The 144,179-nt window shown below is 31.7% G+C and overlaps 1 protein-coding gene across 1 annotated transcript; it reads left to right on the top strand.

Moving 5' to 3' along the window:
• Positions 1-29,330: 29,330 nt before the first annotated feature.
• Positions 29,331-107,697, top strand: LOC140442733 (putative glucosylceramidase 4). Its single transcript, XM_072533714.1, has 9 exons — positions 29,331-29,395; positions 47,613-48,063; positions 52,802-52,973; positions 66,409-66,693; positions 87,062-87,172; positions 92,704-92,848; positions 96,959-97,032; positions 105,160-105,434; positions 107,541-107,697. The coding sequence occupies exons 1-9, from the start codon at positions 29,347-29,349 to the stop codon at positions 107,638-107,640; spliced, it is 1,662 nt and encodes a 553-aa protein (XP_072389815.1). The 5' UTR covers positions 29,331-29,346; the 3' UTR covers positions 107,641-107,697.
• The last annotated feature ends 36,482 nt before the right edge of the window (positions 107,698-144,179 follow it).

Here is a 144,179-nt window from a genome sequence, read left to right as displayed (position 1 = left end):
ATATTGGAAGAAATTAAATTATATTATGGTTGGAGATTAGTATAAATCAACTTATAATAATTGGATATTGGTATATTGAAAAGAAGAATAAATATAAATGCTGTTTGCTGGTTTGGTTGGTGGTGTATAGATGCTGGTGAAGAAAAATATATCTTAAATTGGTAGAAGCTGATAATTGAAAAAAGTAATTTCACAAAAAACAAGGATAACTGAAGTACGAAGACATTCAGTGGTGATTAGAATCTATATACTTAGTGGAAAATAGTTCATTTAGGCATTCAGTGAAAGAAAGGTACAAAATTTTGTTAATATAATTTAGTTAGTGTCATAACAATTTCAATTTTGAAGATAGTTTGTTTAAATTTTAGATTGTCTATAGAATTTAATTAGTTTTGTAAGAATATCAATTTAAAGATAGTTTATTTTAAATTTACATTGGCTAGGTTAGATATATATATGTGTGTTTCATAATAGTTACAATAAAGATAATTTAAAAAAGTACTTACAAACTAATTCTTTGAGAACCGCGATAAAAACCCTATATTATTAAAAATACTCATTGCTCATCATTCAAACAAAAAACACATCATAACAATTTGGCACCCAACGCGGTGGCTCTCTATTTAAAAGAATTAGTTTGGGAAGATAAGTGCTCTCATATAATTAAATTAATTATCAGTAGAAAGAAAAAATTATAGATTTTATTTTTAATTATATTTGAACAAGTAAAGTCTCAAAATGTCTCAAGGAAAGAAAGGTACAAGAAGCAAAAAGAATGAAGAAGATGTGGAAGTAGAAACACAACCTATACAAGAGGAGAGTTTAGTTCAAGTTCCACAAGATACTGCAGAAATGAATCCAGAAAGAGAGGAAAATGTCAATATGGCAGCTTTGATGTCATTAATGATGCAGATGAACAAGACAATGGAAGAGAATTCAAAAGAAATCAAAGAAGACATGAAAAAAATGGAACAGAAAATGGAAGAGAATTCAAAAGAAATCAAAGAAGACATAAAAAAATTGGAAGAGAATTCAAAAGAAGTCAAAGAAGACATGAAAAAAATGGAACAGAAATTGGAAGAGAATTATAGAAAATTAGAAAAGAAAATAGAAGATAATAATAATAAAATTGTAAAACAAATGGATAAAAAACTTGAAGCTGCAGAGAAAAAAGTAGCAAATGAAATAAAAAGTATACGGAATGACTACAAGAAAAGGATAGACAATGAGAGGACAGAAGTAAAGAGGATTATTCAAGATAATAAGATAGATATAGAACAGAAAATAGAGTTACAGAAATGTAACTTAGAAGTAAAAATTAACGAAGACAGGAGAAACACAGAAGAAAAATTAGACGATATACAACAAAATATTCAAATAAATTGTAATCAAATAAGAAATGTGGAACAGAGAATAGATGATATTTCACAAATGAGAGACATAGGGAGACCTTACTTAAATTTAACAAATGAGACTGGGATTAAATTCTCTGGTAATATAAAAAATTTGCATCCTAGAGTATACATAAATAGTTTAAAACATAAATTAAGATTTGTGAATAATATTAATGATATTAAAGATTATATTAGAATGACATTAAATGACAATGCAGCAACTTGGTTTGCTAGTATTGAGAATGATTTAGATAATTTTCAAACATTTGAAAATAAATTTTTAAATTATTATTGGGGTGAATTAGAGCAAGCCAAGTTTAGAGAAATTCTATATTTTGGAAAGTATAATCAAAATTTAAAATCAAATATGGTAGATTATGCATTGAAATTGATAACAGTTGCAAAATATTTAGAACCACCACTTAGAGAGGATGAAACAGTCTTAAATGTATCTAGACATTTTGATGCTGATGTTGTGCAAACCGTAACTGTACAAAATATTCAAACAATAGATAGTTTTATTAATTTTATTCAAAGAATACAAAGAGGCAATATGACAAGTAATAATAACAACAGAAAAAACAATAATAACTTTCAACAATATAGACAATCATATAACAATAACACTAGGTATGGTGATAATTTACAAAATTTTAATAATAATAACAGTAATCAAAATAGACAGAATTTTAATAACAATACTAATTATAATAGACAACATTTTAATAACAGTACTAATAATAATAGACAAGATTTTAACAATAGAAGAAATACAGAGCGACCTAACTATAACAGACAGGTAAATTGTATTCGAAGGAATAGGAGCTGCGAAGACAGGGAACGAAATCGTACAAGGCAAGAAAATGTGAGTAGAAGTCATAGTAGGGAAAGACATAGTACATCAGATCCAAGTGGTCAGATACAATCTGACAATTCTAATAATCAAAATTTTGTGCAGTAAACTTTCTGAATTACAAGTTAGGCCATTGCTATTATGAAAAACCTTCTGAATTTATTTCTTTAGATGAGGATAAAATTATTGACTCTATTAATTTAATTTATATAAATGCTTTGGCCAAAAATAAAATGATTAAAATTATGATAGATACTGGTTCAGAAAGTACTTTAGTCTCGGAGAATTTTATTTTTAATACATTAAAACTATCAGATATAATGAAGATTCCAAAAATTAAAATTATTGGTGCAAATAATAAGAAGTTGGGTGAAATTGATAAACTAGCCAATTTTAAAATTAATATTCTTAATAAAGAAATTAATATGCAAGGATTTATTGTCAAGGATTTATGTGTTGATATATTAATGGGAAATGATGAATTGGAAAAGAAGAAAGTAAAGATAGATTTTGAAGAAAAAATGGTAACTTTGGAAGGGCAAATAATTAAATTTATGCAGAAAGATGAGGTAGAAGAAGGAATAAGAATTGATAGGATATTATTAAAAGAAAATAATGATGTTTATGAAGAAGAAATGTATTTTGATGATAGGGAAATGTCCCAAAAGAATGTAAAGAATAATTATTGTAGTGAATATTTAAGGAATGGAAATTTTAAGCAGATGGATGCCTACGAGGCGGAGTGCGTAAAATTGGAAGCAAGGAATAATGAGTACATAATGAAGAATAATTTTATTTGTAAAGAAGAAGATATGATAAAAGTTTTAAATTGCCCTGAAGAATATAAATCAATAGTCATTTCCATATTGCAGCAACACAAGGGACTTGTCAATAAAGAAAATAGAATTGCACAAAATTATATCCATAGTATAAAAGTTAAAGAAGAAAAAGATTTTAAAACAAAATCATACCCAATACCATATAAATACAGAGAAGAAGTAAACAAAACAATTAATAATATGTTAGAAGATGGAATCATTGAGAAGGCAGATACACGTTTTATCAACCCCATAGTAGTAGTACGAAAAAGATCAGGTGAAATCAGGTTATGTTTGGATGCAAGGAATATTAACAAGATTACTGAAAAGCAATTTGAAGCACCAATGAGTATAGATGGAATATTAGGAAGAATTACAGGAATGTCATTTTTCACTAAAATCGATTTACAGCATAGTTTCTGGTTAATACCTCTAGAAAGAAAAAGTAGACAGTATACAGGATTTCAGATAGATGGAGTAGTATATCAATTCAAAGTAGTACCATTTGGACTTCAATCATCTTGCAGTGCTCTATGTAGATGTCTTCATGATATTTTGGATCAATATGAACATTTTGTAATTCACTACATTGATGATATATTAATTTTTTCTAAAACTGCTGAAGATCATGAGAAACACCTAAAAATTATAATAAATAGATTAGACAAAGTTGGACTAAAAATAAATCAAGAAAAATGTACAATTTTTCAAAAAGTAATGATATATCTAGGTTATAAACTTAACACTAACATCTTACTGATATATCCATTTTATTCAATAGACTTGATTTGTTAAATAGATGGTAGATTTCATTATTTTGAATCAATTTGACATCATACTTGTTGAATTTTATACATATGTAAATTGTTTGTGCCCTAAAAATCATAATTTTGGGGTTAGATACAGAATTGATTGTGTAAATGTCTTTCTAATATAATAAAGTGGAAAAACTTACCAATTTATATTGATGAAAGTTATTTTGAATGGAAATAATTCCTAGATTTTGTTTATAAATAAACAGAACACAATATCCATTATATTTTAATTAAGGTTATATTTTATTCTCTCTATTTGACATGACAGTTTGACCATAGAATAGCCGAACTATGATCCGTTGTTCTCTGCTTTGATATAGACAGCGAACAGGGATGTATTTAACACATTTTAAATAAAAAAAATTTTGATTTATTAAATTTAATAAGGTATGAGAAAATTAATATTTAAAAAAATAATATGTAAATTATTTATTTTAAATATTATTTTTGGGGTATTGTAACGATTGGGATTTATAGAAAATAATTTATAAGTTATATACTACATAATATTAGATATAAAGAAGTATTTGATTATTTTAAATAAGTTATATACTAGAGAATTTAATAAAAATATATTTATGTGAGGGCATTTTTAATAAATTAGCATATAATGATTGTAAAAAGTTGTATTTTAATATTGTAAATATATATAAGTGAGCCATGTGCTTAGGCAACCAAAAATACTCTCGGAGATTGACAGATATTTATACTCTGAAGTGACGTTTAAGAATATTTACGAATATAAAGTGGGTTATAATAATATATTGTTTGAAATGTGTATTTTATTAAATTAGAATGTTAAGTTACTAATTTAATTATATATTCTGATCTGAAAAGCCTAAATGTAAACAAAATTATTAATAGAAAAGAATGGAATTCTCTGGATCTCCGGAGATGGCCATGTTTGCGAAATGGTTTGTTCCAGAAAATTCATACAAGTATGAAATAGAACAAATTGGAACATGATCTCTTACGAGATGGTTCTAGAATGTCCAAAAGATATAAATACCCGTGATTTGGATTCAAGATGGCAGTTTTTGAAAGTTTTTAGTCAGAAAAGTTGTAGATAGTGCAGTCAGAAGAGTTTTTGGAAGTTTTTAAGTTTTTTAGTCAGAAGTCAAGCAGTTTATTATGAAAGTTAGTTAGAGTCAGTGAATCAAGTACAAATAGTCCAATAGTTTAATATAGTGAGTTAAATGAAGATTAAAAATTATACATATAATTTAATGCACATTTATAATTATACACAAATAATTATTGAAGATAAAAAAAGGTATATTGGAAGAAATTAAATTATATTATGGTTGGAGATTAGTATAAATCAACTTATAATAATTGGATATTGGTATATTGAAAAGAAGAATAAATATAAATGCTGTTTGCTGGTTTGGTTGGTGGTGTATAGATGCTGGTGAAGAAAAATATATCTTAAATTGGTAGAAGCTGATAATTGAAAAAAGTAATTTCACAAAAAACAAGGATAACTGAAGTACGAAGACATTCAGTGGTGATTAGAATCTATATACTTAGTGGAAAATAGTTCATTTAGGCATTCAGTGAAAGAAAGGTACAAAATTTTGTTAATATAATTTAGTTAGTGTCATAACAATTTCAATTTTGAAGATAGTTTGTTTAAATTTTAGATTGTCTATAGAATTTAATTAGTTTTGTAAGAATATCAATTTAAAGATAGTTTATTTTAAATTTACATTGGCTAGGTTAGATATATATATGTGTGTTTCATAATAGTTACAATAAAGATAATTTAAAAAAGTACTTACAAACTAATTCTTTGAGAACCGCGATAAAAACCCTATATTATTAAAAATACTCATTGCTCATCATTCAAACAAAAAACACATCATAACAATATATATATATATATATATATATATATATATATATATATATATATATATATATATATGTATATTTAAAATAAATTAACAACTATAGAATTTCATATTAATATCACTGTAATGGGCAGCATTCGGTAAACTGAACTATATACTTAGAAATCAACAAATTCAATTACATCTCAGATCTAAAGTTTTTGATGCATGCATTATTCCGATATTAACTTATGCGGCACAAACATGGACAATCAAAAAAAAGAATATGAATATACTTAGAGTCACTCAACACACGATGGAAAGAGCATTGCTAGGTATATCACTTAAGGACAAGAAAACAAACACATGGATAAGACAGAAAACCAAAGTCACCGATGTGGTGCAAAAATCATTAAAGTTGAAATGGGAATACGCTGGACATGTAGCTAGGAGCGATCTAAACAAATGGCACAGATCAATTTTAACCTGGAGACCATACCAACACAAAAGACTCAGATGCAGACCTCCTATGAGATGGACACATGATCTGAAAAGGACTGCCGGGAAAAATTGGCTACAAGTAGCGTACAATAAATAACAATGAAAAGGAAGACTTGAAGAGGCCTATGTTCAGATGTGGACGTGAATGGCTAGACGAAGAAGAAGAAGAAGATCACTGTAAAGATGCATTATAGGAAGCTGGAGATAAAGAAATGAAGCCTATAAAAAAAGGTTACCAATAAAACATTTTGACTCCTTTTGACTCGAGGATTTTTAACCTCCGACGTAACCTACCCTCCTACCTTCTATGTTACCTCCTGTTTACGAGATTAAGTAAAGAGAAAGTTGTCTGAACAAATATTATAATGCATTAATATCAGCAAATAATTTAAAATCACTAAATTTAGAGAAACTAATATTTTTCGGTACACAATTCGAGGTAAAGTAAGACCAACTTGTAATAAGTCACCCTGTAGATGCTCTATACGTATTTTATTACTTTCAAACAAATATAATTAGATCTAACTGTCACTTTCAGGTAGTAAGACGATTAACTCCCCTTTGAAGAAAACTCACTTTTCAGACCCTTTTGTACAGATTATCTTATTAAGAATCTAACACAGGACAAATGACTTGGTTATCACCAATTCTCTTCCTCATTAATTTTCAGATTTATAATTTATATTCCAGTGAAGGCAAATTTGAAGGTAAAATCAATAACGAATAATACTTTAAATTTGTGCTTTTGGCATATTTTTTATTTAATAGCCTAAACTAATGAATAATTAGGTAATTTTTTCCCTTAAAAATTATTAATATACATACATGAAGTGTCTAGTACGTATATGTCATTAAAGTTTTTTTTTAACTAATATATAGAATATATATATATATATATATACATATATATATATATATATATATATATATATATATATATATATATATATATATATATATATATATATATATATATATATATATATATATTAGAAGTGATTATTTCGACCAAAAAATAAATTATAAATACGTTTAAATTATCGGGCAAAGTGGTCTGTAATAAAAATCTTTCTTTTTTCTAAGTTACTCAATATTTCGCCATTTATTTAAAAGCTTCCTCAGGAGTAAACTAAAAACAATTTGAAAATTACAAAAAATGGCGTACAAATACATTTTAAAACACTCACAGAATTTAAAAAGATTTCGCAAATAAAAGCTGACATTGAAGTATTTGAAATATTGAATGTCAAGATTAAATTGTCTTAAGCACGTTCGTTACAGCTATACGATAAAAAATTAAAATTATTTCAAATGTAAAAATAAAAATAACAATAAAAGAAAAGTTAGAAGAATAATATTTATTTGATGAATTATTAAGGTTAGTTGTTATTAAGATGAATGTTGGCTATTTTTAATATTTATAAGTTTTGTTCAATATGTTACAATATATGTTACTTAACTGTCCAGTGTCCGTTTTATAATTTAAAGTGTTTTTATTTTTGTTAATGTAATACATTTCAAGAAATAATCTACTTTTGTAGTTATTAGTCTGTGCCAAAATGTGAGCTTTGTTATAGTCTAGCATATGACCAGTGTTTTCATAGTGCTCAACCACTGCGCAAGTATTTTTTCTCAAGCGGCAATCACTTTTATGTTGTGTGATGCGTTGTTTTAGCCATTGCGATGTTTGACCAATATAGCTATTTTGACATCCTAAACACGGTATTTCATAAACGACATTACTTTTATATAAGGTTGGTACTGGGTCTTTGATTTTTGAAAATAGTTGTTTGCTGTTCATGGTATTATATTTAGCTATACTAATATTAGGAACATTTTTGAATATGGATATGGCAGAATGAGTTAGACCATTAATAAAGGGAAGTTTTTTATATTTTATTGATTTGTATTAACATTAATTATAATTAATTTTTATTAATATTATAATTATTATTTCATTTTAGTCGTTAGTCGTTTAGTTTGTTGAAAAAGTTTTAATACTTTTTAAATGTTTATCCAATGTCATCGACCTAGAGTCATATTAGAATTTAAATTTAGAACAATGTAAAACCATATATTGATGTCACAGCTACAATTTTAGTGTTAGCTTCAATTACAAAAGAAAGCAATAAAAATGATCTCATCTAGATCGAAAACGTCACGTTATGCTACTGTATAAATTTTGACGACACTTTTTAAAAGTTTGAATTATTTTTTTTATACCTAAATACAAATGTGAAGTGTTCAACTTCTATATAAGTTTTTTAAACGAAGCAAACTACTGGGATTTTTCCATTAATTTTTTCAATATCATCAGCTTTACATTTTTGACTGACCTGCTGATTTAAATGTGAAATAAAATTGTCACCTATGATTGTCTTTCGTCCCTCTTGTCGTTTTAATATTGGATGTATTAGTTGCAGAAACCAGCCCTCAAAAACTTAATTATCAAACAATCCTTAAGCCAGGTAACCATCCTAACCAATAAAGAAGTACATGCTTTAGATGCGTAGTTCCACCTACAAATCATTAAAAAAGGTATTTATGATTTCTTAATCAGTATCGGCTATAGCATATAAAATATTTTGCGCCATATACATACAATGGTCAGGAAATGGAGAGATATCAATAAATAACCACAATATTTATTACGTTGGAGACAAAACTGATCATCAATACGGAGTAAATTTCATCATAAGCAACACTATAAGACAGTGCTAGGTATGATTCAATTCTCAAAAAGAATAATATGTAATGCTATAAATTCAAGCACGGAACTGTAATATTAATATGATTCAAGTCTATGCTCTCACAGCTGATAAGACCGAAGATAAGATCGAAAAGTTTTATTCAAAATTGCACAATACAATCAAGTTAACAAAATCTAGAGATATAACATTTTAGGAGACCTTAATGCAAAAATTGGAGTAGATACAGTTGAAAATATAGTTGGAAAGTTCGGATTAGGAACTAGAAACGAGAGAGGAGAAAGGCTCATAGGATTCTGCCAAGAAAAGACTATGGTAATTGCCAATACTTGGTGTCAGCTTACTAAGAGAAGACTACATACATAGACGTCTCCTTTACATACAGAAAACCACATTGTCAGAAACCAGATAGACTTTATACTCGTAAATAGCAGATATAAAAACCTCAGTTAAAATTTATCCTGCAGCAGATGTTAACTCAGACCACAATCCGTTAGTTGCTGACGTAAAAATAAAATTAAAAAGAATTGAACTCAGAAAATAACAACCAAAGATTAATGCAAGAATGCTAAAAAACGAATTAAAAATTAATGTGAATGTTAATATGCAAAAATCACTAACTGACAACAAACAAATTATGGATGTAAATAAAAAGTGGAATAATATAAAAAAACACATTACTGAAACCAGCTCAAGAAAGTTTGATACAACATAGATCAGAGGCTAAAAAACAGTGGATGACAAAAGAAATACTATTATAGATGCAAAATACATCGAATAATTAAGGAAAAAATCAAAACAGCTAAGAAAATCTATTTGTTGAAACAATGTAAAGAGATAGAAGAACTATAAACAAATTATGATACGAGAAATATGCACAAAAAATAAGAGAAGTGAGCGCCATGAGTCATACATTAGAAGTACTGCTGATGGTAATATATAAAATAATATATGAAAGGCTAGAGAAGGGTATTAGCGAGACGCAGTTAGGGCTACGAAATGGAATGGGTACTCGAGAAGGACTATTTGCCATCAACATATTGTTTCAGCGATTTCTGTATGTAAACGTTGATCTAAACTTGTGCTTTGTTAACTACGAAAAAGCTTTCGATAAAGTAAGAAATGAAAAACTAATATCAATACTTATAAACAAGCACATTGACAGTAAAATCATAAATATGGTGCAAACATTTTATTGGAACCAAAGAGCCATAGTTTAAATTGATGGGCAATACTCAGAAGAAATGAAGATCTGTAGAGGAGTTAGACAGGGATGTGTTTTATCGCCACTTTTGTTTAACTTATATTCTGAAAAAATTTTCCAAAACACGCTCAATAATATCAAAGCGGGAGTTACCGTTAACGGAAAATTAACTGACAACTTACGATATGCAGATGACACTGTGATCATAGCAACGAGTATAGAAGATCTACAACATCTTATCGAAAGCTTAAGTATGATTAGTGCTGAGATAGGAATTACTATAAATGCTAAAAAAAACGAAGTACATGCTAATTACAAAAAGACCACAAAATATACATTACCTATTGGCAATCAATTGTAACGTGATAGGACAAGTAGAAAAATATCAGTACTTGGGAACTTTGATCAATGAAACCAATGATCATACTGCAGGAATAAACAGGCGAATATTGCCAGATCAGCATTTATACGAATGAAGCCACTCCTAACGTGAAAAAATCTAAATTTGGAGATCAGATTACGTACCATTCGCTGTTATATATTTTCATTATTATTATATGTAGCTGAGACTTGGACATTAAAGAAATGCAATTTAAAAAGAATTGAGGCTTTCAAACTCTGGTTATACCGCAGAGTGTTAAAAATATCATGGACTGATAGAATTACAAATAAAGAAGTACTGGAGAGGGTTGGTAAAAAAACAGAACTAATCACCACTATACAAACCAGAAAACTGGAATACCTAGGCCACGTGATGAGCGGACCAAAATATGAAATTTTGAGATTCATAATACAGGAAAAGATTTAAGGAAGAAGATTTGTTGGCCGAAGGCAGAACTCATGGTTACAGGATCTACGTGATTGGTATTAATGCAGATCGATTGATTTGTTTAGAGCAGCGAGTTCAAAAATAAAAATTGCCATTATGATTGCCAACCTAAGTAGGGAGACGGCACTCTAAGAAGAAGAACTCAAAAGTAGTTACTGAAAAACCAAGCGCTGGTATAGTAATTAGATGGACTGCAAACAAATTTTCCTCCTGTTCACTAAACACTTATTGTTGTTTATGTTTATTGCGTGTGCCTGTTTTTTTATTTCAACCGTAAAGTATTTCGATGTATACCATATTTTTCTGCAGCACCACGAAGAGAAATTGTTTATTCCTGATGTCATCAAGAGATTCTGCTAACTTCTCTTAGATATATAGTTTACGTAGTTGCGACTCCCAATCATAGAAAATAATGGTCCCTTGCTGTCATTTGAATTTTGATTTATAATAACGATAGTTAAGTTAAATTGTTGAATAATTTAATAAAAATATAAGATTATTGCGGTCAGAGTTATATGCTTTTGAAATTTTTTCCAAAACTTTAGGACCATGCGTTATCTATAAAAATTATTATTATTATTTTAATTGACACACAAGGGGTTACTTTGTGATATTCTCTGTGTCCCAACTTTTTAAAATGTTTTTATGAAAAGAATTTAAAAAAAAACTTAAAAATACACCAGTTTAATATTGAATTAGGGCAACATATTGTGCTAAAATATAAACTTACTTTGGTAGAAAAATCTTCTAAAAGTTCTAGGCAAGAAAAAGTTTTCGCGCAAAACTAAAATCGCCTGGTTTGACGATGATGAGCTGGGATAAGTCAAGTTGCAGTCAAAACTTTTGTTAATGTCCCTTAGATAGCGGGCATAATCCATTATTGAAATACATTTTATTTATTCCACCATTTCTACTCGCTCTAAAAATAAGGAAGTTTAATTTTAGAGGCCACTGTCACAAAGTAAAGATTTGTATCACCAAGTAGACTCACTTTCCGATACACCGTGTTTTAATTTTTCAGATGTCTTTATGACTAGATTATTGTTATAGATAAATGGTTAATGCGGCAACACTGACGCCATTATCCTCATTTTAACATCTTTAGTGAATTAAAATAAGAAATAAATGTACTTTCTAAAACGTCTTCATCGCCGTACATTTTAGAAGCTTTACATTGGATTTATTTATATACCAAAAATAATAAATTCTTTTTTATTATTTTTGGTGACATAAGTGAATAACCTATCTAGCTATGTAATCTAATTAACTATAATTTATATGCTGAAATTTTAAGGAATAGATAAAATAAGATTCAACAAGAGTAAAAGGTCATAGGTAGTTAGAAAACAAACTAATAGGTGAAAAATCTGCGCTTGAGTTTTTCCATATTATACCTTATTGGTTCGGTGTTACTCAGATCTAGTCGACGATTAGGTTCTAGAATAAGTTTGTTTCTGTATATGTTCTTAATATCTAGCATTCCGGAAGATCCATCCTCGCACAGGTACGTTGTCGAAAAGGGTATCATGTAGTTTAAAGCGCGTTTTGCAAGAGAAGGGAAATTAAAATTCCTTCTTCTTGCCCAAATTTTACCTAGGTCTAATACTTAGAGTCTAATTTTAGTTTACGATCACGCGACCAATCAATCAGTTTTTCTTGTTCAGTTGCACTTAAATCCTAGGTGAACGACTAAACAAGAAATGGGTTGGGTGGTGTCCATTTAAATTCAAAATAATTTTTTGTAAAGTACTTATTAAATTGCTTGATTAATCGTAACAATACATTAGACCTAATATTAATTTTAATATCTTTAAAGAAGCTTTCAAGTGTTGGAAAATGGTGGAGTTAGTTGATTTCAAGACTTGTTTTGACAAGTTCAAGCTTTTTTATGAACGATCCAATCTTATTTATAATAACAAAGAGGTTTGTGTGTTTGCCTTATAAACCCACATTTAAATAGTTTAGTCTGGTAAATATATCACTGAGATATGCTAATTGGCACAACCAAATTTCGTCCATAAACTTGTATTTTAGTCCATGATTTTATTTAGCTAGTAAGTTCAGAGAGAAGCTAAAATAATCAAAATATCACTTTTTCTCTTAACAGCCACCTAAACTTTTTTGGATCTTCAGTCGGTGACGGGAAAAAATCACTATACATATATATATATATATATATATATATATATATATATATATATATATATATATATATATATATATATATATATATATATATGTTCAATCACAAATTAACCCCTTAACCCATTAAGCGCCGTTGATGCGAAAACGCAACATTTTAAAAGGAATTTTTTTTATACAACTAAATATTTTGTTTTTAGAAAATTCTTTATATGTTTTAATTCGTAAAGGCTTGATGATATTGAAATATATTTTATAGAACAAATATAATTAATTGTTTATCTATTATAAATTAATTTCTTTAGCAGTTTTTTACATGATTCGTCATGACTATATAATCTTCTTGTAGAATTTTCACTTTGCTTATAATATAATGGTTTATATGATTTTTATAAAGCATAAACTACAGATTTAGCAATAACCATACAAAAAAATTAAATAATTTTATCAAGAAAAAGTTACATGCATTCAAACTTATTGTTGCGTTTTCGCATCAACGGCGGAATGTGCTGTCTCTAGGTAATACCGCCTACGCTACGTGACAAATCGAGTGTAACCGTATTTGACTAGTTCAGTCTTGTCTAGAGCGTTTTAGTATAAGCATATACAGCAATAATTGTGTTTCTCTGTATTGTTGCGGATAAAACATATATAATGAGTTCTGGCAAAAATAAGTGGAAAGATAATTATGATCGGAATAGACCTCTTACTATTCAAGAATTGGAAGCTGCTATTGAAGAAATTCAAAATGAGACCGAAATTGATGCTGTTATAATACCACCAGATGTCGATGAGCTTACTGATGAAGAGGAAACAGATGATGATTTATTGGAAGGTATTATACGGTATTATTATATAAGATACTGTTATGTAACTTTAATTTTTTTATTATTTATAGGCCATGATAAGCCTCAAGACACTGCTGGGACATTCGAATTGATGGCTGAGGACAACACAAATGAATTTGAAGATAATTATAATGAACCTTCTACAAGCCAGGCTACTTCAAAGAGGGCAAAATCTGTTCAATATAATCCAAACTGGAGCAAAAGGGACCCCGTATACAGTAATTTTCCGGAATCGCAGGAGCACATTCAAAAACAACGTATAAAGGACATGCTTTACGGTAAATCACCAGTTGAAGTATTTTATAATTTTTTTGACGAGGAATTATTAGACATGATTTTAAAAGACACTTTAAAATATGCCAAGGACAACAATCGACATGATTTTTCAATGACAGTATCTGATTTAAAGAAATTTATTGCTATTTTGATCTTGTCAGGATATCACACGTTGCCACAAATGGAGATGTATTGGAGCAGAGATGAGGACAAGGGATTACCATTAATTAAAAATTGCATGAGTCGAAATAAGTTTCGCAATATAAAAAAATATATACATGTATGTGATAATGCTCAACTTGACAAGCAAGATAAGTTTGCTAAATTGCGCCCATTATTTGACAAAATAAACAAAAGAAATCTGCAGTTTGGTGTATTTTCACAAAATTTATCAGTCGATGAGGAAATGGTTCCTTATTTTGGTAGACACTCCGCTAAAATGTTCATCAAAGGGAAGCCTGTTCGCTTCGGTTTTAAAATTTGGTGTCTTTGTTCTCAAGATGGATATTTGTTTCAGTTTAGTCCATACGCTGAAGCACGAGAACATAAAAGTGATATGGGACTAGGAGCAGATGTTGTTATAGATCTATTAAAAGTTCTTGAATTTCCTTCATAACACAGAATATTTTTTGACAATTTTTTTTCGTCTTTTAAACTATTTCAATATCTTACTGAAAATAATATATACGCCACAGGAACTGTGCGGGAAAACAGAATCCAAAAGTGTCCTTTAGATAGCTCAAATGATTTAAAAAAAAGGGGGCAGAGGTGCTTTCGATTTTAGATATGATTTAAAATCCAAAATTTGTGTAGTTAGATGGAATGATAATGCAATCGTTATTATGATGTCAAATAATACACCAATAAATCCAATTCAGCAAGTAAAACGGTATGATAGAAAACAACGAAAAGAAGTAAGTGTAGACCAGCCATTTCTAATAAAAGAATACAACAAAAATATGGGGGGTGTTGATTTACACGATAACGGCATAGCCAATTATCGTATAAGAGTAAGAGGAAAGAAATGGTGGTGGCCTCTTTTTATAAATACTATAGACAGTACAATCGTCAATGCATAGAAAATTTATAAATTGGCAAATGACTCTACAATATCGCAATTAGAGTTTCGCTCTTATATTGTTATGGCGCTAATAAAATCAGAAGAAAGTAATTCATTATCAGCCAGCGACGATGCGGGTACATCAGCTCCTAAATACAAAGGACGAGGAAGGCCAACAAAGTCAGAAATACCGAAAGAAATGAGAACTGACAAAGTGAACCACATCGTAATACGCCACCCTGAAAAGTCAAGAAAAAGATGCAGACAATGTAAAAGCCAAACTATATATATATATATATATATATATATATATATATATATATATATATATATATATATATATATATATATATATATATATATATATATATATATATATATATATATATATGTGTCAGAAGTGCAATGTACATTTACACTCTACATATTTTGACAGCTTCCATAAATTGTAATATTAGGTTTTATAGTTTTTTTACAAATATTTTATTTAGTTTTACTACTTTTGTATCTTTAATTTTGAAATAAATCTCATAATCCATAAAAGTGTATTTCATTAATTTCTTAACAGATTCCGCCATTGATGCGAAAACGCAACATTATTTTTTTAGAACACCCTGTAACCTAAACAAAAATTATATCCAGTTTTGTCTTTAAAACACCATAAATAACTAACCCTTATATTATTTTTATGAAAAATTTACATATTTCATACCTTGGCGGTTAATGGGTTAATTTGTAATCTCACATTATTCTTAACTTCTTAATCTATTATAGTTTCACCGTGTATAAGTGACATTGTAAAACCATATCGTATAATATTTTAATAATTAGTTCATTTACCTACAATAAATAAATTGCTGAATAATATATTTTCTAATTGAACTTCCTAAGTGTCGCAATTAAGGCGTAGATTAAATTGTAGTGTAATCAAAGTTTGTTGGTATGGTATGATAGGAAGCAATAACCTCTGTGCTGAGGTATGAATTATTTGTGAGAATATAAATTGGGGATTTGAGCTCATGTGCGACGCAGTCTACTACAGTCAATCATAAGTAGTTACCTAACGAACATCATATTGTGTAATTACCAGTAGCTGTCAATAAATCAACACTTTTACTCCACAACTTCAACTTTTATTATACCTATTATCGTCGATCGACAAGAAGCGGACAAAGGGGCATTTACAAACCGATTCGAACCTCAAATCCAAGTTCGAAACTTTCCATATATATATATATATATATATATATATATATATATATATATATATATATATATATATATATATATATATATATATGATTGTGATATTTAAAGTCTTGGTGCGCCAAGCAATAATTAGCTAATTAATTTTTTTGATTAATTAAAATTATCTCAGGGTTAAATTCGTGCTTCAATATCTATGCTATTACATGTGAAAGGTAAGGTCCAGAGAATACCGGAATAATAAAAAACACATATGATCTAACACTATATATTGAAATAAAAATAATGAAATAATTCACACTCAAAAGCTTTCAATAAACAAATCTCATATAAGGATTCTCAAAATTTTGTTCTCCGTACGTGAACAATCAAAATTAATGGTACAAACAATATTAATTGAAAACTCAAAATCCCAAACTATTCTAACTCTCCTAATCAAAATATTTATATCCTTTCTAAATTACGTGTAAAAATTGTGTTATCAATAAAAGAAAAAAACTGCAGAAAACAAAAATATCTCTCTCTGATGATGAGTGGTCCAAATCCTTGTTCCTTGTAGACTGTATTATCTCCTCTCAACCGCTCCCTATGTAATCAGCAATCTTACAACAGATTGTTGCAAGTATATCGTCCTTAATGATCTCCTTCAAAAGCAACAATCATTCAAATTATGATAGCCTTTCTCCTCTCGATAAACTGAATCTCTCGTTGGCCCGAGTGAAAAATGACTCTTGGAATATCTTCTCTTTACGATAAACTGAATCTCTCGTTGGCCTGAACAGTGACTCTTGGAATATAAGTAGGAAAATATGACTTACAATATTTTGCTGCTTCAGCTTCTGTCAGATACCCTAACTCCACAAAAACTCACTAACATTCAACACTACTGCTTGCTACTTCTTGGGAACCACCAGAGAACAATCACTGTTCGTCTTACAGACTTGGAAAACCAACTGATTATCTTTTCTCTCTCCTCAATCTCGCTAAACTTTTTCCTACATACTTATCCCACCTTTTTCAATCTCCGCCAATCAAAACTCGTCACAATTCCCCCATTTTTTCATTTCGATAACAAACAAATTTTTACCTATAATTATAAAATTTCCTAAAACTTATTTACAAATAATATTTTCTATAATTCTTAAAAACTAACAAAAACCTCTTTCTAAAATCTCTTCTATTTGTCTCTAATCACTGCATTAATGTATTTTGGAAAACCCGGTTCCATTGTCTTTGGATTTCACTTAAAATTATGCGGATCACTCAAGTATAACAAAGAAATAATTTATGCAAAGCTTACATTTTGTTTAGTACAGGTAATCCAAGAATTTAATAACTTTCCTTCTTCGAAATGTTTGTTGGATATTATCCTACTTATCTGAATTATTTTAATGTTTTTGAACTTTGAAATATTTTTAAACAAACCAATATTTTTCTCGATTTTACATATCATAACAAATCCCCGCCATTTGATCTGCCGAAAACTCTTTGTTAAATTTTAAAAATGACAAAAGTTTTCTAGGATCAAATTATTTCACTATGTTATTAAAATCTATTCATGATATTGATATATGTCGTGAATGTTAAAAATACCCCGTATATTTCCTGTCTCTATGTGCTCTAATTCATAACTATTTACCCCATTTTCCGTATTGACCCTATATGGACCTTCAAATATCGGCATCAATTTAGCACAAATCCCATTTTGTAAATTCGACACCCTCAGTGCCTTCACTAAGACTTTATCTCCTTTCTGGAATTTGATCGGCCTTCTTCTTCGGGTTCTCTCTTGTCTTTGGAGATATTTCTCTCCACTTCGTCTCAATCTTCTTTGAACCAACTCGATCACTTCTTCGTATTGTCTGGGGGCGGTGTCTTCCCACGGTCTTGTCGGCATTGTTCCTTTCATTATATATAAAGGCGTCTCTTTGGTAACCGTATTTGGAGCACAATTCAAATAGGTCTCGATCTCAAACACTTTTCTGTCCCAATGTCGATGATGTTCTTCCGCGGCAATTCGTAGAAATTTTGTGACTTCTTGTATAAAACGCTCCGATGGGTTGCTCTGTGGATGACGGATGCTTATAAATTTTGTATCGATGCCCCTCTCTCTTAATTCCCTTTTAAAACGTTCGTTCCTAAAATATGTCGCATTGTCCAATAAAACATTGTCTGGTCTTCCCACCGTTTCTATAAAATTGTCTATCTTCCTAAGTATTTCAATTCCTTTTGTGGTTCTGCATGCGTACAATTTAACATATTTTGAGAAAAGATCCACCATAACTAATATGTGTTTATTCCTTTGAGTTGTTGGTATCAAATCGCTCAACATATCAATAGCAACAATATCCAGTTTCTTCCGAGCTACGACGTTTTTTGTGACGTTTTCATTTTTAAAGTTCCTACTTTTACACTTTTGGCATGTCACACAATTTCGAGTCATCTCTTTGGCTATTGTATAGTCCTGTCGACAAATGTAGTTCTCCCTGAACATAAGCCACACCTTTCTACTTCCAATATGTCCGTTGTCACAGTGTAACTTTAAAAAAACTTCTTTTGCCATTTGCTCCGTGATTACATAGAGTTCTTTACCATCGACCCTCTTAAAATATAGGTTATTTTCTTGTTCAGCCCTTTGCTTTTCTCTTTCATTCAATTCTTCCTGATTTTCCCTGATTTTGGCCAAAGAAAATAAGCCTGCTTCTTCTCTCATTATGTTCATGCCTACGTGGAGAGTTTTGTGATCCTCTTTGCGGAATTGTTCATCTCTCGTCAACGCATCAGCCAAAATATTGTCCGTTCCTTTGATATATTTAAATTCAAAATCATATTCTTAGAGTAAAAGAATGCCCCTATGAATTCTATTATTTACCAACCTATTTTTCATTATGTGTATCAACGCTGCATGGTCCGTTTCAATGGTGAATCTTGCCCCAAGTAGGTAAAAACGTAATTTGTTTACACAAAATAACACACTGGCAAACTCTAATTCAGTAACGCTGTATTTTCTCTCATACGTTTTGTTTACACGGGAAACAAAACATATTGGCACCTCTATATCGTCTTGTATCTGTGATAACACCCCTGCAAATTTTTTTTTGGAAGCATCGGTCCTGAAAATGAAAGGTTGCTCATATCTTGGGTGGTGCACTCTTACAGCTGTGGAAAACGCTCCTTTTAAATTTTTGAAAGCGATTTCTTGTTCCGTTCCCCATTTCCATCTGACATTTTTCTTAAGTAATGCTATTAGCGGTATTTCTTTTGTACTGATGTCTGGTATCAGCTTTTTGAAATAGTTTACCATTCCTAAAAATCCCCGCAAAGTTTTTAAATTGGTTGGCCTAGGGTAGTTGTTTATGACTTCAATTCTATCTTCTGCAAGACTAATCCCTTTTGTGTCTAATTTGAATCCTAAATACAATACCTCTTTTTGGAAAAACTGACACTTTTGAATATTTAATTTTAATCCGGCTTGATCAAGTTCTTCGAGAACAGTATGAATATGTCGTAGATGGCTTGTTATATCCGGTGAGAAAATTAATAAATCATCTATGTAATGTACAACAAATTCTCCATGCCTATTTAAAATTGTGTGTAATGCGCGAACCAAAGCAGCGCATGCACTTTGTAGTCCAAATGGTACTACCCTAAATCGGTACACCACTCCGTCGATAGAAAAAGCGGTATAATTTCGACACTTTTCTGCCAAAGGTATTAACCAAAAACTGTGTTTCAAATCGATTTTGGAGAAAATGTGTGATCCTGTGATTCGTCCAAAAATGGCTTCTATGTTCAAAGGCGCTTCGTATTGCGCGATTGTGTGCGAATTAATGTTTCTTGCATCTAAACATAATCGCAAATCACCATTTGATTTTTTTACGCATACTATCGGGTTGATATATGGAGAGTCACATCTTTCGATCACCTTGTCTTTGATCATATTTTCAATTTCCTGTCCGACGCTTTGCCTGTATTTATACAGGATTGGATATGTTTTCGATTTAAAATTTTCTAAGTTTTTAACTTTAAAAGAATGTTCATAATTTTTAGCCACTCGGCTTTCTTCATTAATAAGATCTCCATAATTTTCTAAAATCTTCTCTATTTCCTTCTCCATGTTTTCTCCACATATTATTTTTCTTTCATCCTCAGTTTGTTCACATGTGTTCACTGTCCGTATTACTTCTTCACAAAATTCTGGATTCTCGTCCATAATTGCCATTTCTTCTCTGTCCTCTTCCGTTATTTCTTCTTCTATTTTTTCTTTATCTTTAATTTCTATCTGGTATTCCGAGCACCATGTTTCGGCTCCTTCCATTTTTCTGCTTATAACTTCATTTTTTTCCTGCTTTCTTTTCGAACTCTTCTTCTTTTTTTTTATTCCCTTTTCCTCTTCGGATTGATTTTTTTCTTGAGCTTTCGATTTATCCTCTACCGTCATATTGATTTCTTTATGTTTTTCTTGTCCATTTATACTTTCAGAAAATTTTCTCCTATCTGTTTCCTTTTCTTCTTCTATGTTGTCTGGTTCTGCTCTGATTTCCAGTTGATTTTCCGAAAAATTGATGGTGATATGTTTTTCACTCAATTCATCAATTCCCGCTATCATATCATGATTTAGATCTTCGATCACCACACATTGCATAATATAGAATTGGTCTCCCACTCTGATCCGTACTCCTAAACCTTCGTTTACTGTCGTCAATTTTTTATTATTTGCACCCACTAAAGCAACCCTCGGAATCTTATACACAAATCTGTCCATATTTAATTCTTTTACTAGTTTTTTATTGATTAACGAAATTTCCGATCCAGAATCAATCAGAATTTTAATCGCTTTATGTTTTATAAATGCATCTAAAAAATTAGACTGGAATTAGAATTTTGTTTTTCGTTTCCCGCCAACTGTATAAACTCTCTCGGGTGACAAAATATACCGGAGAGTTTTTTACTTTTGTTTAGTGGATGCCTTATTGAAAATCCTGTCTGGATTCATTGAATACTTCTTCTTCCTCCTTTTCTATTGCCACATGATTCATCTCTCTTCTGTTTTGTCGTTGGAATCTCTGATTATTTCTATCGTCCCTTTGTTCGTTCGTATTCCTATTCGGAGGATTTTGTGCATCTCTTATCCTGTTGTAATTTTCATTTGTTCTATTTTGTGTATCATTCCGGTTATCGTAATTTTGTTGTCTATTGTAATTATTATAATTTCTCGGCCTATATTCGTTTGTTGATCTGGGATGTCGGTTTCTCTGGTCATAATCTGATGAATACCTTCTTTCCGGTCCATTATATTGGTCATGTTGTCTTCTATTTCTCATTTCTTTTCTTTTCGCTTCTTTTAATTGAAGGAATTGGCACAAACTATCAATATCTTGATAGTTTCTCAAAATCACGTGATCTTCCAACGTTTCCTCAAAATGTCTGCTGATCATTTCTACCAGCTGTTCGGTAGAATATTTGTATTCTAGATATTTTGAATTGTTATATATCTGCAAAGCATATCTTTCTTCAGATATTCCCATTTTTTCGTGATATTTTCCATTCTGTAGCTCTTGGTTGATTTCTCTCTGTTTATTTTTCCCCCAGAAATAGTTGAGAAATTTATTTTCAAAATCTGTCCAATTTTCAAACTCATCTTCCTTGCTTTCATACCATAACGCCCTTCTTTCAAATAGTTTCTAATTGTTTCTTTGCAATCGTCAAAATATCTAATATGTTGTAATTTGGTTTTCAAATTTTTAACAAACGGTACTGGGTGTGTTTTCTGAATATCCCTGCCAAACTGTATTTTTATGTCACCCGGACTTTGGATGAGTACTTCTCTCCTGTCTCCCATCTTACGTTGTTTTCTGATATCCTCAATTTGTTTTTCTATTTCTTTCTTGTCTTCTTGTAAAGCCATTTCAAATTTTGTTTCTAACTGTTCTAATTCCTTTTTCTGTACAGTCTTAATATCTTTCATTTTAGTTTCTATTTCTTCTCTCTGCATCTCTAGTTTCCTCTCTGTTTCTTCTCTGACTTTTTCTAAACAGACTTTTACCTCATTTTCATATTTGTCCAAACGCTTTTCCATTTTTCTATCATTTTCTTCTAATTTTTGTTCATAGTTTTCCAAACGCTGCTCTATATTTCTGTTATTTAGTTCTATTGTTTGTTTTGTTTCTTGTTGATTTCTATCCATTTTTAGTGATGTTTCTTGTTGGTTTCTCTCTATTGTTTGTGTCTGTATTTGCATCATTGCTAATAAGTTTTCCAGCATCCCTGTTTCTTTTCTTTCCTCCATTATTGTGGCATTTCCTTCATTATCCGATCCTTCATCAATAATTGTTTCCTCTTCTATCTTATCCTCTTTCCTTTCTTGCGTTTTACTTTGACTCCTTGTGGTCGACATGTTGTTTCTTTTCGTTACTGTTTTTGTCCCCGCCAAATGTGAAATTTTATAACACTCTATATGTTTCAGAACACGACAATATTTCTCCCCAAATGTATTAAATTTTCACGACAAATATCAAATATGCAATCAGTAAAATTCAAATAATTCAAAATAAATATCAAATGTACGATTGGTAAAGAAAATAAAATCAAATAATTCAATAGTAGTAAATATCCACTAACTACGATCAAACAATAAATTAAATTTATATTCCCTGGAAAAATTGTCAAAATACTTTCAAATTCAAATTCCCTCAATGTTATATGTTTTTATCTCTGGATCACCTGTACTTATTCCAGATCTCTTTCCCTTCCTTCAAATGTAAAGCTGCGATATTTTCAAGCCCCACGTTTTGGAAGCCAGTTATTGTGATATTTAAAGTCTTGGTGCGCCAAGCAATAATTAGCTAATTAATTTTTTTGATTAATTAAAATTATCTCAGGGTTAAATTCGTGCTTCAATATCTATGCTATTACATGTGAAAGGTAAGGTCCAGAGAATACCGGAATAATAAAAAAACACATATGATCTAACACTATATATTGAAATAAAAATAATGAAATAATTCACACTCAAAAGTTTTCAATAAAAAAATCTCATATAAGGATTCTCAAAATTTTGTTCTCCGTACGTGAACAATCAAAATTAATGGTACAAACAATATTAATTGAAAACTCAAAATCCCAAACTATTCTAACTCTAAAGGTAAAAGAAATAATAAGTTAGACTTACTCACAATCAATTTAATTTAACTAATCGGACGACCGGTTTCGCTTTCTATAATATGCAAAGCATCTTCAGGTCACGATACAAAGTTAAAATGCTGAAAATAATAATCCCATATTAGGGTGTTGTCTAATAAAGATAAAAATAAAGATAAAAACATAGGTAGGTGATATAAATTATATAAATTACAGCAATTATGCCAATATTACATGTCTGTGGTTTTATAAATGAATAAAATGTTTAAGCAGACAAGGTAAGACCCACAAATTGGTAAAATAGTCTATTAAACTGTAATGAATTATAAATAAACCAATAAATAAACATTACTTACATGCCGGTACACTATTAATTGATGATTGAAAGAACATGGTTCAAACTATCTTGGATTGTTGATTGGAGAACTCAGGTCAACTATTGTAATTATTTAACAGTGAACGGGGAAGTTCTTGAGGAGACAGATTGTATGATCTTCAATGGATGTACAGATTTGTGGGTGTGCAATTGTATAATCTTGTAGTTATCAAAATTTCTTTGATAAAGTTTTGCAATATCTGGCAAATTATTGTAAAGTCCAAAATTTTTTATGTTAAAATTAAATTAAGACACTTTTACACACACAGAAACACACAGAAAACACTTAAAGTGTTTTCTTTGTGTGGACTTTACAATAATTTGCCAGATATTGCAAAACTTTATCAAAGAAATTTTGATAACTACAAGATTATACAATTGCACACCCACAAATCTGTACATCCATTGAAGATCATACAATCTGTCTCCTCAAGAACTTCCCCGTTCACTGTTAAATAATTACAATAGTTGACCTGAGTTCTCCAATCAACAATCCAAGATAGTTTGAACCATGTTCTTTCAATCATCAATTAATAGTGTACCGGCATGTAAGTAATGTTTATTTATTGGTTTATTTATAATTCATTACAGTTTAATAGACTATTTTACCAATTTGTGGGTCTTACCTTGTCTGCTTAAACATTTTATTCATTTATAAAACCACAGACATGTAATATTGGCATAATTGCTGTAATTTATATAATTTATATCACCTACCTATGTTTTTATCTTTGTTTTTATCTTTATTAGACAACACCCTAATATGGGATTATTATTTTCAGCATTTTAACTTTGTATCGTGACCTGAAGATGCTTTGCATATTATAGAAAGCGAAACCGGTCGTCCGATTAGTTAAATTAAATTGATTGTGAGTAAGTCTAACTTATTATTTCTTTTACCTTTTGAAATGGACTCACACAAGCAACACATTCATGATTATTCTAACTCTCCTAATCAAAATATTTATATCCTTTCTAAATTACGTGTAAAAATTGTGTTATCAATAAAAGAAAAAAACTGCAGAAAACAAAAATATCTCTCTCTGATGATGAGTGGTCCAAATCCTTGTTCCTTGTAGACTGTATTATCTCCTCTCAACCGCTCCCTATGTAATCAGCAATCTTACAACAGATTGTTGCAAGTATATCGTCCTTAATGATCTCCTTCAAAAGCAACAATCATTCAAATTATGATAGCCTTTCTCCTCTCGATAAACTGAATCTCTCGTTGGCCCGAGTGAAAAATGACTCTTGGAATATCTTCTCTTTACGATAAACTGAATCTCTCGTTGGCCTGAACAGTGACTCTTGGAATATAAGTAGGAAAATATGACTTACAATATTTTGCTGCTTCAGCTTCTGTCAGATACCCTAACTCCACAAAAACTCACTAACATTCAACACTACTGCTTGCTACTTCTTGGGAACCACCAGAGAACAATCACTGTTCGTCTTACAGACTTGGAAAACCAACTGATTATCTTTTCTCTCTCCTCAATCTCGCTAAACTTTTTCCTACATACTTATCCCACCTTTTCCATCTCCGCCAATCAAAACTCGTCACAATTCCCCCATTTTTTCATTTCGATAACAAACAAATTTTTACCTATAATTATAAAATTTCCTAAAACTTATTTACAAATAATATTTTCTATAATCCTTAAAAACTAACAAAAACCTCTTTCTAAAATCTCTTCTATTTGTCTCTAATCACTGCATTAATGTATTTTGGAAAACCCGGTTCCATTGTCTTTAGATTTCACTTAAAATTATGCGGGTCACTCAAGTATAACAAAGAAATAATTTATGCAAAGCTTACATTTTGTTTAGTACAGGTAATCCAAGAATTTAATAACTTTCCTTCTTCGAAATGTTTGTTGGATATTATCCTACTTATCTGAATTATTTTAATGTTTTTGAACTTTGAAATATTTTTAAACAAACCAATATTTTTCTCGATTTTACATATCATAACAATATATATATAATTATAATTCTAAGGACACATTTACCTTTGTCGATGCTGTTAGGGGAATGCGGTTACCAAAAGATTATGTTTTGATTTCTTTGGATGTAGTTTCTTTATTTACAAACATTCCATTAAATATGGTCACGGACATTATAGAAACAAATTGGAACCTTATAAAAGACTACACGACATTATCTAAAGGTAATTTTTTACTAATTCTCAGGTTCATTTTTAATAACACTTATTTCAGTTTCAATGAAAAATTTTACTCCTAAATTTTTGGAACACCTATGAGTTCCCCGATTAGTCCCATCCTTGCTACTATTGTAACTGATCATCTCTTAGATAATGTGATCACACAATTACCTTTCGAATTACCATTTATATATAAATATGTCGATGACATCATATGTGCAGTTCCATTTTATCACATCAATACCACATTAAACATTTTTAATTCATTTAATGAACATATTCAGTTCACAATTGAAACCGAGACAGATCTTAGTATACCATTTTTAGACACAAAGGTAATAAGAACAAATGACAATATTCTGACATTGGATTGGTACCAAAAGCCAACAAACCACACCACTCGTCAAAAATATAATACAGTATTGGGTATGAAAAACAGGGTAATGTCCATTGTTGATGATAATTTGTTACAAAAAAATCTGGACATATTATACAAAATTTTTCGAAATAACGGCTATCCTAAACATATTTTAAAAAAACTCATTTACAGCAGTAATTTTTATGATGGTCCTGTCCTTGATTCTAACAATGAGTCAATCAAATACAAAAAACTCCCCTTTATTAACGGTCTAACCCAGTCTGTCGTATCCATATTTAAAGATGTTTCCAATATTAATATAGCTAAATACAATACCATAAATAGCAAACAACTTTTTTCTAAAATTAAAGACCCAGTACCAACCTCATATAGGAGTAATGTGGTATATGAAATACCGTGTCTAGTATGTAAAAAAAGCTACATTGGCCATACATCGCAGTGGCTAAAACAACGTATCACACAGCATAAAAGTGATTGCCGCTTAGGAAAAAATTCTTGCGCAGTTGTCGAGCACTACAGAAACACCGGTCATCTGTTAGACTACAACAATACTCGTATTTTGGCACAGACTGAAAATTACAAAAGTAGGTTATTTTTGGAGATGTACCACATTAACAAAAATAAACAAACTTTAAATTATAAAACAGACACGGGGCAATTAAGCAACATATATTGCAATATATTAAACAAAATTTAAAACTACACTCACCTTAATGATTAATCATACCAACTAGCCTTAATGATTAATTAAAGAAATACTATTCGTCTAATGTTTTCTTACATTGTTATTTTTTGCATTTTGAAATAATTTTTACTTGTTCCATCTTATTGATTGTAACGAACGTGCTCAAAGATATTTTAAATTTTAACATGCATTTTATTAAATGTACAGTGTCATCAACAATAATGTTATTTTAGTATTAATTTTATTTATGTGTATAATCTTTTAATTTCTGTAAGTATTGTAAATCTAAGTGTACGTCAGTGTTTTGAAATGTTTGTTTTTTACAGTTACTCCCGATGAAGCCATCAAATAAATGGCGAAATATTGAGCTTTAGAAAAAACAAAGATTTTTTATTTAATAGACCACATACCCGATATTTCCAACATATTTATAAATTGTTTTTTGGTCGAAATAATCACGTTAAATATATATATATATATATATATATATATATATATATATATATATATATATATATATATATATATTGATTTATAGTATCAGCAATCGGCCTGTAGGAAATAAAACTCTATTTGTTTTATGTCTCAATATTTCGTCATGATTTTGTGACTTCTTCAGGAGAAAACTGTAGATTTATTAGAATAATTATTATATTTAAACAAAATGATTATTTCAATACCTGCAACTATAAGGAGTAAAAATTTAAATTTTGTTAACATCTAGATAAATGACATTTTTGTTTGATTTTAATTTATTTAGGAGTTATGGTAACCGCAGTAATTTATAGAGTGAATTCTTATTGTACAATTGTTATAGAATAAGTTAAAATGAACAATTAATATGACAGTATTATCCATATTATAAGGTGGAAAGATGGAATTAATGGTAGAGTAATGAGAAAGAATCAGAAGCATGGTAAATTGATCTTAAATGTATTTAATGGTACGTAGTCAGTTATTGTAATACCGATATTTAGAAATAGAATAAAATTGTAGGTAGAGTTACTAGAAGATTACTGACTTTAACTTGTCGATTGCTCTGATATGTAAGCAACTACTTATTTTTTTAGAATAAACTAAGATAACTAAATTTATATAACAATAAAATACTGTAAACTTTGTTTTCAAAACTTCCACAAAATTTATTATATTATTTTTTCACTACAGCTGTTTTGGCAGAGTGCCTTTCTCAAGTATCTATTTTTGGATATTATGTTTACAATTTATAGTCTTTACAAAATAGGTTAAAGAGGAGGGAACTGTTTGTCACAAGTTGGTTATTCAGAATTATGTCTGTGTTTTTTAATTTGTTAATTTCCATAGATTGTAATAAAGATAGCTTAAGGCTTTGATTTTGGATATAAAGAATTTGGAATTCGTCATTAAAAGAATGATTATGGTCTAGAAGGTGAAATGCATATGTAGAATCTGTTTTCCCTATTATTAAAAGCCGTTTTATGTTCTGCCATACGCTTGTTAAAGGTTCTACCAGTTTGACCAATGTAAATTTTTGGGCAGTCGCCGCATTTAAGTTTGTATACATCACTGTGTAAGTGGTTTTTTTTACTCTTGTTGTTTTTAATATGTATATTTGTTGTTGTTTGTTCCAAAAACTGGTGTTATTCGTTTCTTTTTTATATGTTTAGCTATTTTTGTTGTTATTTTGCCTGTATATGTAACCGAGCAGAAGATACTGGGTTTTTCTCTGGTGGTGGAAATACTAATTTCAGGGCTTTCCTTTCTAGTTTTTGATTTAAAATTTTTTTAGAAAGGCTGTCTGCCGAAACAGCTGTAGTGAAAAAATAATATAATTAATTTTAAGGAAGTTTTGAAAACAAAGTTTTCAGTATTTTATTGTTAGAATAAAATGAATTTACACCCAGTAACGGTCGAATCCATCACTTATAACTAAATTTATTGTTAGAAAAAGTAAAAACTAATTTGCAAAACTCAACATAATTTTATTGAAATTAGTCAGGTTCGACACATGGTTAAGGTCTTGACAGATACGTAATATTTACTACTTAAATTACCTAAAACTGTTATCACCATATTTAACAGGCTTATAAATATAAGTAATTACCATGCTATAATAGATGTTAATAAGATCAGTACCATGTATATGAGTGTGAAGGTTTTGTTATTGTTTTACGTGCTAATAAGGGGTATGAATAAATATTATTTTGGAGACCTTTACAGTGTATTAAGAATTTATTTTTAGCGATTAAAAAATATATTTTAATAGTTTCTTACGCTGAATTTTGATTATTTTCAATGTTCGGTGTAATAATATATTTAAGTTTTTATATTATGTTAACCTTAGGTTGAAAAAGTGATGACTTTTGAGCTTACAAACATTTATAATAACTTTGAAATGTTTTATATCATACACTTGCATGCGGGCTCAGTGATATGCTGGTGAAAAAGCACTAATATCAAAAAAAACCTGAACCTGACCAATAGGAAACCAGATAGCATTTTTTTCTTAAAACCATTTTATTGTTTATTAACACTAAGAGCTGAAACTTATAAAAGATGATCTAAGTTTTATGATCCAACTAATAAATGGCATACACATTAAAAAAGTTAAAAGTTATAACCCGTTAAAATGATGGTTCTCGTAAAATACCGCCTCTAAAAAGTGGAGGGAGAACTGCCCACTGCAATATCTCAGCTTGTTTCCTGTTATGGTTCTGAAGCTATTTTCTTGTGGCATTTTAAAGTAATTACTATTTAAATGGGAATAAGCCACAATTAAAAGTTAAATTAAGTTTATTGACGTTTCAATGTCAATTTCGAAAATCGTTCTCAAAATACAAACATTAGTGATTATAAATACATATAAATATAAACTTACAAAATACAAATGTTTGTATTTTGAGAACGATTTCCGAAATGGAAATTGAAACGTCAATAAACGTAATTTAACCTTTTATTGTGGCTTATTCCCATTTAAATAGTAATTGTTTCCTGTTATTGGTCATACAAAGTTCTATTTTTTTTAAAGTATGCTATTTCACTAGCTTTTCATTGAAACTAGTTATAAATGTGTGAAATAAAAAATATCAAAGTTATTATAAATGTTTAGAAGCTAATAAGTCAGCCCTTTCAAACTCTTTTTAAATAACAAATTTAATAAAGATTTTTTAATAAACCGTTCTAATGAGACCTGGAATCGATTGCGATTTATAAAATAACTCTAAATTGACTGTTTAGACAAGCACAGTTGTTTAAATAATCGCTCTCCGGAATAAACAAATTGACTACTATTTGGTCGATCTGTTTGAAATTTGGGACATAGGAATAATTTATTAACCGGCACACATTTAAGTTAGTAGTTATATTACATATGTTTATCCAAAAAACAAACTTATTAACATAGTACTACAAAAATAAGTGTTTTTTATGATTATTTCGGTCAATTGTTTATATATTTTATTTCGGAAATATTCAATTCAAATTTTCAAAATAAAGAACTTTTTATGATCCACAATTTTTATTTCATACATTTTGCTCTAAAATGTATAATAAACTTTTTATAGACAAAAACTATGTTTTTCACTTTTTAAGATTGTTCAAAAAAAAACAAAACAAAATCATCACAACAATCACGTATGTCTTCACGCCTTTTTTATTAGCCGTCTCTTATATAGCTTTTAGAACCTTTAAATACATGTGTATAAGAGTTTTTCAGCTTTTTTTCTTCATCGTATGGGGTATACACATATCCTCTTGTGGTAGTTTATGGTAGTCACTAGTAAACAATAGTACAATAAATGTTTTAAGGCCTTGTTAACTCACAGCAAAATTTACGTTGTTATTTTATTTTGCATAAATTTTACTTTGTTCAATAAGTTAAAATGTATCATTAGAAAACGTGCATCAAAGAGTTCAATTACTAAACATTCTTTAATTTTTGCATGACTTTGTTGCTTTTTTGTGGTTTGAAGCTGTAGTGATCTTACTGTAAGTAAATATCTTTTCTCACGTTATGTTTTCCTCTCTCATTTTTTTAGGGTGATATTGATTGGTTCCAGTTTTTCTTTTTTTTTGTTAGAGTAATGTTTGCCTCTAATGTTGCTGCTTCTGAATTTCCATTTCTTCTTTCATTTTTCTTAGTATGAGAAAAAAATAACTCGAAAATTCTGGCAGTCACGAATAATTCATTCTTCTCATTTCCTCTAAATCGTTTTAATTTACATCTACCAAATCCGAGCGCTCATCATAATTGGGTAGTACAATTGCAATACTCACATCGTTAGTGTCTTTTTTTTAAGTTCAGTCTAAAAATGTTCATCTTCTACAATAGCAGTTAGTTCACAAATCGGTAAAAATTTCTTTGAACCCATTTCTAAAAAAATATTTTAAATATTTATTTCATATATTCCATGCCACTGTCCCAAATATGGGACTGCATTTATAAGTGAAAAACATTTACCTAAAATCTGGAAAATATAATATTGCTTGACGAATACGTAGAAATGAGTATATAAAACATGTTTTAATGAAAAGTTTTTATCTCGAAGTGTTTTGAGCACTGCGATATCAAAAAAAAGTTTTAACAAGACACTTTAAGGTTATAAGTTTCAACCTAAAGTTACCATAGTTGGTTTTAAAGATGGCGGAAATTTTATAAATTTTCATAGAAGAACAGATATTTTCTAATTATTCTAACGGCCATTTTTAACAAAAAAGCTGGAGATAATCAAATAATTATAATTGAAAACATGTCCTAAAAATAGGACATAGACATATAATGGGTTAAGATCTGATTACGGATTAATTCTTTAGATTAGATTAAGACATGCTCATACTAACTTAGTTTCATGATCGTAATAGCTTCTACTAATGGTTGTATTCTATTATATTTTAGATTTTTTTGGTTATTCGGACTGTTGTTCATTGTTCCCTCCAGTTTTCATTACCCTGTTGTAAGTCTCCTCGGAATATAGTTTTTTTTGTGCTATGGTTGCTTTTATAACTGTTTTTTCATCTATCATAGTTTACTGCAATAGATAGATAATAACTGTTTGTACTACTAAACAATTTTGTAATGTAGTTTTTAATATTAAATGATCTTAAAGGATACTCGAAGCTAGATTACTTTGCCCCTTCTTTGTTTTTTGGTCTCTTTTATCGTGTTTATTTGATCGTTTTTTGCGATGGTCATATACCCTTCTTCTTTTTGGTACTTCTTCTTCTCTTGGTGATGTGGTCGTATTGAGACGTTGGCCATCATCATATTTAAAATTTCCTGAAACCGTTCTCTATCGTCTGCTGCGCGAAATATTTTTTTTACCATGGACCACACCATATTATGGTCTGTCTCGGTGTATTACCACTGTCTCCTTAAGGAGAAGTAAATGGTGTATATCCACAAAGCCACATGGCAATCACCAGACGGTCAAACAAAAAACCAAATTGACCATGTACTAATTGATAGTCGACATTTCTCGAAAGTACTAGATGTAAGAGCATGTAGAGGGCTAGATTCTGACCACTACCTTGTAAGAACAAAACTCAGGGCTCGTATATCAAACGATAAGAACGGCCAGAGCACAAAACCTACGAAATATAATACTGATGTATCTAAAATCTGAAGACGCTAGGGATAACTACAGAAAAATTTTAATTGAAGAGCTGACAAGAATTAACGTAAATGTAAGTATAGAAGAACACTGGACCAAATGTAAGGAAGCTATCCATACAGCGGCTAAAGGCTTTTTAAAACCTCACCAGGCTAAAATAAATAAAGATTGGTTTGACGAAGAATGTAGATCCATTAACCAACAGAAAAATGAAGCATATAAGAGAATTCAGCAGCGCAGAACGAGATCAAACCTGAAAGGCTATGAAAATCTTAGACAAAAAGGAAAAAGGACGTTTAGAACAAAAAAGAAAGAGCCATACGATAACGCTCTAAACAAGATTGTTAATCACCGCAAGAAAAAAAGACTCCCGATAATTCTACTCGAAGATAAACAGCTGTAGAAAATAATTCAAACCCAGAATAACAGCATGTAAAGACAAAGATGGTTCCAAAATTAGTGACAAAGAACAGATACTAAACAGGTGGGCGAATCATTTTGAAGAACTGCTTAGCGACAGTCTTGAAGAAGATTAAATAGAAATTACTTTACCTGAAATAAATAAAAACGCTCAAGAGCCGCCTCCCATCGAAGAAGAAAATAGAGAAGCCATTTCAAAACTTCTTCTTCTTCTTTACGTGTCATCTCCGCGACGGAGGTTGGCAATCATCATGGCTATTCTGATCTTAGATGCTGCTGCTCTGAATAGTTCAATTGATGTGCATCCGTACCATTCCCTCAAGTTACGCAACCATGAGATTCTTCTTCTTCCTACACTTCTCTTGCCCTGGATTTTCCCTTGTATAATCAATTGAAGTAGGTTGTATCTCTCAGTACGCATAACATGCCCAAGGTATTGCAGCTTTCGTGTCTTGATGGTTTCCAATACTTCCATTCTTTTGTTGATTCTTCTCATGACTTCGTTATTTGTTACATGCTCGGTCCATGATATCTTCAGGATTCTTTTATACACCCACATTTCAAATGCTTCCAACTTTTTAGCAATCGACGCGTTAGGTGTCCATGCTTCTATCCCATAAAGCAGAGTCGAGAAAATATAGCACCTTGCCAGCCTAACTCTCAAGTCCAATTTTAGTTCTCTTGTACAAAGTACCTTTCTCATTTTATATGAGAACTTTCTCAAAGTTTGTACGTGCTTTCTCTATTCGAACTTTGATTTCTTTGGAGTAATCGTTTGTGTGATTAATTATTGTGCCAAGATAGTGGTAGTTTTCAACTTGTTCTAAAGCCCTATCGATAATTGTCAGGCTTTCATCATTATTTTGGGTTTTTGATATCCTCATAAATTTGGTTTTCTTGGTGTTTATTAATAATCCATATTCCTCTCCATACTCAACTATCTTGTTCATTAGCTTTTGGAGGTCTCGGAGGTTGTCTGCTATTATGATAGTATCGTTCGCATATCTAATGTTGTTAATTGGTGTTCCATTGACCTTGATTCCTGCTGTTTCTCCCTCAAGAGCTCTTTTCATAATTTCTTCAGAGTATGCATTGAATAGTAGTGGTGACAATACACACCCCTGTCGCACTCCTCTTTTAACTTTGAACTCTTCTGATGTGTGTTCATTAATGCGTACGTGTGCCTGCTGTTTATAATATAGATTTGTTATAATTTGAAGGTCATTGTGTTGTATTTGTTTTGCGTTGAGAATGTCCATTAGCTCTTTGTGGCGGACTTTGTCGAAAGCTTTGTTGTAGTCTATGAAACAGACGTACATATCTTGATTCACATCCAAGCATCTCTGGATTAGTACGTTAAATGCAAATAGAGCTTCACCGGTACCTACGCCATTACGGAATCCAAATTGAGTTTCTTCAGTATCCATATCAAGTGTTTTGTAAATGCGTTTAAAATTTCAAAACTGAAAAATAACAAAGCCCCCGGTTTGGACAATCTTTCTGCCGAACTCTTCAAAAATGATGGTGACACCCTTTTTAAACATATGCATAAATTAGTAACCGAAATCTGGCAACGGAAGGAAACGCCCGCGTACTGGAAATTAGGTGTAATGCACCCTCTTCACAAAAAGGGAGATATGATGGTGTGTGATAATTATAGAGGCATCACCCTACTTAACGTGGCATATAAAGTATTGTCCAACGTATTGTAAAGAAGATTGATCCCCTGTGCTGAACAAATAGTTGGGAACTACCAGTGCTTTTCGGACCCAATAAATCAACAATGGATCAAATATTCACAGTAAGGCAGAATCTTGAGAAAACGCTTGAGTTCGGAGTCGACATTCACCACATATTCGTGGATTTCAAAGCCGCATACGACTTAGTCAATAGACAAAAATTTCTACAGGCTATGGTGGAATTTCAAATGCCGCTTAATCTTGTTCAACTAACGAAACTTACTCATAGGCGTAGAGAGTGTAGTCAGAATCCAAAACGACTTTTCAAGACCCTTCCATTGTAAAAATGACCTGAGACGGAGATGGACTGTCGTGTCTGTTATTTAACCTTGCACTAGAAAAAGTAATCTGAGAGTTCCATATTAATATGAATGGCACGATCTTTAATAAACCTGTACAAGTGGTCGGATATGCAGATGACATAGACATTATTGTTAGGTCCACAGAATCTCTGATCGAAGCATCTTCGACACCTTCGTCTACCTGGGCTCGCTGATGACCAAAAACAACAATGTCAGCGAAGAAATTAAAAGAAGAATAGTGCCAATAACTGCTGTTAGGGCTTGAGGAAACAGATAGCCCCAAAACTACCCAGAAAAATTAAAGTTACCATATATAAACCACTAATAAGGCTATTGTTAACATACGGACCAGAAACGTGGTCACTTACACAGAATGACCAAAAATTGTTTAAAGATTTCGAGACAAAAATTCTAAGGAAAATATATGGAGGAGTCCAAGAACAGGGTTTGTGGCGTAGGCGCTACAACTTTGAGTTATACAGAAGTTTTAGGGAACCTGACGTTGTAACATGTGTTAAATTAGCACGCCTTCGATGAATAAGACACGTAATTAGGTGAGATAAAGATGCAACGATCAGAAAAATTTTCGACCGAAGAGGACCAGTGGAAAGACGAGCCAAAGGAAGACCAAAACTTAGGTATCAAGATAACATTGAGGATGATCTAAAATCCATCGGAGTTAAAGCATGGAGAAGAGTTTCCAGATACAGGGGTGAATGGAAGATTGTTCTAAAGAAGGCTTTGGCTCATAACGAGCTATAATGCCACTGATGATAATGATATTTGAATTGACTCATTTCTATTGCCTTGTAAATGTAGAACGAGATTTTTTTAGGTGTACCACGAACTGATATTCCTTTTGCATTAGATCATTTAAATTCATTTTTAACTTTAATGAGGTAAAAAGTTATATTTTATTCTGCTACACTGGGTACACGTATACACTGAACTTCAAATATCGTAACGATTTAAAATGCGCAGCGACTTACCATTATCACACCTAAACTGCCGTCACGAAGAATGAAATTACCAAGACGTACATGACTGCAGCTTCCACTACTGCAGATTTTACATTGATTAATTTTAAATCTCTGCTTTTATATTCCTCATTTAATTTTCTAGTTGGTTATACAAGGTGGATATGCTATCCTTCGTGATCGGCTATCCCATATGTTTCCACTTGCGTTTTCAATGGCTTGGAATAACATGCCAAAACATGGGTTTTGACCTTGCATGTTGATTTAAAATATCTTTGATAAATTATATTCAACTATTACACTCAGCTTACTTAAAAATTCGTTTCGTCACAGTAAAGTTTATTTTATCTAACGCTTCCCTTAGTATATTTTGTGTTCTTATATCTTCATATACTGAATATATGCTTCTTGACTAACAGTAATTTCGTTTTTAATAACACTGGTCAACATGCATTTTGTGACAGGGAGTTTTTTGGTTATTCCAATTTGTTTTGGCATTCTAAAATCAAAATTAAAAACAATATGTGTTTATCGCCCACCACTCTTAAGTAAACAGCAATTTAACTTGAATATAGGTCGATATGTGACATATCAGTATTGGGCCGTGTCGCCACTGCTATGTATATTGTCTCCGCAGCGACAAATATCTCAGGTTTAATATATTGTCTAATTCTATTATATGGAAGATAATTGCATCATATGCAATTCTAAGATATGAGAGTTCATTCAATTTTATACATTATTAGGTATTGATCGACGTATAAAGTTAGTATATTTCCTATTGTCGTGCCGTGAAACTTATTTGCGTGTTTGTGTTCTACAGTTGTTTTGTTTATTTTGTATAGATATACTGTGATTTATTGTGAATCACCAATAAAGACAATGCCTAGACAATATGTAAATCAGGCTAACAGTTTTTATTTTGTGCGTGGGAAACTAACCTTCAAATCGCAAAAATGAACTCTCACCCACTTGTATGTAGAGCCTACAAACTTTATTTCGTAGATAAAGTATTAGATTAAGATAAATCATGGGCCCCTCATATACATTTGTATTATATTATTAACCGCTTGGTAAAAAAAAAACGCTAGGTAAAAAAATGTCGAATGCGCTTTGTAGTACCAATGATATATTGCAAACAACAGATATATTGTTACTTTTGTCTCTCCAAGATTCAGAGCAAAAAAGAAAAGTGCATACTGTGCAATATCTCAATTTAATATTGTTCTGAAGCTATTTTCTTGTGGCATGTTAAAGTAGTTACTATTTAAATGAAAATAAGCCACAGTTAAAGGTTAAAGCGTTTATTGATGTTTCAATTTCCACTTCGGAAATCGTTCTCAAAATACAAACATTAGTAAATTAAACAAATTTTGTTTTTTTTTTCTTCCAGGGACAAATCCACATTGTTGTTGAGGGAACTGTAGTAGAAGTATTGATTTTAATCTCTTGTTAATTATAGTTAGCAGAACTTTACTTGCGTGGGAGATCAGGGCTATAGTGCGGTAGTTATTAAAGTCAGTTGGTGAGCCTTTCTTATAGATGGGTATGAAAGTGTAAGCTCACTTCACCAATCATCTGGCCATTGTCCTGTGTTCTAGATTTCATTACACAGTTTGAACATTACTTCAATTCCTATGCCTTCCATTTTTTTAAGTTCTTCCGCCGTGATTCCGTCTTCTCCTTTAGATTTTCCAGTTTTTAATTTTTTTATTGTGGTTTCTATTTCCAATTTTAAAATATGTGGTTCCTTTTTGTTATTTATTTTTTCTGGATTCACGTCTTCATGGTCACTATGAAACAACATTTCACAATATTGTTTCCATGTCGCTGCTATGCCCTCTGGATTGGTGATGATCATTCCCAAGTTATCTTTAATTATCTGCATTTGCGGTTTAAACTCTTATGTTAAGTATTTTACTTTGGCAAACAGTTCTCTAGATTATTGACCGTCGGCGTGTTCTTGTAGTTATTTGCATATTCTACTTGATGATTTTATGCGTCTGTTTACATTTGGTATCTTGTTTTCAGTTTCTGTTGGATTCCAAGCATTGTTTCTAACTTTTCTTCGTTCTTTTACTAGGTTCAGTGTCTCGTCAGTCATCCAGTGTTTTTTGACGTGACAACGTCTTAAATTAGGTTGTGGCTCGGAGTCACTCATGAAAAAGTGTAACGCCCGCTCACGTCTGTTACGATGAGTCACCGAACGATAGAGAGGCCCGCCGGACCGGCGAATGCCTTGCGTCTCTCTCCCACTCAAACATGATCGGTCCGCTGGTGCGATGCTATTTCTCCTATCATCGTCCTATCCTCAACAAAATCACTCAAATAAGAATTAGTTAAGTTTAAGTTTACATGTACAATGTTTTAGTAAACAAAATATATTTCTATAGTTAAAATTTGTGCAATTCTTATTTTCATTCAATTCCTTGTTCCTATTGTGCAATTTAATAATATTCATATCAATAAATATTCTACCGAGAAAAAGACGTTGTCACGTAAAATCTTCGCCCGTAAAACCGACTTAACAGGCAACCGATTTTTCTTTTCTTAGGGTTTCTTTGGGGTTTGTAATATTTATTGCGTCTATTATCCACGACTTTTTATATTCCCATGTTTGATTGGGATCGCCAGTAATGTTTGGTGTGTTACTATGCCTTAGTGTTTTTTTATATTTTCCAGGCTCTTTAGGTATATATTTAATTGTTTTACTTGTTTCGGATTTTTACGAAATTTGATACGCAATTCGGATTGTAACAGTTTATGGCCTGTTCCGCAATCAGCCGCTGGTTTTGTCCTTACGTTGACTACTGAACTTTTTCATCGTTTGCTGACAAGAATATAATCTATTTGGTTTTGTATCTTCCCCCGGTGAAGTCCAAGTTAATAGTCTTCGCGGATGATTCCTTTTTATAGGAGAGTCTGAAATCATCAAAAGGCATCTTAGTCCAGAACTCCGCCTGACTGGCTTTAGTGCAGGATTTGTTCTTCGTACTCCCGGCGATAGTTGCCAAGGTATTTTAAAAGACGCCTCGAAACACTACCTCCATTACCCACAGAGTGTCAGCAAGGAGGCTCTGTCTTTCCCTGTTTACCCTTTTTTGACCCCCAAAACTAGCTTTTTAGAGGAACTCCCATCGCTCCTAATACGGCATCACTCCCAGCCGGGCATTTCCTTCTTATTCACAGTCTGTAAACATTTAAACCTCTCGTTATCAATAATTAAACTAAAGATTCAAAGTCTAAACACTTTACAAAAACTTGATAAAGTAAAACCAACTAGAGAATTTAAAAACGTCAACTTTTTTGACAAATAACCCGAGACGGACGTTAAAATCTTTAATGCGAAACAATAATTTTAGCATTTACTAATTTATTTAATAAAATAAACCTAAAGTAAAACAAAATTAGTATGACTGAATAGGTATGTTCAAGAACTTTCCAACGAGATATTATTTTCCATAAGGTCACATTTAAAATTATCGATCACAGTGACTCTGTAAAGTCAACTATAACTATAACGCCATTTGTTAAGACTAGTTGAGAAGCCTAAGTCGGTTTATTTTTCTCTTCAAATTTGACTGCTATACGTATAACCGTTCAAAAGATATGAGGGGAGGAAACTGTTGGCTAGAACTGTATATCTGAGATTTATTTAATGTACAAAAAATTTCAAACAGTAAAATAATTATTTCTTTTACAAATTTCTGCTGCTATGGTAAATTTTCAGTATACAAAATGATGTATGTATTATTAAATTCCACAAAAACAAAATCAGGAAACCGCAAAATAATTTAAATTCACCTTTAATTATTTTATGAAATAATTAAAAGCTCTCTTTTTTAAACTAACCAAACCGACCAACACCTAAAATAATCTAAATATTTAACAGAATTATAAACGACTAAATGCTCGAAATTAACCACAAACAGTAAACAAAGCATCGAGATTTAATGTTACGTAAAGCTTTCATTCCCGTACAACCTGAAAAGTAAACCGCAAGATATCAGAGTATTGAAAACATCTATAATTACTTTACATTATTGCCACGACATACAAACAACTCTGTTACAGGTGAATTATATTTAGAATTATGTCTAGTAAAACATACATACTTTATAAAAAACTTAATAATACTCGTAATACAGTAAAAAACTTTTTAATAATTTAAACTGGAGTAGGTAGATCAAAACGAAAATCGCAACTATGATATATTTTTTAACCTAACAATCAAAATATAATTAACTATACACAGCCAATATTATAGAACCTGTTCAGCAAAAAATAATGAAATGTGCTTGTGCTATAATTCTAAATAAAAAGAAATTGATATTTACCGATACTTTACGACTTACAGAAAAGGGAGAAAATAAAGAAATATCGAAAGTGAAACCTTCCAACCGTGGTATTGAAATCAAGTTTGAAAGGACAACCGTCCAACCGATAAAACTTTACATTTAATTATTGGCTAAAAGGGAAATTCAAAGCAATCGAAAAATGTTTCTACTTAGATGTAAAACTAAAAGTTTTCTTAAACGCAGGTAAATGCACGTCAATTTGGAACGTTTTTGTTCTATTCACGAAAAAAACCTTAAATTTACTCATAGGAGAGATGACTATCTCATTAAAAGCTTTAGACTAGGAACTAGAAAAACGGGAATCAAAATTAATCGAATTAATACCAGTTTATATTTTAAACACATTTAAAGCAACGTCTACCCAATATAGTGAACGTATTTTTTGTAAAATTCACGATAGAAATATCAAAAAAACTAATGTGCTATCGTTAAATCAAAAAAAAATAATACTAACAACAGTAAAATGCAGGACACTTGTTAAGACAATTTAACAATAGTAGACATTCCCAGTGACGTACAAAATGTTTAAAGTTTAGAAGATAGTTTGGCAGTTTCCATCTACAATAAAAATGATACTCCAACATCAGAAATTATTTGCTCAATGGAGAGTTCCATTTCTAACTTAAGTACAGGATGATATTATAACTCTTTGATTTTTGAAAATAGTTGTTTGCTTTTCATGGTATTATACAGTATAGCCCAAAATAAACAGTACTGAACTTGTAATTATTTTATTGTTTTAAAAAATACATATTATTGTCACTTTGTAGGATGTTCTGAATGAGCTCCTCCTCTCTAAAGACAGACTTCATACCGATATTTCAGATTTCTCATAATGTTATGGAATAAAGGTTATCTCAAGTCCGCGAAAAAGGCTTTATCGGCATCCTTTAACTCATTGATGGTTTGTGGTGCCCGTTTAAAAACGGCAGTTTTATCCATGCCCCAAATGTATGCGTCTGGAGATGTTAAGTCTGGAGGGTAGGATAGGGGAAGTCAGTAAATCGTGAAATGATTTTGTTTGGAAAATGTCCCTAAAGAAATAGACGAACTGCGACAGCAGTATGGCAAGTTACCCCATCCTGCTGGAAAAATTGGTCTCGAAATGCCAAATTACGTACACGAAAAAATTTACGTAGATCAGGGATAAAGCGTGTTAAAAATTTGTATGTACCTCTGTTGATTAAGTGTGACTTTCCTACCATTTTTTTTGATAAAGTATGGACCAATGATTCCGTGTTCCGAAACTGCACACCAGACACTCACTTTTGCGATATGTAAAGGAACTTCTTGAAATTCACCTGGTCTGGCAAAGCCCAGAAATCGATTTGTGCGACGATTTACATGGCCTGACAAATGAAAGTGTGCTTCGTCTGAAAACCATACATTTTTCAAAAATTTAAGATTTTCATACGGTAATGCAGTAATTCTGACACAATATTCCACTCTACTGATAATCCCTGGGATGTAATTGTTCATGGACCTGAATCACATACGAAAATGTACCCAGCTCCTTCAGGATTCTTTGCAAGGAAGTTCGTTTTGAGCCAAGATGCAACGGTGTTCTTGTCTGGCTGGCTTTCAGATTTTCCAAGATTCGCTCAAAAACACGTTCATGATTATCGTTGTTGTTAACTGTCCTGGGATGCCATGCGTTTTCTTTTCGTTGGCACAATACATTACCCGTATTTCTAATCTTTTTAACAACCTTCAAAATTACAGCATTACTTGAAGAACGTTTAATAAACCGTTGTGTGAATTGATCACACACGTGTTGCAGACTTGCACTATTACGTCGGACGATTCCGTATGAGCAAAAATAATGCTCCACAAGAAACACTTTCTCTTCTGTACGTAACACCATTTTTAACAATTAGGCCTTAATAATTAATTGTTTAAGGACGAGTTGACAGGTCTATACTAGTTAATTTAAATATGACAGCGCTCACAAAGAGACATCTATGTTTCAGTTTCAGTACTGTTTATTTTGGGCAATACTGTATTTAGCTATACTAATATTAGGAACATTTTTGAACCCAGTACCAACCTTAAATAAAAGTAATGTTGTTTATGTAATACCGGGTCTAGAATGTCAAAATAGCTACATTGGCCAAACATCACAATGGCTAAAACAACGCATCACGTAACATAAAAGTAAATGTCGCTTGAGAAAAAATACTTGTGCAGTAGTAGAGCACTATGAAAACACCGGTCATATTATTCTAGACTAAAACAAAGCTTACATTTTGGCATAGACTGCTAACTACAAAAGTAGATTATTTTTTGAGACGTATCACATTAACAAAAATAAAAATACTTTAAATTATAAAATGTACACTGGACAGTTAAGTAAAATATATTGTAATATATTGAACAAAATTTATAAATATTCATAATAGCCAACATTCCCGTTAATAACAACTAACCTTAATAATTTCATTCTTCTAACGTTTCTTTTATTGTTATTTTTACATTTGTAAGTAATTTAATTTTTTTATCGTATTACTGCAACGAACGTGCTTAACACAGTTTATTCTTGAAATTCAATATTTTACATACTTCAATGTCAGTTTTTATTTGTGAAATCTTTTAATTTCTTTAAATTTATTTGTACATTGATAATTCCTTCTTATTTATAAACTGTTTTTGGTCGAAATAATATTTTTTAATATATGTACATATATATATATATATAATATATATATATATATATATATATATATATATATATATAAATATATATATATATATATATATTTTTTAAATTATTTTTTCGACCGTACTGTTTTAAATATTGATTTAGAGTATCAGCAATCGGTCAGGAAATAAAACTCTATTTGTTCAGTCTCTCAATATTTCGTCACGATTTTGTGACTTCTTCAGGAGAAAACTGTAAATTTATTAGAATAATTAATGATTATATGTAAACAAAATGAATATTTTAATACTTACAACTATAAGAATGAAAATTTAAATTTTTCTGGCATATCTAAATAAATGACATATTTTTGTTTGATTTTATTAAGGAGTTATGGTAACCGCAATATGTTATAGAGTGAATTCCCGTTGTACAATTTTCAGCGAGTAGGTTAAAATAAACAATTACTATGACAGTATTATTCATTTTATAAAGAAAGATGGAATTATATATTCATTCAGAAAGATGGAATTAATAAAATTGAGAAAGAATCAGGAACACGATAAATTGATCTATAAAATGTAATTGATGGTATGTAGTCAGTTACTGCAATACTGATATTTAGGAATGTAATAAAATTATAGGTACAGTTACTAGAGAATTACTATAAGAAGTATGTGTTTAAAGGTTAAGATCTATCATATTATATATTGTTTAGTATGTTGCAGTAGATATTACTTAAATTATTGGTGTCTGTCTTATAATTGATAGATTCAGGAGTTTTATTAATGTGTACCATTTCAAGGAAAAGCCGATTTTTATAATTATCAACTTGTTCCAAGATTTTTACATTATTAAAGTCAAAGTTATGTCCTGTCTTCAAGTGGTGGTCCACTAAGGCACAAGAGTTTTTTTGTATGTTACAGTCACTTTTGTGTTGAGTGACACGTTTTTTAAGCCACTGTTGACTTTGACCAATATAACAACTTTGACATTGACTGCAATTTATTCTATAAATTATATTACTCATTAATGAATTTGGAGTTTTAACTTTTATTTTTGTGAATAACCTTGAATTTAGAAGTGGATTGTATTTAATTAATTTAATGTTCGGAAATGTTTTGAAAAGTGGGACAATTTGGTCTGTTAAATTTTTTATGAAAGGTATTTTTTTATATGAAACTGGTTGTGGATTATTTATTAAAGCTCTATTGTAAAAGTTAGTGTTATAAATAAGTTTTTTTAATATATGTTTTGGGTAGCCATTGTTTAAAAACATTTCAAAAAGTTTCTTTAAATTGACAATCTGTGATCGGAGTTTCCTAGATGTCAATTTAAAGAAACTTTTTGAAATGTTTTTAAACAATGGCTACCCAAAACATATATTAAAAAAACTTATTTATAACACTAACTTTTACAATAGAGCTTTAATAAATAATCCACAACCAGTTTCATATAAAAAAATACCTTTCATAAAAAATTTAACAGACCAAATTGTCCCACTTTTCAAAACATTTCCGAACATTAAATTAATTAAATACAATCCACTTCTAAATTCAAGGTTATTCACAAAAATAAAAGTTAAAACTCCAAATTCATTAATGAGTAATATAATTTATAGAATAAATTGCAGTCAATGTCAAAGTTGTTATATTGGTCAAAGTCAACAGTGGCTTAAAAAACGTGTCACTCAACACAAAAGTGACTGTAACATACAAAAAAACTCTTGTGCCTTAGTGGACCACCACTTGAAGACAGGACATAACTTTGACTTTAATAATGTAAAAATCTTGGAACAAGTTGATAATTATAAAAATCGGCTTTTCCTTGAAATGGTACACATTAATAAAACTCCTGAATCTATCAATTATAAGACAGACACCAATAATTTAAGTAATATCTACTGCAACATACTAAACAATATATAATATGATAGATCTTAACCTTTAAACACATACTTCTTATAGTAATTCTCTAGTAACTGTACCTATAATTTTATTACATTCCTAAATATCAGTATTGCAGTAACTGACTACATACCATCAATTACATTTTATAGATCAATTTATCGTGTTCCTGATTCTTTCTCAATTTTATTAATTCCATCTTTCTGAATGAATATATAATTCCATCTTTCTTTATAAAATGAATAATACTGTCATAGTAATTGTTTATTTTAACCTACTCGCTGAAAATTGTACAACGGGAATTCACTCTATAACATATTGCGGTTACCATAACTCCTTAATAAAATCAAACAAAAATATGTCATTTATTTAGATATGCCAGAAAAATTTAAATTTTCATTCTTATAGTTGTAAGTATTAAAATATTCATTTTGTTTACATATAATCATTAATTATTCTAATAAATTTACAGTTTTCTCCTGAAGAAGTCACAAAATCGTGACGAAATATTGAGAGACTGAACAAATAGAGTTTTATTTCCTGACCGATTGCTGATACTCTAAATCAATATATATATATATATATATATATATATATATATATATATATATATACAGTGATGAGTTTCTTACCACCCGGCAAAATAGCGGAAAGGATAGAAGACAGATTAAGTTGTGAGATAGTACGAGATAAAGCTAGTTCTTGACGTGGCTAATGGACTTCAGTCATAATTATACGGATGACCTCGAAAATATTTTATTTTAATAATTTCTGATGTAAAAATAAATGATTGAATAAATTAAGATATATTATAGTAAAAAACATTAATTATTAGCGATTTTAAATTATAAATCTTAAAGTTTATTTAATAATAAAAATAACTCAACTGAAATATTTGATTAAACTAAAAGTTATGTTCTGTCCGAAAACAAATATTGTATGTGGAATTGGTGTAATATTTCGACGCGTGGTCTAGTGACAAGAAGATTGAGGTTCAATTCGCACCAAGGATAAAATTTTTGTTTTACTCAATCAAAAATAATAGAAAATATGATACATATTAGGTAAAAAGTGTTCGAAAAACTCATTATTTACAATTTATTCTTATTCCAATGTTAAAAAATAGAAATACAAAATAATTCAAATTCAATTTCAGTTTTACAGGCTTCAGTTGTGATTGCAAAATAATCCGGTGAAGACTGTTTAATGCCAAATCCATCACTAAATTCTCAGTGTTAATATCAATTCCTCTGTACAGGTAATGATTTTCAAAACAACAATATTGTAATGGATGCGCGCAAACAGCTGCCTGCTTTACAGCTAACCAAATCATCAAGCCATCAAATAATAACATATCGAGAAGTGTTTTTGCACGGTAAACAGAAACTTATTATTGAAAAAACAATTCGTGAAAATGGTTTTAACGGTCGAGGAAAAAGTGCAAATTGTTGTCTGGCATGTGAATGGATTATCAGACTACATGATTAGACAACAATTTGTAAATATGTTTCCAAATAAGCCGGCTCCAGCACGATCAACAATTCAGTCTATTATACGTAATTTTTTTTTACTTATTGTAAATACGTTTATTTACAATATTTTTTTTTATTTTTGTAGAATTTTTACTTATTTAAACATTCTTTAAACGTTCTTTTAATTTTGAAAAATTTTACTTTAATTTTGAAAGTACGACGATACTGTTTTTTCAATAATATATTTATGTTTAACTTTAAACACTTCTAATACTAGTAACGACTGACATAAATGTTTAGCGATTTAAAGCAAAACGATCTCTGCATAATTTCAAATTATTAAAAAAAACCACATGTGGGTTTTGAACTAATCGTCTAAGACGTTTGTGTCGCAGTGTCAAATTCTTACCACTAATCCACGAATGATAGTGATTATTCCGTGACAAGAGTGTATGAAACTCCTCAAATCATAATAGAAATTATTCTTGGTTAATAATTAAAACTTTAGATTCAATAATTACTATTAATTAAATTATTTTATTCACATTTTTGCTTTATTGTGGTCAATCAGTTTTTACTTTACGCTAAATTAAAAAATGGAAATACGTCACACATACGTTACACATAATAATTATGACCGAGGTGATTTAGCTCGAAGCTACCGTCTAAAGGTGTGAGACTATCGATAGTGGTAATGTAATGTAATGTAAATTATAGGTTTCTACCGATTATTTCCCACCTCTAAGAGTTTCATCTCTTTTTATTTCACAAGGTAACTGGGTTTTCTGGTTTTCTATCTCTAACGTTAAAAATTCGGGTGGTGGTAAGACACTCACTGTGCATATATATATATATATATATATATATATATATATATATATATATATATATATATATATATATATATATATATACATATATGTGTGTGTGTGTGTGTGTGTGTTTATGGTACATTTTGAATATAACCTATAAATATTTTAGAGGCGTCATTTGCTGTGTCCCAGAATTGTTTGGCCAAAGAGCTTGAACCAGATATGGTCGTCTGCGTATGCAATGAGACTTACTGTGATGTTCTTGAACCCGTAAAACAACTTCCTCCGACCCAATACGCCGTGTATACATCCAATATAGCCGGAGAAAGGTTCTCCAAAACGATTGCTTCTTTTACAAGACCTATGATATATACAAATTGCACTGTACCTGATTCCGATAAAATATGCGAACATAATGTTCATGCTGACTATATTCTTTGTTCTCAAAAACAAAAGAAAAATCTACATGAGAGTATTGACGCTAAAAAAGTGGAAAAAAAGATATATATTAATCCTAAAGCCCGTTTTCAAGAAATTTTTGGTTTCGGAGGAGCGTTTACGGATTCTACAGGAATAAATATCAAAAATATGAGTCCTGAACTTCAAGAATATATAATGAGGTAAATATGTGTAACATTTATTATTTTTTATTAGTCTTACAAGATTTACAAGGTTTAAAAAAATATGAAATATTTATTGCTTTACTAAAGACTAGTATCAATACTAGGAGAAGAAGTATTAGTTAAGAAGAGTTCGTGTACTTAATATTTTAGGTACTTAATTTCCTAGGTACAATTTTTTAAATATAAATTGGTTGGTATACTCTACGTTTAAAGTGTGATTCACTATTATACTTTCAAAAGTATACCTGTTATATTATATGTCTTGTGTTTCCATCTACTTGACAGCTGCCGGAGGGACATCAACTTTCTGCTGATAAATGTCTGATTTACTTCCTTCCCACTAGAGGTTAGTGGGTCATACGTAATTTAAAAGGTCTGGTAAATCTTTATTTAATCATATTGTTTTGATTTCGATACCAACCTTCATTGCTATATATTCGTTGTTTAAAATTAAACTTTTCATGTGCCTCCGTATTATGTTGATAATTCAAAAAGTCGTAATAATATTAACATGAACAATAATCAGAATTGTGATTATATGCTTTTTGAGTATGCCAAGGAGGCGTTCTAACAAAAACTTAATTCCACTGTAGAAATTGCCAATAAATTATACTTTTTTGGGGAAATCAACTTTCAGTTGCTCTTAACACCAATTCTGGATGGATAGAAGATACGACGTACAACAGCCAATACAACCGTAACTGTATTGGCTGTTGTAATGAACCATTTATCATACTCGAAGTCTCCAATATCCTCAATGAGCTTTATAACTGAAAATATCCAGACCAGACGGATTTCAAAACTCATGGCTTAAGAAGTTTTGGATTGATCATGAGTGCTCATTATTACTAATTAATCATGATATTTCCAATTTGCAAGTAACAGCGTATTTAATACCCAAGAATCAAAATACCCAAGCTTCAGCCAAGAATTGTCCAATTTGTGTCTTCCAACTTTGTATAAATAGGTCACATCATATGTAGCCCAGCGTATCTACCAACTCTAGGCTCTAAACAATATCATAGAATCTCAACACAAAGGATGCGCTAAAGTTTTGATGGACTGCAAAGAACAACCTAATATCGACTCAAACATTTCTAACCAGGCATGACAAAAAAAAAGAAACTTTTTTACTGCCTGTATTGACTACAAGAAAGCCTTTGACTCAGGTCGCATAAATGGCTTTTAAATATATTAAGAACATTTATAGTCAATTATAATATAGTGACCTTTTTAGACTATATAAGGACAGATTGGAAGACTAAAATTCACCTTCAAATACGTGTAAAAACAATATCGAAATGAAAAATATCTCAATTAACCGCGGCCTATTCCACGGTTAGTGTTGAGTCTACTGTGGTTATGTCTAGCGATTACCCACCATCCCAGATATTAAACTGCACTGACACAGGTTATAACATTTAAAACAATAATGCTGTGGTGGCGAAGCTTAAGTGTGCGCTCATAACGAGGCGCCGACCCTCGCTCGGACCATAGGATGGTATATATTATAATCGCCAGGTAAAATAAATGCATTATTTTAAAAATACAAGCGTTCACTGTTAAAGTACAGCCCTCAGCCTCAATCTAGGTATCGGACCATAGACTTGGACCATAGTATTCAAGCTTAGTATTTTTTCGACCCTACACCCTAGTACTCTACGATCGACACTATGAGGCGCCGACCACCGACCCTCACTCCGACAATCGTATCGATCGCAGGTAAAAGAAGTGCATTTTATTTTAAATGCGAGCGTTCACTGTCAGTGCTATGTTCTAGGCCAGGATACGATGCGATGGTGTCCGTAATGAACGCACCCTAAGAATCTCTTGTATATGGATAATTTTAATCTAATTGCTTTCTCTCGAATCCACCTAGATCAGATGCTTATAACTGTATAATCATTCTCTAATGATATTAGTATGCACTTCGGGCAAGAAAAGTGCCGTGTTTTATATATAGTTAGAGGAAAGGTTCAGTCCGGAGGATTCTATATGAAAATGGCCAAAACATCGGGACTTTGGGTGAAAATGACATGTATAAATATTTCGGACTAAAACAAGCGCAAAAATTGACCATTAACAAGTGCTCCGTTCATATCTTAATAATAAAAATTTGTTTAAGGCATTAAACACCTACGCATTTTCCGCGCTTAGCTACTCATTTGGGATTATTAAATGGACTAAAACGGATATAGAAACTCTTCAGCGAAAAGTGCGAACACACTTAACAAAGTCACAAAAACATCATCCTCGAAATGAAGTAGAAAGAACAACATTACCGCGGTATTTAGGAGGACCAGGAGTTATGGATATAAGGGAGCAATTAGAAAAACAGATTACTAATTTAAGAACTTATTTTCAGATGCAGACTGATACATCTTCTTCACATTGCGCAATTTGTGAAATGGATAACACAACACTAATTAAAATGAGAGAACCATAAATGCGCTTATACCATCTTTCTAAGGAGCAAAAAAGGCGCACCTGGATGGGTAAACCGTAACACTCTTGACATCCCAATGAAGTCAGTCATGACTATATCGACAATATAGTGTCAAACCATTGTTAACATCAGTAAAGACGTTGTAAAGCTGAAACAGAAGATTCAATACTTGCCGTTCAGAATCAGGTTATACCAACCAAAAATTACCTTAGTTATCGTCAATGACCCTCAGATCCAAATGCCGACACGGATATCAAACTCAAGAAACCATACATCTTACTGGCGGTTGCACGACATTTACTGCAACTGAATATAGTAAATGGCATGACTTCTTTACTATATATTCTTTACCAAGAACAAGCTAGCAAATTGGTACTTCTCCAAATTGACCATCTCCCTTATTATCAATACGTTCCTGAGAGTCTGTTCGAGAATAATAAATACAAGCTATACTGGGATCGCACTGTGCTTAAAGACAAACAGTAGCACCTTCTTCTTCAGTGCCTTATCTGGTCCGGATATTGGCGATCATCAAGACTATCATGATTTTGTCGACTGCTCTGCGAAACAGCTCCGCGGAGGTCATCCCAAACAATTGTCGGAGATTTTTCAACCACGTGCTACGACGGCGCCCCGGTCCTCTCCAGAGATAATAGACCATATTTCGTACTAGCTAATAAACTTCGAGAAAAACAACACTAATTGATGTAGCGATACCTAATAACAACAATCTGCGTATTAAATATATTGAAAAGATCGCCAAGTAAAGAGATCTGGAAATATAAATTGAGATCTGGAAAGTTAAAAAAGAAGACAATTAAGAATGGAAGGGAGTCAGATAATACCTATTATTCTTTCTTCTATTTAAGTCATTCCGAAGAACTTCTTAGAAAACATAACAAAGCTGGGCCTGAATAAACATCCCTAGACGACCATGCAGAAAGCTGTAATACTGTTAACGTCCATATCTGTACAAAATTTTTTGGGAAATACACCGATATACCAAGTCATCTAGGACTCGATAACACGGAAAAACTGTCACAAGAATTCAATACTTTTGATATCGTAGATTTCTAAAATAATTAAATTGTTTCCTTAGAGGTAGTGTGAGCCATGTGGTAAATCCAGATGACCCTTAAAAACGTCGTAGTGATAATTACAATAACATAATTCACTTATGTGGATTAACATGGATTCTGGGGATTATGAGGATTCCATGGGTACAAAGAGTTACTAATGTTGAGGTACTTCGTTGCATGTGTAAACAAAAAGAATTACTAAGAATAATCAAAGAGAGGAAAATGCAATACTTGGGTCATGTGTTGAGAGGCGAAAGATATGAATTACTTCAAGTTATAATGGAAGGAAAAGTACAGGGCAAAAGATCAGTAGGAAGACGCCAGAAAAGTGGCTGAAAGACCTGAGGAGATGGTTCGACCGCTCATCCGCAAAAATCTTTCGCGCAGCAGTTTCCAAAACTACAATTGCCATTTGGATCGCCAACCTTAGAAAGGAGACGGCGCAATGAGAAGAAGAGGGATTAAAATAGTTATTAATCGATCTTTAACAGATATATCTGGTATTACCAATTTTTAAAAATAGTTTTTACCTTACCTCCAGGGACTAAACGGAAATGTGACGAAAGTGCTAGAAGAACAGTCGACTATAACAAATATGTATTAATACCAGCCCCTAAAATTTTTGGAAAGAGGTACTGTCTTAAACAAAAAGCGTAAAGGGAAAATGCGTTTCAGACGAAAACGCACATATAAAAGTAATTGGAAATTATGGATCCAACAACATACATTGGAAAATAGTAGCATTAACACATCTTTCCGTGGGTTCTGTACATAACGCTCTACATACAAATTTCAAAATTTCATCTGTATAGTATACACCTATTGAAGGAACTAAATTAAGATAATTCAGATCGTAGAGGTAAATTTTGTAAAATCATAACAAAGAAGCTAACTCCAAATTGTAGTTCATAATATTTGTTGTTTTTCCACGACTCTCTTAACATTTTAAATGTTAGTTGAGATAAAATTTTTTTATAATTTTTTTAATTTAAGTATATATAGTATATTTTTTCGAAATTGTTTTATTGTAAAGTTTTTCACTGAGAGCCTGTTTATCTGAGCCAATTTAGGCATTATGTAAATAGGCTTTCTTATGTTGGATATTTAAACTATTAAGGGTTTAACTCTTATTTCCCTATTATAATGCAGTAATCGTTAAACTCTTGATAGGATACATAAAACGTCATTTATAAACCATTTTTCTTTGTAGGTCATATTTTTCAGATGAAGGTCTAGAATACAATTTGGGCAGAGTACCAATGGGCGGTACTGATTTTTCCAATCACTACTACTCTTACATAGACAGTGATGAAGAGGATTTAAATTGCATAGATCCCCAGTTAAGACAAATGCAGCTTGCTCCTGAAGATTTTGAATATAAAGTACGTCATAATTCAAGTAAATAATATTAAATATAGTAAATTCATTATAAAATATCATTATCATTGTCAATAGTGCTACGGGCCACGTTTGGTTTCGATCTTCCTAAGCGTACTACTTTATTCAGTTCTTCTCCTCGCATATTATTGCCAAACGACAACATTCTTACAGATTATATGAATTGGCCAAATAAGTAAACGGTTAGTATCTCTCTCTTGGGATTTAAAAATAGCTAATTCAAACAGTGACGATAAGTGGATAATAGTTGAACTACAAAAATCAGTTTTAAATTAATTCAGAATCAAAATGGCTAATAACTGGCGGTGACAAATAGCGATTAATACAAGACCTACAAAAATGACGTGGCGGCCAAGGCATGTCCGAAGCGAAGGGCGGAGGTGTGGCATGACGTCAGAGGTCAAAGTTCAAAGTATACTAAAGTAGCTACCTATCTACTACCACCACACATAAGGAAATCAATATGTTAGAGAGAGCGCGTTCGAGAAAGCGTTCTATCAAAATGTCGGAAATACATAGAATCACGTCGAATTAAACTGTATTAACGACTATTATAGTTCAAATTTTATCCGCTAGTAGTCACTAGTCATCCGCCATTTTTAAATCCACAATAATGTTTATTACGTTGAGTATATTTTCAGCTTCAACGTTTTTCAATGTTTTTCACAGTAATCAGCGTAAAAAGGATTTTTAACAAAATAAAGATAGAGGAAAAAACCGGTCTAATGGTCAATAAAGAAAAAATCAAATACATGTGCATTAAAGACAAATGAGACAAATAGAGCAAAATATTATAATAGATAATTTAACAGAGTGGGGCGTTTTAAATATCTCGAAGTGAAAATCACCGCAGATAACAATTTTGTTAAAGATATTTAAAGGGATTTAAAGAGAGAGAAAGAGAAAGAGAGTTAAAGAAAAGAAATAATTCAGGCAGCAAACAGATGTATGTATGGCCATAACACCACTAAAGTAAAGAGCTTAACATAGACCTTAAAAATCACGACATATAAAATAATAATTAGACCAGTGTTCATCTGTTGTTGTGAGACGTAAACGGTGACAAAAGCTATAGAAATAAAACTCAGATGTTTGGAGCAAAATATTCTCTGAAGGATCTTTGGACTCTATCACGAGTTCAATACTAACCAATACCAAATGGAAACAAAAATGACAAAGTCAAACAAATATATTTTTCTAGCTCAAACAGATCAGACAAATATATCATATATCAAATAAATTTTCAGATCAAACAAATATAAGTCGTTCAAGAATTTAAACTTTTTTTAACGCCCAATATGGACTGACCATGTCTTTACGTTCTTAATTAACCTTCTTGGCACGGTATATATATATATATATATATATATATATATATATATATATTAAAAAAGTTGTATTTTATAATTTTATTTTTATTTATAATAAATGTTGTAATTTTAAAAATCTGTGGTTCGTTGTTTAATTTAATATATACCTCAGCTAGCTCAATTATGTGTTCTAAGCAATCTGTCACTGTGTGACGTCGACTCTGTAGTCTCCTGGTAGAGTTCAAAAAGAAATTAAACCAAAATTTACTTTAGACCTTTGATAAATTAACCCAAATGAAGCACGTTATTTATTAATATTGAACAAATTTAATATAAACAATAAAATTCGTCTGCAACTTGGGTTACCTTTAAAAATTTACAAAAATAGGAATCGTATAAATCTTAATGTGGTTTAGAGTCGTGACAATAAAAATTTATTACAAAATGTGGAGACTCTATACAAGTACATAAAAACTAAATAAATATTGCAACTTTATAAAGTGTTTAAATGAACTATAAAGAAAAGAAAATGAACACTTTATTCCGCTGACTTTTAACTTGCATTCAAATATAATCAAAATTTCAAATGATCCCCAAAATTATTATCCAACCTTACTTTAAAACAGTTCTGATTTATTTAAAGAAAACTAACTACTCGCAAAATAATTGGTGAAACTGGAATATCAATCCTCTCTTCGGAAGTTAAGGTACGTACTATTCTATTTTTAATTTAATGATCATTAATATTTTCAATTTTTTTTAAGGCCTATCGCAATTATGTTAATTCATGAATTTTAATTTTCTCAATTTAAATGACATTTCTGTACTCCAATAATAATTTATAAGTTAAATTGTTTCTCTTACTCTCTGAAACAAATTCTGGATATCTCTGCTGTGGAAACTGTGGAAAAACTAAAATTCTCTTTAGACGAGTTAAAAAAAAACACTCCCGACCTATTCCACAATTTCAGGACTCTCCTTTCAAAAAAATTTCTTGTCGGCCTCTCCCAAAATCTATCATTCGTTGCTAACAGCAACCAACGTTCTTTTTTCTTTTCGTCTTCTATTTCTTTTTAAACCATAAAACTGTCCTGTTCTGACACATTTGTCAATCCACATTAATTTCTCATAATCACTTTAATCACATCTAATTTGGGAATTTATAAAAAAAAATGTTCAGATATAAAACTTATTCTATTACAATGCTAATACAATGTATTCTTTTCATCTCCACATCACTGTAATTTCTTATTTAACAAAACCCCTATTAATTTAGCTCCCATAGACTTGCTTGACAGTTTATTTTCTGACGTTTTCAAAATTTCTATGTTTAAATATTTTTTAAGAATTCTTCTTTTTTTGTTCTTTTTAAGGTTTAGACGATTCACCTATACACTAGGCAACTATACTATTCAGAAATTATTAACACTATACCAGGTAAGTCAAAATTAATTAATTTAACAATTTACTAATCTTTTTCTCTCTTTTATTTCAGAGTCGAACCCACATTGTGATGGCTTCATGAAATTCATGAACAACAAACTCATATAAAAATCCATTTAAGTTGTATACTTTTTAACATATTGAAATCATTTCAATATATATATATATATATATATATATATATATATATATATATATATATATATATATATATATATATATAAATAGCTACAGCTACCTAGGAAAAGGAATGCCAAACGTTAAAACGTTTAAAAAAAATGAAAAAGGATAATGCGGGTGAATAATAAAAGTAAAATGTATTGGCATGCCTCGCAAAAGAGAAAAGCTTCTTCCGTGGTTATTGTTAGTTGTTGCCCTGGAAACCATCAGGGTCTTCTAACTTTAACGCCACAATTTGGTTGCATTACTCCTGTAGTGATCCTTTCCGAAGTTAACATGCTCCTTTTCTAACTTGGCTGCACCGTACTGAAGTCGACCCATAGTCAGAAATACGTATATACGGTTGCCTTCCATCGATATACCTTTTTTGGCATCGATATACATTTTACTTATATATATATATATATATATATATATATATATATATATATATATATATATATATATACATCTAGCGGTTAATGTAAGCTCCGTTCTAAAACGGTATTATACTAACTCCAGTAGAATATACACCGTGTATTTTATTATCTGAGTAGCGCTTTATGTAGACTCCGACCAACACGTAGGATTAAGTGGACTCCACAAAAGGATAAACCATTTGTGGGATCCGTATTTACGATATTGCATATACTTCTTAACTCCTGCGATGTTGCCAATAATTGTATTAGTAGTAGATTTTCAAATTTTACAGCAGGTACATTCTGGAACTGGAAATTTATTTAAATATCCATTAATTTAATCATGGAGGAATTTGAGGACTATTTGGCTAATTTATGTAGTTAAATATAAATTGTTAACCGACATATACCTTTATTTTACTTTTTAGTTTTAATAAACAAGGCGGTAATTTATATTACTTGTTTTATATATTTTTAAACATAAGAAAGTGTCTATTATAAACGTGGAAAAGTTAATTTTCCATTTTTATTAATTAGTATTTTTTATTAAAAGGCATTGTCACTAAAACATTTTAAAACAGTTTATGAAAGTAGAAGCCCCTTTGGTAGGACTATAATGCTTGTTTTCCTATTAATATAATTAAAGAAAACTCAAACAATAGGAAGATCTTTGTAATTTTTGGATTCCTGCAGTTTAAGACATGCAATGTTTGTTTTATAGCGTAGTTGAATTTAAACTACAATAATTTATAAATCTATCTTTAATAACATACTTTTTTACTGCCTAATTTCAATAGATATGTCGATTTTTAATTAAAATATTTAATGCATTAAAGTCGCGTAGAGATTTTCACTAAACATTTAATTTTAAAGCTATTATTCTAATAGTCCAAAAAAAAGTATAAAAGTCTAGGGAATTCAATATCCCACTATGGATTTGTTTTATAGATTATCGTAAAGCGTTCGACAGAGTCAAATGGATACACTTATGACTGATACTAAAAGAATTAGGTGTACAACAACACCTAATTTTGCTTATAACTGAACTGTACGAACACACTACTGGACCATTTAAACTAACATTAAAAGAAGATTGAAAATCAAAACGAAATATAAGTATCTGGGAAAAATTTCTCAAACGATATTAATATTAAAAGGGACTTTAAAGAGCATCTGATAAAGCATGATAAACCTTAAGGCGACTAAACCACACAAAATGGTTATTTGAGAAAAATTATAGCTCGTTCCAGAAAGAATTGTAAATATAAACATTAATGTAGATTAAGAAGAAACGCTGAAGAAAAAAACAGTAGCGGTTAGCCTAAATAAAGAAAGGCAAAAAGAAGATGTAATTTGATGTTTTGAAAAAATCTGATCCGAAAACTGTATGAAAAACATCTCATAGTATAGACATAGAGCGCGGCGGTGCCTCTGCCGTTTGGCGGCCTATATCGGAAACTTTTACTACCATTTGACTATTTGTGTACAATTTTGTGTATGGTTAAGTGACACACCACAAAAAGTGTTTTTATTTTCTCTTTTGTTCAACAATTAAAATGTATTGCTATACTTCTAGATGTTCCAATACAATAAAGGATAATAAACATAAAGCACAGGGTAAAAATTTTTATTATTTTTTATGCGCTAGTTATTATAAACACATAAGCTATACTACAATTAAAAACTATGACCACTATGAAAAATATACGGTAGACTATGACTACATTTGTGCTTTAGAACTATAGTAAGAACAAGATAAAAATCTAAATTCCTTCATAATTATATTAACGAGAAGTTTATAAAACTTTTGTTCGTTATCAGTAAGAGAAAGCGCATTTCAGAATATATTATGAAAAATGTTGTTGATATTACAATATCAGATGATAGGAATACAAAAATAAAAAACAACTTACCTTTTCAAAACAACAATCAATCACTTCATTTTATCACGAAAAATTTAAAAATTGCAATGTAATTGAACCCATTTTGCGAGCTATAGTTACATTGATACTTATGTGGCAATTAGCTGTAAAGTCATTAGTCTTTCGCGTCGTATCATATTTTCCTAATATTTTTGTAGGCAAGCGGTTTAGTTTGTGTAATATAATATCCCCAATTCGTCTCATAATATTTAGTTTTCAAAACAGCTGTTAATAATTCGTTCACATTTTTTAAAGCTCTTTGCAATACATTTGAAAATAAGTCGACAGTAAGTTCTGCCATGGTATTTCATAGTTTTATTCTTATGATTATATCAGTGTTTGTTTAAAATCTATAAATAACTAATTTAATGTTTTTTTGTATTCCCAACATTTCTAATTAACTGCCTAATAGTCAATAATTGATTATTCACTCAATCGTTCCAGGTGTATTAGAAAAAATATTGTATATCCTAATAATTAATAGATATATAGCTTATATATAGCTTATATCGCTATAGTTTGTGCAGTACATTTTATTATCCCTTTTGTGTATGGTATGCTTTTCAGCAAGTTGGTACTTGCTCTTACTTCTAAATTGACAGATCAGCTGTTTAACTGCCTGTACTGAACTTTCTTCTTCATTTTGCAAATATATATAAAAATTAATAAAACTCTGACATACCGTTAATTAAAATATTGGATACCCTATACTATTCAATCAACGGAAATACTAAGATCACACGGGGAGAATCTGTCCCTATCTAATTAGCCCTTTTCGGTCCATCTTTGGACATAGGCCTTCCCAATCCTTTTCCATTCTTCTCTGTCTGTCGGTATAGTCATCCACCTAGAGCCCACGTGCTTCTTGATATCATCTGCCCATCTCATTTGGGGCCTTCCTCTGCTTCGTTTATATTCCCACGGTCTCCAACTTATAAGAATTTTGTTCCATCGGTCTTCTTTTTGTCTTATATTGTGCCCGGCAAATCTCCATTTCAATTTTGCAACTTCTTGTCTAACATCCCTCACTTTTGTTTTCTCTCTTATCCACTCGTTTCTCTTTTTATCCATTGGTCTTATGTGCAACATTTGTCTTTCCATTGCTCTTCGGGTTTTTATGGTTATGTCCATGTTTGCTTTTGTAAATGTCCACGTTTGAGAACCATAAGTTAGAACAGGGAGTACGCATTGATTGTATACTTTAGTCTTAAGATGCTGTGGATATCTTTTGTTTTTAAGAATGTAGCTTAGTTTGCCAAATGCCGCCCATGCCAGTCTAACTCGTCTTTTTATCTCTGCTGTTTGGTTTTCTTTGTTACGTTTTATAGTTTGACCCAGATATATATAATCCTGAACTTGTTCTACTTCATCTTGTCCGATCCTCATTGTGATGTTTTCATCTGTATTTGTTATAATTTTGGTCTTGCTGTAATTCATAAAAAGGCCTATCTTTCCAGCTTCTACGTCCAGTTCTTTCATCATTTCAAATAATTCTTCTCATTTATCTGTTATCAATGCGATGTCATCAGCGTATATTAGATGGTTCAAGCGTTGTCCACAAATTTTTATACCTTTTGCTTCCCATTCTAATCTTTTAAAAATATCTTCCAGAGCCTGATTGAAAAGTTTCGGTGATATTGTGTCTCACGCCTCTATTTATTTGTATTGATTTTGTTTATTCATATCCTTTAATTGTTGTTTTGGCTTCCTTATCTGTGGTCAATTCTGCTGTTAATCAAAGAACTTTTCACTGCCCAATGTTCGACACTGTCGAAAGCCTTTTCGAAATCTATGAACGCTATATATAGAGGAATATGGTATTCATTTGCTCGTTCTATAAGTATTTTCATACTTAGTAAATGGTCACTTTTGCTGAATCCCTTTCTAAAACCAGCTTGTTGGGTATCCATCGAATTTTGTCGTCAATCTATTGGTTAAAATTTTTGTTGGGAGTTTATACATTACATTGAGGAGTGTTATGAGACGGTAGTTTTTTATGTCTGCTTTATCCCCTTTCTTGTGTAGGATAATGGTTACGGATTCCTTCCAGTTGTTTGGGATTCTTTTTTCTTTTAATATCTTGTTAAAAAGGGAATGTAGAGTGTTAATTACCACTTTTCCACCATATTTCAGCGTATCTGCAGTTATCCCATCTTTTCCAGGCGATTTGTTGTTTTTCATTTCTTTCAATGCCTTCTTTATTTCTGATTTGCTTATTTCTGGCTATAGCTCTGAGTTGACATTTTTTACTTTAGCCTTAAGTTGGTTTTTAATTGTTTCTGGTGGTTCCTTTTTTGTTTTGTATAGTTCTGAGTAGAAATGGTGGATAATATTTATAATGTCATCTTTAATGTTTGTTTCTAGTCCGTTTTCATCTTTTATTTTGTTTATTTCACACTTACCTAATTTCGGTCTTGAGCATTTCATATTTTTGTTGTTTTGTATTACCTTTTCTATTTTTATTTCTTGTTCTTTTCTCTTATTTTCTCTTATCATTCTGCTTATTGTTTTATTGATTTCTACATATTCTATAGCGTCCTTCTTTTATCCATAAGCTTCTTTGTTTCTGTTGATATATAGTTGTTCTTTTTTAGATCCTTTTTTGCTATTTCTTTTCCTGAAGTAATCATCGTTGCTGTAAGTATGTTGTCTATTTCATCTATATCTTTGTCATCACTGTCTAATTTTTAAGTAAGTTGTTGTTTTAATAGGTCTTTGTATATCTCTTTATATTGCCCTAGTTTGTTTCTATCTACTAGATCCCAGTTTTTAATTATTTTTCTTTTCATTTCATAGTTACCGTCAATACTAAGTTTTGCTCTGACCAACCAGTGATCGCTACCTGTTGTGAATCTGTTAAGAACTGTTACATCTTTAATGATATATCGTTCCGTGGACAGTATGTAGTCGATCTCATTTTTTGTGGATCCATTAGGGCTGATCCATGTCCACTTTCGTTGGGGCTTCTTTTTGTAAAAGGAGTTCATTGCGTATAGATGCTTTTCTTCTAGGTAGTTCATCAAAGTAGCACCTCTATCATTTCTCTGACCATACCCGAAATCTCCTATTTTAGTTTCTTCCTTGTTTAGTTTTCTACCCAGTTTGGCATTGAAATCTCGAATTACTAGTATAAGACGATTTTTATGTTCTTCCATAGCCTTTGATATATCTTCATAAAATAGTTGGATATCTTCGTCATCATAAGCTGTCATGGGGGCATATACCTGGATAATTTTAATTGATGTTCTTCTTATTTTAAGTATGACATAGGCTGTATTCGGATTTCTTCTTTTCGTCGAGTTTCTGATAGGCCTATGATATCTCATTTTATGTTTGTTAATTCTTCTTCCAATTCATGTACTTTTTCATCCGTAGACATTGATCTAATATTGTATCTAATCCCTATTGACAGGTTGACGGATTTTTTTGATTTATGTTGTGTTCGTCTTAGTGGGTTTTTGTTTTTATCTATCAAAAGCGAATTATTGCGTCTCCCAGATACCGCGAGGCAGACCTTTGAGGTGTGGGATAATATTATGGGTTATTGCTGGTTTCATCATAATTTACACCGAAATTACTAACAAGAGAGTTCTCTTACTTCCACATGTTCAAATTGATATATAGTACCAACAGATGCTAGTTATATACCATCAGTACTAATAAAATGAAAACTATCAAATTAATGTCAATTTCATTGAATAATCAAAACAATCGAATATATATACCAAAACAACACAATAAAAGTAAAAGTAGAAGAAGAACTAACCGACCCTATTGAAGCTGGTAATGGGATAAGACAGGGAGATTTAATGAGTTCTCTATTGTTCAACCGGATTATGGATGAAATATTAAAAAAGTAAGAAATAAAAGAGGATACCAAATGGGAGAAAAACAAATTAAAATAATCTGCTATGCAGACGACGCAATACTATTCTTTCAAAGTGAAGATGATTTACAACGTATGCTACACCAATTTCATATAACCGCCAGAAAATTTAACATGTTAATTTCCTCAAAAGAGACAAAATGCATGGTTACAATAGCAAGTTTACTAATATGTTAATTGGAGTTTTAAGGTCAGATAATAGAACAAGTGATGGAGTTTTAATATCTAGGTATCATATTATCTAGCTACGGAAAACTCGAAACTTAAGTGGAAGATCCACTGAATAGAGCAAACAGAGCCGCAGGCTGCCTAAATGAAACAATATGAAGAAATAAAAATATCGGGAAAGAAACCAAAGGCAGAATTTACAAAACAGTTATCAGACCAATAATGACATACACAGCAGAAACAATATCTGACACAGAGAGAACAAAAAGGATGTTAGAAACAACAGAGATAAAAACACTTAGAAAAATTGATGGTAAGACACTATGGGACAGAGCTAGAAGTACAGATATAAGATGTAGATACAAGGTGAAGAACATCAAGAACTGATTAAGAAATAGAAGAGTAGAATGGAAAGATCATATAAGCCGAATGACAACAAATGGAGTAGTAGACATGGCAAGAGACGGTTACCCAATAGGAAGACGATCAGTAAGAAGACCACGAAAACCATGGAACGGCAACTTACTGGAGACACATTGAAAAACAGACAGAGTCATGTCTATATAAAAAGAAGAAGAAGAAGAAGAAAAAGATACACAGGATTGACAGGATAAACAATAAAATAGCTGCAAGAAAGAGAAAATGAATCAGTCATATTAATGTAGAATAGCAGAGGACAGAGTATTTGTCATAGCCTTAGACAAGTGTCCAATTGAAAAAAGACCACAGGTCGTTCAAAAAAGACGGAACTCTAGAAAGAAAATAGAATAGATTTAAAAAAAAAATAAAAGCATAAACATGTCTTTTCCTACTCTTATAATATTGAAAATACGCAAATAGAACCTTGAATTAAAATGTAACCTTTGATATCTGTGATAAATTCATCACCTGAACAATGGCGCCGATGTATGAAGTTGAAATTTTTTACACCTATTTTAACTGTTTATTTTTTTATTATCTATATATCAGTTACGAACGATATCACAAACCTATTTATTTACCACAAACAGGCTCTTTAATACCTTAAATTATTACTATACAAATCTGATTCGAAATATCGTCAAAAAGTAATACACGGCATGTAAAATTTAAATTTTCAATAAAAAGTAAAATATTAGGCATTACTTATGGGGTTCAAAGAACGAGCCTTTACGAAAATTTAAGTACTAAGAAGATCACCACAGTCGGGCATACCCAGGGTAATGATTAAATAATTAATCGGCTAATTCTTCAGTCACCCCTTTAATATGATTTTGTTAAATTGGTCCTTTTTAGGACCAACTATTCTAATAACATATGTTTATAACTGTTAAGGGTATATCTAGAGATCAAGAAACTTTGCTTTACTTAAACTTATCAGACATATGCGCTAAACACGAATCTGACTTATTTATAGTGCAGGAAACACATATAGGGCCTAACGTAGGGTATTTGGTATAAAGCTTATCGCTGAAAACCACATTATAATTATAGACATGCTATCTCTGTCGGAAAAAAAGCAAAGAATAACTCAAAGTAAGAAAGGACAACACCAGTCAGCTTTCAGAGAACCTTTCAACGATGTTGAGCTTGGATCCACCATTTACATATTTAATGAAAAATAATACAACTACCGACATTGAGGATCTGAGCACAAAGCTTATTACGAAATCTAGACCAAAAACACCACAATGGCTTATCCGGATGATGAACAACTGTATTCAAATTATGGAAACACCCAAAATCTAGAGACAAGCCAAAGTTGTTACTTCGCTTAAACCTGGCAAAAACTCCAACGAACACAAAAACTATCGGCCAATATCTTTATTTTATCAGCTATTTAAAATACTTTGCACAAGATCGTTAATATGATTTCACCGATATTTTAAGAAAATCTCAAATTAAAAGACAAAAGTGGCTATAGATAGGGAAGATCATGTACATTACAAATGCTAAATCTTACCCAACACATCAAAGACGGGTACGAAAAATATCGGGTATCAGGGGTGGTATTTTTCAATCTAAATGCCGCTTATGACACCTTAAATTACCAAATATTTCTCGAAAAACTATATGATATTCCCTTAGATAACAAACTCACTTATATTATTTGCGTATGCCTACACAAGAGAATATTTTTTGTATCACTCAATGTTAAGAATAGCAGATGAAGAACGGTCTCGCTTGGGGTAGCATAAAAGCACCTACACTGTATAACATTTACCCAAACGATCAACTTATACCAGTAGATAATAGGACTAATATTATAAAGACGATACACCTATTATTGCACAATAAAAATAAACTATGAATCAATTTTCAGCCAAAACCCCTGAAAAACTCATGTGCGCTCCTCAATTTCCCTAACATAGACGCTTTCACAAACTGAACATCCAATAATGTCATGAAATTGTTGAACTGTAGACTTCCTATAAATTTCTTGAAAATAGTTTGTATCCCACGGAATCAGTCACAGATCATTGTTTAAAACTAAAAGGTAAATTGACGACCAGAAATAATATTCTTCGCAAGCTTGTCAGCTAAAAATGAGGCGTACGTCCTTCCGCCTTTAAAACATAGACGCTTGCACTATATGCTTCTGCTGCCGAATATACCTTGATAGACAAATTAACCATTCTTTCGTTTTGTGCACAACACTACTACCCATTTTAACACAAAAATATCTATTGCAGCACTTAACCATATTTATTTTGAGATAACCTTCTATCGAGATATAGTATACGAGATATCGAGTATACAAATAAGACCAGAACTAAAATAATAAAAAAGCTTTATACAAGATATCGCAGAAGAGTAGATGAAATAAAAGTAGTTTTTATTAATCGGGTGCTTACATAAAACGTACAAAGACATACTCACGTAAACAAAATACATTACGAAATTTCTGTAATAAAAAAAAACATCGAATTCGGCATTGAACTAATAAATTATATTAAATAAAAAAACAATATTTCTAAAAATGCAGAAAAAATAAAATTTTCTATGCAAGCGAACATTCCATTAAATAATAAGCCGAAATCCTTTTGTATCTATATACCTGTTTTTTAAAGAACCAGTTACCTTTTAGTACGTAGTTATACCAGGTAATAAGATATCCTCTGTTAGACAGTGTAATGCATATGACATTACACTGTCTACAAATAGTAGATAAAAATAAGGAGCCCATATAAACCGTTCAGGGTATATGTTGAAAATATACGGTATAATCGCACAGTTGCCAAACTCTCAGAGCTTACTTAAACCGATAAACGTATGGTTCAAATATACAATGAAAAAGATCTGAACGACCCCTATAATATATACTCGTGAACTAAACGATATACATTTATGATACAGGGGTATTTACGGGCTCCAAAAAATTTTTATAAATTATTAAACTCTACATGTTGATGAATCGACAGAACCAATATTATGGAATGGTCAAGTGAGCTCCGTATATCGGTATCCACTTGACCACGGAGCTCAATTAAACCTGAATTTTAACATGGGCGGAGTCCACTTTATGCCGTAGATATATATATATATATATATATATATATATATATATATATATATATATATCTATATATATATATATATATATATCTATATATATATATATATATATATATATATATATATATATATATATATATATATATATATCAGTTGGATGATTCTAATCGTTAGACAAAGACATCCCATTTCGAGAAAGGAAGATGCATGTTCTCTTTATGTGATATCTTATAACATCGACCTTGTGTCGTTATACTATTACAATTATTAACAATTATTGTCATGTAATCCTAAGATTGTTACACCTATTGTCATAGCTAGTTTCACTAATGATGGTCTGACTGGAAAACGTTTTGAAATTTGTAATCCTGTTGAATAAACATTTAATAATATTTTTAATAAAATACACCATCATACACCTAGAAGTCTTTACTTCTTTGTAAGTTTTTTTGATATTGTTCTGAAAGTATTTTCTTGTAGGATTTTAAAGCAATTACTATTATTACTACTATTACTATTCATTGGGAATAAACCACAATATTGACTTTTAAATATTTGTCTAGTTAAATACTACGAGTATTTACATTTAACTAATATCATGATTTACATTATTATAGATTCCCCTCATACAAGAAGCGATAAAACTTGCCAAAGACCTTAAGCTCATCACTTCTACTTGGACCATTCCCAAAGCTTTTAAAGAAAATAACCTATACAGAGGATCTATGGGCTTTGTTATAGATGACCTCTATCAGCTTCTGGCTGATTATTATGTAAAATTTTTGGATCTATATTTGAAGTATGGAATTAGTTTTTGGGGCATCTCTACGGGAAATAAACCCTTCTTAGCCATGGCTGAATTTGCTGGTATTCCAGCTATTTTTTGGTTTCCGGATGATTTGGTAACATTATAAATATTATACATATTTATTTTTTAGTGAACTTATATTGTTTAACTATTCTATGTTAACTATATTTTTATTCTGGATAACTAACAACAATATTTAACGAAATGTTTCAAGTTCAAAATATTTCATACGCCATTTATAAGAGGTTGACTGACCATATATTAACGAAAAAAAAAATGGCCTAAATGGCCAAAGCACATATTTATTACAAACATGCCTTTCTTAAATAATTACTTTATATTTCAATTAAAAAAATTTCAGAATAGTGAAAATTTAAAAAAAAAACGTTAGCGGTTGTACAGGCCCGCTATTTATGTCAGTGGTGCCAGCGGTCGCCTTATTTGAGACTGCACTTATCAAGCAGAGAAGTGCCAATCACGGTTCGTAGACTTACTACGGTTGCCTTTTCCGCCTAACCAATGAACATTAAGCCCGAAACTGTACTCTCGTGACGTAATTCTTCCCCTTCAACCAATCAACACTGCAATTGATCTGCTCTCTACATTCAGTTTTAATCGCGAATAGATGGGTTTTGTATTCTTGTGTACTCTGGTGACGTAACTCAACCATCCCCACCCCAGTCGGAAGAGGCAACCGTAGTAAGTCTACGAACCGTAAGTGCCAATCTATTCTCTGGTAGAGGTGGGCTAAATATCACTACCCTGTGATTTAACACCTGTGATTAGAAAATAAAGGCGGCTGCACAATTGTCCGGGAAAGGCTACGAGAACGGAAACACACACACACACACACACACACACACACACACACACACACACACACACATGAGTTCATCCCAACCCCTATGGAACATGAGTGTACCACTGCTAGAAAGTGGGACCCCCATGTCCGAAGATCAGACCGGTCTCGTTCCAAAAGAGCAAGTCGTTTTGGCTCGGTACCTATCTGACCCCCAGGTTTTTCCACCACCCCTCCTCTACGTCTGACATACGCAGAGGAGGCTTGAACTGTTACGTCGGGCGATTTGGGAAAGGAAACACCCTCCGTTTTCCATGACTTGTGGTTAGGCCACCTATCTGTAGGGGTAGCTTAGTGTAGCTTTTCTCCCTATTTACTTTACTGAGTTTACTATGGCTTTACTTTGAGCTCTGTGACCCTAAAAAAAATGTGTGTCTGATCAGGGGGTCGACAGCAAACTGTCGGCCCCTGTTCGGTTGTTGTGTGCTCGGTCACACAGTCGTCAATTTGGCAAAACAAGTTTTGGTCTCCTTGCCGACTGGGCGATCGATAAGCCTGGCCATTGAGCCCGTGCTTGTCGCACACGACCTCGATGCTCAGTTTTCGCGAGTTGCCTGTGGCAACTTAGTCCTGAAGGGCTATTCCTGAAGGGTCTTTTTCCTTAGGGGCGTGCCTGAGGGGCCTCAGCCTTGTGGCTTTACTTATTAGGATTTTGTCCTGTTTATTGATTTTACTTTATTGGCCTATACAGATTTTTGTTAGTGGGTTTTTGGGTGAAATAATAATAGGGGTAGGGGTTTTAATGGGTGGGTGGGATGTGCATTCCCAAGTGTATAATGCTCTCACACATCCCGTGTATATGTTTTTGGGTTTTTTGGTTTTGTTTTTAACTGGTTAGTGAAATAAATATAACTGAAATAATAAAAAAACATAAAAGAAAAATTTGGGGGATTGGGTTGGGATTTAGGGGTTTTTTTTTGGTGAGCTAAGCTCTTTTTTGTTTTTTTGATTTTTTTTTGTGTTTTTGTGTTTTTGTGGGCCAAATCTGCTAAGCCATAGATTAGGGCTTCTCATGTGAATATCTTTCTTTACGTTCAATTAGGGTTTCCCCTGTATCCAGCCAGCTGTTGTTTTGGCCGTCTATGTACTGTCCTTATATTAGGATCGTAGTTTGTCAACTCTCTTAGCGAACGGTTCGGATGGTTTCCGATGTTTTCAAAAAGCTCATATGCATGTTCGACCATCATGTTCAGGACGCTCTTTTGCTGCGAATCCCTATATACGTATCTTAGTGGCACATATTTAGGAATTTTAAGAGCCTCTCTGATCATGTAGTTCTGTGCAGTTTGGATTTTCTTTCTGTTTGTTTCACATGCATGCCCCCACGCTGCTGAGGCGTATGTGAGGGTTGGCAGAATGATGGCATTTGCCATTCTTATTTTCGTTTTGAACCTCAGATTACTTTTCCTCCCTATAAGCGAGGAGAGTTGACTTTTAAGGATTTTTGCCTTTTGAACTGTTCTGTTTATGTGTTTAGTAAAGGTGAGACGTTTATCTAGCGTTACTACGAGATATTTGGCGTCGTCTTGCCATTCGACCGGAGTATCGAAGATAGATAGTTCCCTGTTGGGGATTCCGTGCCGTCTTTTGTACATGACTGCCTGAGTTTTGTCCGGGTTGACGGCAATTTTCCACGTAACACACCAAGATTGCAAATGGTCTAGTGCCGTTTGCAAGTATCTAGTGGTCAGATCAGGATTTATGCTGCTAGCAGCTATAGCAGTGTCATCGGCGTAAAGGCTGAGCATAGTATGTTGATCACCACCAGGGGTATCTGAAGTGTATATGGTGTACAGGTAAGGGGACAGCACGGCTCCCTGTGGCACTCCAGCCTCCATGATTCCGACTTCGGTTAGGGTGGGCCCTATTCGAACTCTGAATCTTCTGTTGGCTAGGTACGAGGAGAGGAGACATGTCATCGCTTCACTGTACCCCATTTCGTTCATTTTATACAGCAATCCGTCGTGCCATACTCTGTCAAAGGCTTTACTGACATCTAAGAAGGCGGTTGCTGTATATTTTCTTTCATTATACCCCTTAGTGATGTACTCTGTCAATCTTAGTATTTGCAGTTCGCAGGAGTGATTGCTCCTGAATCCGAACTGCGCTTCAGGGATTGCATCCATTGCCTCAGATTCTTCTCTTAATCTTGCCAAAATGACTCGCTCAGCAATTTTGCTTACTGATGATAGTAGGCTAATGGGTCGGTAGTTCTGTGGAAAAGTTCCGTCTTTACCCGGTTTCTCTATCATTATAACATGGGCCTCCTTCCACCTGTCAGGAAAGTATCTTAATCTTATGATATGATTGAATATGTTCGTTAGTTGAACGATTGCTTTCACTGGCAGATTTTTTAAGGCCCTGTTTGTGATGTTATCTGGGCCTGGAGACTGCTGGATTTCCTCGGGGGTGGTATGCCTGAGAGCTATGTCGCCTCTACTTCTCTTTAGACGTCTACTCCTTTTTTCTACTTCGTCTTCGAATTCTGGATTTTCATCGGGATGGTAGTTGTTTCTGCATCCTCTTTCTAGTGTATCTTTCATGACCTCCGCTTTGTCTTGTTTAGAATAAACTAGGCCATTTTCCCCATGTAAGGTGGGTATTGGCTTTTTATCCTTTCGCAAGACTTTAGAAAGCTTCCAGAAACCTGATTTATTAGGGTCTAGCTGTTGGATGAAGTCGTCCCAGCTGTTATTTCTGTGGATTTCCAGCTGTTTTTTAACCTCCCTATTTAGTTCATTGGCAATTCTTTTATCTTCTATGTTCCTAGTCCCGTTTGCCCTTCTTCGCTGTCTGTTTTTCTCTTTTATGAGAGTTTTTAATTCGTTGCTAATGTCTCTGAACCTTCCTCTGGGTGTTGTTGAGGTTTCTTCTTTTGTGCTGGTTTCCAGCGCATTTTGTATGGTTCTTTCGAATTTCAACACATACTCTTCTAGTTCCCGTTTGTTGTTGATGTCAGGAACTATTCCTATCGTTTCAGAGACGATACGTTTGAAGTTGGGCCAGCTTGTCCTCTTTTTCTTGTATGGCTGCACGTAGTTTGTTTCTACGGCGCCTAGAGTTAGCACGATTAGGTTGTGGTTGGAGTCTCCTTCATTGAGTGAGATTATATCGTGTTGTTGTCCCACGTTGTGAAGAATTGCAATATCCAAATAGGTAGGTAGTCTGTCCCCTCCATGGAAGCATGTGGGCTCCATAGGACCTGTGACAACTGTATTGATTTGGTTTTCCAGATATTCACACAAGAATCTCCCGTTCCTATTACTAGTTCTGTCAAACCAATTGGGCGATCTCGCATTTAGGTCACCAATTATAACGGTTGGTTCTTGACCAGATGAGTCTCTTGTAAGGCTACAACGTCTAGATTGAACCTGTTGGTAAACTCATCCAGATCGTTAATTTTTTGTCTCAATCCGCCAGAATTCCATGATCCTATTTGTAGATCGTCCAATTGTACTGGCATTATTGGTTTGTCTTGAAACTGCTCAAGGCGCTCATAACGGTTGTTAATTTCTCAAACATTGTTGAGACGTGGTTTATTTGCTCCTGGAAGGTAGCAATTAGTTTTTCATTCAGCACGTTTGTGTTTATATTTGCCTCCCGTTCCACATTATTGTTCTTTTTGGCTATTTGGGCGTAACTTACGTTTTGTTTTGTGGGAATACTTTGTGTATTCCTATTTGTTGCCTGTTGTTGTTGTGTTGGCTTTCTTTTAGGTACTTTTTTGCACCCTCTGTAGTTTGCCGTGTGAGCCTCGTTGCAATTAGCGCACTTTGGGGGAGTGTTTCTATCCTTTTCGCAGTCTCCTGACTTGTGGTTTTCTCCACATTTTACACATTTCAAACCGCAGTGACAAGCCTTCGAACCATGGAAGAAACCCTGGCAGTTGTAGCACTGCATGATCTCTTTTTTGTTTTTATACTCGTCTTCTATGTACACTTTCATGTTACATAGGTTGTTTATGTTCTTTATTTTCTGGTCATCTGATTCTTTGATCCTGACGTAGAACATCGGCATTGGCTTTTTGTCTCTTTTTGAGATCATGCTAGTCACTCTTATGACGTCTATGTCTTGATCCTCCAATGCTTGGTGGATGGTTTCGACGTCAGTTTTGGCTCCTAAACCTCTAAGCACTAACCTTTTTGTCCTTTCCAGGTCTATAGGATACGCGATGTATTCTATATTTTTATTTTCTTTTCTTTTTAGTTCTTCGTCAAATTCTTCCAGAATTTTGACCATTTTCAGGTAGTTAACTCTATCCTTCGTTTGCATAATAATGCTTCTTCCTGATTTCGCAAATTTGTTTGAGGAACCGATACCTCTGTTTGCTGCTACTTTCAAGATTTGCTGGCTGTAGTCCACAGATTTAAGGATTATGGCTGGAGGTTTAGGCTCTGCTTTTTTTGGTATTTCAGCCTCTTGTACTGTTTCTGTTTCAGAAACAGTTTCCGACTTTTCGATTTTTTTGGGCTTTGGTTTTTTTTTGTCCCTGTTTCAGTTGACTTATTTTCTTTTGTTATTTCTGCTTGTTTGCAGTTGTTTTTTGGAGTGACTTTGTCAGTTTTTTCTACTTTTTTAGTGCTGTTGTTCTTTACTGTTTTTGTTTTTACGGCTTCGTCTGTCTTTCGCCAGGTTTATCGGCTTTTTTCGCCTTTTTTGATTTTCTGTTTTGTTGTATTTTCCAATCTGAGCTTGGTTGGTTTTCTTCTATGTCCATTATTGTCTCTATTTCAGAGTCTTGTCCCTGGTCTTCAGGCTTCTCACTACGGGTGGCTGTTTGCTTTTGGCTTGGCTGTTTTTTATCGTGTTTGGAGTTTATGTCGCTAGATATTTTTAGTATCTGCGTTGTTAATTCGCTATTTTGTTTGTCTTTGAAGTCAATGGTTTTTTGTAATTGATTTATCTGACCACTTAATCCCCGTATTTGGTCTCCGTAGGATGTGTGGAGATATTGTATTTCTTTTCTTAGTTGTTCTATTTCTTTTGTTAGCGTTTTAATCGACTGTGCCATTGCATTATCTTCCATTTCTTTCGATTTTTTGGTTTTTCCTTCCTCGGAGTAGATATCTCTTATAGCGTGCTGCCTTTTGTTTCTTTGCTTATTTGTAACAAACTCATCTACGGCGTCCCGAGCAGTTCCTAGATTGTCATTATGGTTAATTTTCTCTACAAAATTAAGTGCCTGAGGGGCATTTATAATTGCTTCGTACGTTACATTTTCTTTTAAGTTATTCAAAGTGTTTACAATCGGAGTTAGAAATATTTCGTTATCCTGAAGGGAATTTATTTTAATGTTATAATTATTTTCTAGTACCTGAGGGGTCTGTTTTTCATTTCTACTTGTGTTAAAATTGGTTTCTATTGCCTGAGAGGCCTGTAATCCAGAATAAATTACCGTTAGCGGTTCGGTTTTATTGTCTTGTTGACGCTTTACGAAAGATTCCGTGACGTCAGGGTATTGTTGTTCGCCCGCATCTGCCTCCGATTTAGATGTGGGCGCTGGACTGCAGGGGGCGGAGTCAAAAGCCGTATCATCTAAGGACACTAGCTCTGAATCCGTTGATTGATCAGGGGAAAGGGGAGGAAGGCTTTCGACCTCGTAAGCGGAAGCGCTTGGTGATTGCATGTTGCAATCGACGGAAATTTTGGATTTACTATTTAAAAGACTCTGTTTTTTGTTTTTCCAATCGACCGCTGTCGATTGGATTCTGGGTGTCTCCCAGGCCCTTACACGGTTGTTCACTACCCTATTAAGGCAGGGTTTCTCTTGCTGTTCTCTGAACACAGGCACAGGGGCCGTTTCTGCCAACGTTAAATGCAATTATTCAACTTTTACAGTGTCATCCCTGAACGGACGCTGTGTTTAACCCGATTTTTTTCTTTAACGGTTCCTCAGAGGTATAACCTCCGAGAGGAGTCGGTAAAAATAACACCCCTCGGTTTAGTTATATTCTGATTTACCATTCATCTACGTATCGATAATACACGGGACGATTTTCGCTTTCGCTACTTCTCGTCTGTACCTCTCTCAACGCTGGCCGTCGCGAGACCCGTACTGTTCGACTGCTTGAGTCGAACTATGAGAATGGAAACGGGACGGGAAAAAAGTTAGCCTCTACGTAAATCAATGTTTAGCTACAAAATAACCGAGAACGAGAAGCCGTCAGGTAATGAGAACGGGAAAGTTGCCCATGTTTCAACTTTCTCGTTCCCGTTGTATTCCCGGAACCAATCAGAAAGCAGTGATTAAAATACTGTCAAATGTCAAATAAAAATTTGTTTACATTGTGAGTGACCATTTTATAACCTAACCCTCTTGTCTATAAATATTTAAATGATATGCATTTTATCTTTATGCTGACAAACTTTCTTTGTGATGGCACATATATGGTGTAAAATTGTTGCAAGATCATAAAAAATGAAAATATTAAAAGCTCGTCCTCATTAAATTAATCCATATTTAAAGAGTTACCAGACATTCTGTTTTAATAAAATTAGAAAAAGACTGTTTCACAAAATTTACTTTCAGAAAAAAATAATTAACACCACAAGTGACAGTGACACAAAACATTTAAAAATTCTTAGCACAAAACACCGTGTTTACCCTTAATTGTGAGTCTGCTGATGCTTTCAGTTTCCGTTCCCGTTCCCGTTTCCGGTCAATTATGCAGCCGCCTTAACAATCACGACCTGTGAATAAGAACAAAATATACTGTGACTGTGATTTCGGTCTAATTTTATGTCTGTAGTTCTTGAACGCTAAAACGTGATATATCACTTTCTCGTCTCAGTTACAAAGTTTTGAAATGAAATACGTGTAACAGGACAAAAAGGAACGAGATACAATAGTAGGCGCATCGGCGGTATTGTAAAGTCTCTTTCTAGTGAGGAATGCAAAGGCAAAAATAGTATTATATAATATCATCATTGGAAAAATATGACTAGTGTAATATTAGTACGTAAACAAATATTTGAAGAAAATTAAAAGAGTATTTAAAATTTTAGTTTATTGAGTTTGTGTAACTATCGTATTTGTATCAATATTCAATAATTTTTATTCTCATACATTTTAGAAATGCCACCAGTGCCAAATAAAAAAAGAAAATTTTAACATCCGTATACGACTAGTTCGTTGCTCTGTTAAATCACAATCACAGGTAAAAATCACAAGGAATAACAAATAATCACGTTCACAGTTATACCTGTGATTGCAGAATCACAGTTTAGCCCATCTCTAGCTTTGACTGTTGTTTGATGTGCGTGTTTGTTGTGCAACAATGAGTAATCGAAGCAGAAAAATTGTCTTGCTTTAAGAGATGCTGAAAGGTCAGGTATTAACGATATTTATTTTTGAAACAGATATAATACGAATCTTTTGAAGTTTACTCATTTTTAATTCTTTTCGTAGTTCACTATATTTCATATTTTTTATTATTTCAGGTGACGAATCTGACCCCTTTAGTTCACTTGATTCCGATTTTGATCTCATGTTTTTGCCAACCAGTGATGAAGAAATATTATCCTGTTCAGATTTCTCAGACATAGAAGCATCTTCAGATATTTTTTTTTAGAAAATAGCCTTGTTCAAACCCAAAGCAAATATCAAACGCAAGTTGCAACTAACTAAAATCATTTTAAAGTAATTTTATACAAGGAATGTTTTGGATCAATCAAGCTGTTCTACATCAATCTTTCCCGTTGATGCCTCACAGAAAGAAATAGAAAGTGCTGACGGTACAGCCAGGATTTGATTTGATTCTACAGCAACAAACGACAATATGTTATCGAAAGATTTGGGATGGGAACGAAACAATATTTCAACTTAACAATTGGAAGAATTCTTTGATATTGAAACCTTAGCTTAAATTTAATTAGCAGATACTGACGATATTCAGGAAAATGGGGTTGGAGGTAACCAAAATGTTGTAGAACATACGTGGACGCAGCCAATTGGAAATCATCACTAATTTGAATACTCTGCAGAAGATGGATTATGTGGCGATTACGCTGCAATACTTATAAATGATTTATCGCCTTATAGTTTTGTTTTCGTACTTTCGTTGATGATGAAATTATTGACGAGATTGTAGATCAAAAAAACTTATATTCACCTTAAATATTGTGTGACTTCAACGATATTACCAATGATTCAACTACACAGATAGGTTCCAACCAGCAAAAGAGAAATGATTAAATTTATTGATATAGTAGCTTACATGGGTCTGGTAAAAACGCATTTTTTGGAAAAGTATTGGAGCAACGACTACCTTTATAAAAATTTTATTATACCAAAAACCATGTCCCCAAATTAATTTTAGCTGCTTCTTAGCGTGTGACACTTCTCAGATAATGAAAGCTGCCCAGAAGGAGATGGATTATTAAAAGCAGCCCCATTAGTAGCCCCATTAGAATTTTTTAAAAGGTTTATACTATAGGTCGAACATTTTGTATAGATTTTGTTTAGATATTATACAAGTCTTGAACTAGCAAATATTTTGTTAGAAAATAGAACACGTTATATTGGAATCATTGAGAGCTAACCGGCATGGAAATCCGAAAGAAGTTAAACTCAAAAAATTAAAAAAAAGAGAAGTATTTGGACAGGAAAACGAAAAAGGTGTATGCGTCCTGAAGTGGAAAGATAAGAGATATGTCCTTCTCACCACTAAGCACACTACAGAAACCGTAGCCATGCAGCAACGCAGTGGTATAGTTCATCAACCGAAGGCAATAATGGAATATAACAACGGAAAGTCATATATTGATCAATCTATTCAGATGACCTTTTATAATTCATCGTTACAAAAATCACTAAACTGGTATAGAAAACTAGCGATATAATTTATTTTGAAGACAGCGGTTGTAAATTCTCACATAGTACACAACCAGCTTCCTGGCAAAAAGTAAAAATTATAGCGTTTCGGGAAAAATTATTGAGATCCGTGCTAACTTATGATGAGAAAAATAATTAAAATACAACACAAACGACATCAAAGAAATCCGCACAAATTCATAAGTTGTTTAAAAATGAAGGGCCTTTAACAAAGCCAGAATATATTTTAAAGGCTGTTATGCAAAAAAACTTCATGGAGAGATATCCAAAAATCATGTAAAAAAAGTCACCTGTTGCAATATCTATGGGAACAAGCCTTATTATTGTTTAAATTGTTATAATATGCATTTAAAGTAGTTATATTTATTTGTTTGTAGTGTACTGTTCCCTTTTTCTCGTTGTGTGTAATAGAAGTACTTTTTTATAAAAAAATAAAAAAATAAAAATTGCAGTTTTCTTCAATATTTGTCTAGCAATTATATAACTCGCAATTATATGCGAGCCAATTGTATGCCACAACGGTCGTACACTGTATCTAAAGCCATTCTAAATACGATCGCTGGCAAATATGGACCTAAAATTTTGTCAAGTGCATAGCGGGCATTTGCGCCCGGCGGGGCATTTAATCTGTTAACTATTTTTTAAATCGTTACTTATATTAAAATTCAACGACCTTTAAACCATATAATTGCATATTGTTAAAAATATTCTTAAGATACGCCGAGGGGGTAAAAATCGTGGAATAAATAATAATATTTTTCAGAATAGGCGACTTTGGAAACAAATCTCGAAACAACGCGATTTTTATTTTTAAATCATGATTTTTTAATATACATATTCATAACGTTATCGGTCTGGGCGTGATGACGCAACCGATGATTTATTAAGAATATCGGTCAAGTGCTAGCTCATTTTAAAGATTATTTAATGATATAAATATTAACATAATTATTTATACCGAGTGGCCAAAAATATTTAATTTTGAAACAAACAACCTACACAAATGCCACCCACAATATTGAAAATTTAAATTTTCGTTAAAGTTAACAGGTTGACTGCCATGCGGTCGTATACGACCGACAGTTCAATAAGTGCTGCATGCCACGGCGGTCGTATACGACCGATTTGATATGGTCTGTGATATAGTTCCTGTTTTGCTAGAGATTGTGTAGAGAAGCGAAATTATTGCAGTATTCGACCATTGTGGCATACAGTCGTCATATATACATATCAGTTTTCATTTTGGCTGAATAGGGGAGACTAAAATGATATCGAAATTGTGACATATCTTTATTTCGAGTAAAAAATATAAAACTATAAAAAATATCCATTACAAACTGAAATACATACAAAAGTTAAATAAGAACACAAAAGAAATTAAAAATTATCGGTTATTTGGAGTGTTTGTTTTTCATCATTTTACCGCGACTTCCCATTTTATTTCAAGAAATAATAATTGTTTTTACTATTATCTAACTCTAAAAATAACACGAGCACAATTAACTTACTTGTCTTACTAACAATCAAACCTCTACTGATAAAATATTGGTCAAAACAACCACTTAACAAAATAATACTCTACAAGTCTCATCATGAACAGAACGACCGCCCGACCGACCGCTTGGCACCAGGGGAATATATATGCCGCCTACGCCCCGGCGGTCGTATTCGACCGCTGACCTATTTTTTCAAAAATTGGGACTAATAAATAAAATTGGTGAAATATTAGTAATGAAAGTATTTCAGTTGGTTGCCAGATGCACTTTTTTCAACTTGGCACCATGAACTTTTTTAAACATTTTTATGTGGCAGTCAACCTGTTAAATTGCGAATTTACAATCTAATTCTATTTTCTAAATATTTTAAATTTTGTGGTTGATCAAGTGTTGTAAAACCTGGAGACCTTGGACCACTCTTTTATTTATCGTTTACTGTTTCATCTTTTAGGAAACATATGTTTAAAACAGATTGTTTAATGTGCAGACGTGCATTGTATTGCTTAAACCATACGTTTCAATTTTGTAAAAAATCAAGCTGAGTACGTAACTCTATCTTCTAAATCTCCTCAAATGCGAATTCTTTTTAAACCAATATCTGCAGTTTTACCGAATTACTATTCCGTGTAAATAGAACAAGGATTTGATAATTAAAGCGTGACTTTTGATTAAAAATAAGAATGTGGCGATCTGAATCATTCTGATTGTGAGTTTTATACGAATGATATTTCTCTTTTATTAAAAACGTAAAACAGACAGAATGTTTGTATCAACTGCAATTCGCACTGAATTGATTTGAAGTTTTGTGCCACACCTACATCAAGGTTTATATTACCTATCATTTATTGATAGACAACAAGCATTTGCAACATGACTCGTATTCAGTTTCTCTCGATTTCTTCTTAATTCTATTAATAGTGAGTTGTCCTATAGATGCATTAATATATATCAAATTCAATAAATGACATATTTTTTTCTATTCTGGTTTTATTTCCGTATCCAACTTCGATTAATACTTTTATTACACAGGCCGACAAACCTATATCCCAGAAGATAGTAGGTATATTTTCCAAAGGTTTTTATTACGCTGAATACGATTCTGAGATCAAAATTGTTAAGCTGCTCTGGTTTCTGAGATATTATAGAGATTTTTTGGCCATTTATGAGGTTATCTTACGAATTAATTCTTTCTATTCTAAAATAATACAAATAACACACTTAAACTATCTCTTTTTCTTTAAGATGGGTATCGGTAAATAGTTAGAATCAGTATTTTAGGTTTACTTTTTTATAAAATCAATCTTGCTTTAATTCAAACGATGGTTAGAGTATCTAAGTTTATGTTCAACTGAAACTTCATTTCTCCTTAACTGACCATAGGTAATCTGTCATTATTCATACATCCCATGTAGCATTTTTAAATTCTTTGAAATGGATTGAAATATCGTACAAGTTAAATCTTTTTGTGTCGGCGAGGTCGATAATAAACACATTTTAGAGTTTGTTTATATATCACAGATGGGTATTTCCTCAGTATTCTTTGATCATTTTCTGCTTAATATTGCGTGGCAAATAAATATTCCCGTTTATACGTTTGATTTTTCCCGATTTGAGCCAATGAATTTGAAACAGAATTGCATGACTCTCGCTGAGGCCGTTGTCAGGGGCAGTTGGTTTCAGGTTAGTCCAAATTTTTGGTCAAATTTGCAATGTTTTGTGTTTTTTCGTCTTATGTTGTGGAACATATGTAGTGAGCAGTTAATAGTTACAGTTTCAAGGAGGTTTGGGAGAATCTTTGAAAAGAGAACACGCTGTGGGTGTCAACGTCCAGAAGCCGGCAAATTTGTTGAACATAATGAATTATACTCAATGAAATGTGTCAGTTTTGAAAGATTAATCACTGTTTCTATGTTTCTAAGTATCTAAGAGATTTTTGTCATCTACAACAACTTTGAAAGATGTAAACCACATGTAGACATTTTGTCAAGTTGTACCTATTCCAGTTTTTAAAGAAGCAGAGTTTCAAAGTTTGTGTCTAGTGAACAACTTCAAGCCTCAATTTGTTTGTCCTAAGAAGCCGTTTCAGAATATTTCCGCAGGTTAGAGATGAAATTTTCATGTGGCAGAGAGTTAAGTCCAGTTTTAACCTCAGAAATCTGAAGTAAAAATAACATTTAGTGAAATCTAGGTAAATTTTTTTATTTGAACTTTTAAAGTAAAAATTGACATTTTTTCATTAATAATTGCTTTCATACAGGTTACGAAATTGTAATAATTAAAATTGTAGATGTTAGGGTCTGGCCTAGCTTGCGGTCATAATAATTGTTCTTAGTTTTAAAATTTAATATTGACATCTGACGGCTAGCTTTATTTTTTTGACATTTGGTAAATACCTAATCATAATAGAGATTCTGTTTTTGTTTTTTTAAAAAAGGTTAACCTCTATGCAGAGTCCCATTTAAAAAGATATTTTTTCATTTGTAATAATTTATTTCCATTACAAATTGTCTTCCAACAACAATTGTCAGTTTTGTAGTATCTTCAACGTCTAGAGTTTGTAAACTGATAGAACATAGTAAGTGTTTTTCTTTGTTATCGTATTTATTTTTTGTAACTATTTAATACATACAATAAATACATTGTAATAAATATTTAATTTTTTTCATAAACCATTTTGTTTATTTCTCTTAACTAACTCTCAAACCCTTTTTTGTGTTTTTAGGAAGAAAGAACCTTTTCTTTCATCCAGCAGGAAGATTCTGCAAAGCGGCGTGCATTTTAAATAGCTTAAGAACCTTCTTGTTTTGTGTTTTGTTTGTCCAGGAGACTCATGTAAGTACCCCTTTGTTTCATTTTTGCCCCAATACCAACCCCCTTGCCATTTACTTATCCACGACCGTTTTCCAACTAAACCCTGAGTGGCCGTTCTCAACAGCTCCGTTTTATTTTGCTTGCCCTATCTCCACCCCAATAATTTCTGTCCCAAATTTTCAACCCCCTATAATAATACCCTATGTGGTAGGCAAAATATTCGTTACACCCAAAGACCTTGAAAATGAGGCTCTTTTTGCTTGAGTTGTTGGTAAAATTGCTCTCCTCTTTGCTGAATGTACCTACTCTTAAATAAGAAAACAGAAAGTGTAAGTTCAAGCTCATCGAGTAGCCAATTTTTGAATTTTTTTAGCATTTTTGATACGATTGTTTTGTATGATTTTTCTTTCATCCCAATGATTTCCTAGAAAATTGTGTGAAACTTGTTTAAAACTAACCAGACCTCTTTTTATGTAATTTTCATAGTTTTCTCAAAATTATTATCTTTTATTAGATTATCAATGTCAGTAAGGCTTTTAGGGGTTGATAGGATTAAAGGTGTTTTTTTTTAATTAATAAATACAATTACTGTATGCGATTTAATCTTAATATGATACAATAAGCAATTAATCTTGAGGATTTCAGAGTTAGGTGGGTTTACCGGCCTGTGGACTGAAAGGGATGATTTCTAGATGTTGGTTGCCATACTATGTAATCATATGGTTTGTAATTTTTTTAAAACTAAGAAACTTTAAAATGCAATACGTCAGCGAAAAAAAACAGCTAACTAAGGAAACTTAACGTTGTTTAAAATAATCTGACCTTAACATTAACTGTTATAACAGCTTCTAGAAAAAGCAATATATTACGTTGCTACATAACCTCAAAAATGATCAACCACTGCTATTTTTACTATTTTAAATTAGGATATGTCAGAAACCAAGGCAAATTTGAAAATTTAAAGCACATATTCATATTAGGCGTAATTTTAAAATGCAATAATATGTCAGCGAAAAAAACAGCTAGCTGAGAAAACTTAACGTTATTTAAAATAATGTAACCTTTACTTTAACGGTTATAACAGCTTCTAGGAGAAGCAATATATTACGATGCTACATAATCTCAAAAACGATATTGTTCTGAAGCTATTTTCTTCTGGCATTTTAAATTAATTACTATTTAAATGAGAATAAGCCACAATTAAAGGTTAAAATACGTTTATTGACGTTTCAATTTCCACTTCAGAAATCGTTCTCAAAATACAAACGTTAGTAAATTAAACAAATTTTGTATTTTGTTACTTAGTGAAAAATTCTTCTAATAATTTAATTTTATCTGACTCATCTATATTGACAATTCAGACATACATTATACATTTTAAAGTAGACGACTTTTAAAATGATATTGCCAATATTGTTGAGTTGCGTTCTTGGGACGACTTTACTTATAAGATAGTTCATTCGATTACATGAAATCAACTTTAACTTGAGAATATCCGTCAGAAAAGATCATAACATGTAATTCGTCTTTAAAAAGACAAATACATGCCATGATGACAGTAAAATTCTCCTGTTAGTGATTCCATAGTAAATTATGAGGGAAAAACCAAGAAAAAACCTCATAATACTATCCCAACATGGTAAGTATTTGATCGTGCATTTAGTTTACCTTCAATAAACACCAAATTCCGATTTTATATGTTTGTTACTTAAAAAACATAAATGATGTATTCTCTATATGTTACTGACTACCAATACTGGTATTTTTCTTTTAATAACTTTCTCTTTCAATATGGGTAACCAGATCTACTACATTCTGCCGAGGAATTCGCGACACCATTGGTCTCATTTAGCATAATTAGAGCCGCTAAACATATTGGCAATATTATTTTAAAGTCGTCTACTTTAAAATGTATAATGTACGTCTGAATTGTCAATATAGATGAGTCAGATAAAATTAAATTATTAGAAGAATTTTTCACCAAGTAACAAAAAACATAATTTGTTTAATTTACTAATGTTTGTATTTTGAGAACGATTTCCGAAGTGGAAATTGAAACGTCAATAAACGTATTTTAACCTTTAATTGTGGCTTGTTCCCATTTAAATAGTAATTAACTCAAAAACGATCATTCACTGCTATTTTTACAATTTTCGGTTAGGATATGTCAGAAAGCAGAGCAAATCTGGAAATTTGAAGCAAAGATTCGGATTAAGCGTACAAAAAATCTTCTAAAAAATATATTCTGTACTTTTTTTATAGTTTTCAATATTCATGTTGCCTAATCTAAAAATTAATTTTTGTTTGTTAAAAACATCTATTTATAAAATTCGTTACATAAAAGTAGGATGTAATCTACTTTTTATTTAATTTACTCATAACTTAATTCAATACATTTTTAAAAATCAATGAGGACGATCTAGATTGTCCATCCACCAGATTATTAAAAAGATTTAGAAAATAGAATTAGATTCGAAATTCATTATATAACTTTAGGAAATGATATAATACAATGTTTAAGAAAATTGTCACCATAAAAAATATCTAATGATTTCATACTTTTTTTTATTATTACAACGATTATATATTTACAACTCTTCAGAAATTATTTCATATAACTTTTCCATATTCATGTTTAAAAAAATGCTGATATTCAAATTAATGAATTATTTAAGCGGTCCCAGAAGTAATAATTCAAATAACTCCACATCTGACTAAACTCGACAATTACTTTCTCCTGTAATGAGGTTTGCTAAATGATTAATATCGACCCTTTTCACGCCAGTTGTTTGTGTTTGTGTTGTAGTGTAACTTACTGTTTTCCCCCAGGATAATATATGTATATGAGATAGATAGAACTAACAACTAGAGAACATGATATGCAAACAGCACTCAGTTTTTTTAGACTAGATTGGTCATCAATAGTATATTTACATGTTATTATTTTTAAAGAAGACGAAAAATCAAGAAAATATTAAAAAAAATTGGACATCAAAATATTTACAATTCCAACAAATGGATAGTCGTATTAGGACTATTACAGTGTAATAGTGTGATATAGTTAATGTGTTTTCGCATGTCCCAGACCTGTGTCATTAATACCTATATGGGCAGGCTTACTTGCTGAAGAAGAAGTAGGACCAGATAATCTTGATAGTTAATGAATGGTATACGAAAATAAATTAGATGAAGAGAAACAGGACATTAAGGACAAATCAGGACAGTAAGTCAGAATAGGAAATGCCAGATACAGATGAAATTGTCGTGGCTCGTCTACCCGTCTTATCTATTAAGATATGTTAACAAAACTAAAACATATATTATCAAGTCATGATAATTTTTTATTCGTTTAGGCAAGAATCGTACTACTCACTGAAAGAAGTATTCTTCAAAGCCAAGAACCACTAGAACTAAGACTGAAAATTATTAAGAAGTTAAAGGACGCTGATATTTGGAATTATTGGTTGGATGGCACGATTATTGATTGACATTGGGAAAATATTAATAAATACATATTTTCTGTTCAACAAAACTATTCGAGTAAGCGAAATAAATTTTTGACTCATTGAAAATCTGTGCTTGTATGAGGTTCTAGTATTTTTCTATAATATATAATTGTGCAAACGGAGACCTTTGAAGGAGAGATGATTATGGTATGGAAATTTGTTATCATACGCTGACTCTACAACGATTCCGATTTCTTCTTAGTTGTAATAGGTTTGATAATAAGAAAAAACGTATAGAGCAAATAAAATTGCAAACTAGCTCCTATTTGTGTTGTGTTTGACCAGTCCACGTTAAGCGTTTGTTATCATTGATGAGATTCTACGTGATTTCAGAGAAAAATGTTCATTTTGACAGTACATTCCCCCAAAACCTAATAAATGTATGCTTTAAGTATGTGACGATGGAAACCTGTTTGTAACCTGTTTACGATTAGTTAAAGTTGTGGAAAAGTTGCTTTGGGGTTACAAAATAACTACAATTTAAACGCTAAAAAAAAATAAAACAGAACTACCAATCAAATTTTCTTACCCCAATAAACGTAAAGCATGTTTAGCTTTATAAAAGATATCACACCCGTTTTGTGTACTCCACAGCAACGCAGAAATGGGATTTTAATATCGAGCATGAAACATTCTGATCATATTAATTTAAATAGTGGTAATAAAACTAAACTAGTAACAGTCAATACTCATAATAATACATAGATACTCATAATACAAATGGAGTGTCGACGTTGTAGATAAAATACCTATTTGTCTGTCTATTGTTAACATAGGTATTGGTTTTACCCAGTATAAAGTTGTCTTTGTTAACATATTTGTAATCTAATCAATAATATTCATGGAATTGTTTATTAGTTTTGAAGTGCATTTAAGAACAATTTGTGTTTGGGAACTGGGAACTGGGAAATTTGAAAACGTTGAAATGAAGAAAGAAGTATATTTGTTTTGACCAATGAAAAGGAATGAAAGTTATTGATGGAAGGGGGTGTTAAGCCAAGAGAGTTTTTGGGACGAAAGAAAACGACAGTGAGTGTAGAGACAGTGTGAAGAGTTAATTTCCGATACCTGAAAGAAGCAGTTTGTGTTTAAAAAAAAAGTAAAAAAGTGTCGGTCTTCGTTAACCATAAGCCTTGTAGGCATCCGTATAAGTAACACGTACAAAGTAATAATTTTTAAAAAGTTAAAATTAAATTTAGTGATAAGTGATAGCAGTTGTAAGGACTCACATAATAGTATGCAACATCGTAAATAAAAATTGTTCCAAGGTATTCAGATATACCTCTATATTTCTTTCTTACAATATTAATCGTTGCGAGGACTTCTGTTTCATCGACGCATAAAAACTCCAGTGTATTTTGACAGGAACTTTTACATAAACAATTTCGTAATATTTTTAAATTATTTCTTGCAACCATAATTCATGTATCTATACTGGGTAACTTTCGGCAAGGTTTCCTACCGAAACGTTGATTTCTATGTAGAATAAATCTAGTTCTACATGTAATATAATTTATTGAACCTAAACTCAAAAAGTACTAATTTTATATTATATATATATATATATATATATATATATATATATATATATATATATATATATATGATGTATATATATGTATATGATATGTATATGATATATATATATATATATATATATATATATATATATATATATATATATATATATATATATATATATGTATATGATGTTCACGGAAAAGCAGTAGTCTAGTTACTTTAGTACGAGAAGATAAACCAGCAGCATTAAGTCGCCTTTTAACTAGGCATTGACATAAATTTACATTTTTCACCTCTTGCAAATGATTTCGACGGGAAACTGCCATGACCGTTCGGTTTCTTAAACATCAGAAATGACAAAAATGTCATATCTAGCTGTTTTAATTATTCCTTGACGTAAACCCGGTCATCGAGTATGCACACGGGTCTCTTGGTACAATCGCCATACTCGTTGCACAATTGAGAGACGTACACCAATGTTTCTCGCAGTTTCGCGCTGATCGTGGACATCTTCTAACGCCGCCACAATTATTGCCGACACAACAGAACTTATGCTCATTGTAATATAGTGACTGTTATAACACTAAATAAACAATTTACAATTGATGATAAAACCACTTGAATAAAAAACTATGCTGATAATGGTTTTTAGGAAATAGGGTAAGAGGCCCTTTTTATCTCAAACGCTTATCGAAACAGCAACACCAACAATTTTTTTTTCAAACAATCAATTGAGAAACTATGTTACAACCGAAAATAGTTCAAACAGAATAATAACTTATAAAATAAATTCAAATTACGGGGCGACCCTAATTTTATGCTCCGCAGTGTACATAAAATAAATAACGGAGATCCAAATGTACATTAAGACATTTTTTGACAGATTTAGCAAACGAATTGGTTCATCCACATTTTCCGTTCACATTCACTAAGAGGAGGTTATTTCTTAGTAATTTTCTGAGAACGCTTAAACTCAGACTTATAAAAGTAACTCAACGTGGCAAACAGGAATATCCAGAAATGTCATTACCTGCTGGAAGATGCATTCACTAGCTTAGGTACCTTATTATGCCCCCTTTTTCTAAGTACGATGCAAAAGTCTTTTATATACAAATTAAAAAGTACCATAAAAAATTATGTCCACCATACTTTATTATGTCCACCATTATTTAAAAAAAAATGTTTTTGATTAATCAGTAGTTAAAGTGCAACTATGATCCAGAATTAAAGAACCTAACAATTAATATAACAACTTCGCAATTAATAAAATGGACAACAAATTGCATACAATATCCGTAATAGGGTATCCATTTTTGTAGATATAATCAGTTTGTAAAGAAATTTACGATAGGTACATTTAATGCGATCCTTATATTTTATCAGCTCAGTTTATCTTATTTATTTGTGATGCAGAAGTTATTGGAATTTAATTTTAGGGTCTTTGGATAAGAGAAAATTTGGGACCTACAATAAGAAAATCTGCCTTTAAGAATATTAAAATTTTGACTTTGGATGATCAAAGGCCACTTTTAGAAATTTTACCTAAGGTAGGACTTGTTACAAATTTTGGTATTTACACAAGTTACATGTAATAGAGAATATTCAACGTATATTTATAAACTTAGACGTTCTGAGTATAGTTTTTTCTTTTTTACTTTATGCAAAGGGCTTATTTCATCTTTTATACATCTGATATCTTCATAAGATATCTTTCCACTTCTTTTAGGGACATTCATAGGACTGGCAGAATTTTTCAAAAAAAAATAACAATTTATTGTATCAAAAAGATGATACCAACTGTTGAAGTACAAAGAAGATGAAAGAATATAACATCAAACAATAGGTGCCGTAGACTTGTTTAGGAATACCAAATTTATGGTTATATTAAATAGAGTAGCTTATACTAGTAGACAAGCAAATTAGTCAATGGTATACGTGGAAACTTATCTACGTTTATGCGGCGACATCAGAAGATGAGTAAAGAAAAAAATCTATAAATAAATTAATAAAAATTCTATGTGTATTTAGGACGCCCATGGGAAGAAAAAAGAAGAAAATATAAATGTAAATGGAATAAGACCGAACGAATTAGGAGAAAGAATCAACAAAGAAATGTTAGCAATTTATACCAAAGAAAACAGTGTAGCCAAAACATCTGTCACACTGTCTGTCACATCCAATATAGGAATTAAATCATTAAATTTAGATGAACCGATATTGTAAAAAAACGAATTGTTGGTCACGAATGCATGCATAAAACACAGAAAGAATGGGCACATTTAATGGAAGCCTACAGAGGTTGATAATGAAGATAACTTATTTTTAACAGAATAATTTTGTTGTTCAGGCCAGAAATGTATTTATATCTTACATAAATTTAATTACTACTGCTTTATATATTTGCTTAAATTTATATTTAGTACCAAAGATGCCAGATCAAGTTGTCAAAACCTTTATATAAATTTGGTATTGGTGTATAGGAGTCAATTCTCATAGTCTTAGGTAGTTTCTATTATAATAAAATTATAGGCTACCGGTTTCGAGGCTTACAATATACGCTCCATCATTCCACCACAGTACAAAGATCTTAGGTTTATTAAAATCCAAAATCTCAAAACAACATAAAACAAACAATGAAAACACAATACAAACAAACGTTAAAGTCAAAACTAAAGTAAACCAAAATATTGCTAGCAACTACAACCTTGATTGAGTAAGAAAGCCAATATATATATATATATATATATATATATATATATATATATATATATATATATATATATATATATATATATATTGTTATGATGTATTATTTGTGAATGATGTTTTAATGAGCAATGAGTGTTTTTTAATAATATATATATATATATATATATATATATATATATATATATATATATATATATATATATATATATATATATATAGGGTTTTTATCGCGGTTCTCAAAGAATTAGTTTGTAAGCACTTTTTGGAATTATCTTTATTGTATCTATTATGAAACACACATATATATCTAACATAACCAATGTAAAATTTAAAATAAACTATCTTTAAATTGAAATTCTTATGAAACTAATTAAATTATATAGACAATGTAAATTTTAAACAAACTATCTTTAAAATTGAAATTCTTATGACACTAATTAAATTATATTAACAAAATTTTGTACCTTTCTGTCACTGAATGCCTAAATGAACTGTTCTCCACTATATAGATTTTAATCACCACTCAATGTCTTCGTTCTCAGCCTCGGTTATCCTTGTTTTTGTGAAATTCCTTTTTCCAATTATCAGCTTCCACCAATTTAAAATATTTTTCTTCTTAATCGCATTTATATTTATTCTTCTTTTTAATATACCAATATCCAATCACCAAATATATTATATAATTTTATTTTCAATTAATACTTTCTTCCATTATCCAATCACTATTTATACATAACATAATTTTTAATCTTCAATAATATTCTTCTAATATACTTTCCAATACTATCAAATTTTAATACTAAATCACTGATTATTGCATACTTTATACTTTCTTTCTAATTCTGACTGACTGATCTTGAACTTACTGAACAAATGACTTCACTAACTGTAACTAACTGTCTGACCGACCTTATACTGACTTCATAGTAACTGTTCTGATTGCTTACTGACTGACTGGCTGGCTGGCTCCTTTGAATCCAAATTACCGAGTATTTATACCTTTTCAATGTTCCAGAACCCTCTGGCAAGAAATCATATTCGAATTGTTCTATTTTCTAAATATATGAATTTTCTCGAATAGTCTATCTCGCAAACAGGGTTAACTCTCGTGTTCTAGAGAATTCTTTTCTTTTCTATCGAGAATTTGATTGACATTTAGGCTTTTCAGATCAGAATATAAACTTATATGTAATTTAAACAACCTAAATTAATAAACTACACTACTTCAAATCCGTAACTATATGTAAACTAAACATTTCAAACCAATAAATAACCCCACTTCTACATTCGCAACTATTATTTATCTGTCACTTATTCAGAGTAGGTATTTTTGGTTGCCTATGCACATGGCTCACTTAAATATATTTACAATATTATAATTATAAAAAAAAAACTTTTTACACTTATTATATGCTAATTTCTTAAAAATGCCCTCACATAAATATATTTTATAGTATATAACTTATTAAAATAACCAAATACTTTTTATATCTAATATTATCTAGTATATAACTAATAAATTAATTTTTTAAACACTATTTTTCTTTCTCCTATATTCATATCATTTCAATATATATATATATATATATATATATATATATATATATATATATATATATATATATATATTTATAGAAAACATGTTAGGATGTTTCGAAAGAAAAATACTAAGGCGCATCTATGGAGCGGTAAATGAAAATGGTGTCTGGTGGAGAAGACGATACAACTTCGAACTCTATAGGATATACCAGGAACCAGATATCGTAAAACACATAAAGATATGACGTCTGAGGTGGTTAGGCCATGTAATGCGGATGGAGCAAACCGACCCAGCTAGAAAAACGCTCCTTGATAGACCTATTGGTCAAAGAAGAAGAGGAAGACCCAGAACAAGATTCCTAGATAACATCGATGAAGACATGAGAAATATGGAAATACGTGCTTGGCGGAGGAAGGCGATGGATAGGAACGACTGGAGAAAAATTCTTGGGGAGGCTAGGACCCACACAGGGTTGTAAAGCCAAAATAATGATGATATATATAAATATATATATATATATATATATATACATATACAGTGCTTTTCAGATAAAACTTTAAATAACTTCTAGTTTTTAGGAAAAACGAAAAATACGTCAATTAATATTTGAAGGGAGAGACATTATATCATATTTAAGGTTGGGGGTAAATGCACCCTTTCACCCCCTATATCATCCCTTCATTATTTTTAAATTACTTTCACATTTTTTATTTTATAATTGGATTCTTCTTTTTGTACTAATTTTAGAAATGTATAACAAATGATGCTTAACGTAATTAGTTTATGAGGAAAATAAATACAAAAGCAGAAGACTCGATTGAAAAAAAAATAATTTTTACTAATATTTTATTACAAACATTTAAAATGAACAGTTACAACTACCAAAAATTCTTACAATAACTGTTTAAAATGACCACCATTCACTTCCATACAATAGTACAATCTATTTTGAAATTCTTCTCTGACGTTGCTTAACACGTCTGCATTTAATTTTCGACATTCAACCTCTATTCTTTGTCGTAAATCATCTAGACATTCTGGTTGAGTAGCATAAATTTTTGTTTTTAAATACCCCCATAATAAGAAGTCTAGGAGTGTTAAATCCGGTGACCTAGGTGGCCAATCCATCATCTGTTCTCTTCTACCTATCCAACGACCGGGAAACGTTTCGTTTAAAAATTGTCGCACAGATGAAGCAAAGTGTGGAGGAGCTCCATCATTAGAGAATACAACCAAACCTTCGGAAAGGTCATCGTTTTCTACTATTGGTCTAATACGATCAAGTACTTGTTTAAGTAATTCAAGATATGATACACCATTTAAGTTTCCAGTGATAAAGAAGGGTCCGATAATGTGATCACATAGGATAACACACCATACGTTTAACCTTTGAGGATGCTGTGTGTGAAATTCACGTACAATATGTGGATCACTCTCAGACCAGTATTGGCGATTATGTCTGTTCACCAAACCATTTAATGACAATGAGCATTCACCCGAGAAACAAATATTGTTTAATAATTGTGGATTATTAATGACGCATTGTGTCATTAATTCGCAAAATTCAAGACGGCGATTAAAATCTTCTTCATTTAACTCTGGTACTAATTTAATTTTATATGGATGAAACTTAAATTTATGGAGGACTCGGAAGGCTGTGGAAGATGAAACACCGATTGCTCTGCCTATTGTTGACAGTGACTGTGATTGCTTCGCCTCTAAGTTAACTTGTCCTAAAATAGCTACTTGAATTGCTTCGTTATTTACAAGTCCCTGTCGGTTATATTTTTTATTGCAAACTGACCCTGTTGTTCTAAATTTCTCCATCAGTTCAATCACATACTTATGAGTTGCATGTCTATTGTGATGTGTTTCATTACAAATTCAAGCAGCAGCTCTTGCACAATTATTATTTTTGTAGTATAAACCTACAATTTCGATTCTTTCTTACAAAGTGTAAACTATACGCTGTTACAAGTTATAATAAATTGTCATTGGCTATTAACCGATTATAATAAATGTCCAAATATTATCGAAAACGTTTGATAAAACTTTAATAAAAAGTTTTTAGTTTCTTGGTTTTTGAAGGTACTACAAATAGTTGGGTTAAATATTTAAAAAGTTTAAATTATGCTACAACCTATTTTGTTACAGTCAATTAAGTTGAGAGAGATATCATTTTGTTAAAAGAAAAATTGTCTATCTTATAAACTAATCACTTCAAGACGAATGTATTATACATGTTGAAATCAGTACAAAAAGAGAATTCAAATATAAAATAAAAAAGGGGGGAGTAATTAAAAAAAAAATAAAGGGATGATACTGGGGATGAGAGGGTGCATTTCCCAACAACCTTAAATATGATATAATGTCTCATACTTCAAATATTAATTGGCAATAAGTGTTTTTGCGATTTTCCTAAAAGTTAGAAGTTTAAAAGTTATTGAATATATATAATATTAACTTTCTTACCCAATTAAAGTTGTAGTTGCTGGCATAATTTTAATTTATTATGGTTTTGACTTTAACTTTTGTTTGTATTGTATGTTCATTGTTTGTTTTATGTTGTTTTTAGCTTTTGGTTTTGATTATAACTAAAAATTTTGTACTGTGGCCTGATGATGCTGCATATAGTGTAAGCCTAGAAACCAATAAGCTACAATTTTACTACAAAAATTGAAAACTACCTAAGATTGTGAGAAGTGACTTTCTCCTATACACCACTATAATGTAAAATTGCAACTATAATAATTACTAAATGTCTGGTAATAATACTAATAATATGTTATCGATACTATTTTCAAAAAGACTGGACTATTTTATTTTTAGGTTCTAGCAAACCCTAAAACTCTAGATTATATAGACGGAATTGCACTTCAGTTTTACTTTGATTTTGCAAATAATACTTATTTATTGGAGAAAACTCACAAACAATATCCAAACAAATTTATGCTCTCAGTTGAGGCTGCTGTTGGTAAGTAATTTAAAAGTTTCATCTAATCAAATTAGAATGGATAGATATCGTAAGTCGATTAAAGCCAATATCTGGTGAAAACGTCGCTGCTATTTGTGAGAGTGTGTAGGGTAATCTGGTTAGAAAATTTCGTGTCGCTCAAGAGAACTTGGTCTTTCACAGGCTACAAACTGGTGAATTTTGTGTCGTAACTTGAGCCTGTACCCGTACAAATTCGTTCAAAAAGGTCCCAGGATTCAAAGCTAAATCACCATAGAAAAAGACATGTTTTTGCTGAACAAATTTCTGCGAAGAGGACCATTTTTAGATCAACAGGTACGTCAACAAACAGAATTATTAAATTCAGGACGATATCAATTCAGCTAAGATCCAATAGCCTATAAAAAAAGTCACCGTTTACTGTGGATTTATGGCTGGAGGCGTCATTGGTCCACATTTCTTTAAGAAGGACGTTTGCTAAACCATCACCGTAAACGGGAAGCGGATCTGAATATTAACTCCACGTCATGTTGTAAAATAACCATACTTTAAAATCGTTCGTGAAACATGACTTATAGCACTGGCTATTGGTTGGCTATAATCACTAGGTATAGTAATCCAACTTTACACCATATATCTCGACATGGCTACATATCAGCACCACTCCAAAGCTCCATCTAGCCGCTTATTAAGAGGTTTAAGAAAATCTAACTGATTTGGATTAATTCATAAAGAACCATAGTTGGGCAAATTAGTTGTTAAAGGAATTATAAAAAATATTATGTAAGCTAATACGCACATTATACGCTAATACCACATAAGGAAACTAAAAAACAGAAAATTACTAGGAGAACACAAAATACCAAACAGACTCCTTAAGTAGGGAGGGCCAGATCTGGCCAAACAACTATTAAAACTGATTCAAAAAAATAATAGAACATAAAAAAACTCCTCAAAATTGAAGATCAAGCATCTAAATACCCCTCTTTAAAATGGGAGATTAATCGAAATCGGAAAAGTATAAAGAAATTAATTTTTTAAACACAACCCTAAAATTAACAATTAAAGTGATAACAAATAAACTGAATGACATTATAACACAAACAGAAAATCACCAAAATTTTATGTCGGAAAGATCATGCACCGACGATATATTTATAATAAGGCAAGTGCAAGAGAAATCACTAGGACACAACAAATCGGCATATCTATGTTTCTTGGACATTACGAAGACATCCGATTGGGTCAAATTAAATGTCGTTATCTACTTATTGCAAGCAAGAGAGGTACCTCTAGGAATAATCAAAACGATAAAAAAGATTTACCAAAACAACACAATAAAAGCAAAAGTAGAAGAAAAACTAACTGACCCTATTGAAGCTGGCAATGAACTAAGGCAGGAAGATTCATTGAGTCCTCTATTGTTTACCCTTATTATGGATAAAATAAAAAAAAGTAAGAGCTAAACATGGATACCAAATGGGAGAAAACTACTTAAAATAATGTGCTATGTAGACGACGCAATACTACCCTCTCAAATTAAAGATGATTTACAACGTATTCTGCACCAATAACCACCAGAAAATTATTATTTTACATGTATTACTAAAAATGCATGGTTATAACAGTAAATTTAAGAAGATGTAAATTGAAGCTACAAGGTCAGATAGTAGAACAAGTGATGGAGTTTAAATATGTAGGCACTATAGTATCGAGCAATGGAAAGCTCTAAACAGAAGTGGAAGATCAAGCAAACAGAGCAAACAGATCCGCAGATTGCCCGAGTTAAACAATATGGAGAAATAATATATCGGGAAAGAAATGAAAGGCAGAATTTACAAAATAGTCATCAGACCACTAATAAAATACACGGCACAAATACGACCTGATACAGAAAAGACAAAAAGATGTTAGAAATAGCAGAAATGAAAATGATTAGAAAAATTTGTGGTAAAACATATGGGACAGAGCTAAGAGTACAGATATACGACGAAGTTACAAGGTGGAGAACATCAAGGACTGGGTAAGAAATAAATTAGTAGAATGGAACGATAATATAAGCCGAATAACAATAAATATAGTAGTATAAACAGCAAGAGACGATTCTACAATATTAAGAAGATCAGTAGAAAGATCATGAAAGGATGGAACGACAACTGACTGGAGATGAAAAACAGACAGAGTCATGTTTACATATACAGAAGAAGAATAAGTCTGCTTTCTCGGTAACAAAAACAGCCTTATTAGCTAGTGCAACAAAAAGATCAGACAGTTTATTACTAGATGAGACTTAAACTGCAAAATTACTGTATGTGGCAGCAGAGACACAAATAAATGAAATTAGCATTTATTGGAATATTTATCTTATATTAACGTAGATATTACTAACAAAGGTAACAAGCCCACAGTTATTAAAGTAACTAGGAGAAAGAAATCATCCTAACTAATTGCTGTTCTCTAAATATTATTCAAACCTGGCATGTCTCTAATGAGATATTTATGTCTTTATGTCAGATCATAGAAATCATCGCTTTGAGGTTGAGGCAGAACATAAACTGACTTAGTTTTGGCTCATAGTTTTGCCTTGGTGGAACAAATAAATGGGAAAATAAAAGGCAAGTACACATTTAGACTTTATTATAGTTGAGAATTTGGGTAATTGGGAGTCAAGACGTATACGACCTTTCATAATTAAATATATTAACTCTTTGTGTAGTACTAGGAATATATTTACCACCTAGAAGATAATTAGGACATTATAAAAGCAGCAAAATTTTGTCCTCAAGGAGGAATGAAATGATCGTTACCAGGGTTGATAGTAGTTAATGTATTGTTACTAACACATTAAATTGGTAATATATTGTTATTATATTGTTACTAACTAAGGTACTGACCACCATCTTAAATCTCGAAAGTTACAGGTCTTCGGACATATTATGCGAAATGAATCCAGTTATGCTCTCCTTCAAGCCATCTTGCAAGGAAAAATATTTGGAAAACGAGGTCCAGGAAGAAGAAGAACAACTTGGTTAAAGAACCTCAGAATCTGGTTCAATACAACGTTTGTGCAGCTTTTCCGCGCTGTTGCAGATAAGATTGCCATGATGATCGCCAACATTCGTAACGAATAGGCACATCAAGAAGACCCATAAGACCCATAATTAGTTTTAATACGGTGGTTTGGTAAAATAAAAAACGCAGCAAAATGCAACACACACCTTAGGTACCACAGGTGCAATTTTATCGTCTTGCTTAGAGATATTATTGCTACAAAACAAACTTTCAAAATCAAACAAAACGCTATCATAAACGGGTATTATAACTGTCCTTAACCTTAATTACTATTTCCGATCCACTGACCGAACATGGACGGTACAACCCTATCCTAACACATAACATAACACTATTTGCCTGGAAGAAATGCCTAGCGACTATGACCGGAGTAAGCCGAGACTGGTTCACAAACTATAGCCAACAGACCTGACACTGGACTCGGGTAAAATAGGCCGTTAACCTGTTCAACTTAAACTAAGCTATCACGAATTATATGAACATCGTACAAACGGAAGGACTACCGTATGAAGACTAAATTTTAGTCGTAAGGAGCATTTTTAAGAGCTCTTAAACCAAGAAGAACAAAACCAAGAGAAATAAATAATTAGTTCACCACACAGCACAACAACTAGTTAAGGAAACAACATTGAAAGAAACTATATACGTCATAAAACATCTGAAAAATAACAAAGCATCTGACATAGATGGAATAACAGAGAATTGGAAAATAGGTACCATATTTCCTATATACAAGGGGGGGGGGGACAAACGACTCTGCGGAGAATTAAAAAGGCATAACCTTTTAGAATGTTAAAAAACTTAGCACAAATTAATTCTCTTTGGCGAAAACGTTCGGCGAAACAATTGATACTCATTAGAGTCTTTCTTGCAGATTTCCCCAATATTTAAGAGTTTACTATTTAACTTATCTGCAAAGATTAATAAATTTCTTATATATATATATATATATATATATATATATATATATATATATATATATATATATATATATATATATATATATATATATATATATATATATTTAATTTACTTTTCTCTATTTAAAATTAATTTTAGGTACTAAATATACCGGAGCTGCAAAAATGGGGGACTGGACCAACGCCGAACTTTATGCTACAGATATTATTCAAGTAAGGATTATCTAAAACTAGTGATTTTTACTCAATTTTTTCTGACTTCCTCCTATTTAAAGCTATGACGTAAACACAGTATTTTATACTACAATCAAACAAACCAAGACACGTTAAATGTTACAAGGAGTACTCTCAAATAATGATTTTTAATGTATATTCTTCTCATGACGCCGTCTCCTTTCAAAGGTTGGCGATCCAAATGAAAATTGTAGTTCTGGAAACTGCTGCGCGAAAGATTTCTGCGGATGAGCGGTCGAACCATCTCCTCAGGTCTTTCAGCCACGAGTTCTGGCGTCTTCCTACTGATCTTTTGCCCTGTACTGTTTCTTCCAGTATAACTTGAAGTAATTCATATCTTTCGTCTCTCAACACATGACCCAAGTATTGCATTTTTCTCTCTTTGGTTATTCTTAGTAATTCTTTTTGTTTACAATTTCGACGAAGTACCTCAACATTAGTAACTCATTGTACCCATGGAATTCTCAACATTCGTCCGTATATATACATCTCAAAAGCATCTATTCTTTTTTCTATTTCAGAGTCCATTGGTTAACTTTCACATCTATACAGTAAGACAGAAAAAACATAACATCTGATCATTCGGATTCTAAGCTGTAGACTAAGGTTTCATCTTGTAAAAAATGTTTTCATGCTCATGAATGTTTTCCTTGCTTGTTCGATTCTTGATAGCATTCCCATTTGCCCTATTGATATTTGCTCCCAAATATTTTATGAAATTTAGCTGTTCTATTATTTGACCCTTGGAATACACCTGTACGTTTATTGGTGTCTTTGAAAATACTAAGGTTTTAGTTTTGAAAACGTTTAGATGTAAACCAAACATTTCGCTGTGGTGAACTACAGCATTTATTATATTTTGTAGTTCTTGTGCGTTGCTTGCTATTAAGACGGTATCATCAGCATATCTAATGTTGTCTATGCTGATTCCGTTAATCTTAATCCCGCCTTGGACCTCGTCTCATGTTTCTCTGAATATAGACTCCGAATACAAATTAAACAGTAGCGGTGATAAGACGCAACCCTGTCTCACTCCTCGTCGGATTTGTATGTCTTCGGATGTTGTGTGCTCTATTTTAATTGTTGCCGTTATAGTTGCCAGTATAGTTCTGAGATAATTCGCAAGTCTTGTTCGTCAACTCCAGTTGTTCTCAGAATTTCGATCATCAAACATGTATATATATCTACATTCATGTCTCTGCATCTTTGCGTGTAAACATTTAAAGCAAAAAGAGCCTCTCGTGTTCCCAATCCGTTTGGAAATCCGAATTGAGTGTCACTCATCTGGACCTCGTACTTCTTGTAAATTCGTGTATGGATAATTCTGAGAAAAGTTTTAAGGACATGAGACATCAAGCTTAATATTCGATAATCATCGCATTGTGAGGAATTTGATTTTTTTGATAATGCTACGAATGATGATTTTAGCCAGTCTGTTGGTATATTACCTGTGTCATATATCTTATTGAATAGTGCTGTTATTAAATCTAGGCTTTTACTTTCGTTATCTGCAATAAGTTTTAGTATTGATATTATCATGGACCGGTGGCTTTTCAATCTTTCTGAGATTTTACTGCTTGAATCACTTCTTCTTTGGTTATTTTGGGGTTTTTTCATTTATTCGGTTATCTGTAGATGGTGGAAAACAAGGTCTATCGTCGTCAAAAAGAGTTTGTATCTATTCTTTTCATCTGTCTAGTTTATCTTCTGTACCCATAATTATTTCGTTATTATAATTTTTTAATATTGTTTCTTGTCTTTTTTTGTGTCTACATGTCATTTCTTTAACTTTTTTATGAATATTTAAAGGTGTCGTATTTTTCCTGAAGTTGTTAGATTTCTAGGCATTTTGTTGACATCCAATTTTCTTTCGCCTCCCTGCACTTTTTTCTAATGATTTTGTTGATTTGCTTGTATTCTATTGGGCTTGTTTTATGTTTTCGTCTTACGTTCATGAGGTCCATGATCTCTTGCGTTATCCATTCTTATTTTATGTTGTGTTTTATAAACCCGATGTCTTCTTCTTGTATGTTTGTTATTTTTGTTTTTGAGAACTCCATGTTAGTTCAATGTCTGTTTATACCAAGTTTTCGATCGTTTTTATTTCTTTCTCAAGCTTGATACTTATTCCTTTTTTTTTGTTCAGGGTTCGTCAGTTGTGAGATGTCTATTTTTCTTGTCACTGTTTTTTTATTGACTTTGAGAAATCTTTTTAATCTAAAATCCATTATAACTGGATTGTGATCGCTATGTATATCAGCTCCAGGGTATGATTTCGTAGATTGTATGTACTTCTTAAAGGTGTTATTGAGTAAAATGAAGTCAATTTGATTTCTAACAATTCTTTCTTTTCTGTCTGCAGGTGATTTCCATGTGTATAGTCTTCTATGATGTTGTTTGAAGAATGTATTGGCTATGAATGGATTGTTTTCGATGCAGAATTGTACAAGTCTATTTCCTCTATTATTTCTGGTACCTAGACCGTATGCTCCTATGTGGTCCCCTTCAGCAGCGCGACCAATTTTAGCGTTAAAGTCACCCATGATCATCGTTATCTTACTTCTTTTTTTCAGTCTTATTATTTCATCTATGTTGTTATAAAATTTTTGGATTTCTTTGTCTGACTTGTCACTTGATGGTGCATAGACCTGAATAATATTTAGTTTTCTGTGAGTTGTTTGTAATTTCAAGATTGCTACTCTATCATTTAGAGGGATGAAGTCTATGACTGAATGAGCAATTTTGTTCGACATTAATATAGCAGTTCCATATTGATGTTCTGGGTCAGTTCCACTTGAATAGTATATGTATCCATGTTTTGTTTTTTGCACTCCTGATCCAGGCCATCTTAGTTCACTCATCCCCAAGATGTCTATTTTTAGTCGTACCATCTCGGATTCAGTGTTTGCCAGTTTCCCGGACATAAATAAGCTGGGTACGTTCCAGGTACTATTGCAAGGTAGCAATGCGTACTATTCGGTCGTCTATTTGTATTCTCTGTGCACTTTCTTGGGTAGGTGACGGGGGGATTCTTCGCACACTCTCCCCATTTAAGGGGTGCCCCGGACTGAGGGCCATTTTCTTTGTGGAAAACATAATGGGGTGGTTTTCCCGTTACCTTCCCCATTGCAGTAGCACAACAATTTAAACTGCTCCAGTCATGCTTGTGGTAATCCAGTTTCCAGCCGGTCCAGGCTGGAATGTATACAATGTACATATATTGTATAAATTCCAAATCATGATTTACAAAGTTTATACATTGTAAATCATGATTCGGGAGAGTTCCTCGTAACCAAGACACTTACGAGTTCCTCGTAAGTGTCTTGGTTTGTTTATTTCTAGTGCATCTTGATTGTGATTTTAGTATGGTGTATTTAATTTAGCTTTCATGACAAATAAGTAATTTTTGGAGAATCGCTAAACTTGTGTAAACTTGTTTTATGAAATCGATCTATTTACAAAAACCAGTATAAGTCTAGTTTGGTAATTCATTTGTTGGTAAAGCTTGAGTTTTCTTTATATTTTGCCATTTCGCGACATGGTCGATAAACCCGGCCCTTAAGACAGATATGAGGTCAGTCTATCTTCTATATGTCTATGCAATAAACACAATGTATCCATAGACATATAATACAAGATAGACTTACTGCTGCAATACATGATGTTCCCACAGTAAAACTGACGCAAAGCAGTCCATGCATCTTTATCTAATGAGCCGGAATTATGACCACGTGACCTACTTATTGGTCATTTAGAGATGCAGTCATAAAATACCATATTTATTGTTTTACCCACAGTTACTTAATTTTTAGATTGATATAAGGTTGAATGCTCGAATAAATGAACTTTGATCAAATAAAAGGCAGATATCGAGCACAGTTTATTAATTAAATCTTGCCCAAGTACTTTCGCTTCCTAGAGCATCGTCAGGGACACTTCTTCAATTTTGGCCTATCCAACAAACATGTAATGTTATAAATATAAAATTGTACATTACTTACACTACACTACACAAGGACAAACAGTTTAAATTTTTTTAAAAAATAGGCGAAGGTACATTATGATTGGCATCAAAAGAGAGAGAGTAATATAAATATAATTTTATGTTTATAACATTCCATGTTTGTTGGGTAGCCTAAATTTGACGAAATGCCCGTGAAGATGCTCTAGGAAGCTAAAGTACTTGGGCAAGATTTAATTAATAAACTGTGCTCGATATCTGCCTTTAATTTGATCAAACTTAATTTTTAATCAAATTTTACTATGAATTAAAAGTTTGGCAAACTGAAACACAGATTTAAACATGAATTATTTTTAAAACTCTGTTTAATTTATTAATACTAATACAACAAAGCTTGTGCTTTACATTTAAAACATTACACAGCACTTTTGTCAATTTCCAGAATTTAAGAAGTTGTTTTGAATATTACTAAAACATCGTCCTGTATAACATTTTTTTAGTAATTAATCGTTATTTTCGTTTCATTGAAGTCTCAGAATACATTTAAAAAAAAAAGCTCAGTTAAAATTAGCTTTTTGAGTTATCGAAACGTAAGATTAACATTTAAAATAACCCGTATTCAATCTGTGGTTCATTTTGTCAAACTTTTAATTCATAGTAAAATTTTATTTTTTTTTTATTAAAAATTTACTAATCGCGTGGAAAAAAAAATTAATATGTCATTATGTTTGCCTATTTGTCTAATTTATAAAATTCTTATCAGAGTTTTTAAAAACCGTATACAAGGTGAAATTTTTTCTATGAACAAATTTTTTTAAACCGGACCTGATTTTTTTTAAATTTGAACAAATTAAATTGGAAAAAATCTGTTCCGGTTGGTTTGTTAAATGTTAAACTAAAAGTTTTAAAAAAAAAAATAATTTGGCAAGAAAAGTTACATTTTTTACATCTATGGTTCACTTTGCTCAACTTTTAATAATTCATAGTTTAATTTAAATTTTTAATTAAAAATTAAGTAAACGTGCGAGGAAAAAGAGTAATATGCCGTTTTAATTGCCTATTTATCCAATTTATGAAATTTTTATTGGAGTTTTCAAGAACCGTATACAGGGTGAAATTGCTTCTATGAACAAAACAAACAAATTTTTTTAAACCGGTCCTATTTTTTTTTAGTTTGAGTCAGCTCAGGATTGTTTGTTATATGTTATATGTTAAATGAAATATTTGTTAAAAAAAATTAGTTTTTGTAGGAAAAGTTTTTATGTATTTAGCATTTTTTGCTAAACTTTTAATTCATAGTGAAATTTATTTTTTTTTAATTAAAAATTAAGTAACCGTGTAAAAAAATATGTCATTTTAATTGCCTATTTGTCTAATTTGTAAAAGTCTTCTTAGAGTTTTGAAAAACCGTATACAGCGTGAATTTTTTTTATAAACAAAACGGAATAATTTTTTAAAGCCGGACCTGATTTTTTCTAGTTTGAATAAATCACTTGATTAGATGATAGTGTAACGTTTAACCAAAATATGAGACACATCAAAGTTACCGATCAAAAGATATGAAGAATAGACATTTCAGTCAAAACAACTCACCCTGTATATTATTAGAAAATGGAAGAAGTAACTTTTTAATGGTTATTTGTTATTCCCCATAGGGGCCTTCATACGAGGTACGAGTATGTACAGTTCCTCATGACTGACCCTGTATATTAATATCATTAGAATTTATTATTTGGTTTGATAAAGCACATCGTGCTAAGTTATTGCCTTTTGTTATTATCTGAAATTCGCTTGAAAGGGTAATATCTTAATTTTCTTTAATCTGTAATAAATTGTAAGGTACGGAAAATACCACAGTAAACAATATTTAGATATATACATTAGAGGAGTTTAAAAAAAATAAAGATCGAAAATAAAATGTACAATATTTTTGTTTGTGAGCATATAAACACACGTTAGTGTCCATATGTTTATTTATCGATTAACCTATTAAATTCTAATATAATAAAGGCATCTACAATTTTTGTAAATATGCTTATTTTTATATCCTTTCGAAAAGGTAGAAATATAAAACTGAATAATAATTGAATTGTTTATTTGAAAAACAACACATGTCCATTTTTTGCCAATTTGACTTAACCCTCCGTTAGGCACGTGGTCTACAATCGTAGACCACCTGTTTTCAAACACTTGTATATCTCTGTCATTTTCTCTTACATGCGCATGCATCTTAGTAGCTGTTGCTAACGGGCGTATTATTCTAATTTATGGTTTTATTTGTGTTCGGCACTTCAGTTGAGTATTTTGTCAAGCATAGAACAGTACCGGTCTACGATTGCAGACCACGTGTCCACTGACGTTACAATATCTGGCTACATTGCAGATATTTGATTATATTGTTTTCACAATTCAAGGTAACTTTTATTTATTAGATGTAAGTATTTGTGCCAAAGCCCTTCGTAGTATTTTCGGTGTTACTGAAATGCAGATCCGTCGAATTGGAAATAGATTACCACTGAGTGGATCTTCTCTAAAAGTTTCCCGTGTCAAGCACACAAAGAGGCCTAAGAAGACACACCCTGCTAATGTAGAAAATATAATAGCTCACATTTCTTTATACAAAGGCCGTCGAAGTCATTATACACGGATAAAAGTGGATAAAAAGAAAATTTATCTACCATCAGAGTAAATGTAAAAAATATGTACAGAGCCTTTGAAGAACTTCACCCACAGTAGAAGGTTTCTTAGTTTTCTATTTCTTACAAATGTGACACTTGTACATTATGTGAATTAATTGAAACTCAACTCAAACTACCGAATATCGATGAATCAACAAAAAAAAGGAACTGCTTTAATTGAGAAACCTTCATCACGCTAAAACAAAGGCATTTTATGATATAAAACCAAAAATTAAACATAATTGTCAGCATAGTAACAATGTATCTGCAATATCTACCCTTTGACTTTATGCAAAATCTTTCACTACCCAGTTTGACTACAAATAAAGTTTTCGACAGCAGACAAATTTGGTACTATGTATTTGGTGTACACGACATCGGAGGCAATGATATCCATATGTATACCTATCACGTGGTCAAAATGAAGTAACCATGATATTTGATTATGTAAACGATCATATACTCGGTAATCTGGATGTAAGATGGTTTTTTTTCTGATGGTTGCCCGGGTCAGAACAAAAACTACATCTTTACCTGCTTTTATTGATGCCGAAATTAGCGTCAGAGATATAACACACGTATAAACAATACGAGGACATTCATACCTACCTTGCGATAGTGACTTTAGTTTCATTTCTCGTGCAAAAAAGAAGTAGTTGATGTTACAGAATAATGGGATGATCTTATTCGGCAGTCAAGGTCTAAAAGTTCTCCATTTAAAGTGGTTATTGCTGGGGATAGAACTTTTATTTTGAGGATTTATTTTTAAAGAATCCAAAACAAAAAAATTGCATTGGAACCAGCAATAATGTACCGAACATCTGAGAAGTATCTTGGACAAGTTTTAATACGTCGAAGTTATTACTGCCCATAGGCGTTCCACACCATTACTGAAAAAACAATACTAAAACAAATATTTCTGATACCAAATAAAGCGAAAAATAAAATAGGTCAACCAAAGTTTAGCGATCTAATGGATTTAATTCAAGAAATCTAAAGAATCATCTTAATAAATTTTTTTATCTTAATCTAGAAAGACAATCCGTGGAAACCAAGGGCCGCACTCCAGTCGTAGAACTATTTAGCGATGACAATAGCAGTGGTGGCGAAAGACATCATAGAATTTTTTATTATTTCTACGAAAATATTATATGTTCATTTTCCAATTCCAAGTTTCTACCGATTTTTTTTTTAAATATCAATAAAAATATGAAATGAACCGGTGCAATTATTTTGATATCCACATTGCTTCCAATAAATATCTTAGTAATAGTCAGATTTGAAATAAAATTAAGCTGGCCAGTTTTTCTTGATTTGGCAAAATTTTAATTTTTGCACAAGTGTTGTTTTTCAAGTAAACGCTTCAATAATTGTAAACATAAAATTATCTTGCGTAACATAGTTTAGTGTGGTACAAAATCTAAATTGATTGTGGTATACGTATATTAAGTATAATAATGTTTTAAGGACTTCAACCACTGGGTAACTGGATGGATAGACTGGAACATGGTACTTGACACTAAAGGAGGTCCAACTTTATCCGATCCATTAATCTCACCGGTTACGTCAAATATAACTGAGTTTTACAAGGAACCGCAATACTATGCTTTAGCTCACTTCTCTAAATTTATTACAAGAGGTTCATTTAGAATATATTCTTCTCAGTGCGACGCTGACAATTTGGTTCAACAAAGTGCTTTCCAAAGACCTGATGGTGGTATCGTAGTGGTAATTTTAAATAGGTTAGTAATTTGTCTTCGCTTTAAATTTCTAAATATATTTGTTAATATTATCTTAAGAGAAAACTTACATAGATAATGGCAGACTCTAGAAAGCATATTAAAGTAAACAGCATATTTATTAACAATATTAGGTAGGCCTACGAAACTTAAATGGTCGAACTCTAGAAAATGAAGGTTTCAATTTAAAAATAAACATCACGAAGTCAAAGACATGAACATAAAAATAAATAATTACCCAAACCCAAAAATATACGTAAATAGAAAACGAATCAAGCAATTACGTGGGCTGTCTGCTAAATAACAACTGACTTGTGATGCGTGTTTCACTGTTCATCCTAAACGTATATCATGGACAAACAAAGTCAGAAATGAAGAAGTATTGCGTAGAGCTTGCTTCAATAACAGAGAACTTTTAAAATATAAAAAAGGGAGGCTGTATGCTAAAGGAAGATATTACGAAGAGAACAGTATACTTAAAACAATAATTATGAAATACTCAGAAATGTTGCTAAAAAGTGAACAAATTGTTGAAATTATTCCAATAATGAGAAATCAGCATCAAAGGCAGAATAAAATAAATATATAAACGGTAATACGAAAAGCTAGTGGAAAACCATCGTAGTGTGATAAGCTTTACATAGATAACGAGTGTTAAGAATCACAGAAAGAATAATTTAAACTCGCTTTATGAAGTGGGAGAAGTTTATATCCGTCTTATTCTTGTGTCATTCTCTAAAGAAGGTTGGCGATCGGTTATTTTAACTGTTCTTTATATTTTATGATGTAGAATGTACGAATTTGCTATAGAAATGTCCAATACACCTCCCTTACTCTAATTGTAATAAGAAATAGTTTCTGGTTTGTTAGTATAGGGATCACTATAACGTCTATTATGTATTGAAGATATAAATATTAAAGTCTTTCACACTTTTCCCACATGAGACATTATGGTACATTCTTCCTAAATTCATAAATTGTTGACCCTTTAGGTCTGTTTCTGTTGAACAGAAAGATGGAGGTATTTCAGCTTTATTTTTTTCAATGTGACCATATGATTTAAATTTTTATTTTGAAAAATATCCACCAATTTATTAGAATAATACCAATTATTAGCTGTGATAATTCGGTTGCTACCAAAAAGTGGTTCAGCTAAGCGCAACAAAGCTTGTGTAAGCTTTATAAGTTTTTTGTACTCGTCACTGATACCAAATCTATCTGAGTCTCTTTCGCTATGAATATAAGCAATATACAAACAACCATTACGTGCATATGTAAGACACTGTATTTTGGCTCCGTATTTAGCCGGTTTGTTAGGCATGTAAATTTCAAATCGGCATTTACTTCGAAAACTTACAAGCATTTCATCAATTGTGGCAGATTGATCATGTCCATATACACTTCCATACATAATTTTCTATTAAAGTATTGAATATAAATTAAATAAGCTGCAGTTAGATCATCTTTTTTGCGTTCCTCCCTGTCTTCAGGATTGTCAAATCGGATAGCAAGTAAAATAACAGCAAATCTTTTTTTTCTCATGACTGCTTTGATAATTTCTCTTCCAGTTCAATCTGTTGCAAATAAACGGTTTACATTTTCTTGACTTGAAATGCTCTTAACTCTTTCGAATGCTTTCTTGCCATATTTTTTTAGGAACTGAGAGAAACTTGTCTTAAATGCGCCTACTGGCCAAGCTCCAACAGCTAACGGATTAGATAGGACGATGGCAATAAGAAAAAATTAAAATTATTGAATAGTCTGTCAGACGATGCCGTACCAGTTAGGGTTAAATACCTATTACTTCAGCGTCTTACTAAGAACTAAATAAATCATGTACCGACGCGGTATGTGCATCGTAAGTAGTCTAGCGGCATAAGACCGCTTACAGAACCGATCGCACCGCCATGAGGGTTAATTTAACTTTAAGCGATACTCGTAACATTTTTATAAATTATAAATAATAATTACTGTAGATATTTCGCTACACTACAATGTTAGTGTAAGATGACTTAATTTTAAATTTTATACCTTCGACAATTTTACGTCAATATTATTTACTAAATCCTGTTGTCCTACTTGGATTTACTAATTTCCAAATACTTTTAGGAACGATTTTCCAGTGAAAAGGACTCTGATTAACTGTGGCAAGTCAGATATCAAATTAAGTTTAAGTGCCAGGTCAATAACGACGGTAATATATTGGTGAGACCCATTGTAAAAATATTGTATCATTTTAACAAAATTTTGGTCTGAAATAAATATAAAACTTTTTTATCTCTTTTATTTTGGGTTAATATTAATATTTGTAATTTGTAATATTACTTATTTACGATTTACATACTCGGGCGATACTGTGATATTAACTGAATCAAAACAGCAACTAATAGCTTTAATATACATAGTTTACTTTTTTATTGGAGATTTACCCACAGTGTTAGTAAAACTATATTTACTTTGACGTTTCGATTTCCACTTTGGAAATAATTTTCAAAATACAAATTAAACTAATTTTGTTTTGTTACTTGATAATTTGATCAAATCTAATAATTTAATTTTATTTTCGCCATTCGTATTGACAATTCAGACATATAATATACATTTTAAAGTTAATAACTTTAAAATTAAATTGCCAATATTTTTGAGTTGCGTTCTTGGGTCGACTTTATTGAAATATAGTTTAATCGATTACAATAAATCAACTTTACTGAAAAGTACCCGTTAGAAAAAGGGTAGCGTGTGATTTTCGTGAAGACAAAAACACGTAATCAGGACCCTAGTAACACACGACGTCCTCTGGACGTCCAATATACCCCCAGTTTTGGTCCTATTGTCCCAGGACGTTAAACGGACGTACTTGGGACGTACTTCGCGTGGACTAAATATGGACGTTCTCTGGACTTTCGTACTCGGATGTTCCCTGGACGTCCGTACTAGGACGTTTTTTGGACTTCCGATATTTACCAATTATGGGATCAAATAGCAAATATTTCAATAGAATAAAAAAATATTTACGATAATAAAATAATTAAAAGCGAAAAGATTAAATCATGATTAAAACAATTTTTATAGTTTAATATATCCAAAACAGGTTTTTGTTTTTAAGTAATGTGTAAAAATCTTTTATTTCTAGCTAATTCGTTACAAATTTATTGTTTTATTATTATAGTTATCACAATGATATAAGTTTGCTAAAAGTAAAAATATAATTTTTATTAACAAGATGAATCTTGAAGGCATCTTTTCGAAGATGAACGAAGATAAAGTGTGTCAAAATGATGATATCAATTGTCATTGTCATGTCATACCTATTTAAACAAATATTAGTTTAAGCATAGTTTAATTACAATAATATTATTAATGCCTAAAAGAAATAAAAAAATTCTATTTAAGCAATATACAGTGCAAATGGTGTGAATTAGAAATTTTTTTTGGAATTTGGTACCATTTGCTAGGTTACTTCCGAGTTTGGTTTTTATTTTATTACAAAAAGGTAAGTGAAATTCTTCCTAAAATTAGTTATGGTTAAAAGAAAACGATTTGTTTCTAAGCGTCATCAACAGAGGATGGTTACGAAAAACGTAGAGAATATTGTTGAAAATAATAATAACATCGATATTCCATCTTCTTCCAACCTTTCTTCGGAATCCCTAACTGATCATTTTGATGAGAGTTTCAGTTCAAATAGTTCACATTACAATACTTCCGATTAAAACTTTTTATCAATATCATGTTGAGCAACTAAAATAATCCAAATGAACCACGTGGACGACCATTCTGGTTTAGATCCTTTACAAAGCTCTTTTTCAATGAAACTGAAGGAGGGTCTCAACATGGTTGTAACAAGAATTCTGGAGAACCTTACCGAAATGTTTTTAATTTTTCTAATAAATTATGCAACTTGACTCTGTCCTTTAAAATACTAGGTGATTTATTAAAAATTCATAAAGAAGTTGCTGATCTTTCCCATTTGCCATCAGATGCTAAAACCCTTCTTGCTTCACCCAGAGAACTTAAATCCATATCCATGTGTTTTAAATTTAAAAAATGTTTTTATCTTCGCAAAAAAAACAATGTTATAGAAATTTTTGTAAATTTTGACGGAATCCCACTAAAAAAGAGTTCTGGTAGACAGTTTTATCCTAATTTGTGTAATTTGTTTATATATCCAAAAATTGTAGGATTAATAGTTTGATGTAATACTTATGTTTGTAGTAATGTTTGATTTATTTTATAACAGAGGCTGTTTTCTTATTAGATAGTTTAAGCTAAAATAATTAGGCATGGATGATTAAGATTGTGGGGTAGTTAGATTACTGTTACATGTTGACTTATATTTTAGGATAATGAGCTTTCCAAAATTGGTGAGGAGACCAGAAACAAATTTGTTAGGAGGAGCCTTAAGAAGCTGATCCGCAATAAAATTCAAGGAAAATATAGTTGGCTAGGGAAAAAGCAATATAAAGCTTTTGAAGACACACATATAACTATGATTTTAAAAATTTTGTAACTTGTAAAGATAAATCAATTTAAGGTACATTAACAAAATTTACACTATCGCTTAAGTGGTCATATACTGCCGATGAAGCATATAGTTAACTGTGTCTTATATGTAATTTATATTATTTAGAGATATGAGATGAAGGTTTGTTTTTGGCCGTATATTTTATTTAAACACTGTTATTTATGTTTTTTAAGTGTCAAAGTGTAATTACTGCTGATTTGGTCATTGGAAATAAATACCAATGATTGGGTTGGTATTTTTCTAGTTCAGGCGAGATTCGTTAAAAACACAGCACTTGAAATTTATATGTTTAATTTTTCGTTTTGAATGATGATTTTTTATTCACAATAAGCAAAGTATAATGAACTATATATAAAATTAGTTTGTCCAATTTTTGAATGTACATTAATTTTGTTTTCAGATGCTGCTTGGAAAACTCCAAAACCAACGCTGCCATGGGGAAGTAAATTAAAACTTGATAATGAAATATCTGAACAGATCTAAAGAGAGGGCAGATGCTGAAATAAAAATATAGAATTTAATTTGCATATTGCATAAGCAAATATAAATAATTTTGTAATGGTTAAATTGTACGGTTGGTGGACAGAAAGAGACAGTCAATTTTTGAGACATTTTTATTTATTAAAAATAAATACCTAAAATAAACAGACATATTTCCTTATTAAGTATTGATCTTTTTCATACTTATGATTTTAACTTTAAAACTCAAAAATTGGCTTGTCTGCTTTTAATTTCTGACCACACAATTGTAAGGGAAATCAGTCAAAGTTAGTCAAAGACTCTATATCAGTCACAGCCATATTCACTCTTTGACTATTAAAATTTGTGACATTTTAGCATGCTTACAGTGTCTTAATACCAATAAAGGGCTTAGTCCAGACGGAATATCTAACTTATTTTTAAGGAATTTTGCATTCTTTTTATGTAGGCTTCTATGGCTTATTTTTAATAAATCTCTGACTGAGGGTCACTTTCCATCACAATTTATTTATTGATTTCATCCTTTAATCATTGATTTTTAATTATCGTTTCATTATAATTCTTTCTGCTATTCCTAAAATTTTCGAGGCTTAACTGACTCATTTTTTGGCAAAAAATCTAAAGAATCAGCTTCATACTGCTCAGCATGGTTTCCTGTCTGGTCATTCAACTTCTACTAATTAAAAACATTTTTTATGTCGGTTAGATTTATACTGACTTATATACAAGCATCTACTGTTCTTGTAAATTGTGTAGACCATATTCTTATGATCAATTTCTTGAATCTGGATTCTCTTACCAGAAGTACCTTTCAATCTTAATTTTTAAGCTTGTTCATAAAATAACCAATCTCCTAAATTGCTTCAGCTAGTTTATTTTCATATTTCTTTCCATTCACAGCGTCAGAATTCACATTTCAATGTTCCTTACCGCAGAACTAATTATGGTTCAAATATAGGTATGGTCTGCAAGTTCTATAGCTTTAGGTACTGTTTGAAGCACTAAAATGCAAAATATGTATACTTTTTATAAATGTGTACTTATTTATTTTATTCAAGTAATTTTATTTTTATCTGTAATTTTGTGTATACTTCTATAATGTTGCATTTTTGTATAATTTTGACAGCGAATTTGTTCCATTTGTTATTAATAAATAAATATAAATAAATGTGATAATAAATGTAAGTTCCTTTAAACATTTATGTTTTATTACTCAAAATTATTTTATATTTCTCTAATGTTGCATTTTTGTATAATTTTGAGAGTGGATTTGTCCCGTTTGTTAATAATAAATAAATATAAATAAATGTTATGATAAATGTAAGTTTCTTTAAATATTTACGTTTTATTTCCCAAAACACATTTTTAATATGCACAGGATGCCGCCACTTTTAGTACTTTATACAATGGCTATAATGTCAAGTTTACATCCTCAGCGCTAAAATAGACGTCCGAGAGACATCACAAAAGTCCGTCAAGTAAGTTCACTGGACGTATTATGAACGTTCGATTAAGGTCCGATTAACGTCCCTGTATTTCCGCTCAAGACGTTAAATGGACGTCCATAGGACGTTTGGCACTGCGACATGCGGACTAATAGAGGACGTTAAAAAGACGTCCTTGTGACCAAAGCGGTCGTTCGAAGGACGTCCTTAAAATCCGTGAGGGACGTACTATGGACGTTCATTGGACGTACGTGTGCTATTAGGGGAAGTACATTATGATTCTACTAATGTGTATTCTTGGGTTAAAGCTAATTTTTTTTAATTTATTTATGCCTCAACCTCAAAGGGTCATTGGCGTCGTACAATTAAAAGTTTTACAATTTATTTATACTCCAGCAAACAGATAAAGTCTTGAGTTATACGCGTGACATCGTGAGGTATCGTATAATTTAGCTGTCCTTATGAGTTTTACCAAGAAGCGTATGAGTAGCGGAGAAGAACACATAATTAAAATCAATATCTTTATAAAAAACATCTAATATATCAATATAATTTAAAACATTTTCGGTCTCATTCAGGAATTCCATCTTCTTAGGTTTTCTTGCTGTTTTGTCAATATATTACCCGCCTTATTTCTTTACTCCTTTGTTTGAATTCCTTTTCGATTTTATTCAGTTTCTGGTAAAATTTACTCGTCTCTATTAGCTTACTTAGATCTTGTAGTTTTTGAAGTCTTTGTTGATAGTTTCTCTCTTATTTCTGCGGTGGATCTTATTTTCTTCCTTGCGTAGTTGTTTATATTCCTCCTCTGCTTTTCGGGTTCTGTACCCCTGTTGCATCAATAAATATGATCTCTTTTTTCTCTCAATTATAATCTGATATTCTTCGTTAATGCTTTCATTCGTTCTTGTTCTTCTTTGTTTACCTTTCATGACTAATAATTCTTCAGCTGCTTTTTTTATGATATTTCTGCAGCCTTCCCACTCTTCATTTATGTTTTCATGTTTTAGTCTGTTTTCTAGTTTGATGTTTATATTTTGTTTATATTCTCTATTTTTGTTTGTATTCTTCTACGTTATCTCATTTATGTTTGAGACCTATTTCCTTTTTAAACGTTTCAAATTCTGGCCCTTACCCTACTTTCGATCCAGTAGTGATCAGAACTCGTATCTGCTCCTCTTCTGATGCGAACGTTTATTATATTGGATTGAAATCTTGGGTATACAATAAAATAATCTATCGTATTTACTGTTAGTCCGTCTTGTGATTTTGCAGATGCCTTTGTGTATATTATTTCGATGTGTATATTAAATTATACCATCGATTCCAAAAAAAACTACTGTGAAAAAGAAGTTACTTTTGAAATCAGAGCATTAAAAATATTTAAAATTCGTCATTTCTCAAGCACCAAATTTTTTCATTTTGTTGGGCTGTGTTATCATTCCTGTTCCATACCATGCAAGTTAAATGTTTACATTGTATTCCAGTTCTTCCTTTGACGGAATTTTTAGTTTTTCATTGACGACTATAAAATGAAAGTATTTGCTTAATTGTGTAGTTGTGGCAATTTGCTGATTCAGCTGTTGATTCATCTGTTGTGTCTTAATTTCGCTGTATAAACACTTATTGTCAGAACATTTATTAAATCTGTGATTAAATACACTTCTTGGTTATTTAACACCCAAGAGAATTCAATTTTTTTCAGACATATACTTCTTCTTCTTCTTCTACGGCACTACAGTCCAAAATGAGCCTTGGCCTCCTTTATTTTTTGCCTCCACCCTTGTCTGTCTGTGGCTGCTCTTCTCCATACACGGACTCCTAAAAGTGCTTGTGCGTCGCTGCTTACTGTGTCTTCCCAGCGCTTTCTTGGCTTTCCAACTGGTCTCTTTCCCTGCATTCTGGCGTTCAGTGCTCGTTTTGGTAGCCTATCCTCTCCCATTCGTATCACATGTCCGGCCCATTGCAATCTTTGTATTCTAATGAAGTCTGACAGGGGTGTTTCCGTATACAGTTGATAGAGCTCGTTGTTATATCGAATTCTGAAGATTCCGTTTTCCCTCACAGGTCCTAGTATTCTCCTCAGTACTTTTCTTTCGAATGTGTCGAGTTTGTTTTTGGATGTTTCTTTCAGGACCCATGCTTCGCTGCCATAACATGCTATTGGCCGAATTAAAGTTTTATAGATTCTCATCTTTGTATTTCGGTGGACACTTTTAGACCGAAATATATGGGAGAGGGCAAAATAAGCTTTGTTTGCCTGCGTTATCCTTTTTCGTATTTCTCCATCCTCTGCTCCATCGGCATATATTTCTACTATATTCAGACATATACTTCGAATCCCGATAATTGCGTTCCGTTCTATTTACTGCCGTAAGCGCAATACGTAGAATTAATTGTGGGACTGTATTGCAGTAATCAGTCTATTGTGTATTATATGTCTCTATGGTTTTTCCCAATACTATATTGCACACTTCCTGTGTCTTGTTTGACATGTACTTTTCTCCCGTAAGCGAAAATCAAAACGTTAATATAAAGATATTTTAAACAGCAATTGTGATAAATTACCAAAAAAACTAGTAAAGTATATTAAAGTACCACAAAAAAATAGCTTTAGAATAATATACATAGCATTAAAACAAGGTATAAATATACAAGATACAAAAGTATAATTTTTTCAAGAAAACCGAAAAACGAATCAATTCTTCCAAAACAAAAACTATACCACTCAATAGACGTCTCCAAAAATAAATTGCAACAAAACATAAATTTAAAAGGTATTTTACCACCACCATTTAAAATGTACAAAGCTACACTAATATGAACAGAAGAAATATCTCTATAACAGAAGAACAGAAGAAAGTCCCATTAACATATCAAGAGATATAAATATTGGTGTCTGTATATTATTTAAGAATTATTTTTTAATTTTGAAAAAGTGGGAAGTTCCTAATTAGTTTTACATAACTGACGGTTTAAGATATTTAAATAAAAATATCAAGCGACATCTAATGTTCGTTCAAGAAAAAGAATAGAGAACACCGGCAAATACCATACATTGCAAAATGCGTCTCCACGTCTCCACCAATCTCCACAAACAGGACACTGTCATCTTAAAGAATAAAATAAACAAAATCGGACTGACAGAAAGTGCAAATTGCAAATTCAGCTATAGTCGTAGGGCTCGAAATATTGAGCCCTACACTTTGTAGAAGTGTCATTTAAGGTTATACTAGACTTTGTCAAAGATGCTCGGCTGAAGGGACAACTTAAACTTAGGAATGAGCCACAATAGACCTCTTAGGTTAAGTGGAAATGTGCCTAAGCGCCCACTCCTATTGAAACTAATTTAACATATCCTGCTAAAACACTGTTTGTTCACATATTATAATATGGTGACATGTGCATAGACAAATATTTTTTGGTAATGAACTAAGAAAAGTACTTACCATATAAGGCATTTATTTTTCTAAATAAATATATGATAGGCCCACAGCTAGTTTACGTACCTGAAATAAAAACTAATAAATTAGATGTAGCAAAAACAAAAGACATAATTACTAAATCTCTTCCCTTTCATAATATAATGTTTTAAATTTTTATTAAACAAGAGTATGACCACCACCCTTTCTTTAATTTTGTACTTAAATTTTTCTCTCTCCCTCTCTCTCTCTGTATATATATATCTTCATCATCATTATCATCATTCTTAGCATATATATATATATATATATATATATATATATATATATATTTATTCAGGGATTCTACAGTATTCACTGCCTTCCCTCGCTTAACCGTTTCCATCTCTCTCTGTTGTCCCATTCTCCATCGTTTAGGCCTCTCTTACTAATGGCGTCGTCTTCTTCGTTTCTCCAGGATTTTCGGGGTCGTCCTCTTTTCTTCCTTCCTATGGGGCTCCATTCGGTTATTCTCTTTTTCCATCTGCTGTTGCTTGTTCTTTTTACATGTCCATACCACTTTAGTCTTTTTAGTTCTATATATATTAGTATGTCTGTTTCTATTAATGTTGTTTGCTTTATTTCATCATCACTTCTTCTATCCATTCTTGTTACTCTGCAGCATCTTTGCAGACATTCCATCTCTGTTGCTACTATCTTACTGCTGTTTTTCTTGTTTATGATCCAATTTTCAGCCCCATATGTCATAATACTTCGCACTAATGTTTTATAAATCTGTGTTTTTGTCTTTATATTTAGGTGTCTATCCCACCATACTGAGTAAATTTATCGGATTGCTATTTTGTTTGTCCTAATCTTTGTGTAATTTCTTCCTCTGTTGTTGCCTTTTTCGTGATTATAAACCCCAAGTATTTGAATTTATTCTATCCTTTGATTGTTACGTTGTCATCAATCTGTAGATCTTCTATGCCTTCTTCACTTGTAGATAAGTACTCTATTTTCGCGAGGTTAATATATAGGCCAGCTTTGGTATATTCTTCTTTTAGTTTCTTAATCATATAGCTGAGGTCGTCTTGGTCTTGTGCAATCACTACTTGATCGTCTGCAAAGCTAAACGTATATAGGTATTCGTTCCGTACCGGTGCTCCCATGCCTTCGCATTTTCTTTTCCATGTAGTCAAGGCTTTCTCTAAATATATTTTGATTAGGGTTGGAGATGTGGAACAACCCTGCAGGAGCCCTTTTGTTGTGGTTAAGTCTTCTATGATTCTTGTTCCCATTTTAGTGGACACTTTATTTTCTTTATACAGAGCTTTTGTAGCTTCTATGAGTTCCGTCTGTATTTCTAATTTGTACATTGCCTTACATAGTTCTGACCTTGGTACAGAGTCATACACCTTTTTTAGGTCCATAAATGCCAAATATATATCTCGATTTTTTGCTTTTTTTTCTTTTCCAACAGTTGTTCCAGTGTGTATATGTGGTCTATGCATGATCTTTCTGCCGTGAAGCCTGCCTGATCCTAACTGATTTTGCCTTTTATCGCTTGCTTTATCTTTTCTCGCAGTATCTTCCCATATAATCTTCCTATTAATGATATTACGCTTATTCCTCTGCAGTTTTCGCATCGTTTTCAATCTCGTTTCTTGAATATATATGTCATATTTGTCTCCGTCCATTCCTTTGGGAGCTGTTCTCCATTTATGGCTTTCTGAAATATCTATTGTATCATCCGGTGTAATTTTTTTGATCCATATTTTATAAGCTCAAGTGAGATGCCTACAGGTCATGGTGCTTTCTTTTTTTTTATTGCTTTTATGGCCATTCTCATTTCCCTATCTGTTATTTCTATTTCTTGTTGTGGGGATCTGCTTCGTCTTCGCCTGTTTTCTTTTTCAATGAATTGTGGTCTTTGTTCTGTTAACAGTTCCTTGTAATAGTCCTTCCATTTTTTGTCCTGTATATTTCCCAATTTAATTTTTTCTTTTGAGTTTTGTTTCAATCCTCTCAGTACTTTCCATGACTCCTAAGTTCTTGTACCTCCTATGTATGTTTCAATATTTAAGCAGGTTCTTTCCCATTCTTCATTCTTTTGTTGTGTTATTTGTTTTTCGCTTCTTTATCTTTTTCTCTATGTTCTTTATAAACTTCATCGTTGTTTGTAGTCAGCCATTTTCTGTATAGTTGCTTTTTTTCTTCAATTATTCTTTTTGTTGGTTCATTGATTTTATAATAGTGCTGTTTATTTGTTATATGTTCTTTTTCTCCAAGATTCTTTTCTTCGATGCTACCGTATCTAAATTCTATTAATTTTTGGTCTAGACGGTGTTGGTATAGTTCTCTTATTGATTGTTTTCGGAGTAGTTGTATATTGTTTTGTTTTTCTCTTATAGTGTTCAACGGTTCTTCTGTAGAGGGAGTCTTGTTATATTTCCATTTAATGCCCATTTTTGCTGTCAGTAGTTTATGGTCCATTCCACATTCTGCTCCTCTTCTGACTCGTACATCTTTGATCTTTATTGTGGTATCTTGTTTGTTTATTATGTAGTCTATTATCGATTTCAGCTGTTTAGTTCGAATAATTCAATCAGACGTTCTCCGTTATCGTTTTGTTCATCCTTTCCAAATCTCCCCACCATTTTATCGTTTTCTTCCCTGCCGGTTCTGCCGTTAAGGTCTCCTGTTATAATTATCTCCAGGTTATTCTTAATTAGCTCTATTTGATGTTGAAGTTGTTCCGTGAGATGTTCTTTTTCTACTCCCGGGGAATCGTCTGTTGGTGCATATACTCCGAATATCACTGTCTCTTTACCGTATATGTCTATATGCATTTTAATTATTCTCTCGTTGATTGGTTCCCATGTTCTAACCCTGTTCTTCCACTTATTTTTGATTAGTATTCCCACTCCTGCCTTTGCTCTACATTCTTTATTAACTCCGCTCCAGCAGTGGATATGGTCTTCTATTGTTTCCGTTCCAGTTCCTTTCTTTTTGGTTTCTGTTGTTACTAGTATGTCGATGTTGCTTTCTCTAAACTCCTTGATCACTTCCGTCGCCTTTTTGTTCCATCCTTGTATATTCCATGTTGCACATATGAATGTTCTCTCTTTTCTTCATTTTGATTTTTGGTTGAGCTTTGATAAGGGATGTGTTTCCGTATTTGGCTTCTCATCTTGCGATTTTCGTTCTTCTTACCCTTATGATTTTCTGTGTGTTAGGTTCCTAATTCCTAACGCCACAACCCCCGTTTGAAGGACCTATTCTTTAGCCGCCCATACTGGATCAGACGCTCTTGGTTCTTCTGCCCTCTCGACCATTGTGACTTTTCCAGCCATCCTCTGCTCTCGAGACCTGAGATATATCGATAAAACCAGAGATATGTCGAGTTATATCGATAATATATCGTTTGAAAGGTCTTTTCATTCTTCATTCAAAAATGTTGTCGCTTTCAAGTTTATTAAGATTAATTATGATAAAATAAATTAAAATCATGTGGTTACTGAAATTCGCTACAATACAATCAAAAACTAAAATGTAATGCAAAACGTAATAAAATGTAGAACACGAAAAAGAACTATGAATGTTAATAAAGTAGATGTTCAAAATGTTCACCGCGAACGTCTTGGCAACATCCTAATCTCAAATAAAACGGTCTTCTAACATTATTTAACATAACAGGCGCGATCGACCTAATTGCAAGCGTTATTCGTTCTTTTAAGTCATTTAAATCAGAAGGTTTAGTTTTGTACACATGGCTCTTCACATATTGCCATAAAAGAAATCTAATAATGTAAGATCAGGTGATCGCGCTGGCCATTCAATCGATCCTCGCCTCCCTATCCGCCGATTGGGAAATATTGTATCGAGGTACTGCCGAACATTAAGTTGGTAATGTGGTGGTGCTCCATCCTACTGAAACCATATTGTATTCGCTGGAACTTGAGGGTTTCCTGGATCAGGATATAAATTTGCCAACGTTGAAATGACATCATTTTGAAGTAGTGCCAAATAATTGTTGCCATTCAAGTTGGCCTCAATGAAAAAGGGACCAATGATATTGTTTCCTACAATCCCTGCCCAAACATTAATCTTTTAAGGGTATTGAGTGTGTTCTTCTCTCATCCAGTGAGGATTAGCATGACCGTTAAGTGAAAAAGTACACTCATCAGAAAACATAACGTCTTCTAATTGGATAATATTGTTTTCCAACATGTCCATCATTTGCTCACAAAAAAAGTTCTCCTATCAAAATCGACTTCCATGAGCTCCTGAGTAGGTATCATCTTATAGGGATGCAATTTATTTTCTTTTAATATGTTTACTATCGATTTATGGCTAGCATTGAATGTAGTGGATGCCTATCAACTCGATGTATGTGGATTTTCCTGAAACTCAAGCAACACATCTAATTTGAGTTCATCACTGGCAGCTGCTTTTTTTATCTGCCTTACATGATCAAACTCGCGAAACTGCTTCTCTATTTTACTTATTGTTCCTTGGAATATAGGCGGTAAATTAGGAAATTTCTCATGACATAGGCGAGTTACTTCCTGTTGTGTTCGGGTATTATCTCCGTAACCAATCATTTGTAAAACTGTTATTTTATGCATTTCCGTTAATCTAACCATTTTTCAGAATTGAATTGAACGAACTTTTTACTTAAATTAAAATACTGACAACTTAAATAAAACAATTTACTAATGCGTGTTAAAATAACGTTGCCACGGAAATTCTTTAAAGTTTTTTAATGGTTACCATCTAAAAACCACATTGCTATGGTTTTTGTTCACTTTCTCATTATCAAGACCTAAACGGGAAATAAGTTTTGGGTATATTTTAGCGAATTTCGGTAACCACATGATTTTAATTTATTTTATCTTAATTAATCTTAATAAACTTGAAAGCGATAACATTTTTGAATGGAGAATGAAAAGACCTTTTAAATGATATATCATAAGCCTATACTTCCTATTTTAAAAATTGGGGGTTGTACCTGTCATTCTAAGGGGGTTGAAGGTAGGGATTGCATTTTCACGTTAAAGAATGTCAAGTTTTAATGTAAAGTTTTGAGTATGCCTTTTAAATTTACTCACTGGTTTTTTTGCCGATGGTCTTCCCCTTTCTTATTATTCTGGAGTTCCAATAAAGCCTCTAATCACAGAGAGCCAGAAGACATACGTTTGGATTGGCTTCTAAGTTGAAATAGAATGAATGCGTTTACGACGCAAGCATCCACAAAATAAAAAAACATATTTTATACCATTACTTGTGTGATTTAAGATTTACCTCATAAAGACTTTTTAGCATGTCAAATTTGTCAACATATCCCATATGTGAGTTGTAGAGCACTACCTGTGGACATGAAACCTCATTCAAAGTAGCGACTTTTTGTCTTCTTTTTATAACTTCGTTTGTTGCTGGATTTTGGTGATTTGCTAAAAGAATCACACTTTTGCTATCCATCTACTTTAACGCAGATAGTCCGTCTGTTGAAATACGGTAATCTGAATCTCTTCGATTCGTTTGTTTGTCAGTTATGAACTCTGGTAAATCCTTTCATTTTTTTTAACGGTTCCACTTGCCTAAATTCCGTCTGACAATAAAGATCTCTGAAGATCAATAGAGTTGAAATAGTTGTCAAAGAAAACTCGATAGTGTTTATTTACTAAGACTTTTGTTAGATCCTGTACGACTCGTTGTCCTATGTTTTTTTTTTCGGTGAAATTTCCCACTTTACCGGTATATATCTGGAACTCGCACATGAATCCGCTTAAATCTGCTCTAACCCATACTTTGTAGCCACGTTTTATGGGTTCATTGGGCATTTAGTTTGGCCAGTAAAGGTCGCCAAATATAAAGTTTTTCAAATCCGAGATCAGTTTTTTTTTTTGCTGCACTGTGTTATCAATCAGATGTAAATTGTTTAGTAACCAAGCGAATCTGTTACGCGACATAGCCGAACTGATGAAATTACTTCAAGAAATATTTTAACTTTGTCTTCTGTGGTAGATGTAAATCCATTTCCTCCTCTGTGTTTTTGAACATAATATAGATTGGTTTGAAATAAAATTATGTGAATTAGAGCCTCAAAAAAAAAGTTCCAAAAACACATATGTGGGTTTCTTTGCAGAATTTGGAATGTTTGGACCTATACTTTCAATACATTGATTTGTTTGTATTGTATAACTTTTATTTTGGGTCCAAAATGTAGAGTTAGCTCGCTTTGCTAACCTTACTGCTAGCGGTACATCGTCTTTACTATCCGATTCCAATTCCTGATTATTTGGAGTATTGGTTCTTGATTGTTAATTTGGTCTTCAAATACGATGTCCATATTTCCAATATCAAAGACATCCTTAGTATTTGGTCGCCGAAATTCATCAACATTAAATTCAACTCCCAAGACGCTTTCAATATCACTGACAATTAGTAACTTGGAATTTTATCCAATAAGTCGTCAACCTCCGTTTGGGACATATTTTCCAAGTGCTTGAAGCTTCACTTTGTCTGAAACAGACTTAAAAATCTTACTTACCAGTAATTTTTGTAATTAATAGTAATTGAATAAACAAGAAAACAATTAAGATATGTCGCCTTGTCAACATCGAACGTCCGCTTCAAATGTGAGCTTGACTAATTATGTTATCCAGTCAATGTAATTCAATCAAATCGGTTCTAAACTAGTTAGGCACTTGGAATATAATATAGGCAACCAATTTTACACACTGGTATATCTACAAAACCGCTGGGAAGTTTAAAAGAAATGTTTGTAAAGGTGGTCATCTCAGCACACCGACAGTCGTCAAAAGGTTAAAGTCTATTTGTTTATTTTTATAATGAAATTATCACCGAGTTACAACAAATTTATGCAACAAACATTACATAAATCACAAATTTAGGTAGGCGCTAATTTTGTGATTTTTATTATTTTGAATTCTTCTCTAAATTTACTGATTATACATATTACAACCTGACATCGTATTATTGACGTCGTAGGTATATAAAAAGCAATGAAGTTAATATCAATTCATAGATGTAACATAGCGTTAGAGAGACAATTTCGCCGTATCCACTATGAAAAAAAAAAAACCAATAGGAATACTAATGCAATACACAGTAAACATTAAAATATAACACTATTGGACAGTATTGGGCATGTATTAAAAAGTCACTATGTCCTATAAAATAGGTGAATATCTATTTTTAAGGACGCGTATTTTACAAAAAAGTACTTAAATTGAAAACTGTAAAATATTTACATATCTAAACTGTTAAATGTATTAATATTATAAACAATGGGTAATAACAGTAAAATATTTGTCAATCATTATTGAATTACCATACAAATTTTCACGTACAAAATACATACATAATTACATTGGTTTTGCACGTTTTAATGTCTTAGTTATTGGATAATTAGGAACTTGATCACGAAAAATAAATTATGATACAACTAAATTCTCATTCAACTATACAAATAAAAATTATCTACAACAGACGCAATGTTTGTAATTGAACAATTTACAGAAATACTCATTTACTAAAGAAACCGCTAGTCGCATGAATCATAATCCTGGCAATGATATTCAATGGAGTTAAATTGAAAGAAGTTTTGAGTGTATAACCAGCAAATTTATAACTTCCACCAACTCTTAAAATATAATGCCGCATAAAGAATAAAAATACTACAGTAATAAGACTAAAAAGATTATAACACGACACTGAACAATTTTTCTTATATCGCAGATGCTGCATCAGGCTCTTCTAATCAGGAAGATGACAGACAAGAAGTAAATTTTTCATTATTAATTGCTGAGCATAATAAGCATACATTAGAATTTCGAACAAAAATAATACCACTTATATAATTTACGACCGAACTAACTTCTGCTGATAAAAATAAGTTACCCAATATTCTCAGTGTATCGCACATTCAATATACATAGATAGCGGAAACTTCTACATTCAGCAAGCGTACAAGTAAATCATAAAATACGTCTGCCAAGAAAAATAAAACCCACAAGGAAAAAATCCTGGAGGGAAGAGATAAAGGGATCCAAGTGTTTTGAAAGTAAATGTTTTGAAGGAACCGAGGAACTTTGGCCAAGAATATACTACAAAAAATTGAAAATTAACGAAAATGGGGGAATTGGGATCTGAATGTAACGATAAATTTAACAGAAAATGTACATCAAAGTTGTCTGAAAATAATATACTCAATTCATTTCGTCATTTTTGGGCAATAGCTGATCATGACAAATACTAATGTAGAGATGTTCCCAGAAAAGAGAGAAAAGTTACAAAGTTACTAAAACACCGAGTCAAGGTTGTAGGAAAAGATTTTTGGACACTTTTAACATAAAAAGATATGCGGCTAACTATGCTATTTAAATAAATCGATAATCAGGAATGTGGAGGGCGTATACCTGGAGATGTGCCTGGTCGTCATAAAAACAGCAAATACTGTAGACAAATACCTATATTAACCCTTAACTAGTCGCTACATGGTCAAAAAGACCGCACGTATTAAAAATTGCTAATATTTCGGAAAAAATTACATTTGGCAACCACGGCCTTCAGTAGCTTACTCATTCGATACAAGGATCCTCAATGCTAAATCAGAGTAGCGGGAGGTTTGTTGATTAGGAGTTACAGCGCAAAGGTCATAATTTCCGCTAAAAAGTTTTTATAAATCGTTATAAATCGAATCCACTAATTAATACATTGAAAGTATAGCAAGCAATTTCTCTAGGGAGAGAGATGCAAAGCTTACAAACCCATCTAAAATTCGCGCTCTCTAGGCCTTTTATATTTGGCAGGGACATATAAAGCCCATCACCGGAATACAGAAGATATCTGGCAAACTAATGGCGAAGGTATCGAAATATTTAGACTAGTTATGTCCTTATCCCAATTTCGGTTTCTTCTAAGATGCATTAGATTTGATGATAAGGTCGATCGTGAAGAACGTAGGAGACTGGATAAGATGGCCGCCATCCGAGTATTTTTTGATAAATTCGTAGAAAAGTGTAAATCGGGATATAACTCTTCGCAAAATTTAACATGCGATGAAATGCTTCCTGGACTTTTAGGGAATTGCCCTTGGATACAATATATTCCAAGCAAACCCTCAAAGTATGGGCTCAAAACTTTTAGTTTATGTGATGCTGAAATGTATTATGCTTACCATAAATATGGAGGTTTATGTGGGTCGTCAACCAGATAACCCATTTACTGTAGACAATTCCCAGAAAGAAGTTAAGAATAAAGAATGCGCCAATAAAGAATTCTGGGCGCAACATTACTCTAGATAATTGGTTCATTAGCATTTCTGTAATAGATGTTTTAAAAAAAGAATTTGGATTCATTGTTGTGGGGACCATTAGAAAGAACAAAAGGGAAATGCCCCCTGAATTACTTCAAGGATCTCTTCATCTAAAATCAAGTATGTTTGCTTTTAGTGATACATGTACCTTAGTGTCGTATATCCCCAAAAAGAATAAAGTTGTATTGCTTGTTTCAAGTCTACATGATGACGACGCTATAGACAGAGAAACATTTGAACATTATAAACCAGAAATTCTGACGTTTGTAACAAAACAAAAGGCGGGGTTGACGTCGTTGATTAGCTATGCTCCTCTTATGATGTTTCGCGAAAAACTAGACGTTGGCCCATGGTAATTTTTAACACCATACTAAATATCGCAGGCATTAATTCGCTAGTGATTCATGCAAGTAACAACCTTGCTGATAATAAAAGCTTAGAAGAAATAGCAACAGTAGACAATTTATATAGAGATCTGAAGTTACGTATTAAGGCCATATATAATATTCCTAATACAGACGGCACTCCAACGAATGAAGGAATACATGGTAGATGCTACTTTGGTGACAGTAAAAAGAACCGGAAAATTACTGTTTCCTGCTGTAAATGTAAAAAGTTTTTATGCAGAGAACATACACGCGCAGTATGTGAAGAGTGCCAAATTGAACTTATTTGGATTAACTGAAAGTTTCCTTTTTTTATCGGAGTAGAAAATAGTTTTTTTAATGTTCTGTCCAGTGTTTTTAACATTAGTTTACTTTTTATATTATTTTGTAATATGTTACTCTACTTATTAAACCTTAATGAAATCGTGTTTTACTTAAACTGGTTCCAAATACTTTTATTAACACAAACTAAGAAGTAAAAGACCAAACGGTCGTTTCGACCGCGCGCGACTACTAATTTTCAAAAATTCCTAGCAACTACTGAAGGGTTAAAAATTCTATTTAGCAAAAGAATCCCACTACGCAAGGCAAAAAAAACAACAAAAACGTATTTTGATAAGTCTTTAACGTTTCCAAATTGTATTTACTTGGATGTTACTAATGGATGTTAAAAAATCACCCACGTGATAAGCCAGCCACCAAAAGTTAGTACAGATACATATTCAATACTGAGTTTATTATCGTTTTTATCTATCTGTTATCTGTTTACTTCTTAAACCTAATAAAGATAAAACACTCTCCTCTTCTTATAGACCGATATCATGAATGTCTTGCATATGCAAGAGAGGCTAGGGTTGTTACACTGGATGCAATATCACATTTAGTTACCCATATTCAAATAAAGTTTTCCAGAAACAATTATCTTGCTTGTTTGTTTTTAGACATAAAAGGGGTACATGATTCTGTTGACTTAACCATTTTACACAAAAAAAATCCGTATAATAATTTAATAAAGCGATAGCGGCTTTCGCTAAAAGATTTTATCTTTTACACATTTCGCATAGCGCAAAGGATACAGAAAACGATATTATCATATCGTTTCGTTCACGGCCGCCAAAGCAGGTGGCGCCTTTGTAAGCTAACTACTGTTGTAGTGAAATTTTGGGAGACATTCGTTAGACTTTCGGAGGTTGAATTTGTATCAGCCCAAGTGTCTGATGAGGCTGGGATAGGCCGAAATGATCATAACACTTTATTGATACCGATTTGAGCACGGGAAGTTTAACGAATTTGTCCTCCTAGGCCATATATTTGGCCATTTAATTTAATAAAGCGATAGCGGCTTTCGCTAAAAGATTTTATCTTTTACACATTTCGCATAGCGCAAAGGATACAGAAAACGATATTATCATATCGTTTCGTTCACGGCCGCCAAAGCAGGTGGCGCCTTTGTAAGCTAACTACTGTTGTAGTGAAATTTTGGGAGACATTCGTTAGACTTTCGGAGGTTGAATTTGTATCAGCCCAAGTGTCTGATGAGGCTGGGATAGGCCGAAATGATCATAACACTTTATTGATACCGATTTGAGCACGGGAAGTTTAACGAATTTGTCCTCCTAGGCCATATATTTGGCCATTTAATTTAATAAAGCGATAGCGGCTTTCGCTAAAAGATTTTATCTTTTACACATTTCGCATAGCGCAAAGGATACAGAAAACGATATTATCATATCGTTTCGTTCACGGCCGCCAAAGCAGGTGGCGCCTTTGTAAGCTAACTACTGTTGTAGTGAAATTTTGGGAGACATTCGTTAGACTTTCGGAGGTTGAATTTGTATCCGCCCAAGTGTCTGATGAGGCTGGGATAGGCCGAAATGATCATAACACTTTATTGATACCGATTTGAGCACGGGAAGTTTAACGAATTTGTCCTCCTAGGCCATATATTTGGCCATTTAATTTAATAAAGCGATAGCGGCTTTCGCTAAAAGATTTTATCTTTTACACATTTCGCATAGCGCAAAGGATTCAGAAAACGATATTATCATATCGTTTCGTTCACGGCCGCCAAAGCAGGTGGCGCCTTTGTAAGCTAACTACTGTTGTAGTGAAATTTTGGGAGACATTCGTTAGACTTTCGGAGGTTGAATTTGTATCAGCCCAAGTGTCTGATGAGGCTGGGATAGGCCGAAATGATCATAACACTTTATTGATACCGATTTGAGCACGGGAAGTTTAACGAATTTGTCCTCCTAGGCCATATATTTGGCCATTTAATTTAATAAAGCGATAGCGGCTTTCGCTAAAAGATTTTATCTTTTACACATTTCGCATAGCGCAAAGGATACAGAAAACGATATTATCATATCGTTTCGTTCACGGCCGCCAAAGCAGGTGGCGCCTTTGTAAGCTAACTACTGTTGTAGTGAAATTTTGGGAGACATTCGTTAGACTTTCGGAGGTTGAATTTGTATCAGCCCAAGTGTCTGATGAGGCTGGGATAGGCCGAAATGATCATAACACTTTATTGATACCGATTTGAGCACGGGAAGTTTAACGAATTTGTCCTCCTAGGCCATATATTTGGCCATTTAATTTAATAAAGCGATAGCGGCTTTCGCTAAAAGATTTTATCTTTTACACATTTCGCATAGCGCAAAGGATACAGAAAACGATATTATCATATCGTTTCGTTCACGGCCGCCAAAGCAGGTGGCGCCTTTGTAAGCTAACTACTGTTGTAGTGAAATTTTGGGAGACATTCGTTAGACTTTCGGAGGTTGAATTTGTATCAGCCCAAGTGTCTGATGAGGCTGGGATAGGCCGAAATGATCATAACACTTTATTGATACCGATTTGAGCACGGGAAGTTTAACGAATTTGTCCTCCTAGGCCATATATTTGGCCATTTAATTTAATAAAGCGATAGCGGCTTTCGCTAAAAGATTTTATCTTTTACACATTTCGCATAGCGCAAAGGATACAGAAAACGATATTATCATATCGTTTCGTTCACGGCCGCCAAAGCAGGTGGCGCCTTTGTAAGCTAACTACTGTTGTAGTGAAATTTTGGGAGACATTCGTTAGACTTTCGGAGGTTGAATTTGTATCAGCCCAAGTGTCTGATGAGGCTGGGATAGGCCGAAATGATCATAACACTTTATTGATACCGATTTGAGCACGGGAAGTTTAACGAATTTGTCCTCCTAGGCCATATATTTGGCCATTTAATTTAATAAAGCGATAGCGGCTTTCGCTAAAAGATTTTATCTTTTACACATTTCGCATAGCGCAAAGGATACAGAAAACGATATTATCATATCGTTTCGTTCACGGCCGCCAAAGCAGGTGGCGCCTTTGTAAGCTAACTACTGTTGTAGTGAAATTTTGGGAGACATTCGTTAGACTTTCGGAGGTTGAATTTGTATCAGCCCAAGTGTCTGATGAGGCTGGGATAGGCCGAAATGATCATAACACTTTATTGATACCGATTTGAGCACGGGAAGTTTAACGAATTTGTCCTCCTAGGCCATATATTTGGCCATTTAATTTAATATATATATATATATATATATATATATATATATATATATATATATATATATATATATATATATATATATATATATAAAATTGGTTCCTTTTGATAAGCTCGTAAAGTTATTCAATTTGTTTATAAGCCTAATATATATAAAAAATGTTTAAAACTTTAAAAAAATTTCTAGGCCCTCCTAGTGAACCGATTTAAATTTTACAAAAAGCGTTTGAAAGTTCGAGCTTTCCTATATATATAAAAAAAATTGCAACTATCTGAGGGCCTTATTTAGGGCCTACTATAAATTTGAAAATTTGCGATTTTTTTCCAGTAGGCTGGATTGCAAAATTATTATGCAAAACCTATCCGACCGATCTTAACAAAATTTAGCACACGTTTTAAACATATTAAAAAGTTCTTCTAGGCGGAATATAGAGCTTGTAATTCAAGTTTATAAAGTCGAAAACATTTAAAGGGTTAATTTCATTTTTTTGGAATTTTTTTCCAATTATTGCTATTTTTTCAACAATAAACATTAAATTTTCAATTTCTAGCTAACGAAATATTGTGTAAAATTGAATAACGAAACTTTTAACTTCTTATAATTTTTTCTCTAGGATCAATATTTTCCGAATTATAAACGAAAATAGGAGCAAAAAAATGAGAAATTTTCTATTATGGTCTGAATTTCTACAGATCCCGAATAGTCTATCAGTATATATGTGTATCGGTAGAGTTGGATCAAAAATAGTTAGTACAGGTTGAGTTAACAATACATTTTTTAAATCTTCAAATGTTTTTAGGCATTCTTTAGTCCAATTAAATGGTTGACCTTTTCTCAGAAGATCCACTTTTATTGCTATTTTTGGCACATATTTATGATAAAAATTTATCTTCTCTAGAAACTGTCTAACATTTTTCTGTTTTAGGTATTGGAAAGTTTTTTATTGAAATCAAGTTGTCCTTCAGTGACTTTACACAATTATTTTTTATTACATGACCCAAGTATTTTACTGATTCAGCTGCAAACATGCATTTTACAAATTTTAATCTGAATCCTTCACTTTTGACTGCTTTAAATAGTTGTGGTAGATGTCTGATATGTTCCTGGAATGATTTTGAAAAAATGAGTATGTCATCTATGTAGCTCACTGTGAAATCTGCAAGTTTGTGTTTTCTTATGTTACACATTATTCTTTGGAATATTGCTGGAGATGTTTTTAACCCAAATGGTAAACATGTCCATTAAAAGTGTCCTTCTTGTGTAACAAATCCAGTTTTGTGCCTATCTGTAATGCGTATAGGGATTGACCAAAAAGCAGAGTTTATGTCCAATGTTGAGAAAAGTTTGCAATTTCTTGTCTTTACCATTAAATCCTCTATAAGTTGAAAGGGTTGTGATTGGGGCACTACAATTTTATTCAAGTCTCTGAAATCAATGTACAATCTTGACTTTGTATTTTCATCTCTTTTATAAACTAATGTAACTGGGGCTGCAAAAGGACTGTAAGATTCTTCTATTAGATTCTTGTCTAGTAGCAATGCAATTTGTTTCTCAATCTCCTTTTTATCATGAACTGTGGTTCGATATGCCCTTTTGCTGCAATATTTCTCTTCTAATAAATCAATGTGTGCTTCATATTCCTTCACTGTGCCTACATCATATTTGCCTTTGGCAAAGACAGATTTGTTTTCACATATTAACTCATTTATTATTGATTGTTGATCACAATCTAAATGGTCTACATGAATTTTAAAATTTGTCTCATCAAACTGTTCATTGAAACTTATTAAATATTTATTTTCTATTTCAATTAAACTATTAATTTCATTTGTTTCCTTAAAATCAAACTTTATTTGTTGATTATTATCTCTTACTTTCTTATAAATGTCAATTCCAATTTCAATTTCCATTTTGAATAGGCACTTTTTGTCTTATTTGAAAGTTTTCATTTTGACACAAATAGAATTTTTTTATACAGTCTAAACCATATAAAAAATCGTAATCAAAATTATCTTTTTCGATCACAAAGACTTCTGTCTCTTTTTCTATATCAAAAATTTTAACATGTAATTTTACCATACCACTAGTTTTTAATGCCATTAATAGTTTTTAAATTAGTATTGTTAGGATCAATTGAATTATTGTTATTTATTTTTAATAACTTTGAATTTATTAATGAAACGTTTGAACCTGAGTCATATACTCCAAAAAGCTCAATATTTTTATTCAACACTAATTTTATTTTTATTAATGGCAGTATTAATAGTTTTTTGAATTAGAATTTTGTAGTTTACATTCTAACTCTGAATTATTGATAAGTTTAATTTGATCATCCTTATTAGTTTGATTATCCTTTGGATTAAACCAACAAGTTGATTGAAGGTGGTAGCGTGTTCCTTTTTTAAGTTTTTCACAGATGGTACATTTATGCTTTTGCTCTCTATCCAGTCTTTGTTTGTTTCTAATTTGTTTTTCTTCAACATTTCTTTTATAGTGTAAGAATACTTTTTCACTTTCTTTATTTGCTAAGTGTTCATTCTTGTTTAATTCGCTGAAAAGGTGAGTAGTTGAAGTCAGTGAATCTTTATCAAGTCTGTTCATGATGTTTTCTGGTAAACCTAACACAATCAGGTTTATTAGTGTGTTATTGTCAATTAACTTCTAATAATAGTCTTTCTTTTTTTGTGGCATATTCTAATAGAGAACCAGTTTGATATTTGAATGTAAAAGCATATTTTATTTGGGACCAACCTTTCTTTTCATAAGTATCACAAAAGTTTGTTTTCCAAGTTTTCCAATCTGATTTTCTGTTAACTTCACCACATTTTGAATGTTTGTCAAATCTTCATAGCTAACAGAAGCTGGTTGTAGTTTTTCTTCTAAATACTGAATTGTAAATTTTCACCTTCATCTAAATAAATCTTTATAATTCATCATCTACTGGGATCCATACATTTCATTTTTGACCTCTTTTTTTCAATGAGTTTTTTACTTTTGTAAATGAACTGGATCTAGATATGTATGTGTGTTTATTTACCTGCTTAAATTCGTCTGGGATATCAAAAATACGACCATCTGGAGTCTCAATTGAGACAGATTTTATTTGATTTACTGTCTGATGATCCTAGTATTATGAATTGGAATCTCAATTTGTCCATGACCAAAAATGTCGTTTAATAAGGTTCCTTTTGATAATTAGTAACACAACTGAGTTTCTGAAATTAGAGATTTTTTAAAACATGTTCTATTTACATTATTTACACAAAATTTTAACTGAAATTAAAGAAACGACATTTAATGTCACTAACTCTGGATGTTTAACATTCTTAACCACAAAATAAAATCTGACAAGGTGACAAGTTTTTAAATATAAAGATGACAGAAGTGGTTGTGTCTAATATTCCAGATAAGGTGCTCGGTAGAGCGCGGCAATATTTGAATGATGAAATTATTATTTCATTACATATTTATATATATATATATATATATATATATATATATATATTATATATATATATATATATATATATTATATATATATATATATATATATATATATATATATATATATATATATATATATATATATATATATATATATATATATATATATATATGTATATTAAATATAATTTAAACCAACTACATGGTCCTAGAATTGCTCATACAGGTCTTCCACAAGGATCACTTTTAAGTCCGTTACAGTTCAACCTATTTTCAGCAAGTATTCAAGTCATTTTTGACAGCACAATCAATTGGATCCAATACGCTGATGACATAGGCATCTATACAGAGCGTAACACTTATACTGACTGCCTGGAGGCTCTGAAATTCATAATGCAAAACGTTAATAACTGGGTAAGAAGTCATGGACTGACAATTTCAGTATATGATATACCTATTGTCAAAGAATACAAATATCTTGGCATTCTTTTTGATTCTAAACTTTTATGGTCAAAACATGTTGAATATATAAAAAGTAGTTGTAAAAAAGGCATTAATATTCTTAAATATGCCATTCATCGTAGATGGGGTGATGACCCGAACGTTGCACTAATGTTTTACAGAGCCTACGTGCGATCTACTGTAGACTATCGTTGCATTCTGTATGGTGCCGCCAGTAACACAGATTATTATCATTCAGTTCAAATGTCTAAGAATATGCTTGGGCACCATGAAGTCTATTCCTTGCCCTGTTCTACTTACTGAAAGTAATGAAATCCCTCTTCAAAATCGTCAAAAAATTATGGCAATTATAAAAAATTCTCCTCCACTTGCTGATGCTTTCTTAGAAACTAATGAGTATTCTAATATCTATGGTAAAGAAAAAAGATTACCAATATACAAAGCTGATTTTCAGGTAACATTAAATAAACCAAGTCATTATACCAAAGTACACAGAATCCACACAAATAAACTTTGTCATACTTAAATCCATATTGAGTGACTATAATGATCACGTAATAATTCATACCGATATTTCCAAAAAAGAGGATGGTGCTACAGGTTGTGCAGTTTACATTCCACATAAAAGCGAATAGCAGTCGAAGCAAGCGAAGCGGTAGCAATCGAAAAAGCATTAGATTGGTTACATATACACAATTTAAATAAAGCAGTAATATTATCAGATTTATTATCGGTGATTAATGGATTAAACTCAGATAGGACTCAACATAAAAGAAATAGTATTCTTTATGCTATTAAAAATTAAACATATAGTAAAGATATGACAGTTATTTGGGTGAAAAGTCACACTGGTAGCGAGGGGAACTGGTTGACTAGCTTGCTAAATATGCGACCCATGTTGGACTATATATTCCTATATTCACATTGGATGACTTACATAAACATTATTATAACAACATTTTAATGAATTGGAAAGAAAAATGGAAAAATATAGCAACAAATTCAAATAACCAGTATTATATCATCCACCCTACCCTACCACAAGATGTTGCCTATATTTTTAAATATGCACTGCCAAAGAAGTTGACCGCCACAATTACACGTCTGAAAACTAATCACGGTGCATTTCCAGCTCACTTGGCTAAGTTAAATATTATCCCTTATGGGGTATGCTCATGCGATAATATATCACATGTGACATCAACCATATTCTTTTCAAGTGCGATAAACATAAGTATCAGATCAGCTGTATTTAAAACTATCAGAACTTAAAATTCAAACTCCCATAAACATCACCCATTTACTCTCCTTAGATAGTAGAAAAGTATGTAACTAATATGTAACTTTCTTTTTAAAGTTGGATACATTATTTAAAAACTAATATCTTATATTACAATTCTGTGGCTAAAGGACTGGTTTCCAAGCCAACTCACCAAACACACACAGACACACACAGATACACACACATACACACACACACACACACACACACACACACACACACATATATATACACACACAAAATAGCGAATTGGTATTTAGTCATAGAAAAACGCAAAGTTTTCTGGTCGAAAATAAAATACATAAAAATATGTAAAGGACAGCTACATGTTCTCAGGTTTCAGTATAATCCTATTCTGATTAATTATTGTTTATAAATCGAGAATAAAACCAAAATTAAGCAAAAGAGCAGCCAAATCCGGGAATAAAAACAAAACTTATGGAAACAACAACTCAATGATGACTCTGAATAAAAGTTTACTAGGGTTTAGTTTTATTTTTTTTGAATAAAATAATATAAACGGTTTTATAATTTGTAAATGTTCACTTTCTTATAAATAAATAAAACGAATAATATTAATGTTAACCTTTCAGCTCGCGCACCTACATAAATTTTATGACAATTTAAGAAAATAGTGTACGCCACTGTTATTCTAAGTTTAGTTGCTGCCTAACAGTTTTCTATTCTTGGAATGATTATGAAAGATTTTAAGTTTAGAAATTAAATAATAATAATAATATTGATATTGAATTTTGTTTTTTTTTCAGATAAACCAAGAAAATGTCTAAACGTCCTTTGTCAACAGAAGAGATTGCTTATTTAGCTGAGCATTTATGGGATAAAAACGAAAACGAATCAAATCACGCTGTGTCTAGTGATAGTGATTTGTCTGAAGAGTATATAGAAGAAGAAGATGTAGACAGTTGTTCTGAAGAGGGATTATCCTATGAAGAATCCGTAACAGCTTCACTTTCTGACTAATATATAGCAAAAGATAAAACTACCAAATTGTATACTGGCATTACAGCCACTAGACATATTTTATTATATACGCGTAGAAATAATATTTAAAGATTTCTATTAATGTTAACTTAAAGAAATACACAACAATATGTTTCATTTAATTTGTATAAATGCATTATAAAGCGTTTTTATGAAGAACATTTTTTTGGAACACACTGTAACTGTAATCGAACAAAGGTGATATTTTGGCATAAATTGGTAACACTTATTTGAGAGTTGCGGTGTTGACTAATGTTAATAAGTAATAAAAAAAGTGTTGTTTTTGTTTAAGTATTCCATTTTACATTGTTATACGAAGCATACAAGCGGCTCAAATTGTTGTTAACAAGATTATTTTGTAACTCTTGTTTTGTTTCTATTTATTTACATTAAATATTAATTTGTTTTGTTGTATAATCCACTTTTGCAATAATTATGTGACCTATTTGATTTAAAATGGATTCAGGATTTTTTTATACTTTGGCAACTATGTCAACTTCGATCTCTGTCAATGATAATGACGTGCAACAGTGAGTAAATTAGATGGACTGTAGGTTTGATTTTAGTGCGAAAAATGAACTCACAAACAAAACTTTTTTAACGGTTTTTTTATGTTTTAGTAGTTTTTTAATTATAATAACAATTATTAAGATTTTAAACTAGCGTTGTCGTATATAAAATTGAATTTCAAAACTTTTATGTCTCATACAAAATGATACTAAAACGAATAGTTCCCTAAATATATTATGCAAAAAAAAATATCAAATTTTTGAATTTTTTTCATATTTCGTTTAATAAAAAGTTAAGCTCACATTTTAAAACTTACGCGTAGTGAAATTATCATTTCGACTGGTCCAACGAAGACTGTAGTAACTCAAATTTTCCACTTTTTGAGTTACGAGCGCAAAACAATAAAACATAATGATATCTTCCCCAGGAAAGAATCATATCTCAGTAAACGTAGTTATGCAACCAATATTACGTGTAAGAGTTTTATAGTATCTCCGATTTATGAAAAACAACCGTAGAAAATCATCGTATCTTGAGTTACAATAGTCTTCGTTGTTATCTGAGGCGATAGCATAGGTATCGTAACATGAGTTACTACGGTATTCTGCATTAGTTTAAGGTTATGTTCAAAAGTTAAGTTTTGTTATAATTGCCATAATGTGTTCCAGAAGTGAGTTAATATTGGAATTAGCTGAGAAAGCGTATAAAAACACTGAAACGGATATTTCTTATCCTTCTTTTGAAGGTAAATTTATAATAAACTTTATTTAAAATAATAACAGTAAAGTAAAAACCTACTTATTTTTTAAGGTAAACATATTGCTGAAAGTATTGTAGAAGAAAGCAAATACAAAAAGGCGAATGAGGATCCTGGTGACCACGAGACTGATATTAATCCTGAATGTTCTACAGGTTGGTTTAAATTCCGCATGAAAAAATATTACGTAGGCATTTACCTCATTTTTGTTTAATTTTAGTAAGCTTAGAAGAGAATGAAGCCAATAGGAATGAAAATGAAATAATTGAGAAGGAAAGCGATGAGGAACCATTTCATGCGGACTCTGATACTGACCCAGATTACATTCCGACAGAAGACAAAAACATCCCTGAAGTAATAATTGAACCTAATAAGATATAACTGAAGCAACCATAAATAAAAAGAGAAGAAGCAGAGGCAATATAGAGAGAGTAAGTAGGAAAAGAATTAGAGACGTTAGTAAGTGGGCGGATGAAAAATCTAAAACAAGTCTAAACCTGGGACTTGAACATGAAAATCGAAAAGGTATTCAAATTAAAGGAAGACAGATGGGTGCACCATGCGCTAACACATGTAGACTAAAATGTGCTACCAAAATAGCTAAAGAAGATAGAGACCTTTTTTTCAATGAATTTTGGAAGTTAAAAGATCATACGAGAAAGTGGGATTTTATTGCTCGTCATGTGAGACAGGTTGCCAAAAAACAAGTAACTATTACTGCAGAACAACGGTCTCGAAGAAATTACTCTCGAGAATATTACTTCTACATTCGCAATGAAAAACAACGTGTTTGCAAAACTATGTTTTTGGAAACCCTTAACGTTTCAGAAACTTGGATCACTACAGCATTAAGGAAACTGAAAGATGGTGGATCATTAGAGGAAGATAAACGTGGAAAGCACACTAACAGACCACATAAACTATCACCAGAACTTATAGACAACGTAAAAAATCACATAAATCAGTTTCCTGTAGTACCTTCCCATTATACCCGTAAGAATACGATGAAGATGTACCTTGAAGAAGGGCTAACTATCCAGAAAATGTACCGATTGTACAACGAGCATTGCGAAAAAAATAACATCACTACAGCTGCGACGTCACGCCAGTATAGAGATATTTTCAATGAACAGTTCAATATTGGGTTCTTTAAACCAAAAAAGGACCAGTGTACTGTTTGTTCTGTTTTTAATATGGCTAGTGATGCTGAAAAAGCAAAATTGCTCGAACAATATGAGTCCCATATGAAAAACAAAGAAGTTATCAGAAACTTAAAAGACATAGACAAACAGCTTGCACTTGATGATAAGAGCTTGTGTGTGGCTTGCTTTGACCTTCAAAAGGTTTTAGCTACCCCTTTGTCTAACGTAAGTGATTTTTACTACAAAAGCAAATACTCTACATATAACTTTACAGTTTATGATCTTGGAAATAATCAGGGTTACTGCTATGTATGGCACGAGCAGGTGGCTAAAAGAGGTCCTAATGAAATTGCCAGTTGCCTCTGGAAATTTTTAGATCTCAAGGCACAACAAAGTGTTAAAACGATAATATTCTACTCAGACAACTGTGGGGGACAAAATAGGAATCGTTTTGTGTTTTCGATGTTTGCTTTTGCTGCTGCTCATTTTCATATTGATATTGTTCACAGATTTCTGGAAAAAGGCCACACTCAGAACGAGGGTGACAGTATGCATGCTGTTATCGAAAATGCAAAGAAAAGGCAATCGGTTGTATATGTGCCAGAACAGTGGGTTACATTAATTAGAATGGCTAAAACTACAGGAAGAGTTTATGATGTTACGGAAATGTCCCAAGATATTTTTTTTAATTTTAAAAAACTGACTGATATAAGAGAATTGGAAACTTGACAATGAAAAGAAATCAATAAAAGTTAGCAAAATACGAGAAATAAAATTTTCGCATGAACACCAAAATTCTATAATGTTTAAATACGAATTCGATGATGGTTTTAGAGGTTGTGACATAAAATTAAATCGAAAATGCAGAGGACGGCCTTCCACTACTATCAAATTTCCACCGAAACTGTATGATGCACCATTACCAATTGAAGAAAAAAAGCTAAAAGGATTACTGTTGCTGTGTAATACCGGCAAAATACCCACAATGTACCATGGATTTTATAAAAATCTTAATTCAAAGCGTTATGTACCTCCTAAAGTCGAGCTCGAAGTTGATTCAGTTGAGAGCGAAGAAGAGTCGGATGAGGAAAATAGAATTAAAATATAAAACTGCAAATTATATCAGTAGCTTCTTCAAAATGTAGCAATTTATATAAATAAAGTTAAGAAACAAATAATTCTGGTATTTATTACTTTAAAAATATCTCCATCAAAAACTATAGTAACTCATTCAAAAGTCACTTATGACCATTTCTGTCTTAAATCTGTTTTACCCTTGTAAAATCATTATTAAAAGTATCACTTAATGCTATAAAAACATCCATTTAATAGATTAATGAATTTTGGTAACAGTGTAAATACATTTTTATAATTATCTCAATTACATAAAAAATGAGTTACTACAGTCTTCGTTGGACCAGTCGATTTGTAATGATTTATTAGAGCCATTTATGCAAAAAACTGCGATTATATACTTTACACCCAAAAATCGTGATTTTAAACAGATACCGTCTGGACAAACAACTAAAATAATTCAAATGGTTCAATGAACTAACGAAAATTAATTTCGACTTTGAGGTTTTGGACTAAATTTTTAATAATGAATGTGCGAATACATTAAATTGACATTTCAGGTTGGAAATGTCGATTGTTCATAGCCTTTTAAATTTTTAATTTAACCTTCCTAATGCTTGATTACAAATTCTTTACGATAAAATTGGCAGAGCTGCTCTAAAAACTCCCATAGGAATTACATTGTTCATGTGCCGTGTACTGAAAAGTAAAGGTAAGACAGAATATAGATTTTAACAGTGTTCCATAATTATTTAAATGTTGTTTAATTTAGTTTAGTCATAGCGGAGTTTTCACATTTTACATTACTCCACTGTTCATAAAACGTGTCGTTATGTTCATCAATAAAAATTATTAAAATTAAGACATTTATCTTAACGAATTGTTTTTCTATGTATATTAAATTTTTAACTAATTAAATATACAATAATGATAATCTTAACTAAACTTAAACGAAATATTAACATATTCACATATCCATTATAATATATTTAGAATAATCTATTAGGCAAATTTGATATTTTAAAAGTTTTGAATGCCATCGTAATCGCGTGTTTGAAGGCGGTCTACCTCTGTTATTATATCGATCAAGCGAGAGACATGATATGGGTACTTGACTGTGAAATTTACATCTTTTAAGTAAATAATTTGTTTTTTTGTCAGAGAAAAATGGTTTTGACTTTACACTTCCATCTTTAACAAAATGTATATCTTGAAAATGCTACTGTAACAAAAAGAAAAATATATAAATTAACATAAAATATTTAACCACAATTTTAATTTTTAAAACGAATTTAATCCAAATATTATTTTCTTTTATTTTATTGATAACAGCATCAACCACTTTGCGTTATTAGCTGTACTATAGTTATACATAGTAGTTTTTTACATATACATATACTTAAATTTTAAAGTTAAAATGGAGCAAAAATAATACCCACAATTAATAACACTAGTTGTAAAAAAATAAAAAGATATAACGGTGCACTACTTCAGGAGGGAGAAGTTAAGAAAAAATTCAGGCAGCAAATTGAAGAGAAACTGAAAAGCCAGACAACAGTAAATGATATAGAAAGCAGATGGGTACAACTAGAAGAAAAAATTCAAGAAGCAGCCGACTCAGTACTATCAGGAAACAGACTATGTAAACAAACGGATTGGTATGATGAGGATTGTACGAAAGCCATTAGTGACCGAAATAAAGCTAGAATAAATAGCATAATAAGAAATAATGAAGAAAGTAAAAAAGCTTATGCCGCAAAAAGACGGGAAGCAAAGAAGATCTGTAGAAGGAAGAAGCGGTCAAGTTTAGAGCAGAAACTAGTTCGTATTGAAAAAGATTTTTTAAATAAACAAGTCAGGAATTTCTACCAAGAAATAAAACGAGGCCGAACCCAGTACAAAAACACATCAAGATATTATAAAGATGAAGAGGGGAATCTGTTGAAGGGGTGAAGAGGAGGTGGAACAGATGAAAAATTAAGAAGGTGGGCCAATTATTTCGAGAACATATTATGTACGGACAACCAAGATGAAAGAGAACAAACGCAACTACAACATGAAGAAGTAAGGGACCCAGATGTAAATGAAGAAGTACCTACCAAGGAAGAAATTATAGAGATCATAAAAAACTTAAAAAACAACAAAGCACCTGGTGAAAATGGTATCATTGCTGAGTTTCTAAAAGAAGGTGGCGAAATAGTGCAAGAAGAAAAGTGGATCAAAGAAAAGATACCCAATCAGTGGATGTCCAGTGCATTAAAAAGGAGACGTTACAGAATGTAAAAATTACAGGGGAATAGCTCTACAAGATACAGTGTATAAGATTCTGGCCTTATCAATTAGAAATAAAATTAAAACAAAAGTTGAAATTTGTCTAGGTGAATATCAAGCAGGTTTCAGAGCAAACATATCGGTAATAGACCAAATTTTTACAATGAAACAAATTTTAGCTAGCTCATATGAATTCAACCTAACATTACACATGATGTTTATTGATTTTAGACAGGCATATGATACTATAAAAAGAAATAAAGTATATGAAGCACTAGAATATTTTAAATTTCCACCAAAAATAGTAAGACTGACTAAATTAAATGCATACTCAATGATACTAAAAGTAAAATCTTGTTAGAAGGACGGGTTTCGGATAGCTTTATCACCAATAGAGGTCTGCGACAAGATGACCCGTTATCAACAGATTTTTTCAATTTGATCTTAAAGAAGATTTCACGAGAATTTAACATCTACACTAGAGGCACAATATATCACTACAGGCATCAATGCGTAGCATATGCAGATGATGTTACCTTAATAACAAGGAAACCTGCAGAATTAAGAGCAATCTTTACTAGAATAGAGAGAATAGACAGGGAATATGGTTTAGAAATAAACGAAGAAAAAACAAAATATATGGTGATGAAGGGAAACGAAAATCATCTAGGACAGTCCTTTAAGATACAAAGCCCAAGTGAAGAATATAACTTGGAAGTTGTTAGCCAATTCGATTACTTGAGAGTGACACTAACAAATAGGAACGAAGAGAACCAAGAAATCATAAAAAGAATGGCCAAAGGTAGTAAGAGTGCTGGGAGCCTGACTAAGATACTGAGGTCGAAGATAATATCCAGAACAGCAAAAAAACGAATATATACAACAGTTATCCGACCTACAGTACTCTATGCTAGCGAGACCTGGACACTAAATAAAGCTATGGAAATAGAATAAGATAGATGGGAACGAAAAATTTTTAGAAGGATATACGGAGGTGTAAAAGAGGGGAACATCTGGCGAAGAAGAACGAATGAAGAAATAATGCAAATATATATGGACAACCAAAAATAACAAGACTCGCTAAAATTCAAAGATTAAGATGGCTCGGGCATATAGCAAGAATGATGGAAGGAAGAGTTCCCAATGAATTAATAAACACGGAGGCTGGTACAAAAAGAAAAAGAGGCCGCCCCCGAAGAAAATGGCTGGAGTCGGCAAAAGAAGATCTGAAGTCGCTGCGGGTACAAGATTGGAAAAACTTAGCACAAGATAGAAAGAAATGGAAGAAAACCGTTGAAGCCTTGGGCCTTTGAGGCCTGTTGAGCTGAAATATATATATATATATATATATATATATATATATATATATATATATATATATATATATATATATATATATATATGTATATATATAAATATATATACATATATATATATATATATATATATATATATATATATATATATATATGTATATATATTTATATATATATATATATATATATATATATATATATATATATATATATATATATATATATATATATATATACTTAAATCTAAAACAGTATTTTTGGTTAATTAAGGTTTGCAATAAGGTTAGAATGTCATAATTTACAATTTGTAATAAGGGTTTACAAAACATTAATAGTTACAGTTTGTTTAAAACATTAATATCTTTCAGGTAGTTAAACATATTTGTTAATTTACAATGTGCTCCTAAGACTGCTTTTATATTATTAGGTAGTGAGTGTTTTTGTCTTTCACTGATATAGTTAGGACACTCTATTAAAATATGTTCTACATTCATGTCGCAGTTATATCAAATTGTTTTGCTAATAGTTCTGCTATGTCGTTATTAGATGTTACTATCTGTTTATTTTTGCACATGAATGAAATCCTTTTATGTGTATTGCTTCCAGATATTTTTCTAACATTTTCCCATACGGAACTTAGAGGCATATTGGTATTAATAGACGACATAAATTCATGCCAAGATTGCTTTCTGTTCTTTTTAGTTATATATCTAGCTTGAGCACGTAATTTCTTATATTTTATGGTATTTTCAGGTGTTTTGTGACGTTTTAATTTGTTAAAGGATTTTTTATATTTTTTTATTATGTCAGTACACTCGGCGTTCCACCGCGATAATGAAATTCTTTTATGTAGAGTTTGTGTTTTACCTATATGTTTTTTACCAGCAAGATGGATAAGTGATATAAACGAATTTAGAAGTTCATCTATTTGATGATTTCCGGTGGCTTCTTTTAAGGTGTGGCAGTTGTATTGGATACACTTTGTGAACAAATACCAATCCGCTTTCTTTATTTCTTTAGATTCCATTTTGGAATTGGTATGGTATTAATATCTTCATAATTATTATTGAAAGAGATTTTGAGAGGATAATGATTACTTCCATATAAAAACGGGATTACATCCCATGAAAACTTTGGTGATAGTACAGGATCACATATTGACAAGTCGATAGCTGATGAGGTACCTGTATGAGTATTATATCGTGTTGATTGTCTTTCATTCCGCAAGTTAAAGTAATTATGTTCTCTAAATTTTTTCCTTTGGAATTTATTCTGAGAGATCCCCATATTGGACTGTGACTATTAATATCACCAACAATTATTCTGGGAGTGGGAATTTGATTTAATACATGTGAAATATCTGCCTCTGTGATTGATAAGTCAGGTGGAATATATATTACAGATATTTATTTTTTCTGGAAAGAACACTGATAATCCTACTACTTCTAATTTACTATTTATTAATAATGCTTCCGATTCATATTTTTGGTTAACATATGTCACAACTCCTCCACTAGCAATATTTGCGTCGTTTCGGTTTTTATGGAAACAAGAATAATTTCTCATGTTATAACTGTACTGTTCTTTAAAGATTGTTTCTTGTATACAAATAATTGATGTCGAGATTATTGAGCATAAATGTTTAAGCATTTCTAAATGGATATAAAACCCGTTTAGATTCCATTGAAGAATTGGATCGAAGATTTTAGTTTAATTCTTGAGATGAATTTGTTGTAGTATCACTGTCTTAATTAGCGGCATCATTTGAGTCTAGCATTTTTTGTATTTTGTTTATTATTTTAGTGCATTTAATCTTCATGCTTTTTTTCTGTAAAATACGGCTTAATTGTTATCATATTTATAAAGATGGGTATATCCGATATGTATGTTTGTAGTAAGCTGAGGAGATCAGACGAGGTAGAACAGTTTTCAAAAAAGTCAAGAATTTGTTCATATGTTAAGTTAACATTATTGGACATAGGTATTGTGAAATAATATTTTTGTTGGCATCATCATTTCCTGAATTGATATGGTCGTTCAGGTTGCTTTTTTTTTTGTTTTTGGTTGGTTTTGGGATTATAAATTCTTTATTTAATTCTTTAGTGGGAGATGGAGCAGTATTGATTTCCAAAATTGTTCTCTTGTTTGTCGTTGACTGATCTTAGGTATACAATTAGTTTCTATGAGTACGGGAGGTATTAAATTCGCATCTGTTTCTTTCTAGTTAGATGTAGGTTCGGTACTATAATTACTGACAAAAAGATCTGGTTCCATTTCTAAGGGTGATTTGTTAGACTGGGAGGATTCTTGTGGTTGTTGTTGTATTGGCTGTTGTGGTTGGTGGACGATAAGAGTGTAATCATTTT

The sequence above is a fragment of the Diabrotica undecimpunctata genome, chromosome 6, assembly GCF_040954645.1.
Source record: "Diabrotica undecimpunctata isolate CICGRU chromosome 6, icDiaUnde3, whole genome shotgun sequence".
NCBI lineage: Eukaryota > Metazoa > Arthropoda > Insecta > Coleoptera > Chrysomelidae > Diabrotica > Diabrotica undecimpunctata.
The sequence above is the reverse complement of the archived record's forward strand: the minus strand, read 5'-3'. Positions and strand labels throughout refer to the sequence as shown.

Bases quoted from the DNA above. Each gene is read 5' to 3' on its own strand.
- LOC140442733 (XM_072533714.1), top strand. From the start codon at position 29,347: ATGTATATGAGTGTGAAGGTTTTGTTATTGTTTTACGTGCTAATAAGG. The intron at 97,033-105,159 runs GTAAGGATTATC...TAATGTTTTAAG, and splicing joins ATGCTACAGATATTATTCAA to GACTTCAACCACTGGGTAAC. The intron at 105,435-107,540 runs GTTAGTAATTTG...AAATACTTTTAG, and splicing joins GTAGTGGTAATTTTAAATAG to GAACGATTTTCCAGTGAAAA.